Raw genomic sequence first — 144,179 nt, 5'->3', positions numbered from 1 at the left:
CTTTGGGAGCGGGGGTGTTGCATTGCACTACGGACATGTCGCCTTCACCAGCCAACGGCATTAGAGCTGCCTGGAGTCACGACATTGTCCCGATTTTTTCCTGCAGAAATAGAGCAGTAACTGTAGCCTCGCGGGACGAAGAAAACTTCCTTCCCTGAAGAGATGGACACAAATCCCTCCATGGGCGCATCTTTCCCCAAACTCGTTTTCGTGGCTTTGCTGTACCTGCACGTGCACAGAAGGAGCAAACTGGAGAGAGATGTAAATAATTTTCCCTGTAGCGAGGGAGAAGAAGAAACCCATCCTCCCGCTCCGCCACTTGGCCCCTTGGCCCGAACAGCACCCGAGGTGCACGGAGCACAAAAAGTGGGCGCAGGACGAAGGATTTTTATCTCATCTCTTCCACTCCGACCTGAGAGTCTTTATCCAAAGCTCGAATCCCAACAGCATTATTTCCCCCTCTTTTTTGTCTTTTTTTTTTTTTTTCCGTGTTATCTTAAAATGATGCCATAAAGGCATTGCCTCGCTCTCTCCCAGACCCCAAGTCTAGGCTGGCGTTGCTCCCGTTATTTGGGGAGGCCAAGGTGGAGAGAGCCTGGTCCCGCGCAGTCAGCCCTGCGTTGGAGAAGATGCAGATTCCTTTAACACAAGGAAAGAGAAACTCTTTCCTGACGCGCTTTTCCTTTCTCATCTGACAAGAGCCACTCCAAAACGTTCTCCCCTGCGCGGGTTAGTCTTCAGGAAGCAAACTCAAGAGGCAAACAAATTCCTGCGGTTCCGTGAGCCGCACCACGGCGGTTTATCAGAGGAGAAACAGTCGTGTTTCGCTGGGCATCTGTCCCATGGCTTCCCTTGCATTTAGGGGAGTTGCAACATAATGGCAAATCCCGCGCTGATGGGCGCAGCCGCTTTCTGGGGCCGAAAGCGAACTGCGAGGCCCACACCATGCCCCGATTAGCCGTGACACCCCCTCGTTTCCTCCCTGGCAAGGTTTTTAAGGCAGAACATTAATTTACAAAGCCCTTCCAGGTAATTTCTTCCCTCGTTCCACTTCTCTGTCCCAAGAGGGGTCGGTCATGGACGGCGCCCGGGAGCGCTACCCTGCGCGGGCGCCGCGGGCATCCAGGAACGCATTAGGACTTTGTAAGCGCCCCTCTTTGAGATCACCCTGCCTGTGGTGGCTCTGACGGAGCCTCTGCCCTCTCGGTTACACATTTTTTACCAATTCACCCGTCCCTTCTTCGTCCCGCAAGACTTCTCTTGACCTGCTGTATGACCCAACTTCTTCTCCCCAGGGCTTGTGGTAGGGGAATTCTGTGGGTGTTTCTTTCCCTTTCCTCGAGGCTTTGCTCTCGCTAATAAGGATGGTCCCCGAGGAGAGTGTCCTTCCCGGAAAACCCCCCCAGCCCCGAAGGATTTCTCGCCTGAGCCTTCAGAGAAGCAGCGGGCGAAGGCCAGACGTGCACCCGCCTCCACATCGCTGGAGGACACCGGCATTTTCCCAGTTTTTCGCTTTATTCCTCTGTTTCCTCTTTCTTTCTAGCGATGTCCCCGGTTCAGTGCCCATCGGCCAAGCTTGTGGGGCAGAGGGAGAGCGGCTCAGCCTCTCCTGCCCTTCCCCTGCCTCTGTGAGCAGCATCCCAGCCCTCGCGGATTTCTATGCCGAGGCAAAAAACTCTCTTCCCAGAGGGAAGCACGAGGGCTGCTCACCGCCACGGCTTTCGCTCTAATCCATGCTGCTTGGCAAGGGAGGAGGAGGAAGCAGACTGCCTCAGAAGCGACCCCCGTCCTCCCTCGTGGCCCGGGAGGAACGGAGCACGGAGTAGCACGGCGCTTTATATTTTTCCGAGGGCGAAGCTAACCCCGAACCCGAGCAGAGCCGTCGGATCCCGGCCTGGACCCCCGGGGAGTCCCGGTGGAGCCGCCAGGCCGCATGCACTGGGGAGGGCACCCAGCCCCAGCGGCACCCACCGGAATAGGGGGAGAATCCGCCGTGTGTCCCCCGTCCCCCGGTGCTCACCCTACCCCCACGTCACCATCCGCCCCTTCGCCGCGCACAGCGCCTGCATGACGTCACAGCGCGCCCCCCGGAATCGCACAGCCGCGCTGTGACGTCACGGGGGCATGCGGAGAAGCGCGAGGCGAACCGGAGCGACAGCAAAGCACGGCAAAGCGAAGCGAAGCAAAACAAACCAAACACGTCGTGTCCCCCCTGCTCCCTAAAACTGCCCCGCCGGCTTCTGACAGCGGCGCCGGGAGTCGCGGTCGGTCGGACAGCCCAGCCCTGCCTGGAATCCGTAACCAAAAGCCACCTCACACGGCACAGGCACATGCTGGGCTACGAATACCACTGGTGACTTTCTCATCGGGGGCACAACTTTGCGTCATCAAATCCAGTCTTTGTCACTGCACTCATTAGAAAATTTTAAAAAAGAAAAAAAAAAAAGGATGAGAAGCTGCTCCGAGGCGTGGAGAGGCAGCTGCTGCCTTCGAGCGGGGTGAAGGAAGCTGGGGCAGCCGCGCCAGCCCTCTCGCCCCTGGTCAAAAGACAGACGTGGCTACAAACCATAGCAAACATTTTATTTACAGGAGTTATATATATATATATATATATATATATATATATATATATATATATATATATATATATATATTTTGTCAGTGCAGTATTTCTTGGCCGGATTATTCGAAGCAACAAGTTGCAACCAATGAGGACGCTGGCAAAATACTTCACATTGTAAATTGGTTCGGGGGTGGGGCGGGGAATGGTGGGTATTTCTGCGAGCGTTCTCGCAGTCCCTCGCTCGGATTTTCCTCTAAGAGAACGAGGGGCGGGAAACGGAGAAATAAATTTTTTTTAAAAGGGAAAAAAAAAAAAAAAGTGAAAAAAAAAGAAAAATCCCCCGGTCTCCTGCGAGCAGCTCTGAGGGAAAGGCGGATGCCTCACTCTCTGCCGCCCCGGGGCTGGGGCTCCCTGCTCCGCCTGTATCCTCGGCCCCTCGCCCCGGGCCGGGCCAGGCGCTGGCCACAGGCAGGAGCGGACCGGGGCCAGTGCTGGGCCGGCCTTGCCGAGCTCCCGGGGCGAGGGAAGGGAGATAAATTAGCGCACAGTCCGGGCCGCCCGGACTATAGACCGCTCCGCGGCTCGGGGCTGGCGGCGGCTGGCAGCGGGGAAGGCAGGCCGGTGCTGCCGGAGGACTTGCCCAGCCCGGCGGCGGGCAGGCTCCGCTCGGCGCCCTCAGTCCTTTCCGTGTCGCTGGGGACCATGTCGAGGGACTCAGCGTCGCTGCTGTCGCTGTCGCAGTCGGAGCGGCTGGGGCTGCGCTCGGGCTCCCCGGGGGCGGCGGGCGGTGCGCCGGCTCGCTGGGCCTCCGGCTCCGGCTCCGGCGGCGGCTCCTTGTCCTTCTGGGCCTGCGCTTCCTTGGAGTGCCGCCACTTCATCCGCCGGTTCTGGAACCACACCTTCACCTGCGGCCGTGCCGCCCTTAGACGGGGCGGTACGGCCCCGCCGCGCCTCGCACAGCGCCCCGCGCAGCGCCCGGCCCCGACCCCTTCCACCGGGACCGGCAACGCGGGGACATGAGGAGGCACCGTCCTCCCCTCCCGCTGCCCACATTCTTACGCGACTAAAGAGCTATTTTTGGTGTTTTTCTCCTCCTAGTTTGTGTATTTAAATACCTCACGCACCTCCCCTCCCCCCCCCATCTTTCTTTGTTTGTTTGTTTGTATGGGGTTTTTTCCCTCTCTCCTTCTACTTCTTCTTCCAGGAAACCAAATCTTGCTCAAGAAACCACAGTGTTGTACAATTCTGCGCGCTGCGGGCCTCAGTAGTGGAATCATTACAGAGAGGCATTTAATGCTTCCGTTTGAAGAAGTGTTTTCACTTCCTCGGAACGAAGGATTTCACAACGCAAGGAAAGATTTAGAAAAAAAAATATAACAAAATTTTAAAAAAGGATATTAAGAATAGCGTTTTCGCTTCCACTTCCTTTGCCCTAAACTGCCTCCTACAGCAAATTGCACTCCAGTAAAGTGCACACTGATGGCCTGCCCTGGCCCCGTTCATCTCTCCACCCGGTCTGCTCCTCAGTGGCCAAAGCAAAGGCGAAAATTCCACACCAGGCCACGGTACGCCACAGAACCTGGGTGCAAGAGATGCTCGGGGCAAAGAACAGCTCCTCAGACGGGTTCCCCACTCATGATAAAGGAAGGGAAATCACTTTGAAACTTCACTGCCCTCTGGTATTCATCTAAACTGGAAGTAAGGTTTGAAATAAAACTGAAGCTGTTCTTACTTGAGCATCTGTCAGCCCCAGCATCGCCGCCAGTTGCTTCCTGTCCGGTTTGGTGACATACTTCTGGATTTCGAACCGTTTTTCTAAACCTTTCCTCTGCAGGTTGGAAAAAACAGCCCTGGACCAGGAGCGTTTCCTCTTGTATGTCTGGGGCATTGTGTCCTTGGTTAGAACTGCGTATGGACCTGAGGAGGAGAAGAGAAAAGCGGGGGAAGAGAGGGGGAGATGGCGTGGTTAATATCGCAGCCTGAAAGGGAGCCTTAAATCGATCTGAGTAAGAGTTGGAGTGTGGTGCTCAGGGAGGGCCCGGGCCGGCGTGCCTCGATGGGTACGTGTCCGGTCAGCTTGTGCTGCCTCAGGCGCGGGTGGAGCTGTGCAGAACCCGAATTTCTTCCTCTCCCACCTCCCTGCTTCTTCTCTCTCGGCCCAGGTTATTACTCCTCTACTCGATGGGACGGTCGCCTAGATCAGGCCCTAGGCAGCTCTTCCCCCTCCCCCCCCCCCCATCCGCCACGCAGCCCGGCTTTCGCCCAAAATCTGAACCTCACTACACACACCCCGGCCTTGCAAAACTGCCTGGCGAGTCCCTCCGGGAAGGGGGCTGCTCCAGGACGGAGGGCCCTGCACCACGGGAGGGTCGAGGAGGGACAAGATGTACCTGGAAAAGTGTCTTGAAACTGGTGCTGCACTGAGCTCCTTGGGTTTGTGTTTAAGGGACCCAGGATAGCAGAGGCCTCGTTAATGGGGTCTAGAGACGCGAAGAACTGGCCAGCAGAAGGCTGCAAGTTGGGGAGATGAACCCCAGTTTGACGGCTCGTAGTTAATAAGGAGGTCAGATCTGCGAGCACAGGAACAAGGAAAGCTCTGTTATACCGCGGTCGAGACCGACAACCCGGCATGACTCGGAGCGGGTGCCTGGTCGAAGGGGCTCGGGGGGCCACCAAGCAGCCATCTCCCACCCCTAGGGGCTATCCTCGGGAGAGGTGGCCGTGCCTTGGCAGTGAGACATCCTCCGACATATTCACTCCCTTGGTCAGGATGTTTACAGGCCGCGAGGGGAGACGGATTGCAGCGAAAGCCTTTAACACGGGCTGTGTCCTGGAAGGCAGAAATCCCCGGCCGTTCCGGGAAGTGCGGAGGGCTCCGCTCGCTACTTTCACGCTATCGCTATTTTCCCAACGGCGCAAGCCCTGCGCCCCGGCTTTGCCGTGCGGAGGCCGGGACGCGGACGAGGGCGCGGTGGGGAGGCTCAGTGAGAGCTGTTAGAAACTTTGATTTATAACTTTTTTTTTTTTAATAATTCTTTTCTCGCCTAGATCGAAAAGTTTTCAAATCGCGGGTGTAGTCGCTAATCACAGTACAAGTAACAGAGCATCGAGAGCGTTAGCAGGGAAAGCGGATAAGCCAATTTCTCTACCTCTCAGCGTGTTGCCCTCCTTGACTTTGGGGTCAAACTCCGCCGATAAAATGCGGTCGATGCCGAATTTCAGGTCCTTGCTGGCGGGCGCCGGCGCCGAGCCGTGCGTGTGGCCGCCGGGCAGCCGGGCGGGGGCCGGGGCGCCTCCGCCGCCCGCCGCCGCCGCCGCGGGGGACCGGTGCTGCGGGGGGCGGTGGTGGTGGGAGTGGTAGGCGGTGGAGAGCGGCGAGAGGCGCGGCGGGAAGGCGGCAGCGGCGGCGGGGGCGTCGGGGGCCACGACGGGCGTGGGCCGAAGCGGTGAGGCCGTGGCGTGGAAGGGACCACCGTGGTGCACGGCTCCCAGCACGGCCGGCATCCCAGTGCCGGGCCCTCCGGGCAGGCTGTCGGCGGCTCCGGCCGCCGCCTCGCCGCCGGCGTGGAGGATGTCGGCGATGCAGAAGGACGGCTTCTTCGCCGCCGCGGCGTCCAGAGGGAAGCAGCCGCCGGCCGCCGGCCCCGATGCAGAGCAATACGCCGCTGACCACAAGCTGAAGTTGGAGGCATAGAAAGGAGCCAGCCCGGCCGTGTACATCCTGTCTGATGAGGGGACGCGCCGCTCCGCAGCTCAGCTCCCGGGTGCGTGCCGCGGAGCTGCCCGCGGCCCCGGGGGCATGGGGAGGGATGGCGGGGCGAGAGACGGCTGGTGGAGCACTTCTCGGAGGGGCAAGGAGGGAGAGCCAACCACCAAAGAATGACGAAAAGAAAAAGAAAAAATTAACCCCGAAAATTAAAAAGAAGTCCCCAGAACCCACGGCCAGATGAAGAAAGGGAGCGGGCGAGGAGCGGAGCAAACAAAACAAACCCAAACCAAGCCCCCTTTCCTCGCACTGGGGGAAGAAAAAAACATCCACCCCTCCCCAAAACTTTCTCTGGCAGAGAGCAGCCCTCGCTCCCTCCCCACGCCCAATCCGCGATCCGCGGGGCCGGGCAGCACCGCCCGCCGACACGCCCACGCAGGGCCGGGTCTCGGTTCGGCCACCGCGCCCACAGCGTCCGCTGCGCGGCCCCGGACCCGCGATTCGGAGCAGTTTGCCCCACAAAGTATACCTCAACACACACCTAAACCCCCTTAAATTGCCCTCTCGGCTTTGAAAAAACACTTTCCCCCTTCCCCCAAAAAATGCAGCGCAAGGTCGCCGCGCTTGCTGCCACCGCGATTTCCAAACGTTTGCAAGAAACGCCCGGGGAAATTCTTAGCTATGGGAAGCAGGTCTGTTATCTTGGAAACGATTCTCAAGGAAATGTGTTTCCTTCCCGGATAAATGAGCCTGGGACAGTCTGGAAGGGAAGAAGTCCATGCTGATGCATGCAATGTATGTATTTATGAGAGCTCCCAGATATTCTGGGCCCAGGACACGTTGGATCCTGTATTAACAGCGATTAATTACCTAGTATTATTTTGACGAGAGTGTAATTTTAGGATAGATTTTTGTCAGGTTCTCCATCCCGGTGGCTGTATCTGCTTGCACACCAATTATATCCTTAAAATTACTTAATAATTTGTCAAACCTTTGACGACAGAGCTATCCCCATTTTTTCCAGTACACCAGAATCATGTGCTATATTCACTGCAATGATTTAGGGACAAATCTATGAAAGCATCTTTGACACATCTTTTTTCCTCCTCTCTAACATCACGTTTGTTCTGACCTGACTCTGAAAATCAACTATTTATTTATTTTTATTTTTCGTATAAGTAAACAGTCGCTGTTGTTTTGAGCAGCCTGCCGTGTCAGACGATTGTAAGTTTGCTTTGATTTTGTTTCAGAAATATAATATTATTTTTTCCAAAGCGTTTCCCAAATTCTAACGGTTTTGGGGGAACCGCCAGAAAGGCGAACTATTTTTCTTTCGCCAGGTATGAGGATGTAGCTTCTGTGGGAATATTGAAACCACCTGCGAGCGAGAGTGATCATGTTCCTTAGCCATAACCGTGCGCTATAACGGGTGAAGGTGAGGCTGGTTCCCCGGGAAAAGCCAGGCACCTCTTTCTTTGCTTTGGTTTGGTTCTTATTAACGAGACACAACCGAAAAAGGAAGACGGGCTGGCTTGCCAAAATATGTCCGAAACCCGAAGGCGGCGAAAAAAAATGTTGATTATGTCTCAACTTTTCCTGCCTCGACATCGGAAAGCCCCTTTTCCTTACATCTCTCCTCAATTCTCCCTCACGGCAGCTGACCCCAGCACTATCCTCTTGCTCTCAAACCGAATCGAACGACTCCGGTTCCGCTCGTGTTCCCACCGCCGGGCAGACCCAACCCACCAGCCCGCCCGAGGGACAGGCAACGAAGTGTGCCTTGGGTGCTGCATCCCGGCCGCAAACCGCCTCCTTAAATTATTGCTGCAATTACCACTGCTACCTCGGAGCGCTGGACATGCCCGTGGCTGCTCACCAGGCACTCTTTTTTTTTTTTTTTTTTTTTTAGGAGCTGATTTCAAAACTCCTCTCGCCTCGCTGCCGTGCAGGGCCCGTGGATGAACAGCACCAGGGAGAAGGGCCCGTTTGCGGGCACGCCGGGCAGACCAGACCCGGGCACGGCCGCAGCTCCGCTGCCTCGGTGCCGCCGGAGGCCGGGACCCCGCTGTCATCCCGTGAGGACTAAAATTACTCAAAAGGAAATGCTGAACGCCTCGCACTAAAGCCCTTCACTCCCGGCCTGCGCCTCGGGAGGGCGAGGGAACCGGGGAGTCCTGGCCGCGGGGGCAGGTGCTTTCCCGGGGCTCTGCTGGGCTGCGCACCCGCGCATCCTTCGCGGCCGAAACCAGGAGCACCTTCTTCACCCCTCGGCCTCTCCCTCTTCCTTGGGACAAGGGTGTCCTTTCTCCCCAAAGGCCTCCCTGCCTGCCCGGGCACGCACAGGGCTGCGCGGCCGCGCTGCTGGGGGAGGCAGCGGCCCCTCCTCCCCGCGCAAGGAGGGAGAAGGCTGCAGGAAACCCGGGGCTCGCTGCAGTCCAGGTCATCTCCTGTTTTTTGAGAGGTTCCAACTCGGACTAAATGAGCGGATGTGCCTGCGAGATTTGTCCCAAAATAGAAGCGGCTTTAGTATTTTAGGATACAACAGAAATCCTTATTTCTTCCGGAGAAAAACTTCATAATGAGCGCGAGCACTTCCCTTTTCAATATTTGTGCAACTTTATCTCGACCAGCAAGTTGCTTTGATGACGCAAATCCGCCCTTGTGTATTGCAACTACAAAAATAAATGCAAGGAAATTAATTCCCTTCTAGCAATGAAAACATAAATATACATCTGCGACTTTCCCCTTTAATCTTGCTTTCCGAGGGACTCGAGAAGGAGGCGAATGAACTGCTCAGCAGATACGATGTTTTGGTTTTGTTTTTTGTTTTGTTTGTTTGTTTGTTTTGTTTGGTTTTTTGGGTTTTTTTTGTTTTGTTTTGTTTTGGGTTTGTTTTTTTTTTTTTGAATGGAGTCTTGAAGGACTTTTTTCTTCTTCCTCGAGGCCGACCAAGGAGGTGGAAAAAACAATTATTCGAGAATTATTCGAGTTCTTTACAGGGGAAAATAAAAGGACTAAGCCCGAGGCTCTGCTCGAGGGCACGGAACCGGGAGCATCCCAGAAAGGGCCGGGTGCTGCCTGCCAGCGCCCCGCGGGGGAAGGACGGACAGCCCCTTCGGCCAAATGCCTGCCCCGTCCTGCTCCCTGGCGAGCTGCGGGAGGGTCGATCCACGGATCCCGCCGGGATGCTGGCAGCCCGAGTCCCTGGCCGCCTCTCCCGAGCCCCGAACGGTGCCCGAGCCCGACGCAGCCGGTTCACCCCACTGGGGGCTCCTCGTCATCGCAGGCAGCGCTCGGCGGCCCAGTGCGGGGAACGCGGAGCCAGGTTTGCTCCTCCGAGCCGGCCCAGGATGCTGGTAGAGTGGCCTCCAGCCTTCCTTCTCCGTCGCCCGCGGCCTGCGCCTTGCCTGTTGGATTTTAGGCTTCTGTATATGCTCTGATTATTTTTATGTTTGTATCTAGAAACGTATATGTGCGAGATAAACAAACAAAAAAAATTAAAGTTAAAATATCATTATATCTCTCTGGAAGAGTACTTGTAAAAATAAATATTTAATCCTCACGGGAAGCCCTCCAGGAAGAAGGTTCTCTCGGGTGGCGTTAGCGGAACCTCTGCACCCCTGCTCCGGGCGTCCCGCGGAGCCGCCCCCTCCGCCCGCGCTGCGCAGCGCCGGGCACCCCCCAAAGCCCGTGCTCTGTCGCCACCTGCCGAGTCCCTGGGACGCGGCTTCCCCACCCTTCTTAAACCTCCCATTTCCAAATAACCCACTCAGGGGACCGCGCGAGCAGCGGGCGACCACGTTTGGGGAGCCCCTCCCGCAGGAGCCGCCCCGGGCAGGGGCTGCAGGGTGGGCAGGGGCTCAATGCAAGAGCCGGGGGGTTCCGGGGGCTGCCGCCCGTGCTTCTCCCGCACCGCCGAGGGATGCGGAGAGCGCTGCAGCAGGACCGCCCCCCTGACCGCGGGCCGAGATTCCCGGCCGGGATCCGCCGCAGGAAGCGGCGGATGCCGCCGCCGCGAGGCTGGAGGGGCTTCCCCCAGCTGGGCGCAGGTCGTTATCTGAAAGGCTCAACAGCAGCGCAGGCAGGAACTGTCCAGAACCGCAAGAGAACCCAGAGACTGAGATGGTCAAACCCTTCGCGTTTCCTTTCCATTGTTTCACGCTTTATTTAGTTGAATACCTGGGTCAGTAAGTCACGACTAATGTTAGGTCATGCTGAGCAGCCGTGGAAGGCGTCGGTAAGCAGGCGGGATCTGGATTTCCGTGCAGAAGGGCAGGATTTCAAGCCACCTGCAGGTGTGTTTTAATTGCTGTTTGAATTCGAATCAGTGTGCTTTTGGAGGGCAGCGCCTGATCCTTCTCACCTGCAGCTTTGTGACAAGGAGAGGTTGGGATGCACACCCAGGAATCCTAGATGGGAATTGAGTCCACAAGGCATGCTAAAATTGCTCTGAAGCAAGATTCCTCTGAAATGTCTATGTTATAGTTGTCTGAAAACTCCATGGGGTTTTCTGCATGTGAGCAGTCCCAAGAACTGTCCATATGTTCCAGCAGAGTAGGTCCCATTGAACAGGTCCATATGTGAGAGTGGATAAAAGCCTGAAGTTCCCAGCTCCAGGGACAGCACACCAGCCACTGAACTGGAGACTTGTTCTCACACTTGCACGCATGCATGCTGTGGCTTTCAATTGCTGAAGCTGCTGTTTTCTGAGGAAACACATTAGAGCATGGGAAGCTGAGGGGTTTCACGTAGTCCCCCAAATGCTGTGTAATGCCTCCAGTCCCTTCAGAGAGGGGACCCGAAAACACTGATTTATCTCTGCTCTTGAGTGCCTGGCTCAGAGATCTGGGATGTGGGAGGGCACTGTATCTTTCCACTGCCATGCACACAAAAGAAAGGAACAATTTTTCCTTTCTTTTTTTTCTCTTTTTTCCCCCCTCTTTTGTGTGTGTGTGTGTGAAAAGCTGCAGATTCATAAATCTTACAGAAGGGTCAGGGTAGGAAATATCAGCTGGAGAGAAGTGCCTCTTCACAGCCCCCAGGAAATAAGGCAGCATTCTGAGGACTAGCAGGATCAGAATCTCCCTTCCCCAGGTTTCCTATGGGTTAGAGCAGGCAGGTTCTGCTCACTGTGCTGGCTTTTGTGAATCCCATTTTTAGGCACCTGATGCTGTGCTGGGACATAGGCACTGTGATCCTGCCATGCTGTGAGGGTTTAAGCTGCTTGAAGTTACAAGCACCAGTCTGACATTCTCCCTGCATTCCAGCCTGCCTGTTCCTACCCCTGGGGATGTCAAATTAACTATGCCAGTAAGAAAAGTTTTATACTGCCATAGGACCCCAAACTAGCTTCTTTATCATGTGGCCAGCCAAGGTGAGGGTGCTGGGAGAAACACACATTTGAGGGACAGGCTGGCAAGACTGCTGTGACCGTCTTCTAGTCTGCTCTAACCTCTCTCATCAGGTCACCCATTAATTTAAGTGCTGCTTCTTGTATCTGCTTTCTGCAATCTAAAATGGGTCCTTCATGCATGGAGAGCCCCTGAGTTTGTTTTCCTTTCCATCAGCATCATATCATACACACCATCCAATCATCCTGATTTCATAGCTTACTCCACCTTCACACTGCAGTCAGACCATAATGTGCTTGCAGGGGGACTTATCATAGGCTAGTTGCGATTTCCCAGGCCTCACCAACAGAGAGGTTTGCAGAGAGCTGACCCCCTGCTCTCGTGTGCAACCACCCATCAGGGAAGCATTTGCTTGCACATGCTGGATTGAGTTGGCACAGTGCACAGCAACTGGAAACAAGCACCACTGCATAAAATGAAAGTGATTTGACTCTCAGTGAGAAAAGACCATCCACAGGTATTTCCTAAATCTGACAGAAGAGTGTAACTACACCTGTTTTCAACTGAGACCTGAATAGGCAGCTCCTTAACTGAGGCAAACTACTGCTGTTGAGGACAGGCTCAGGGTATCTCAGTTCAAACTGGATATTTAGATGCAAGTATAGATGAAAACTAAATGTTTATTGTTTTTTTTTTTTAATTCCCATATTGGATCATCATCTCTATGATTTTGTCAGAACAATCCCAGTCTATTTCTACAAAATCTGGCTGATGCCTTTGGCCTTTTGCTTCTCCAGCAGCAGTACATTAAAGTTACTGCACAGAAAAGCCATTCAATATTGACAAAGGAAATACTAATAACTGCCTAATAAAAGCCTTAGTAAGAAACAGTTTCCTCCTTCTTGCGAACAGCGGTCAAAAATGTGGGGAAGCTGGAAATAAAGATATCAAAAGGTAGACACATAAAAGGCAAAATCAACCTCATAAGGAAGGCAAGTTTCTAGAAGAAAATTGCTCTGTAAAACTCATCTGGATTTGAGAATAGTTATCGTTTTTCTTTCTTCTGCCCCTCCTTTCATGTTCAAAGTGGATTTAAATGCAGTAGGTACATATCAGCCCAACTTTAAAACCAGGTCTTTCCTTGCTATTAGCATATATAAAACACCAGGAAAATAATGTCATCAAGATCCTTACAAAAAGTCCCATTTTAACCTTTTTTAGCCCAAGGGAGATGCTTCCTGGTGGATGCCAAATGGGAGTGCCAGCCACAGGAGTTTTAAGCGCCCATAAATAAGCGTGCCAGACTATACAGCATGTATATAGCACCCTCCAGAGCTGCTTCCCTCTCTGGAACTGAATCTGCTCTGAATAAAGTCCAGCCATTGCTTGGACAGCACACAGATTCCCTGTGCCAGGCTCCACCAGGTCACCTCCCTGTGAGACACCCAGGAGGGTGGGCAGAGGCTCGGGGAGCTGAGCAGGATGGTGTAAGGTATCCCTTTCCCAGCTGTGGGTCTGGGACGCTGCCTAGAGCAATAGCTGCTCCTCCACGCCTTCAGCGAATGGAAAAAAAAACAGAGGAGGCGCAGTCAACACAGCAATGCAGCACACAGGGGAAGTAATTTCCTACTGATACCTCTAACACATCATTTTATATCTCAGTGCCTGGGATCTGGTTTCCTTTATCTTAGCCAAAAGACTGTAGCGGTCATAAAAGGTATTTTGCTTTTATTTCTTCTAAAAAATTTTATCATGAGATTTTGGTTATCTGTCCTGTAGCAGTGAATTCCAAAGTCTCATTATCTCCCATGTCTGCCTTCACTGTCCTGTCCTTAATTTTTTTCCCTGATTTCTCAGGTCCTTGAGGTATCCATTCATCTTGGAATTGTGAAATGGAGAGAAAAAAAGGCAAGGCTGACCAGTTTTTCATTTCATTTGTCACAGTGTCTAACCCAAATGTTTACTCTTGCCCTCCAGATGTATAAACTCCTTTCTAAGCCAAGACATTCTCATTTTCCCAGCTAAGCAATCCATTTCATTTTGAGGCCACGCTGAATGGTAATATGAACCCCAACACATTTCAGGTCTCAGCCTAACTTTGCAAGGAATAAAGACATCAGAGGTGGTCCCATTAATGCAACCTTTCTCAAAGCCTAATGAAGCAGCATCCTCTAGTGCAAGCTAACAATAAAATCCTTAATCACAACAACACTCCTGGGTCCCATTCGGTCTGGGTGCATGGCCACTGGAACTGCTGAGTGTGAGCTCAGGCACAAGGCTTTACTCTTCTCTTTGAAACTTTCTCAGATTTCTTCCCTAGGACCCCCATGGATGCTTTGGGCACCCGTTGGATGTTGAATGTTCTCCAGGGCTCTGGCATACCCAGGCAGCAACATTGCCTGCAGCCAGGAGGCAGGGATGGCTATTATGTCAAGCTGCTTTAATTTCTGTGGGATCCTGCTACCCACCAAAGGCTGGAAGTAGAGAAATATTCCTTGTGAGGAATCTGTCTCCCATCTTGGGTGTTTTGAGATAGGTAAGAGGTGTCCTATCTGATTTGAAAGGACCAGAGGCCAAATGGAAGGTGAAAAGGTGTCAGCTGATGCAGGGAGGGGGCTGAGCTGAGGGGTGGGCTACAAGAAGCAGGGCTGGGTGCGGAGGGGGGAACTGGGACTTTCACATGGAGACAGGCACTGGTTTCTGGAAGCTCTGGGGACTAACCAGGTGTGAAAGCTGAGGCTGAGGGCAACATGGTGTTGTATTACTTCTGGTGCAATTTGCTTTCATTACTATCAATTTCCATATGTTTCATCAGTTTTATTGTTGTTAGGAGGAAGGAGAACAAGAAAATGACACAATTTTGGCAGACCCTGAGCAGGGGGTGACCTGTGGGGTGAGCGAGGGGGAGTGGGGTCATTCCTGGATGCCATTGGCCCCAACACAGAGACAAGTTAACTGTGTCGTGTCCCGCACAAAATCCCACTGCCCCAATGCGTATCTGGGGGTTTTATGAAAACACAGACCTCCCCTCTCACGCTCTAAAAATAGCACAGAGTAAATGGCTACTTGAGATTTTGTAAAAATTAAAAGAAACCATACCTGCTTCACAAGAGGTGGGAATTTTGTCCAACATTTCAAGGCTACACTTTCCTTTCATTAGGAGCTAGAAGGAAGCTGCAGTGCTTAAGGCAGGGAAGGAGGGTAAATCCCTCAGTGTCAAAGCAAGGTGATGCTGAGATTTGGGAACCACTGTGCGCCTGCACAAACACAGGGGTTGGCATTCACCCCAGGCACATGCAGTCCTTACAGAGCAAATACCAGAGCCAGAGCCCTGGGGAAAGGAGGTGAGACACCAGAGCTAATGACTTGTGTGGTGGTTTCACCCAGTTCTAATGCTTCTGCTTTTCTAATACACCAGAGACACACTGTGAGACCAGCTGTGGCTTCTGTGTTAAACAGAAATGTAGGAACTGCTGCTTTTTCTCAAGACATGAGAAATAATGTCCAGTGAAGAGGGTCCTGATCGGAGAGTCAGCCGAGTGACAACACTCACACCAACGTGGCTATATGTCGTTCTAATTTTATTAGCAACTTTGGTATATTTATCCTTCTCTACACACTGTCTGATACCACTAGCGCTTACAGCTCATTGGTTAAGTAGCTATATTCACACATACATGTTAATTACCGATTGGTTGTCACGCTATAAGCATCTTTAGCTAAGGTGTGCCAAATTAGCAGTTCCCACAATGTGCTTGGCATCTAGTCTCGTCTTGGCACAATGGTCATTCTTCCTTGTAATATCCATTACAGGACGGTACATGATCTATCTTGTTCCGAGGGCAGTACACGGTCTTCAGAGTATCTCTGTAATCTGCAGGCCAGGGTTGTCCAGTTCTCAAAGGAGCATATCATAGCCTTGTTCTGTTAAAAATCCTTCCACAGTCCAGAGTGGTGATTTGGTTTTGGGGAGGGCTATTTTTAGGCTGACAACAAGGAGTTCCACAGGGTGAACCATGTGGGTAAGGGGGTGGAGGTGGCCTGAAGCCATCTCAGCTCTCTTCAAATATGAGGCTGCCCTGGGGTGGAAGCAGGGGTGGAGGGAAGAAGGGAAGCAGGGGTAGAGGGAGGGAGGCTGGACCTCTTCCTTCGCCCAGCCAAGGTGGGGGCCGAAACAGGACAGGTGGGAAACAGGACAGATGGGAAACAGGACAGCAGTGCTTTGACCCTGGGCCATAGCACTGTTCCAGTTTTCTGGAGGAGCTCTTCCCCTTATCACCATTCCCTGCCACCTCTGGGGACTTCTGCACAGAGGATGGATACAGTTCAGCTAGGCTGGGAAGGGGATATCTTACAGGAGACATATAAACCTATCACACTGGAGGGAAAAAATGCTTCTCTACCTTCTCCGTCTCCACACTGTGTTTTACTATTCTCTCCAAATGAAGCAAACAATATTATTTCCCATTAGGTGTTCCTGGTGCAAGAGTATTTCACTGAAAAATGGTTCTTTAATGTTAATGGGAATTATACTCCTAGCGTGATTTATATTAATAAGGCATGTGTAGTTCCTTAGTACATTCAGACCCAGATGGGAAATGGATTTTTTTTTTTTGTCATTCCACACAACATCTGATGAAGTGCTCCATGCATACAATTTAACAAGCTATTCTCCTCTGGCTTTACATATCAAAAATAGTCCGTTGTGTCAACTCCTCAGATGCCTATTTTTACACCTTCTGTTTGTTCTTAGTTTGACGTTGTTAATCATGGTCCCACCAAAGCCCCATTGTTCAGCTCTTCAAGAGGAATGTTGTTATATTGACTGTGCGTCAGCCCAGCTCTCTCTGGAGCCGCACTTGGATGAAATTAGATAATTTCCATTAGGAGAACAGGCATTATTAGTCCCCAATGCCAAATTGAAAAGAGAGCCAAGATTACTATTTCTGGCCGTGTTCACCTCAGGAAGGAACCTTCTCAGCCTTAATGGGATTTTGCTATTGTTGGTTGCCTTCTGTTTGACACTGGGCCAGCAGGGTTGAAAATTGTTTAGAAAGCTGCATGAAATATAATAGAGCCCAAGCCATTTGCTGCAGCACATTCCAGCATGATGTTTATTTTGAAGAAAAAAAAAAAAGGAAAAAAAATATTGTCCTTGGCAGTGAAAAAAAATCCCACTAACTTGACTTGCAGAACATATGCTTCTTGTTGCTGTTGTGCTTTCACAAAGTGCTGCCAGGATTGGCACGTTACACAGAGAAGTGATAAATCTAATATTATTTACAATGATCTCCAGCACTTGTAGAAGAAAATCACAGGCACAGCAACTTTATGACAAGAAAACAAGGTAAGGCATGATACCAGGTCAGGCCCAAAGGAAGAAGTCAAGTCCCCCATTAGGCAAGAAAACGTGAGTCCCCGTGCTCCGCTGCTCAGTTTTCCCATCTGTAAAATGGGGTCAACATCTCTCCCACAGGAAGAAATTAGGAGAACATGTGGTCCCTGAATGTTGCCTTTGTGGGTGTTGGAGGTCATCTGAGCCAGGCTCAGCCTCTCCCCAGCCCCAGGGGCACAGCTCTGCCCATCCCAATGCCTGCCTCTCCTCAGCAATGGCCAGGTTCTGCTGTTGCTGCTGTTGCTTGGAGGGCAGCTCCTTTTTCTCCCCTGTGTCACACCCCTCACCACCACCTCATGTGAACATCTCTCTTGCATCTCAGGATGCTGATCCTTAACATGCAGTATGAGAGTGGGGATGGGGGCTGAGCTGTTGCTCAGCCCCAAATTCCTCAAGGGCTTCTTTCTGCTCCACATAGTACTGTTTTGTTCACTCAGTGATGTCTTAAAATAATTATTAATGAAAGCAGAGTTGACTTTGGAGTGAAGGTTTCTGATTCCTTGGCATTTCCAATGTGTAAGCTATCTAAAGGTACTGAAATGCAAGACATTTTTAGGATGAGATTAGAATCCAAAACCACATTTTCCTGCCAGGCCCCTTCAGAGCCAGACCCACCTTTGCAGCACTTTACCCCTTGTCTATTCAAGCCCTTATGAAGCTGTGTAAATAGAACAAAGTTATCCATCTTTAGAAAAATAAATAGAGCAAGAAATCTTCAAAGCCCTCAGATGAGGATCCATGCAACAACGATGGCGTTATCCCTGGGCAATAAACCAGAGCACTCCTTTGTTTATATAACCTAGTGTTTACTTCTATTTTAACCAACAAACATTAACTGATTGCATAGTCTTGGCTCGAAACCATGTGACAAATAATTAAAAATACAATTAGGCTAAAAAAAAAAAACAAAAACCAAAAAAACTATGGCAGATGCTGGTCGACATATTTCCTCCACACAGAGCTGCCACCCACCTGCATAGAGCTGCTCACAGTCAGCCAGAGCACAGCAGCAATTGTCCCCAGCAGAACTAACTCCCAGGCCCCTGCCTTGACGTGGGGCATTGGCCACCCGCAGGGCCTGCCCCCATGGAGGCTGTTGTGGAGCTGAGCTGGCAGGTAATGTTCAGATTTGGCAGATGCTGGGCTAGGATGATCCATTTCTGTGCCTGTTCATCTCCCACACCAACTGTCCAGTGGCACTGGCATTTTTAGGAGAGGTCTGAAGCTGACCCCAGGTTGTCCCTGCCCAGAGCATCCTTTGGCATTGATCTGACACAGGAGAGGTTGTGGGCAGGCTCTGGGAAATGTTGCCCCTTCCCCATAAGGCTTGGCAGCTGGGCTCCTGCAGGAGGTTTGTCTCCCTACAGCTCCAAGGGCCACCACACAGTTCAGCCACTGGTTTTGCAGCCCAGTAGGGAACAAACTGGTCCCAGTGTGACCTGTTGAGGAAAGCCACCCCTGGTGGCTTGCAGAGACACCTCTCCCTGCCAGATCACTTCATAATTGTCACTCCTGGCAACTACTAGGAGTGAGGTTCTTGGTATTAGGGCAGATGAGTGTGAAGTTCATGAGTTCCAAATGGAAGTGTCCAGACATTGTCCAGGTCCCTATTTTCACCCCTCAATTAACTCTGGAACTGACTCAATGAGTGAAATGTCCGGAAACTGTGGTCAGACAGAAAATAATCTGTGTTTACAAGGCTGGGAGATCTCATCTTCACCTTGGCTATCTCTTCACTTAGTGCATTTGTCGTCTCACCAACCTTTTTATTTTTTTTCTCTTCATGCTGTGAAATGTTCATTGTCTCCCACAACGGAAAGTTTGATAAGGATCTTGCTGAGAGTGGCTTTTAGGAAAAACTATTGCTCCAAAAAGGAACCAACCATTGTAGAAGCCAACACTTCAAAGTTATAGCAGTATCTTGGGTTTTTGTACCAAATAAATAAATAAAATGAAGATGAACAATGTGTTTCCATTTAAGGAGGAGTGTGGGAAAATCCAGGTCTCATCAGACTGGGAAGTGGAGTGGTATATGCTGACTAAGAGACTGGAAATAGCACAGCTGTCAATTGAAGGAATTCAGGCTTGAATAATCACATCAGGCAGGCAACGTCAGATGGGGTCCGTGGCCCCAAACATGTCCATTTGAACTCCTTGGGATTCACATGAGGAATCACACATTGGCTCCACATGTTGCTTGTGCTTCCCAGGGAAGCTCACTAGGCCTTCCCTGCACTGAGCCAGCAGGAGCACGGATCCACGCGGACACCCACCACAAATCTATGGTTCCAGCACAGGAGAGCATGCCAATTATCTGTGCCATGTAATGTTGCAACCAAAGCTGGTGCCAGCTCTTTCCTTGCCTTCAGAGAGCTTTGAGTAGGAGCTCTTAGGACCTAGACCCTGGGTGACAGAGGGACTGCAGGTCATTACCTTTGCCTTCACAAAGAAATTTTCTGCTCTTCACCTGGCGTTGGTTGATTCATGCTCAAGCTCAGCTGGATGCCTCAGGTCTAAGAAAAGTGCCGTTTTTTTGCAGCCTGATCGATTGTCAGGATGTCAGCTGTTTCCCCTTCTCTTGTTTGCACCCAAGGGTGCTGCAACCTGTGCCATGTCTCCATCCTGCACTGCCAGTGTCTCCAGCTCAGTCCAACCATCAAGAATGGTCCAAGCGTCCCTCAGTGTTTTCTTTTATGTCTAATAAACATTTTTTCTTTTTTTTAATTAGCAGTGGAGGAAGGGAGAAAAGAGAAAGAGAGATCCCATCCTTCGGGGCTGTGGAACTTGGTGCTGTTTTAATAACAACAAAATATTGCACAGGAAAAAGAAAAATTGCAGTATATCAGCATGTTTTTAAGGTTGGTGGGAAAAAAAAGACCTCTAGTCCCAGTGGTATCAGTGAAGAAAATGTCCATTGGATTCTAGTTCTTAAAAAAAAATAAAAAATCTGAGTCATGCAGAAGGCGCTGGGCTTGGGTAATGTGTGGTTACTGGAGTGCTCAGTGAGGCGGAAGGGAAACACACAGCCAGCCCAGAGCCTCATCACAGCCTCATGAAAATTAACATATTAACATGTCTGTGCTTTCTAAGGAGGAGGGTGCTGCATACCCAGGGGAAAAGGGAAAAAGAAGGGGAGGAGAAGAACAGATTTTTCGTTTCCATCTCACTCCAAGCTTGCTAAATTCAGCCCTTCATTTGCTGAAAAGAAGAACTGGAAATCCTACTCCACCTGGCAGGACAATTTTCCCCCTAGTCGTCAAAATGTGGAAAATGGGTGTCTGCACTGCAGGAATTTTTATGAATAGTGAATGACAGTAAAACTTTATTCCCTTTCCCACTATTTTATGGACACTTACATGAGTCCTACAATCTGTACCCACAAGGAAACCTGTTTTCCAAAGGTGGGATGAGGCAGAGACCCTCCATAGTTGCAGGGAGAGGGTGCTAAGTATATACACATATTCAAGCATGAGCAAAAGGCAGCACCACAACAGAGAGCTAGAACATCACACAGTCACTTTGCTCAGAGGATGGAGTCAGAACCATGGGAGAGGAGGAATGGATTCACATACTTCATTCTTTTCTGGAAAGAGGCTTCTTTGAAGGTAGTAAAACCACAGAAAAAATCATAGAATCACAGATTCATAACTCACAGCCCCATCCCAGAGAGCCAAGAGAAAGCAGCCCGAGTCAGGGCAGCCTGTTGGTCCTTTCAGACTTTCCAGATGGCATTTGGTTCTTCTTATGGTTTAGGGTCCACCATAGCATAGCTTTTGGTTTGAGGTTTACATGAAAATATGGATTCCCCCAAAGATGTATGATTTAGGAGCTCATTCCTCTAAAACCATTCATTTTTTCAGGTTTTCAGTTAAAAAAAAAAAGCCATTGTTAAATGTTGTCAAAGGAAAACCTTTTATTTTTATCAACAGTTCCCAAGGACATGTATTTTCTCAACAGCTTCATGGACAGGATATACCAGTGGGAAAGATATGGGTTTTCATCACTGTCCCTCACCCATGCCAGGTGGAAGGAAGATGTGTTTTCTGTGGCTTAAACAAAGGTCTTATTTCCAAAAGGAGCTGGTGATAGTGGCTGCTTAGCTAGAGGCAACCCAAAGGGACCCATCATCAAGGGTCCTCCAGCTTTCTGAAACATCAGAGCTTCAGGGCATGACAAAATTAGTGACCCCAAAACGAACCACACAGAATCACAATCCCCTTAAAAAAACCAACCAACCAAAACCAAATAAATGGGTAAGTTTTTGCCTGTCATCCACATGTAGGCTGAGGAAGCCTCTGAGATCCAGATCCAGCTTTACAACTCCCAGAATGAACACAACTACAATATCATGCTGAAAGCATCTCTCTAAACACAAATATCTTCACTAAAAGAAACACTTCATAATCCTCATATTCATGACTGTCCCTCCAAATATAAACATGCTTTAAAAAAATAGGGCAAGGGTGATGTGCAGGAGCAGCTTGCTGCTGCTTTTTTTTTTTTTTTTTTTTTTTTTTAATCAATAAAACAGCCTTAAAGAGGCCCCCTCAAAAGAGTTCAGTTCATTTATTTTTCTTGGAAACTTCCAGTCTCCTTAACTCCTTTTAGACACATAAGAGGTGAATGATTAAGTTGAGACCATTATCTTTGCAAAGAATATCTCTGCTGGCTGCTGGCCAAGAGAAGAGGAAAAGTGAAATGAAATAAACAGGCTGGAGCTATTGTGTCCCTGACTGGTCCCTGTGGCGAGGTTCTGGGAAATTTGGAGAAGTTGAAAGGAGGTCCCTGGGTGGGGACTGCTGATGAGACAGGGCACATTTTGGAAGAGTTTTCTCTGGCCAGAAATATGAGCGTGTGAATAACTTAATGTGAGACAGAGTCAGCCCTTGCATTAACAGGTGCCACTCAGAGCTGCAGCCTGCTGGTGGCCACTCCTGCCAGCTGTGGCTGCCAACTTCCCTTCCACAGCCACCCCAACAGAACATGAAAGCAAAACCTTTGCCAGTGAAGGGTATGGAGCGAATTCAGCTTTACAGTGCCCTACTTCATGAGCAGGCATAATGTCCACCACTACTTGTGCTGTCTCTGCATGGCTGCAGCGCTCAGCGCTGTGGGCAGGGAGAGGGGCCCCTGCAGTGCTGGGCAGCAGCAAAGTGAGAAGCAGACATGTCCTCTGCCCTCAGATGTGTACCCACTGAACAAGATGTGTACCAGATGTGTGCCTGGCTCTGCCACCACTCAGTAACAGCCTGTGTGTCCAGTTTCCAGCCGACACATGAGCTTTGGGCAGACAATGCCAGGTGAGTTTGGGAAGAATTAAGGTCCTGTGCATAAAGAGATGAGCAATCTCAGGGTCTGACTGACGGGGCTCCAGTAGTTACCATTCCCTTTGGGACTTCAAGGCTGGCATGTAGCTCAAGGACAGCACCAAGGCACTGCTGCGCTCACATCAAGGAAGCTCAAGGACACATCCAGCTTTTGGTGCAGGGAGACACAAGCTCCTGGGCCACAGCTGTCTGGGGGGACAATTCACAGCCCTAGGATGATTTGGACACCAGGCTGCTCAGGGAAGGGGCTTGTGCCAAGGGACCAGTGTGCCAATGGCCAGATTGCTGGCTTCACCATAGACCCAGAAGGAGATCAAACTTGATGGCCCACTGGGCTTATCCTCACATAACACCCAGACAAGTGAGCATCTAGAAAGATTACAAACACTCTGTAACAGCTCCATCTGATACAGCAGAAATTATGTGATGTCCTTAAAAATGAGGTGATTTCAAAGACCTAAATAGTTAAAGCCAGCTTTATTTCCAGACTTCAGGCTATGGATTTAACTTGTCTTGAGAAGAAATAAGAGATGGAAAACACAGATTTATTACTACAAAGGGATTACAAGCAACACTTCAATACCTTGCTCGCAACAGAGACATCAGTCAGTGGGCAGAGCAGTGGGATTCATGAAGGCAATTACACAAGATGCACATATTGAAGTCACTCCAAAAATTCCTCTAACTTGCTAATTTCATTTTTAAAAATGTTTGCTAAGGTATTGCAAATTGTCCCTGGATCTGACTGAGCCAAGGGAAAGCTTGAAATTACCACTATAGGCCCATGTGTCTCATGTACCAGCTGACTTGCTTTGGAATTGCCCTATTGGATTAATCAAAAAAAAAAAAAAAAAAAAAGGCACAAAAGGGCCAGAAGTAACATTTACGTCACAAGTCCCATCTGCTCTTGTAATTGCTTTCCTGTCGGTTGTTTTTCAGTGGAGAAGGAAACCCGACTGAACCAGTATCCAACTCCCCTCCTTGAAATCTCCATGTTTTCTTAGGGAAAACCACTGGTGTACAGCTGACCCTCAGCATGCTGCCGTGAGGACAACAGAAAAGTCAAGCGTTTGGCTTTGACAGAGTGTTTACAGATCCATCGGCAGGAAAGGAAAACGTAGAAAATCTCCCCTGTGAACTTCCTATGTGCGTACGTATGTACGTAGCCCCAGACGGCACAACAATGGCAAAGTCACCTGCCAGGCTGAGCTGCTGGAGGAGAGGAAAACCCATGAGAAAGTAATGGGACTCACTGAGGCTTAATCTTCCAGCCACTTGCAATCAAAAGACAAACAGCCCAGCAGCAACAGCGGTGATAGCACATGTGTACAGAACAATAGCACAGCAGCCAGGACAAGCTGTTAAGAGTGTGGGTCACTTAGAAAAGAGCAGAAAACCTGGCAGACTACAGAGAAAGGGAATAAAAGTTTAGCTTAGTGCAAGCCATTTCCAAAGAAAACTTGAAATGTGCACAAATTGTCTCATAGGTGAGAAAGGGTGGGCTCTCTTTTCAAGAACAAAAGGGGGGCATGATGCAAAGACTCTTACTATACAGCTTAGCTTAGATAAGCTAATAGATAACTTCCTTTGCCTCTTCCATACCAGAAGGAACAAGAGGGAGCATCTGTTCAGTGCTTCACCAGAGCCAGGATTTTCTTTGCTTGGATTTCAGAGCTTGATAGATAAATCCTGACTCATTTCAGCACTAAGGCACAGAAAACCATTATTCCACTACTGCTGCTGCATATTCTAGCAGTAGTATAATCTTTCCAGACTGCATGCCCTCCTGCTGCTGAAGCAGCATGTCTGGATACCAGGTGCTCTGCAGAGATGTCCTGAGCAGGACTGAGCTCACCCTGGATTTGCTCAGCCTGTCACTGTCACCTCACTGCCATCACAGCAGTGACGTACCTCCGCACACTGGAAAAAACAGTTTTTTTCCCTTCCCTGCACAGTGAGCACCACACACATCTTCTATTTTTAATTCTTTTTAATAGCAGTTGGTCCTGATGGTGGCGGGCACCCACAGCTCTTGCTGGTTTAGCCTGCCAGCAAGAAGCTTTGGCTGCATCTCCATGTGAGCTGTTGGGAGAGAGCAGCCGTGACTTTCCCAAGCTGATGGAAAAATGATCTACCATGAGCACTGGATTCAGACATTCAGTATGACTGTTAATGCCAGATCTGTGCGGACTGATTTCTGTGCTATGCCTGTCAAGCCTAGAGCATCAGTCCCATTTCATTCATTTTCTTCCTTTCCTTAAAGAAAATCTAAAAATTATTCCCAAACCATTGTTTTAGCAGACATCTGATAAATCCGACATCGTAAGGGGAGATCACCACTGTTCCCTGAGCCAAACACATTCCCATATTTCCTCCCTGAGGATGGTGACCATCAGGACAAGCATTATGTTTCAGCTTTGCATGAGCCTGAAGTCAGTGAACAGCAAGAGAGTCTCCATCTGGAGTCATTTTATATCACTAGAACAGCTTTCCTCCAGCAGCAGCCACTGCCTGATAATATAAAAATACTTGGGAGAAAAAGCAATACATTTTATTAGGTCGGTAGGAGGGGAAAAAAGCTCTATTCAAGACTTCCATTAACTTTTATGAATATCTCTACAGACATTTATTTTTACAGCAGCATTGAAGCAGAGGAATAAAACCCAAGTTTCTTGACACTCACAATTTCTCACTAGAAACAAGTCCAGAGTGTCTATATCCAAGCCCTGCTCACGAGAAGCTCTAAAAGCCTGAGCCTGTGAGAGGAAGTGTCACTATAGGACACAAAATGACGACACGCACACTGCTGCTTTCAAGGTGAAGAAAAAAGGGAAGTTTATTTTTCTGACTCCAACATTTATAGTTTTCCAAAAGTGACAGTGGATTGGAGGGTGACAGTGCCACCTCTCCGATGCCACTGGACAAACCAACAGTCCATCAAATCTCTCCTCCTCCATGAAAGAATGCAAAACAGTAAGATATTTATAGAATTGTGTGAGAAAGTTTGTTACAAGAATGTAAACATCAGAAGGCTTAGCAGAATCTTAAAAAATCAGGGTGACATCTCACCCCTCTCCGTTTAAAAAAGAGAAAAGAAATGAACAATGTGAAAAAGAAACATGAATAATGTTCAGTGTCCATCTGCGGAGGAATCATTGGAGTGATCATTCGTGTTGTCTGCATCCAAGTCATCACTCAATGATTCACCTGCTTGATGACTTTCAGATTGGTCACGGTTTCCGTTTTGCCCGTTGGCCGGATTCTGTCTCTGCGGTCGCAGGTCAGGGCGAATACAGTTAAAAGGTACCCAGCGTACTCCAGTATCTGTGGATACACAAGCATACCCACGCCCTGAAGCTATAAGGTCATAGGGATCTTCCCACTGTTTGGTGACTAAATTTCGCACCCAAACCTTCGCTCAAGGCTGATGTGCCTCATCTGCAGCCTGCAACGAGAGATGATGATTCAAAATGACAGGATTATTTGAGTTCTGCAGCACAGTGAGATGATTGATTGTGCACAAAGCTTTTGCCAGCCGACTGTGCAGGGTTTCACCCTGCATTCCCTGTTTTTGTTTTTGAAGAACCCACTTCAGAGTACCATGAGCGCGTTCTACAATAGTTTGACCAGTTGGAGAATGAGGGATACTGAACTTGTGTGAGACACCCCACAACCGCAGGAACTGCCGCACCTTCTGCGATGCGTAAGCAGGATCATTGTCGGTCTTCACAGCAGAAGGTATGCCCAGAATGGCAAAGGCCTGCCTCCAGTGGGCAAGGACATCACAGGCCTTCTCCCCAGTGTGAGCAGAAGCCCACATCACAGAGGAGAACGTGTCCACCGTGACATGCACATACTTGAGCCGGCCAAACTCGGCAATCGGTCTGCCAAAGCTCCAAGGCCCTAAGGCCTCTGGGGTTTACCCCTGCCAGTAAAGGTGGAGCAAGTGCGTGGTAGTCATCAAACTCGACAATGTCATGAGCCTCAGTTGGCGTCAGCTGAAACTGCTTCTGCAGGGTATGTGTGTTCTGGTGGAAAAACCCATGTGATGCCTTGGCCTGCGCGAGCGTATCAGGCTGAGGTGCTACCCACGCTGGGTTAGCCAGCTTGTCAGCCCTCGCGTTACCTTCCACTATAAAGCCTGGCAAAGAGGTGTGACTCCTCACATGCAGAACATAGAAAGGACGAACCCGAGCCTGAATGGTACACCACAAGGTCTTCAGTAAATAGAACAAGGCAGGATTACTGACCTCCTTCAAAACCGAATGACCCAATCACTGCACGATGTCGGCCACATAGGCGGAATCTGTGACCAAGTTGAAAGGTTCCTGGGAAAATTTCTCAAATGCCATGACAGCAGCCCTCAATTCAAACAGTTGGGCTGACCCATCCTTATGACCTTCCAGAACCTGCCACTCAGATCCATCTGTCCAGGTAACAATGGCCTTTCCAGTCTTCCTGGAACCGTCAGTGAAGACGGTGGGTCCTTGCATGGGTTCCTGAGTGTTTTTATGCCACAAAGAGATTTGTGTGAATTTTGCCATATGCAGTAGCCTATGGCTGGGCAGATGATAAGTGATCTTCCCTGAAAAGTTTTCCAGAGCACTCTGCAGGGACACACTGTTTGCAAAGCTCCAGTCAAAATCCTCCCGGTGTACCGGGAGTATGATCTTTGCGGGATCCGCACCTATCAATTGCAAACACTGTTGCCGGCATTTGATTATCAAGTGAGCGATCAGCTCAGACAATGGGGTTGCCGTCTTCTGCAGCTGATGGGGCAGGAAAACCCACTCCAAGATGTGCAGGGAATCAGACCATTTGTCACTCCATTGGCCAATGATGCCTGTGGGATGCAAATCTGGAGTGGTGATGAACACAGTGACATCAATGGAGGGATCAATGCGATGAGCCTGGCAAGCCGAAACAGCTTGCTGAACCACCTCCAGCGCCTTGTGCGCCTCAGGGGTCAATGTGCGAGGCGACTTTAGATCAGGGTCTCCTTTCAACAAATCTTACAGTGGAGACAGCTGTGCGTCGGTCAGTCCCAAATATGGATGTAACCAAGTGATGACACCTACCAATTTCTGAGCATCATTCAGTGTTCTCACAGAATGCACAAATTACACCTCCTGGTGATCGACTGTCCGTTCCAGAATTTTGACCCCCAAATACTTCCAAGGCGGTTGTTGTTGAACCTTTTCTGGAGCCACCTGCAGTCCATGAGCATGCAAAGCATCGAGCAACCGAGGCTGAATCCTGGGCAGCAGCTCATCCTGGGTGGACGCAGCCACTAAAATGTCGTCCATATAATGATACAGACGCGCATCAGGAAACTGCTTGCGAACTCCAGACAAGGCACAGGCCACATACCACTGGCATATGGCCGGGGAATTGCGCATGCCCTGGGGCAAAGTCCTCCATTGATATCTCTGTGCGGGCTCAGCGTTGTTAATCGCTGGCACCGAGAAGGCAAATTTCGGCCTGTCATCAGGATGCAAAGCAATCGTAAAGAAACAATCATTCAGATCCACAGTGAGGACCGGCCAGTCCGCGGGAAGCATGGTAGGCGATGGCATGCCTGCCTGCAATGATTCCATGCCTTCCATCACGGCACTGACCTTTCAGAGGTCTTGCAACAACCTCCATTTCCCAGATTTCTTTTTGATGCAGAAGACAGGAGTGTTCCAGGGACTGGTAGAAGGCTCCAGATGACCCTGGTCCAACTGCTCCTGCACCAGATTTCGAAGGGCAACCAATTCATCTTGAGGGAGGGGCCACTGGCTCTCCCAGACAGGTTTGTCCACCAGCCACCATATAGGAGGCGTAGGACACTCTGCGCCCTTCATCACAGTGGCCCCCATCAAAAACCCATCCCGATGTGCACCCCCCAGGAGGGCAGAACATCCCTCCCCCAGAGGTTAGCAGAGGTAGAGGTAACATGAGGCCTAAGCCAGGCTGTCTGTCCCTCCGGGTTCGCGACCAGCACGGGTTGCTGGCTCACGCAGCATTGCGCTGTCCCTCCCCGTCCCGCAACAGGCGTCTCCACCGGATCCAGGGGCCATTCCGGGGGCCAGGCAGCAAGGGAGAGAACTGTGACGTCAGCCCCGCTGCCAAGAAGCCCGTGGAGGTGGATTTCAGATGGCGTCGCACCAGGGATAGACAGGGTACACAGCATCTCGGGATGGTCTTTGGTCAAGACGGCGGCCCAGTGAATTTGGGGCAGCCCAGTGGATCCAAAGCCGCCCGCACCGCGCAACCAGTCAGCCGTCCTGCGAACAGAGGACTCAAAAGGCACAAGTTGAGCAATTTGCGTCCCTTTTGGGATTGTGACGGGGGGTGTGGGTGTGGAAACCATGGCACAAATCTGCCCTGTGAAGTCTGCATGAATGAGCCCCAGGTGCACAATGATGCCCTGAAGGGTGGCACTAGACCTCCCCATCAGGAGAGCACTCATGCCCCCACCCGAGGGACCACAGGCATCCAGAGGAACCTTGTGTATTTGACAATATTCTAAAACAACTGTTGCTGCGGTGCAGACATCCACACCTGCTGATCCACAGGTGCTGGCTGCAAGCTAGCAAAGCAGACCTCCATAGGCTCCGAGGTCTGGAGAGAAGCTTGTGTCTGAGCGCATCTCTCCTGTGCGCTCCGCTTCCCGTTTCCTGAACATGGCAAAGCCTGGCCATTAACATGAGCAGTCACCTTGCAGGCACTGGACATACGATTTGGCTGTCCACACCGACCACACAAAAACATGGGAAATTTGACCTTCTGCGCTTTCTTCTCCCGCTTCTTGCCAGCCTGCACATCCCCCTGCTGTGGCCGCTTGCCCTGTGGCACCACCCAGAAAGGCTGCACAGCAGTAGCCACGGCAGCCAACCTCCAACCTGAGAGGTTGATATTCACACAGGCCTCTACCATGTGGGAGACAGTAGGATTTGCAGGCAGAGGCTCTATGACCCTCCTACAGTCATCGCTGAAGTTAATTCTCAACAAGTCTGCAATGACAAGTTTCCTTGTCATAGGATCAAGCACCTGCCTCTCCACAGATGCAGTCAGCCTCGCTGCAAATTTCATGAACGGCTCATCAACCCCCTGGACAGTGGTCAGAAACGGCGGCCTCAGAGCAGCCATTTCCAAGGTCTGAACCATTGCTGCCACGCCCAGCATGTGGCCCTGTTCAAGCACAAAGGGATCGAAGCCAACCTGCCCCTGAACATTGGCATAATGTCCTGTGCCCAACAGCATGTCAGCCACAACCACACGCCTGGGGTCCTGCGGCCCCAGCGCAGCATTCTGCTCCACTGCAGCAGCCACCAAACGAGCCCATTTGGCCTCAAAAACTTCAAGATGCACAGGGTCAAAAAGAGAATGTGCCAGAGTGCGGATGTCGTGAGGCGTCAGCACGTCCATAGTAACCCTCCGGAGCGTCTGCATGACTTCAGGAGACCCCACACCACACTTAGCAACCACATCACAAACTTCCTTCTCCAGCTTAAACAAAATAGGTTGATGGGTGTTATGAGTAACACCCCTGAGCACAGGGAAAGCCTGGAGACCCCCTGGCAAAGCCGCATCACCTGCCGTGTCCCGTCCCGTGGGCCCCACAGGGACAAGAGCAGATGCTTGACTGGGAGCCAGCTCAACACCACTCGCCCCTGCGGCTCCTGCAGCATCAGCAGAGCCAGAGGAGCCCCCTGCGGCATCCTTTTTGCGGATGCCGCAAAAAGGCAGGTTCACACATCTACAGACTTAGCTTTGGCTTCCTGCCAGAAACGTCCGGGTTCCTTCGGACGCACGGTCACCTGACACGCAGGGAGCGTCCACAAAGTCGACAAGGAGCGACCACGGCCCCGAGGAGCCACCGGACTCCCACCCACCGTGTCAGCCGTGGCGCTAAAGGTAAACACCCCAGCGCCCTGTCGCGCCGCAGCCCCGGCAGTGGGCGCCGCGGCAGACGCAGGTTCCGGCACGGCTCGCAAACCCGGTGCGGACCAGAACGAGACCGGCGCGGGGCCCCCCTCCCCGACACGGGGGAGGGGCGGGGCGCCGAGAGAGGCACGGCCCGCGGAGCCGCGTCAATGCGGGGCCGGACAAGAGAGTCCGGCAGAGCCCCGAGCAGCGTCTGACTGGTGACGCGAGACGCGAGAGCGGGCACCACCCCCGCCGAGTGGAGCGGGGCCCGCCGCAGAACCGACGGACGGCCGTCCCCGGCTGCTTCCACCACCTGCGCATGCCCGGCCGGCTGCGCAGGCCCAGAGACGGGCGAAGCCAAACCCCCCCCCCCCCCCCCCCCCCCCCCCCCCCCGAAACGAGCCCCACCCGGAAGCGGGCGAACTTGCCCCCACGGGGCCCGGAGGGAACTTTATGGAAACACCACAGTTCGGACAAAGAGTCGTCACTGAATCAGACTCAGAGGCGGTGGCTGGTCCCGTGACTCCCCGCCGCTCCCAAGCGCCGGGAAGGCACAGAGAGAAGGCAGCGCTCCCCCTGCCCCGCCGCCCGCGCGGTGCGGGGCGGGGCGGGGCAAGGACGGACGGCCGACTCCGCCGAGCCCCCTGATGCCCGTGGGGCTGCACCCTGCAGAGTCGGGACCAGCTGGCCGGGAGCCCAGTCCACCCCGGGAGAACAAACGTCACCCTCCGGGACGGAGCTTTCCCTCAGCTCACCATCTTGGAATGGAGGGGGGGTTCTGCATCGCGCAGAAATTCAAAATCTCCCTCCTCCACGTCCAAGACATAAGGGACCCCCAGAGAACCCCGAGAGCTACAAAGACCAGACCCCTGCCAGACCTCATCTAACTTTTTCCACCGCACCAGCAGCGGTATCACATCCACAGAGCAGTCATCAAACAGGGCGTCCATGAGACAGCCTCCCACGAGAGACCACGCCTCCATAGGGTTCGGAAAAAACCCTTGCTCTCTGGCCCACAGAAATAATCTTTCAAAATCACTCCAGGAAACGGAAACTCCTTTCCGCTCCAGGAGATCCCTCCAGAGGTCCAAAACAAGAGAATCGTCCATGAAACCCACAGAGGTTGCCATCACCACAAGCAGCAGCAGGCGAACGCCAAACAAAAAAAAGGGGGGGGGGGGGGGGGGAAGACACAATCTCACCCAGCAAGGCTGCAAGACACGTCGGCGTCACCAGATGTCACTATAGGACACAAAATGACGACACGCACACTGCTGCTTTCAAGGTGAAGAAAAAAGGGAAGTTTATTTTTCTGACTCCAACATTTATAGTTTTCCAAAAGTGACAGTGGATTGGAGGGTGACAGTGCCACCTCTCCGATGCCACTGGACAAACCAACAGTCCATCAAATCTCTCCTCCTCCATGAAAGAATGCAAAACAGTAAGATATTTATAGAATTGTGTGAGAAAGTTTGTTACAAGAATACAAACATCAGAAGGCTTAGCAGAATCTTAAAAAATCAGCGCGACAAGGAAGGATGGCCCTGTGGCATATTCTGAGGTCATATTCTGGTGCTGCTGCAGGCTCCCCAAATGAGCTTCTCTGCATCACTGTTTTGTGCTGGGGATGTTAAGGTCTGCTTCTGGAGTCCCACCAAGCACTGAAATAACCTATCCCACTGCAGATCCTAGCCTGTGATAAACAGAGGTCATCTTTTGCCTGAAAGTTTAGTATTTCTACCCAATTAACACCATGCACCCTCTCTTGACTTCGGTAACTCTCAGCATTCCTGCTACCCATCCAAATTTCAGCCCTATCAAAACCCACCACACTGTCGGCCTTTGCTGTCTCCAGAGGCAATGAGATCCTTAGCCTGGAACCGCCTCATACAAAAAAAAAACTTCCTCTGATCTGAATTTACCACCTTCTAATTTCATTGAATGCCCCTTTGTTCCAGTAATCTGCCCCACTAATCTATTTTCTCTAGACTATTTATTGTTTTCCTTCCCCTCTTAAAACCTAAAGTTATGTTATGGAAGGAGAAAAACATAAAGAACAGAAAAGAACGAAAAAAGCTTCCCAGGAAATTGTTCTGATAAAAATTGGTCATATTTTATGGAGTGGCCTTGCTGCTCTCCACAGCTGTTGCAAACAAACCTAGTATGATGTTGGGCTGCTGGGACAGAGGCACAGGTGTGGTGCACTGGCATGGGAAGGGCAGAAGCCAGGAAGCAGAGAAATGGAGGCACTGTGCTCATGGGCACCAGCACCAGCAACATCCCCAACACTGCCAGCTTCACAGCTGGGAATTTGTTTAGATTTAAGGCCAAGATATGCAAACCCTGAGGCATTTCACCATTGCAGCTCCCACCCAGACACAGCTCCCAGAGAGGGGAAGGTCCCTCACTGTCCAAGCATGCTCTGATTCTCACTGTGCTCTATCTGTGCTTTCATCAACTCAATGGAAAACGACAATAATATCCCTTGGATGAGTAAAAGCCCCTCACCAGGGAGCACTTTCCTAAAGAGAATTCCAACACCAGCTGGGAAGCAGCCAGCTGCTCGAGGTGTCTGCAAGGCTGCTGTGGCTCCTGCCCTGTGCAGCTCTGGGGATGTGCTTTACAGTGCAGCCACTGCAAAATGTGAAGCAGAAGACCCTGAGCCCTCTCTGCAGACACAGTTCCATCCTGCATCCTTTATGCTTTCAGCTGCATTCTTAAAGCAGGTTCTGATTTGTCTCCGATGCACTGCCCAGCGGCTGTGCAGGTTCTGCTGGGAAGGTTTGAGAAGCCCACAGAAGCTGAGTGACATGGGACCAGATTTAATATTGGTGTAAGCTAAGTGGTCCCGCTGGTCCCCTGCTGGGCATTTACAGTCCAGGAGGATGAATGAACACTAGGTGCTCAGCCTTGGCAGCAGACATTTGCTCCTGGGTTGCCTTTTGTCTTCTGCCTTCCTTTTAACCAGTTGAACAACAAAGACTCCAGTTCTGCCGTGCAGCTTCTAGAGTCATTTCCCAAGAGACCCTTTCGAGCAACTCAAGCAGCTGCATCCTTCCATCACCCAGAGGCTCTCAAATGCCTGAGTAAGAAGAAGACCTGATACCATAGGGGCTTATTATTCCCTTTGGAACAACCCAGCTCTTGTGCCCAGTCTAGGGCCACAAAGTACTGGGATGACGCAGTAATCATAGCCTCTCCGACTGCTTCACCCAGCAAACCACCAAGCAGCTCTTGCAGAGGAAGACTGGTGCACAAGAGGCAGAAGCAGCAGCTTATCACCCATCCCTGGCTAAAACAAAGAGCAGGGCTGGCTCTTCTTCAGGGCTCAAACACAGAAACTTCAGCTCACCCTTCACTCCCTGGCACAAGTGGAGACCAGCTTTGGCTCCTTATCCAGGCTGACACCATTTAGTCCTTCCAAAGGTTCTAAGCAGGTCTGAAGGGTTCAGAGCAAAGCATTCAGTGAACAAGCATGGTACAACGACCCTGTTCAGGTACTTGTAATTTAGATGGAAAAAACCTCACAAATGCCTCAGGACATCATCCCCTAACATGAGACAAAGCTTCTTTTGCTGAAATGACAAGCACTTTTCCAGGGAAAGAGGCTCTGCCTCCTTACTTTGCTTCCAGTGATCAATGTCCCATGGGCAGGACATGCTGTGCATGAGAACAGCACACTCTGCTCAGTGCATTGGGACTGTCCCCCACTGCAGGGAGGAAAACAGCTCAAGGCAGCTCCATTTTAAACTTAAGAAGATTCCTTTTTCAGCCAGGATAGCTGCATGTCTCTGCAGCTCCTGCTCCCAGTGTAGAGAAGCTCCATGTTCTGTCAGCAAATTGTCCTGCTCCAGAGCAATATCAGAGTCTGGGTACATGAATCCATCTCTCTTTTTCTCCACCTCAGGAAAGTTTATCTGGGTATGGGGGATGCTCTCCATGGCCAGGCCGGGGCAGCAGGCTCAGCCTGGAGCTGGGCTTCCAGCTCCGTATGTGGTACCCGACTGCCCTCTACCTGAAAGCATGGGATGCACAGCGTGCAGCTCCTCAGCAGCCGGCCCCTTCCCATCCCGTGCAAAGCAACACTGTCAGCTATAAAAAATTAGAATAAATGCATCCAGTACTCAGGTCATACCCTCTTTAGTTTCTCAAGACTCATGCCACAATGCCCCGAAGTAAGGAAAATGTGCCATTGCAAATGTTTATAACATCTGATTTAATGTTACACAGTTTCTCCCAGCCATAAACCAGAACAAATATTCCCAAGATTTATTACATCCTTCCCTCCAGGGCCTTAAGCAATTGTACTTGATTAATTCAGCAGTTAAACAGCACTGAGCAGAAGCATGATAATTTTGCATCCAGGATTCCTAAGACACATACCGTTTTCCATAAGGATTTAGGTCTAAAACCAGAGAGCTGAATCTTTAAATATGTACTTATCCATATGCATGGGATAATATGCAATGGATGTTTCCATCTTGCAGAGAGATGCTATGCTAAGTCTCTTCTTCCTCCCTGACGTCAAAAATTCTTCATCACTTTTTGTAGCAGTAAATACCTGTTCCTCAGCTTACAATGTAAAGAGGACAGATATTTGCAAACTTGCCTTAGTGCAGTGTCATTTTGAGTGAAAGAAACAGTTCTCCAGTAGCACTGTTAACAGGAGTTAACAAGGGGGGAGACCTTCTGGTGCATTTCTCCGATAAACTCAAGCACTGTGGAGAAACTTCCCTTTATCTGAACCCACACATACCCAAATTTGACTCAATTCTGCTTCCTTGCAAATCTATGGAAGAATTTTGAAAGTTAACTATTTCCTTTGTCTGCATGAAAGCCTGACAGCAAAGTCTCCATGAGGGAAGATTCCATGATGTTGGTAGCACACTGGTGTCAGAATACAGTGACAGGTGGTTCTCCTCCACAAAGGCATTAGAAAAACAAAGGCCAAACGTTTCTTATACATTTCCTTGGGACCTCTCAGGGCAGGTCTATGTAGCTATTCAAACACCAGCTACGAAATATGAAAGGGAGCTGGAAGAAAATGAGAAGCCTTTCTGCTTTGCAGCTGCTTCTGGAGTTCCATTCTGCCCTGAGAGACCCATGAGTCCAAGAAAGGGTGTAAGCCAAGGAACAAATTCAACCTTTTTACATATAGTGATTTAATTTATGGAAGCAAAACCAGAACAGAGCACTTGTGGTCACTGTATTAGCCTCAAAGTTCTAGAGTAACAGCCAACCTATCACTGCAGTAGGTACTGGATAGGGTGTACTTCAGTTAACTATAATGTACAGAATTTATTATAAATTAAATTCTTTACTGTACAAGGCAATTTGCAAGTACTATCAGATCACAAGGTTTTTTTTACAGTTGATTTTTCAAGTATTGAAAAAAAATCAAAACAGTATTAATACAATGCTCCCTATGACCTTCCATATCCTCAAAGACATTTACACATCTTCAAGTAATCAAGAAAAAACAACCTAGATTGTTTGCATCTGATGGGCCATTACTGCTCTACAATACCCCCTGGAAAACCATGTTAACAGTGCTTTGACAATAATGTATTTGAAGCAACACAAAAAAAATCGTGGAGCACATAGACTAGAGCTTCAAATTCATTTGAAATACGGCCTAGCATTTGTCTTGGCTGCATTAACAAGGTCTGTTTTACCAATACATTTGTATTTATGATGACTAAAGGCAGATTATCGTTGTTAAAATTTGTCCTCCTGACATGAAAACACTACTTTGTCATTAATACATTTTGTAGCATAAACTATGATGTCAGGTCAATGTAAAGGGTAAAAACTTTCCTAAAGTATGCACACATCATTTTTTAAAGCTATTGAGCCTAATGGAATAACAAAGGTCATAATAACAAACCATTACAGCTTTGGTCTTGGCAACTATGTCTACAGAAGAATCCTCCAAGAAACAATCATCATTTCTCCAATGTTATGGCATTAGGATGACAGGAATAGTTCACAAATGAGTCATGTGAGCCCAGAAACGCAGTAGCTATGTGAAAGCTGAGCAATCAATTATTCATTTGTTTACTGAGAGCTTTCTCAGCTGACATTAACCAGAACTTCTTAAAAAAGAAGAACTTCACAGCTGTCCTTGCCTGTCCCACGAGGCTGCGCTCAGAGGTTGAAAATTGCTTAATTTCTTTGTAAGTAATTTGGTATTTTTATTTAAATAAACAACATATGGGTTAATTAACTGGGTTCAACCTGAGACCCAGCAGGTGCCAAATTATCAGAGACCCAAGGCTGTGTGGATGATAAGATGGAAGACCAGGGCAGGGAAAAAGACCTTAAAGGAATCAAAACTGAGCTCTTGCTCCAAATGCAGTACATGAAATCCCAAGTAAGCTTTCTTGTGCATGGCATATTGAGGATACATATACACATCTTTGTGCTAATAATGCATGCAATTATTCTGCTCTGATTGAATTATATTTTTCTCATTTCTTAGTGATTGTTTACCCTAGACCCTAACAAAGCTGTTAGACTGAAAAATTTTCAACAACAAATGATTATGATTTAAAGAGGTTTAAATAGCACACCTTCAATTCTCTTTAATCTATGTTCTTTTTGCCTTTTTTGGTACGAAAGACCCATCCAAACCAGGAAAAACTGCCACACAAAAGGAACTGAGAAAATTTGGACATAAACACAGCACAATGAAATTCAAAGCAAGCTCATAAAAAGAGCTAATTTGAGGGCAACTAAAAAGTTGCTTGGGTTTGTTAATTTGTTTTTGTGGGTTTTTTTTTTTTACAGTCTCCCCTACATGCTAAAACTGATGAGGAACACTAAACCTTAGGACAAATGCAGACTGCATTTCTGCAGACAGCAGAAAAATGTTTATACATGGGACTTCACCATATTACATCTTAATTCTGTGAATATTTTAGATTAAGCCAAACTGATAAAGATCTGAAATAGTAATATCCTTCATGCTGACATTCCCGTTGTGTTCAGGCTGAATTCTCAAGATGTTTGCTATCTGTGATACCAAAAAAAAAGCAACAATGGAATTGGAGATTTTGGGTTTTTTTTCTAAATTGCCAGTCAAAAAAAAAATTCCTCCTTTGACCTTTTGGTATTTACCTTGATCAGTCAGCCTCAGTTTAATGCAGCGTTCTTTTCCAGAGTAAATGCAAAACATGTGTGCATATTTTAGGAGACATATCACCCTTTATATTGGCCTGCTTCTACTTCTAGAATCAAGGGCAGTTAAAAATGACCGTTTTAACAGTGTAACTTATGGCTGGACTTGATGATCTTAAATACCTTTTACAAGTTAAATGATCCTATGATTCTTTAAAAAGCCTATAATATTTCTGGGGTTTGTAGAAATGATTCAGATTTTGGCAAGGAGAGAGTCCATCAGGATTTAAGAGGTGGTGGGGCACTGCTGTGAGATCCACTTGCAGAAAAAAGAAGGGTCTCAGTTTTCGTATGTTTTTTTTAGCATTTCTAGAGATTTTACCTACCCACCCCATGCCTTTTTCTTGAACCCACTCTCCCTCCTCCATTGTTTATAAAAACTGAGTAGAACTGGCGCTTACAGGAAGAACAGCTGGGATTGCTGGAGTGCCTCGCCAACCAGAGAAAGCTTGGAGGAGACCCTGGAGTCGTGTTTTTGCTTCTTCCCCTGATCATGCCTAATGATGCTGACACTTCAGACAGATAATTACCAAGCACAGTTCCATCTTCCTACTTTATGAGGAAAGCAAGTATCAGTCCACCCATGTCAGAGATAAAATACAGGAAGCTCAGAAAAGTTGAGCAAGGTCATGTTAGGCAGAGCTAGGAACAGAATCCCTGTCTAAACAAAAGTCTCATCCATTTCACCCCACCACTCTCTTCTAAATGACTATGCCAGTCCTGTGAGCTATAGGTGCCTGCACATAAAATTCTCTCTACTTTCGCTAAGGTAAGATAAATGAAGAGATAACCATTACCAAAACAAAGAGCAAATGAGAGAATTGGCTTTTCTGCATTAGACACTGCAAAGAGGAAATTCAGGAGAATTTAGGGAAACCTAATTCCCATTCTTGCTACATTCCCTAATTCTTGCTACAGCAAGAAAAGAGATAGATAAAATGGGCACTACCACCCTTCCAATACAATTATCTCTATTATCACAGACTTTTCAAGGTACTTAACCATCTAATACAAAAGCCTGCATAGAAGGAATCTGGTAATTGTTGCCTTTGATAGATATACCTTTAATAATCTTTTCATTTAAGTGTGTTACTCTTGTCTCAGAATTGTTTTGCTTTGTCTAGGGTTTTTTTGTGGCTGCACCCATGAATTGGAGGATGGAGTTCTACAGGACACATACAACATAAAGACCAGGAGCTGACAGAAATCAAACTTGACTGAATTGAGGAGTACCATTCCTAAACCACAATACCACCTCAAAAGCTTCCCAGAGATTTCTTTTCCAGGTGATTGTTTTTCAACTTGTTTGGACGCCATTGCAGAATTTGCCAGAGCATCTTAAAGCAGAGAAGAACAGCTTGAAACGTTTTGTTTAGCACAGTTATTCCTTCTCAGTGACTGACAGCATATACAGCATTTTCAAGAAGCTGATCTATGTCAAACCTTCATGTCACCCTTGTGTCCCAGTCTGGCATGAGCTTATTCCGTGCAATTTGTGTAAGGCTCCCTGCTATTCAGCCATACCACTAGCAGGGACTGGTTCCAGTCCCATATGCAAATGAAACAAACAAAAAAAAATTACGCACAAAATTTCACTTGGGACAGGTCTGAAGAGAGAATCTTGGTCAGGTATTTATTTCTTGGCACTGATAAGTGCCAAGGCTTTTAATTTCCTTATGGGGTGAAGACTGAAAGCAGAACTTCCGACACCAATGGGATTAGACATAAATAAATTCACTCTAACAAAATCAGCCTGGGACGTCCTATATCCCAAACTGATTTTTCATCTTTCTTTCTCAGTTTATCATCTTCAAGAGGTAGATATTCAGCATGCAGGTGATGCACTAATCAAAAGCTTCTGTGACAGTACAGGCACAACCAACTGGAAAACCCCACATGTCCCAGCACAGTGCAAAAGACAGCAACAGATTTACTGGAGTTTCAAAACCAAAATAAGTAATATTATTTTCCAGAGAAGGCCAGCAGCCAGCCCTCAACAGAAGGGTCACAGCAAAAGCTAAAGCAGGCTGCAGCTGGTCACTGGCACACACAAGGCTGCTCTCTCCAGTTCCACTGGATACGCCACCTGGCACCATCCAACATGTGGAGGCCTCTCTTACCAGGCTGTAGAGATGTGTACACATTGGAGCAGTGGGAGGCTGCTGGGTCAGCTTGTCACCTCTGTGCACAGTATCCCCCCAGGTGCCACTGGGACACCTCAAAGGTACATAGCCCTTTGATACAGTATAGCCCATCAGGCACCAGGGGCTGGCATTTTCAAGAGCGGACCCCATTTATGACCGGACACTCTCCAGAAATCTGCCTGACATACTGGGGTAAAACAGAGCCCTAGGAGGAACAGTGAGGTTTCTATGCTCCCAGCAGAACTTGACCTTATCCAGTAGAAACCCATTTTTCACTGGGCTTTGGCAAACAAAAAACCCAAACTATTTTCCATTTAAATTAATTATGATAGTTGTTTTTCTCCCTTTCGTTTCTTTGGCCTCACCACACATTAAGGTGAGCAGAGAGTCCCAATGCAACCCCAACACCCCCTTCCCATCTGGCTGCACTATACCCTGAATGGCTACATGGGCAAATGGACTAAGAGCCACTGTAGCTCTAGGAAAGATGTTCAACTTCCAGAAATGGAGACTGGGCACTCTAAGGCACTAAGAGATGCACAATGAGATGCACAGAGACACTAAGAGATGTACAACAATGAGGGACTTAAAGTGCAGCAGGAAGCACTGAGGCTGGACATTTAGAAGAAACTTCCTTTAAGGTACCTTACACCAGGTCATTTACCAGTCATTAAATTCAATGAGGAAAGGAGAAAGAAAACTAAGCCAAGAAAAATAATGGAAAGAAAAAAGACAAAAAAAAACCCCAAAATCCCAACAACAAATCAATCAGCTTTTAAAGCTTCAAATGCTAAGTATCACAACTTCATATAGGGCTGGGACACTGTGTACCTTCCTGCTTTATTTCACTGATGCCAGGAGACTTTTAGTCCAGAGGATGTACCAGAAGTAATGCCTCAATTTTTTTAGTGGAAACTTGCCAGGAAAGAAAACAGAAAAATCCATGCATGCATCTATAATAGGTTGTGGTGAGTATGAAACAAGAATAGCAAGTCAGGGAACCTTCATATTTTGCAGGAATGGAACTTCCATTCCCTTCCACAAGTTAAACATGCTATCCCAAAAAGATTTTCTCATGGGAAAAAGTAAGCAATCAGGAATGGAAACAAACTGGTTAGAACTGATTATGTTGCTAACTCTGAGAAGACTTCAGACATTTGTTTGGGGCAACCTTGGGGAATGTGACAAAACAAAGTATTTGAGTATAAATGCAAAGCACACCATTATGAAACCAAGGTTGATTTCTTAGACATTCAACAGTAAACATATATGCATGCAAATATACACATAGACACATACACCACAAACACCTGACTACATTATGGGTTTAAGATGGATAGAAAAACATCCATATTAAATTACCCAATTTAAAAAGTAAAAGAGGATAGAAGGAATTGGATTACTTTTCAAAACCACATTTATGTTGTATGATTTTTTTTGTGGTAAATTTCAAGATTTTGCAATTTTTGGGAGAACATGCAGAGTGAACATTGATTCTCTACAAATAAACATAAACCCTAAATAAAACCAAAAGCATTATATGAAGTCTATTTTAAATAATGGACAATCAAATTTTATTTTTTAAAAAGGATAAATGAAGTTGGTGTAAGCGTGGTTGCTTTTAGACTCACCTGCAGGCATGCATCCACCAAATTTACAAGTTTTAAATGGCTTTTAAATCCAGCTCCAAATCCACTTCAATAGCTCCACCCAGATGAACAGATAAAATACACTGACCTCTCCTTTAATTATCAGGGGAGCTATTAAATAGCATCTGTGGGAGGCCCCTTCAGAACAGGCATGCAAGACACATGTACTCTATCCAAACATACTCCATTTAAAAAGGGCAAACAATCCCAGGGGGATGGGGGAGGGCAGGAACTATCTAATAGTTATTAGTTATAGTTTATTTTCTTCAAATGGAGCTGGTATCAAATGTCTTTCTGGACATAGAAAGTTCAGTGGGGTAGGAACAGCTATTCTAGCATTGAAGGAAGGTCGGCAGAGCACAAGACAAGCATTGGTGTTCCAAGGCTCTTGTAAGGATGCTAAACTTGACAGGGTTTATTAGGAAAATGCATTTTTACTATAGAGATGCTAGCAGAGGTCTTAATAATGATTAAACACATTAAATGAAGGACTCCCTTTTTGATCAGCAAGGTGACTTCTCTACTGCTTGGAGCTGTGTTATCAGGAATCTTTTTTATAATAAACAGCAGAAAAAGACAGAATTTTTACTTTTAGGGTTTAGAGGTTCTTTATGGGGGGAGGGAGGACAAGAGGCAATAGGCAGCAACTGATGCACAGAAGTTCTCCCTGAATATGAAGAACTTTAGTGTGCAGGTGACCATGCACTGGAACAGACTGCCCAGAGAGGCTGTGGAGTCTCCTTCACTGAGGATATTCATGAACCATCTGGACACAATCCTGTGCCCTGTGCTGACCCTGCTTGAGCAGGGAGGTTGGACCAGATGATCCACTGTGGCCCCTTCCAGCCTGACCCACTCTGTGATTTCCAGAAGTCGATGTGATGAGCTGTGGCCCATGGGGGAGAGCGGCATTCCTCAGGCCAGGTTATTGTTGAATACTGGGAATTGATGCTATTCCACAACCAGGGCTCATTCTCAGTCCATGTGCACAGAAACACCTGGAGAACATGGAAGCACCCAGCACCTTGCCTTCATTGACAGTCCCATCCCATGCAGCTCCAGCCTTAACACACACCCTCTACACACCTAAGCCTTGGTCATTTCCTTTCCCCGTCCAACCATTCCTGTTCTCTGGTCATGATGAGTAAGCAGATTTGTTACAGAAAAGGCCCAGTGTGTGAAACCCTTATTGAGTTTACCAATTTCTTCAGATAAAATGCAAAGAATTACTAGTAGCAGTGACATTCTAAGTTGAGATTATTAACATTAACACAATGAAGATTATGTAAAATATAGTATTTTACATAATAAAATACATTCTCTTCCAGCTGAAGGCTGATACACATGTAGGCTTTATGCCTGCATCACGTTTTTGAATCTCCTGCCCCAAAAAAAACCAGACTTTGCATGTGTAGTCCTCAGCCCTGCAGCTACCTAGCACAGGTAATTTCTTATGGATCTTAAAAGACAAACAGGCAATTTAAGGTGCTAGGATAGACCAGAAATGAACACCCTGTGGGAGCCCTTTTTGAAACTTTTGCCATTTGTAGAGGAAAGATTTGTAAATCTCTTGTCTTCTCACAGAGCAGAAGAGTGATGCGTTTGGAAGGCTGTTTTTTCCCCTCAGGATGCAGAAGCAGATCTTTCTCAGGTTTTCTTGGATGAAAATGTACCCATCACAGACCTTAAGCAACCCAGAAATTTCTGCTTTTAACAACTGTCATTCTCGTACATAGTCCTCTGCAAGAACTACTGGAACAAAAAATGCTGTAAAAAAAAGTTTTTGGTATTATACTCTGAGATATGACATGGATTGACTTGAGTAAACTCTCATACTTTTAAACATTTTCCCCTATTTCCATACATCCCTTGGAAAAAAAAAAAGTTAAGCCTGTAAATGTCTTCTTTTTTTCTTCCCTTCTTACCAAATATCAATTAATGCAAAACCAGCACATTTATCTAGATCATAAGGGTTGCAAAGCTGAGTCTGATATCTGATGGTTCTGCTCTCTCACACATATCCTCTAGTTAACTGCATATATTTCAGAATTCAGAGGTAGGATTAAAAAAGACAGTCATGAATATTAACTATGAGATCCTGCTAACAATAGTCAAAATTAAATGCTGAAACAGAAAACAAAAAAAAATCACAAACAAATGTTACACCTTAAGAAAGTTGGATTAATTAGAAGTTTATACTTTTGTTTTCTTCTACTAGAGTTAAAAAATTAACAATTGTTCAAGTACACAATTTAAAAAACAGTGGCTTATGATTGACACATTTTCAGTCAATTTTCTAAATATCTTAACAAAATTAAACACAATTCCTTCAGTTACAGCAAATCATACGAAGTCAACAGTCATCCGAAGACATTTACAGTGCAATATTTCTAAGTCATGCTCTCAGCTTCACAAAATGGCCACACAATTGATTTAAGTGTCATCTGTGAAGCATGTTGCACCCCCACGCAGACCAGTTTTAGGATTCCAGCCATATTCTGCTAAGAGGCTTAACAGGAGTAAATCAGGAGTTTAGATCTATGGCCTCTCACAAACAGGGATGCAGATGGCAGTTTCTTCTTGCAAAGACAGCCCCATTTCCAAATCAGCCCAATCAACAGCAGCCTAATGAGGGGCAATGGAATCTATACCACATCGTCTGTGTTATGTAAATGATGATGGGCTGCTAGAACAACAGTGGAAAAAATACGTTTGGCCTGAAGCAAAAAAATCAGCCCTTTTTCCTTCCGTTTCTGTGACTTAATGAAGAGATACACTCTTAACTAATTGCTTTGGCAGGCCAGCAGGCTGCCTGTGCTTAATGATACCATCAGGAATCCCAGAAGTTTTCAGCTTCTAACACTAAGAACTTCCAACATGTGCTTTTTAAGAGTGAACCTCGGAATTCTTTTTCTTTTTAAAAGATGCTTTTTCTCTTACTTCTTCCCACTAGCTGCTGCATCAGGTATAACAATACAAAAATATGCAACATGCACTTTAAACTGGGCACTTGTCTGTCCCAGGAAAACTTAATACTTACAGAGCACTCCTGCTGACAAAATGGCATTCAGAGCAACTCTGAGTTCACAAATAATAAAAAACTACCTCCCCGACATGACAGCTTCAGGCTTGCCACATACATCCACCTGAACTTTCTTAAAGCTCAAAGGCTCTTCATTTTACAGGTCTGAGTTGTGAACATGCACCAAAATTCCCTTTTCATACTTACAACAGAAAATGAAGAATCTAAACATCAGATAGGATCATATTTGTCCTTCTTCACACTTAATTTGATTCCTCTTTTAGGCTAGGGCAACACTCTTTTCAAATTTAGTAATCCAGAAAAAAGAAACAAGCAGACAAGCATTTGAAAGATTGCTGGTTTTTGTCCTGGGAGGCAACTTTAAAAAAAAAAAAATCACGTAACATTTAAAGAAAAGATAACATTGCCATAATTCAACTAGTTTTCTCCCTTATTCGTTTTATGCAGTAGAAAATACAATGATCAGCTTCTTACAAATAGGTGACATTTTGGTTAGATTGGAGCTAGACTGGGGGACAACCAGAGATTTAAATGCAGAACCAGTAAGGATGTTAACATGCTCAAACTGCAGCTTCCCCAACATCTGCTTAGCAGCCTAACTGTCTACATAAAGAGATTCACTGAGACAGAGAGGAGCTGTGCATGAGCCCTACAATATTGGCCTGGACAGCAGCTTGAACAGGACAGGCTCAACATCAGATCACTCCCTATGGCGTTTTTTCCCCACCAATGTCCATGAAGTCTCTGACACAGCAAACATCCAGTTCTTCTAGTCAAATTGGAAATTCTACTGTTATGTTAGCAAATGCATCACCACTCCACAGCCTCAGTGTTATGGTATTGTCCACAGGATAAAAAAATTGACAGTTCAAACTGTCAAGCTGTTCACAAACTAAACAAGCCCACAGCCTGACACCCCCACCTCTAGACCTGACTATTTAGTCAGGTCCCAATCCTCCTTCTGATACTGCTCCAATCTCAAGAGACAGGAGCAATCTTCAGGAAACAACTGCAAGGAAAGAAACACTGCTAAAACCTACCTCTGGACACAGACATGGCAAGATGATTAGGGCAAAAGGAGGGAAGCAGAGCCCTGCCATCTGCACTCCATGATCACTTGTAAAGGCAGCTCTGTGACAAATACACTTTGTGCTTTGCATGACTGTTTTTGTGGTTCTTTATAGGCACTAAATGTATCTAACATGTGATGCAAACTCTCGCACACAAATTTGGATTCCAATATTGTGATTGACACAAAATTTTAGGAGGTGTGATGTTCACAGTAGTGCTGTGAAGTCTGTTATGGATCAGTTTCTTCTACCACAGCCTCCAGGAAAACTAAAGATGTGGTTACTACAGGTATGCCAGAAGATTACATGATCTGAAATGACTGGCACTTCACAGCATCAAAGAACCTCCTGCACCTTAAAAAGCACAACAAAATATTGCAAGGAAGAAGAAAAAGTTATGCTGATGACTGTGTACATGGGAAAAAAATTTGCATATCAAAGTGAAAAAGCATCTTCTGATCAGTCTCCTTCATTCCCAGACCATCTTGTATACAGGGTCTCCAACTTGAATCGTTCCAGTTTTGTCAACAGCAAAGTATTTCCCAAAGAGAGGGCTGGTTTTGTAAATGTGTTTCTCAGATGGGTCACATAAGCGGTAACTGCAAAGAGAAAGCCCTTCTTTAGAATAAGTGGTAGCAAAAACTACACATCAAAATATCAGTGATGAAAGAAAGGACATGCAAATAATGATGCCTTGCCTTGGTCATCATACTAGGCTAAAAACGAAATAAATATTTTAGTTATGAGACCCAAGCAGTTCGAATGGAGGGAAAAAAGCCTGACTGTATTCACATTCATGGTTAATATATAAAAAAATCTTTATAAAGAAAAGTCAAAGAAGCAAAGTTAGACCTTTAGATACCCTAAATACCTGCTACCCCAAGCTTTCACTGTAGCAGATATGACAGAGACAGGGAATGTGGAGTTTGCAAGAAAGAAGAGAACGTCCTGAATTTTCTTACCACACAGAATTGCAAGAAGTAGACTGGAAGGCAATATACAGAGACCTTCACACTGCATTATTATGTCCTACACACACTTCAAACCACTTTTAAAACACTAGTCTAACATCTGTCAGGGTCTAGCCTAAATCCTCTCCCACAGCCTAAGAAACACTGTTATTTTTATAACCTTTTCAATGTTTCCAAGGGCTCCTTCCTGTCGATGACTCCAGTGTCAGGATTAACAGTTGTTAAAATGCACCTGCAATGACAGACAGTGCCAAACCAGTCAGGGCTTCATATAATAAACCTCTTTGTTCCTATCTAAAATAAACGTCTCCAGTGTTTACCTGCCACAACACACGGTCCCTTTCATCTCCACGTCACCAATAAGAATATCCTCCCAGGTGTCCTGAGGGAAGTAAACATTAGGCACATATTAGACACAAGCACATGCAATTACTTTTCCAGAAGTGGCACAGTCATTCACAAAAAGGTGCACCATTCCAGATGATCACCTTTACTAGTACCTTCAAAATATGCATAGTTACACTACAGTACAATAAAGAAAACTCTACTGTCACTGCATTTATCCAATTCAGGACACACTAATAATTCAGTCTGAAAAGAGAGACACTCAAGTAATGAATCCTGTTCTGCAACATACACTTGTCTGAAGCACTGAAGCGAAAGCAATTTGTTCTTGCTGTATGGGTGATAATCTGATCTGTGGCCACTGATAAATCTACAGTTTTGCAGAAAGGAAATTTTTAGGGGAAGTAAGTTTTTGCTTCTCATCTACACAAGCTTTCTATTGCAAATCCTCCTGGGAGATAAAAATCTATTCTGGCTTTAGGAGCTTTTTCAGTTTGAGAAATTATCATTCATAGACCTGTGCCCTCCATCAATGTTTCCCATGCACTGATGTGAGCTGAAGCTTTATCTTTCTGGAATTCGGTTGTAAAAATCACAGAATAGCAGCTTTCCTCACCCTTGTTGGCACCATCACACAAAGCAACTGAGTTACAAAGAAACAAAAGGAAGCCTTCAAAAAGATACTTAAGACAGTTATTTTACCTCCTCAAAAGCACTGCAGTCTGTTACAAAAATATTTGGCCTGAAGTTCTGTATCTTAGCTTTCTTTTCTAGCCTGGTATTTAGATCGTCCATTGAAGCTTCGGAGATGATCAAGACGGGGCTGCAGTCAGGATAGGCAACCTACAGAAACAAACACCACCAAATCCTAAGGTTGCTGTAAGAGCATGGGAGGAAAGTTACTGCATGGCAAAAGACAGATGTTGGAACCAGTGGCCTTTTAGGCTGCTCTATTCAAGTTTTGATTTTCATGAAAGTAGGTTAACAAGGAAAAAAACATGCTCTTCCTTATTTCAGTCACCATGGCAATTTTTGTGTGCTCAAATTGCCTTATCACAACACCAGATGGAGTTCTACATCCAAAATAGCCCATACTCAATTACAGCTGTCCATTCATCAGTCTGGGATGCCTGGGCAGTGGGAGGGCCATATTAGCAAATAAGGCAAATGAACAGTATTTAAAAACCTCCAAACTCCAAGAGATGGACTTCCACAAAGGTGGGGGCAGAAAAAAAAAAGAGAAAAAAAAAGAGACATTTCGTTAAGAATTTTAGTATACAACCCTCCTGCCTTTCTCTTACATAATTCTTACTCCATTCTTGCACGTGCCTTTCGACCAGAAGATGATGAGCATTGAAATAGCTATCAAAAAATTTTGCCTTTTCTTTCTTACTATGATTCCAGAACATCACCTCTCTTAATCTGAGGTCCCTTTTGCTGAAACATTGCGTCTGCATTGGTCTCAGTGCCTTTACATAACAAATGCATATCTATAGAAGTCTATAATTGAATATACCTTCTTCTCTTTGTGCAACAACAAGCAAAACACTGATTGCCTACAAATAATAACATCACTAAAGTAAGGTAGTCACAATTTTAATTTGTTTAAAAACCTTTAATTTGATACAATTCAAAGTATCTTCATCTGAGAGAATTTTTCAGAAAAAAAAAGGGCAGCAGTGGCTAAAATGATATAAGGATATCTGAGCACAGCATCTCCTTTCCATACCTTTCCATGACATTTCTCTAATATCATACCTTCAAGCCTCTGCCACAGAAAGAGATAAAACCTCTGAAACTTCCTTTGAAGTTTAATTCCTAGGCCTACAACTGTAACCAGCCTGTTTAAACTTCATTCCTTTGAACCAAATACAAAGTAACACAACTTGTATCAGTGTACTCCTAGACCTAACAAGGGATAGGGGGTAGAATCTTTCTATGCAATACAGATAACACAATCAAAACATCATTAAAGATGTAACTTTTTTCTATTCAGTGAGAGACAAAAGGGTATTGTATTCTGCAATGTAATACTTCCTCTTCAAGTATCAGTTTCAGACTCTTTAGCTGTGAATAGTCAACAGTTTAAAACCAATTTGAAGCAAAAATTAAGCAAGTCACCTCTTTACAAAAAAGAATACTCACATGGTTTTAGTACACAACTACACACCTTGCTAAACTGGGCTCAATCACCAAAGATGGAAGGGGCAGTTTCTGGTGGGTGGGTGGAAATGGTTAAAAGGACATAGTTCTGATAAAAAGTGTTCATTTACCTCATCTGTGTTTCGGAAAAGGGCTATTGTGTCCTTTGACTTTCTTGGCACCATGGAAGGCTCAAAGTGCACCAGTCGACAGGGCTCTGAGTTCAGGAAGGTGGTGATCCACTGAGCCACTTCATCACCACAGTCTCTGCCTTGGATATCCTGTCCAAACACCCTGGAGAGTCACAACACATCAGCAAGTTAGCTGGAAATATGAAGGCTCAATGAAGCTTCTTATTTGAAGGTAAAAAGCATGTTTAATTGTGGTAGCAATATACAGAAAAATAATCATTCCCAAAGGGCAACCTCCTCGTGGCCACTGTGTTTTGAAAGCTAAGGAACACAGACATGACCAGACAATACCAGATGGTGAAAGAATGAGCTCTGAAATAGCGTTATTGTGCCCAGAGCTGACTGCCCCATCAATGACAGTAACAAACCTACCTGCTTGCCCTACTTTGAGGGAAAAGCGGCCTGCTTTTGCATTTGCACATGACTGCTGCACCAAATGATTTCTGAGAAATCAACTGACAGTAACTAATTTCAGAAAATGAAAGATAGTTTGAAATTATGGGATTAGTTACCACAATTGATATGTACGAATGCTATTAATTAAAAGTGCCCCTAACTGTTAAGGAAACTTTCCTTCAGATTTGAGTGCTGTCAAACTTTTGCCAGAGATGAGTGAGACTCTTCTGCTCAGACTTCACATACAAAATAGTTCAGTATTTTAAAGGAGGTTAAAGATTTGTACTGGAAACAAAGTCCATGGGGCACAAAAAGCCACTGCCTGTAGAATACAAACAAGTTTATGCAAGGAACACTTTCCTGGCAAGAACAGCTAAACCTTGACTCAACCTTTCAATAAACTTTAACACCAGTCATTAGTAGTTTTGTTCACACTTTTCAAAGTAGCCATTTTGACCCAAATGCACTGCAGTTTCCTATCTGCAACCAAATCCTGGGCAGCTTGAAGCATCGAGATGCCCATGCAGTTCATCTAGCCCAGCTCCTAGGAGCCCTTCTTTACTCATATGGGAGAGTGATCATTAGGGTGCTGGCAGAAATATCCTTGCTCCATTTGCTGGGATTCCTGTGCCTACCCTGTGACACAGGCTGGAATTAAAGGTCATTGCTCCAAACAGCATTCAACTGCCTTTCTCCTCCCTCCATCCCACAGTTCCTGCATGCTTTCTGACTGGCAGGACAACAGCGGCAAGGCTCTTACAGCTTCCAACACTACTGCTTTCCACTCAGAAAGTGGATCTATCCTAAGCACTAAGTGCTGTAGGGATCCATGGGAATAGATCACACAATTTGTTACAACACACACTGACAAAGGGCACAGATGAAGAGCATGAGGTTTCTTAGCCACAGGGAAGCACACTAGCATTTGCACAAGCAGAAAACACACCTATACAATGGCTTTGGTTCTATATTTGACTCTCCCAAGCACAGGATTTCAAAATACCTATATAAAATTTGCAAGTAGACTTAGCAGTTTTCAAGATCAGCACATGCACAGCTGCGTGCAGCCAGAGGCTCTAAGGCACTGCTTTAGCTCCAACTTATGGGGCATGAGCTCCCATGAGCATCCATCTGAAGGCAAAGAAAGAAAAAAACAAACAAGAAGAACATATCACTGAGCTCTAAAACTGGAATATCCAAGAAAACCAAGTTAACTTTTCATTACTGCAATGTATTAGGCTATTTAAATATTCTTCTTGTGACACAACAAATTTTAGAAAGATGACATCTTGCAAACTGCATGGCTTTGCAGTGCATGTGCCATTCACTAACACACATGCATTATGCACAGGTTTGTAAAAGCCTGATCCATTTCTCCAGGAGAAATACTACCATTTGGAACTTGCCCCTGCCTTGTATAAATAGAGACCCTGAGCTATGCTGATCAAGGCTTTCCACAGCAACGGACTTACACTAAAAGCAAGCAAATGCAGCTCCTCACCAGAACTCTTTTAATTACTATTACAGCAGCTGGTACATTAACCATCTCTGATATCCAAAGAACAAACACTCACAGTACCTTCATAGAGGCCTTACACCACTTAGAGTTTCTAAACACTTATATATTAATTGACATTTTAGGAGAGAAAAGGTTTTCCAGCATGAATTTCTATACATAGATAAAATAACTAGGCCTGCAGCCACACAACAAAACTCTAAACACAAAGCTAAATCACCATAACCCATCCACCTGAAACTCCTTTGGGGTAGCACCTAACAAGTCCCTGGGATGCTGGTCTTTCCCTTGTGACTTCGGGGTGAGCCTTGCACTACCAAGTTTTTAACTGAGGCACCTCAGTTAAATGCTGAAAGACAGGGATCAAGGAGTCTAAACCCCATCATCCCACCAGCTCTGAATGGCCAGCGTGCATGCAAAAATGCTGATGCACATGGTAGTTGTGATCAAGAAATACCAAAGTGCATGACTGAGGCTCTGAGATGCAGCTGCTCACCCAAGCAAGAGCAAAAACACTACAAGTAAAAACAAATAAGAAAACACAAAGTTCTATGAAGACAGAAGATCACAGTTCATTTGGCAGATGTGTAACCCATGGTCTTTGATACCATGTTATCTTTTCCTGAGATTCGTTTTCACCAGTGTTTAGCAGATTAAAAGAAGACCTTTTGTTATGACAACCACTCCTAGCCTCCTGTGTAACACATGGCAGAGAATTTCACAGAATTACAAGAACAGTCTGGATTAGAAACAATAAGGACCACTTAGGACAACTCCCCTAGCATAAGCTGAGCCATCTTCCACTAGACCAAGGTGTTCAGAGCCCCATGCAAACTGACCTTGAACACTTCTAGGGATGGGGCATCCATATCTCCTCTGGGCAACCTGTGCCCGTGCCTCACCACCCACACAGTGAAGAATTTCTTCCTAATAGCTAATCTAAACCTACTAACACCACTGTGCCTTGTCTTGCCAGTAGAGGTTCTTGTTTGAAGTCTATCTCTCTTAAGCAGACAGTGAGAAATACCCACACAGAAAAGACACAGAGGTACTGAACTTTTACACTCCAACTTCTGCATAAGAAAATACGAAGCATTTCATATTACATATACAATCCTGAAAAGAAAAGCACATGAGAAAGACAGCATTGAGAGAGGGAAGAGGGAAAGAAAAATCCTTCCTCAGTACCTGCAGTTGCGGACGGGATTTTTCTTGGAGAGCTTTACAGGCACACTTATTTTCTCCATGTCCCCGGCCTCCAAGATCAAGTGCCCATTTTCACAGATGGCAGAAATAAGGACGAGACGCGGCTCTTGGCGAGCTGTCACCATGTGCCCGTCCTCCCTGATCACAAGCCAGAACCTGCAGCGGGACGGGGCACAAAGACGCTCAACAGCGTTAATGCAGGGCTCAGCAGCAGCCGCACGGCAGGCGTTCCTATCCCAGGCCCTCAGGAAAACAAACACCCGACAGCCGCGGAGCCACGCGGAGGCCCCAGGGCCCAGCCGGCCTACCTGTCCCGCAGCTCCCCGCTGCGGAGCCCCATTGGCGTCACCTGTGCCCGCCGCACGGACACCCCCCGGCACGACTTCACCGGGTACACGAAGAGCCTGAGCACCGTCCCGACCCGCTGCAGGCGGCGGCGGCGGCGGCGCGGGCCGGCCCAGCGCCAGGCCCCGAGCAGGGCGCCCATTGCCAGCAGCGCCACCGCCCCCCAGAGCCAGCCAGGCCGCGCCGGGCCTGCGCCGCCCCACAGGCCGCTCATGGCGACTGGGCCCAACTGCGCGCCCGCAGCGACCGTGGGCGGGGGGGGCACAGCCCGGCCCCCTCACACCGCCCCTCACACGGCCCCGCCCTGGCTCCGCCCGGCTCTCGGGGCCGGCCGCCTGCCCCGGTGCTGCTGCGGGCCGGGCGCAGCGCGGGGCCGCGACTTTCGGTGCGAGAGAGGGAGGAGTGCAGCGGGGAGAATACGCGGCTGAGCGCCCGACTTGGCAAAGTACCGGTTAATGATGTGTTCCGTCTGATACCCGGGCTTTTAGTGAAAGCAGCGCTACAGGAAGTGTGCTCTGTGTGGGAATACACAAGTGCGTCAAATTCATGCTTTGGGTTTGTCTCGGGGAAGAGGGGAACAGGTGGATGGAGGCGTGGAGGGCAGCAAATGGGGTGTCCAGTGCTGTTCGGCCGCCTTGGGACATCTGCACACCCCAGCTGCCTGGTACCAAACTCCTGAGACCCCTTCCGAGAGCTTCCTATTTGTTGGCAGGGTCTCAGGGAAGTTGCTTTGTGGGATGCCCAGCTGCAAAGCAAATATGACATCAAATACAGGCTGGAGTGGCAAATGTCACTGTTGCCACAGGTCTGTTCTCACAGGCAAAGCAAGAGCTTTGGGATCTGATGGGCAAACTCACAAACTGAAATTTTTATGATAAGTGTGCTGAGAGCAAAGTCCCAGAATACAGAAGATGAGGAGGCTCAGTGTTGGGCATTTCTGGGGAGATTCAGACAGCCCAGCCACAATGGAAGTACTCCATCAGCAGCATCCTGGTGGAGAGGGACATTGAAGGTGAGGCTATTGTGAACCTTTTTGATAATGGCTATGTTTGAGCAATTAGGCCAGGAGAGTTCCTCACATTGACCTCAATAATCACTTGATCACAGACCAGGATCAGAAAATGTTCCTGTGAGTGGTAATCACCACAGATTGTAAAAAGTGTGTTGGGATTTGTGAAAACCTGCTGGTGGATGAAGACAATGTGATGGATGTCAGAAGCAAAGGCAGTGACAGCAGATCTCTCCCTATTGGCATGACCCCAAAACCGGATCTTCCTCATGGGCAAGAAGGGAGTCCACAGAATAGTCCTTAATTAAAAGGACCGGGATATGACCGTGAGCAGGAAATCATGACACAAATAGTACCAAAGAGACAGACAGCTGCCTGAGCACAGAGAAGGGAATTAAACCTGGGTTTGTTGCATATGTCTCTGCCTGCTTCTTGCAGATTAGGTGTGCTGGGCAGGCAACAGTGCTGGGACATCAACAGTCCACCTGAATAGGTGTGGTACAGAAGGGAGTAATGTGTACATTCCTCATCAGGATACTCTGAATTACTTTTGTGGTCTCCCAGCCATTTTGGGTAGTTGCTCCTTGTTATTCACATTTTAATAATTGCTGTTGGGGTAAAGGTCCCTGGTAACATTAGCTTTGTGAAAAGATAAGAAGGAGGGACAAAGACAAAAAGACAAGAGAGCCTTTGCCCTCTTGTTCACCAGTTTGCTGTTCAAACCATGCCCTGATTCCAGTCACAGGTTTTGGGACCTTTCTCCTTCTACAAGTACACCACAACATGAAAGATAAACAGAACTTGTGTTTATTTTAAATTTGCCCCCTGAACAAGCTCAGTTCTGGAGATTAAGTATTGATCAGCAGAGCCTTGTGCTGCTGTTGGATTGTGTGGGGGATGTGCAGAGACAGCCTACTGCCTGCTCACCCTCCATGTTACTTGAAACCCCTTCTTATGCTACTTTACTGGGGCACCCTGTCCTCCATATCCCTGGGATCCCCACATTGCTCCAGGTAAATCATAGGTGTTAAACTGCTTTGTCTGGTAAAACCAGACCTGCCCCACCACCTTCAAATTATTGACCTACTGAGTCAAAAATAATTACTTGTGATTGCCTGTATGACTCCTCCACAGACACAAGAGGGGAGCCAACCCCACTGAGTGGACTGAGAGCCCTTGCACTCTTTGGTAACCATTAATCTTCTGATTTAACATGGAGTCTGTATTTTGTTGAATTTAATTGAATTTACACAGAGGTCTTTAATCTGCACCTGCACCCTCATGAGCAGAAAAATGCTATAAGGGGAACCAGGCATCTTATGTGTTAACAAATGTTCAACAAAACTGCAGCAACTGTCTAATGTCTGATAAGCAGTGCTTGAAAGCAGGGACCAAAACATACTAAGAAAAGTACTAAAGAGAGAAAAACAAAAAACTGGTTTTAGAGTTTAACTAGGAAAGCAATGCATCACATGAAATAAATGAAAAAAAACAAACAAACTACTATTTATGCTGGCCACTCCTGACAGACATTAATGCTTAGTTTCACGAGCTTAAGGCAAAAATTAATAACTAACTCCTGTGTTTTCTTGAGCACAGTATTCTCCACTGTGCAAACTGCAAAGTGCAGAACGATTTTGCTCTCCAAACTTCTGCCTACGAGGCATCAAAATAACAGAATTTAACAGAATTTTGAGAGATTTTTTTCTGAAAAAAATTGGGTGATTTACTGCTTGCTTGCTTCTTCTGGGTGCCAGAGAAAATGGGTCTGGAGCATGTATAAACTCTACCAGCATGAGAATTTGGAGAAGTAGAGACCTTGATGGTTGTGAGAAGCTACAGCTCCTTCCTAGCTGCACATTATGGGCAGCACAGCAATGTAAAGAAGCAGATTCTTTTAGTTCAAAGGACTTGTTAACTGAATTCAGAAATAACTCACATTGGCTAACATTTGGGTGTTAATTTAGAGAAAAAATATTTCAAAATCCAAGGAAGACCTTAAGCTTTCATTCCCTAGATCTATTGACCTAAGGAGCCTAAGGAGATTTTATTTAGACCAGCCCTTCTGTTACATTCAGCCCTAACTCTTCTTGAAGGGTATGGTGAGAAGGAGCTTAAGGAAATAACAGAAGGCAGCAGCATCTGTATAATCTCTCTTCTCCTGCTTTGAAGCACGGAACATAAAATCAGAAATAGCTGCAGACAGCACAATTGTAGCTAAATGTTTCAGGTCTGAGTCTGCAGGCTTTGAGGAAAGCCCTTTTCACCCATGGACCGGGTATCTCCCAAAGAGCCTCTGGTAAACAGTCTGACTAGCAGGTTTATTTCATCCTCCATCTCAGGCACACTGGTGCTTACCTAGGAGCCGTCAACTCCTTGTACTGTTATGCAATGTGAATAGAGCCACTCAGACAAAATAGGTACTGGTTTTGTTGCAGTCCAAACACAGCCTCTTGCATGACAGAGCTGTGTTTGTTGTAGCCAGAGCAGGCACAGTATTCCTGCCCTTAAAAGCAAATGACCATGTTTTCAATTGCTGGTAACATCATCAAAGTTCAGGACAGTTGTGTTGAAATTCTCTGCACCAGGATCTTGTTTCAGGTTTCCTTAAAATATGTCTGATCATATGAAAAATTCACAGTGTCAATCTTGTAGCAAACTGGGGCTGGGCTCCCTCAGTCATGAAAGTGGATGATGCTGACATATCTTTAAAAAACATGGTGTTAACTCAGTAGCACAGGACAAATTTTCAGGTAGAAAAAAATTTTATGGAGAATGTAAAAGGTGTATCTTCAGATGTAGTGGGCGATTCGAGAGAATTCTAGAGACGAACCTAGACACTCTTGTAGCAGCAGCTCAATCAGAGGCGTAAGATAAATTATGAGAAAAGAGTTGAACAATTTTACTTGTTTCCACTAAAAAAAGACCAGCAGCTGTGGATCTTCTAGGTCTTCAATATGTATGCAGTGCCATACTTTGGGAAGGTATATATTACCACATTGAGGGGAGAGGTTTGAATGGACATTATGGAAAAAAACAGTGACAAAGATGTGGGGTTTCACCCCCGGATTGGGATGACTCCGAAAGATGGAAAAGTCCCTCCTCCAACCCGTGCCTTCGAAGAAAGACTCAGTAGTCTTCTGTTGTCTGTTCTCAAGGTTGTTTATTGTTGGTTATCTACAAGATTCTTCTCCCTGAACTGCTGTGGCCCGTTCAGCAGCTCAGACAAAGGCACACTGCCCTCCCAGGAGGCTGGTGCTATCTTTTATATCATATATTACGTACTACATGTTTATGCTTTTTCTCCAATACCTACTATCTATATTGAATAGTGACTTTCTACTCTAAACCAATCTGTCAGTGCCAACATCACCAAAGACATGGAGGCTAGGAAGGAGAAAGAAAGAGGACAAGGGCACACCCAAGTCTCTCCATCTTAGATCTCTTGACCCCCATGTACAAAACTTGGACCCCTGCGTACAAGGCTTAAAAACCCCCTGTACAGCACTCAGAAATCCTTCCTTTCACTTCGTGACTACTTTTACTACAATACCTAAACTTTTGTGACTTCTTGTTCTTCCTGCAAAGTTGGTAAACTGTTCCATGGGTCAGATTCAAAGCCACAGGGGTCTCTGGCTGCATGCCAGGGTCTCAGATGCTTTTGACCTGGGTCTGGAACGTCCGAGAATGTCTGTGGGACATTCTGAGTTCTGACACAAAGAGAGCAAAATGCTGGCCTCAAGTAGGTGTCATTGTGTTCAGATGGAGCTAAATGTAGCCTGGGCTTGTCTCAGTAAAGGAATTAAACGCACACATCAGGGATATGGCAATTATTTTTTCAGTGACTCTCTGATAATTCTGCAAAAGGCAGGGATGAGGGGATAACGTGGCAAAATGTGGTGATTTCAACACGACATGATAAAAATCACATTATACTCACACACACACAAATTATATCCTTTTTCCAAAGTTAGAACAGACAATAATTTCAAAAAATACCCTCTCAGAGAGGAGGGGAGAATAAAAGCATTGCTGTTTCCTCTTAAAATCTTGAAGGGTATCAGAGTTCAGTGAGTCATGCACTAGAAATGAGCTCATTGAAATTCATGTGTGAAAAAAATCTCAGGCGAGTAATTGGCGATGATAGAGTCATAAGTAGAGTCATTAATGATAGATGCCTTTTAATGGAGCCAGAGCAAAGAAATAAAAGGATCTCTCATTTTGATGAGGTTTTTCCTCTACAGAGAATTATTTATACCCAAAACCCAGGTGGGCTGATCGGCTACTTTGGTAGTTATCAGCTGTCATTCCAGACATATAGGAAGATGAACTGAAAATTCTCTTTTTCTCCTAGTCAAAAGCTAAACTTCAGTCTCTCTAAATGCACCAGCACAGCTCAGAAATTGTTTTTCCTGGCAAAGTTTTGGCCCAGTATTAACTAACAGCAGCTGTTGACATTATGAGTTCTCCCAGTGTTCTGTAGATGCTATTTTCCATCTAAATAAAACATCCGTCAGCAGCTACAGGTGTCTGAAGAGTCAGGATAGAGTTGTGTGTCACCTGGGAAAGCAGGTAAGGACCAAAGGAGAGGCTTTGAGTGGAGCAGGGCATTTGTTCCGCAGCACAAATATTAACATTCTGCAGCTCTGGTTTATCAGCCATCACAGGGCAGGATGGGATTCACCAAGGACAGGAAAGTCCCCACCCTAATTCAGGCACAGCTGAAAAAACAATCTGATGCTAGTTCAGTGTCCCAGGAAAGGAAAGATCAAGGAGTCCTTTATGGGAAGCAGAAACAGGGGAATACAGAAAGCATAAGGAGGCAACTACGTTTGGTTTGCTGGAGCAGGGGTCCAAGGCATTCCTGGGGGAGTTTCATTCCAGTCTGCCAACCTCCAGTTCAAAATTACACATCCTCTCGTAGGCAGCTGTCATCTCTCCAGAAAAAGAGATTTAGAAACAAGAAGTGGCTGTGGCTCATTCCCACACCTTCAGTAAATCTTCCTTAAGGAATGTTTTCGAGAAGCAGCAAGAACTTTGGGGCAAAGTACAATGCATTTTTAAGTGCTGAAGGAAAAAACCCGACACAAGAACAATGTTCCTATGGCTTTACATTTGAAACACTTGGATAGAGGAGGCTCAGGATTCCACTGGGCAGGAAACACTGGTGTACAGAGATGCACATTACACTGCTGAGACCCCACATCCCGAGGATGGCTCTGGACAAACAGGGAGGCCAGCCTAGGGAAAGGCAGGAAATCCCTGAGGCAGAACAACAGGGCAGGCTGACAAGGCTGGAAATCTGTGGGTTTTCTCCCAAGAGATGGCAGTAAAGGACAACAGGCTTTCAGCCAGTGGAACAGAGGGAAGTAGAAACAGTGGCGGAAGCTGAGCTGCTCCTCAAGCAGCACTGCTACCCTCTCCAGTCGCTCCTTGTTACCAGCAGCAAAGCCTTATTCTTCACGTCAGTGCTTCTAGCAAGGGTGAGGAGCTCAGTCTTCTACATTTCCATACAGTAGGTAAATGAAAAGCTTTCTGCTTACTATGGCAGGATCCCACTCACAACCTCATCCAGACTGAAAGAAGGCCAGGAGGTCTCTCCTCCAGCATCCCACTTACAGCAGGGTGAATGCTGCATTCGCACTGGGTTGCTTCCCACTTTGTACAGTCATGCCTTGAGACACTACACAGATAGACTTCAGCCTCCTGAAGTAACCTCTTCTCATGCCTAATGATCATATTACTGCTTTCCCTGACTTGTTTCTGGCTGAAAACTCTGCAGTTTGGATTTATGACCATGACCTCTTGCTGCCTTCCTGCAGACTTCAGCAAGGAGCCCGGTTCCATCTTGTTGGAAACCCTTTCTTATGTATTGAAAAGCTGTTGTCAATTTTCTCCTAAGTCTTCCCTCCTGCAGCTGAACAACTCCAGAGCCCTGCATCTCTCCTCATGCACATTGCAGGATTCAGAAAAGTGCACCGCCCTCTCTGAGCCCCGTCTAGACTTCACCCCAAAACAGGCCTGGCAGCCTAATACTACTTCCTAAAAGGAGAAGAAAGGGAAGGATTTTATTCCTTTACATTCTCTTTATTTAATTATCTCCATTAATCTACGAGTTCTTCAGGCTCTCTACTCTTCCTTGATGAAAAAAGGATTTCCAAAGCACATTTTGTACAGGTACTGCAGCAACTTTGTGCATATTTTAGGATCAGTTTTGTCTCAGAAGAGGCCAGTGTTCAGCTAACAAGGGACTCAGGATAGAGAAAAAGAGACAACTGGTTTTACTGCACCCCAAAACAAAACCTTCTCCTTTCCCAATCTTACAGACAGGCAGAGATCAGAAAGGACATTAATCACTGGAGTGATCCATGACCTGGGAGGGGCAAAGATCTGGAAGGGCTGAAGTGCTGTGGTGTGGTACAGCTCTCCTCAGTCACTGCACTTCCAAAGCAAGCGGTGCAAGAGTGCTTCCTTGCTGCTAATGTTACAGGACAAAAGACAATAGCTCTGAGTCCTCTGTCATTTCCTCAGAGGCTACAGTAAGCCAGAGGAGTAATCAAATACTCTGGCAAAACCAGCAGAAATATGCTTTATTCTGCTCTGTAACTCATTGGGCAGTCACCAGGAATAAGCAGGAATTTAAAGTAAAAGTAACTTGCCCGGCTGTCTGGGTAGTGGAGTTTGTTGCTGAGAAAAGCATGGACAAGTTCACTGCGTATTTCTTGATACTCTTGCATGTATTCACCTTCCTGAACCTATTTATCCTGCCATTTTTCATAAGGCACAGTGAAAGGTGTATGGGAATCTGAAGGGAACCAGATAGGACAGCAGCACACCACTGAAGACAAACCTGGCAAATGAAGCCATAGGTAGAGGTTTCATGCAGGGGGCTGAAGGGAGGAACATATTTTGTCCGGCTCAAACATCGAATCAAATCTTCCCCATGTACTCACCATGATATCCACCACATCCCACATTGTTTATGAGCAAGTCAAACATCTATTTTGTTCCTCAGAGGCACCAGCAGTTCAGCTGCAGAATTTTTAAATTATTATTATTATATATTATTATTAATTATTATATTATATATTATTTAAATAAACATATTTTTATTATTTATTATTATTTATTATTTTTATTTATTATTATATTATATTAAATAAAATATATATTAAAATATATATATTATTATTAAAAAATCCTATTTTAATAAGAGAGCCTGTGTGCACCTGTGGTTGAAAGCTGTCCCTGCTGGGGTTGCTCCTCGAAGGACCACCTTGCCAAGAACACGTAACACCTGTGCTGAAGCCAAGATTCAGTGCCAGACTGCCCTCATGGCTTGGCACCTGCCAGGGCTGGGAACCCAGGTTCCTCACCAATCCCAGCCTCCTCCCCATCATCAATATCTTGCTCTCCTTCATCTCACATGCAGACTTCCAGTGTGGCAGTTCTGCTTCAGATGGAGGCTGCCCAGTTTGCTGGCAGAACAGATGACCTGCCAGCTGATGCTGAGGGGGCCAGGGAACCTTTCCTCATCTCTCATGTCACCGGGACAACATTCAGCAACAGAGCTGCAGGACCTGCCCTGTTCCACCTGTTTGCACCATAGCCAAGCCACACCTGGCCCAACAGAAATGCTGCCATGACTGACAGAAAGTACAGCCCTCTTCCATCCACCCAGGTGAAAAATGAACCTCACCTTTTGGATTCAGATTTTCTAGACACTGCTTTGTGAGCTGGGCTAATGAAGAGAGTAGCAAACCCTGCGGCCAAGGCTTGGCCTTACAAATTCCCTTCAGGAGCTGAGGAGTGAATTACTGCTCAAGGTGAACTGATAAACAGCACTAATTGGTAAAGCTTAATGAGAACCATCAGTTCATTTTGAGGGGGGAAAGTTAATAATTAGCTGGTTTATTGCAGCAGCACAGGTTAGTCACTTACTTTTTCTTTCTTTTTCCTCTTTCTTTGTTTTTGGTCTATTTTAGAAACATTAGCCAGCCAAAGCTGACTCACCAGTATGCCTGAGGCTTTTCTTTTCTCAGGCTCACACAGAGGCACCATGGACATGTCATTCAGGTTCTGTTTGGATAGCAACCAGGTTATTCCCTTAAAGTTGCACCAGGTGAGCAGAGGCTGGATGTCAGCAGGCAAAAGTCTACTGTGCTGAGCAGTTCAGGAGCTAAGGTTCATGTTTACCTTTGTGTAAAGTCTGAATGGGCTGGACTCTCTGTGTTGCAATGAGGGAGCAGCCTTACTAGTCAGGGGACATAGAGACAAATAGATGGGACACTTGCTCAACATAGAAAAACGGAGACACAAATCTCTTACTGCATGGCTTAAGTAATTTGAAAAAAAAGGTCTACTGATTTATGCTGTAAGAGCACTGTAAAACATGGAGTGGTGTAACAAAATCTGAAGTCAATCCCAAACTCCGCAGGCTGGTGTGGCATGTGGGTGTTAGGACAGCCCTGTTCTTACTGCATTATCAACAGCCCTATGGCATGCTGGTGGGGCAGATAAGAGGGACAGGTCTGTCTAACGCTGTTGAGTCAGGGACGGAATGAAAGACTCCATTCTTCAGAAGGTGAATCAGAAGGCCGAAGGCCAGTTTAATACGAGTAGCAGGTCCTTTTATAATGTGACTTGCTAAGGTGAGACTTGATTAGTCTCAAAGTAAAAACCTCTCACACTATTGGTGACCTATGAACAATGGTTACAGAAAGAGAGATAATAATTGTTTTAATTCTTTTCTCTAAGTTTCCCACAGCTTCTCACAGCTTCCCAGGAAAATCCTGGGACAGCTATGTCTCTCTCTGTTCAGAGGATATGTGATTACTACAGTCTGTCCCCACAAAAAAGCTCAAGAGAAACAACTGAAGATATGAAATCCATGAGCAAAATCCCTTTGTGGATATTCCTACCCCAGCTTCTGCAGCCTTAGATCCTCTGCAGGCTCATCTCCACACCTTGCTGTTCCTGAGCATTTCCACAAGGTCTGGGCTATAATCATGTCCTACCAGGGCCCTGAGGCCAAAGGCAAAACAACGTGGGGAAGTTTACACTGCAGCTTCCCCTCGCTGGCTGAGTTGCTGCTGAGAAAATCCTCCTTTGTGCACTTACTTATGTGTGTAGGTAAAAACAGACATGGATCTCATGGCTTTTATTTACAGTCCAGTTAGAAAACAGCATGACACCCCACCCCACCCCCCATCTGATTCATTTACTACATTTAAAAGAAATACAGTGTGGTTTGCCAAGACATACAAACTCCTTTGTTCTGAAAAGGCAAAGAAAGCAAGTGAACAGCATTTTTTTCCAGTTAAGTCAACTCCTTGATTACAAAAACACCATCAAAACTAGAAAGATATATAATACAGAGAAAGTGCTAGCAGGGAAGTAATTTACAACTACCACAAAATACTGACAGAAACAAACAAACAAAAAAAAACCCACAAAATTTTTAAGGCCCAAAAACCACCTTGTTCCTGTGTCATCAATATGCGATTTATGTCCCTAGAGGTGTGACACGGAAGCTGCTGCATCTGCAGCACTGAGCTGAGCCATCTGATATTGACATCCTCTGCTTACATCTTCCACGTGCAGAAATGATGACGGAGCCGGCAGGTTATTTGGCTCCATTCTCATACATCACACCTGTACATTCTTATACCAAATGCTGTATGTATATTTTTTTTCCTTAGATGCAGCTGGCAATCATTTGTTTTTCCCCTGGTGAACACCAAAGAATTAGGTGTAAAATGCCCCAGCTTCTAGAATGAAGTATATCACATATAAACTCCATTCCCAGTAAAAAAATATATGCAGATTTCATAGTAGCAGACAAAAAGTTTAAAATGTTAATCACAGTGAGCCTTTAATGCCCCAAAATAACAAATACACACCTCATTTTCTTTCTGTATTTTTACATCTTTCTCATGATTATTTAAAGGCTCGTTATGTCCACAGTTTGAAATTAACAACCACGCTGCAGCAAAGCTCTCCGTGTCTCAGGCCACATTCCATTTATATCCAAGAATATTTTTAAGTACACTCATAATCTTAACCCTCTCAGGTAAAAAAACACAACAAACTCAGAATCTCAGACTATCTTTTCCTAATCCTTTGTTATCTGTTTCCTCCACTGCTTTGACAATTCCTCTCACTACCCAAACTTGTCTCCACCTCTCCAGCTGCTCTGCCTTCCTCTGTTTTCCTTCATTTCTGTCTCCCTCATCTACTTGCTTTTCCATCCATCCTTGGCTCCCTTCCACACAGCAGGAAGCTCTGGAAAACCAACTCAAGCCTGAAAACAAACTTCAGTTCAATTATTTAAAGATTATTTTCTCATCTTTACACTTCTTTGACCCGATCTGATTTTACAAAGCACTGGAATTTTTTTCAGAGAAGAGCATTCGGTCTTGGAAAGGGCCTGGTGCAGGAGCTCAGGGCTGTTGGTCCAAGAGGTTTTTCAGACCCAGGTCTCAATTTTAATCCTGAGAAAGCAGCAATGGCCTCGTGTCCTCTCCCGTGGGGCACAGGGAGCTGCGCTAGCGGACGAAGGATGCCACATGTGCTGACACTCCAAAGGGAGCAGAATAGGCTGCTGCTAATCCTTGCAGGCCGACTACCAAGTAGTGACAACCCTTCTGCAGAACCTTCCCGACATTCTGGGGAGAGAGATGAGAAAAAGGGATAAAAAAAAAGACAAGGTGAAAGAAAATACTTTCACATAAAATCATTCTGACAGCCAATGTCACAGCCCCAGAAAATTAAATTCTCCCACAGATAACAAGGGCTGGAGAGTGGAAAAACATTTTACCATCTATTTTTATATAGGCATACACACCCACAGGGTATAGTTAAACTGAACGGATGCAGCCTCCACAGGAAGCCAGGCTTTTACATGTGATTCTATTCAAGAATAAAATTAGTTTAAATTCACCCTAGTTTGTAGAAGTAGATAATTCCCACATTACATGTTCTATGTTAGCAATTCCTAGAAGTTCGTAACATGCTAAAACTGGAACTGAACAAGAAGGCAGTAATCACTGAGAATACTTTTATGGACATGTCATTGCTTTTTGTCAGAATATGATTATTTTTGTCAAAATAAGAAAGTTTTGGTCCACATCAGTACACATTCAGGAACTCATTTATGTAATGCACTAGAGATAAACTTGCCATGGATTATTTAACTGAAAATCTTAATCTAATTTTAATTTCATTTTTGATAGTTTTTGCTCATGTGGCTGCTCTCAACTGGGGCATTAATACAATGTAGTCAGATTTGGAGGAATATCAGAATTCATTGTTAGTAACTCCTTATGGTTATGTAGGCCTAGATTAAATGACCTCTTATAACATGGGAAAAACTAAATCTGAATAACCATTTTTAAATCAGAGAAATCCAGTCAATATGTATTATATTCTTATGGTTTCTTAAAGCTGGATTGCAGAGGTTCTGGCACATAAAAACCTTCAGCTGTCATGATGCTACTACACAGTTGAACTTTGATGGTTTTACTTCCATGGAAACCTACTCAAAAGGAGTTAAGATGCCAAAATAAAAAGGTGGCTCCAGCCTGGGGGCAGATTCTGAGGCTGGAGGAGGAGATGCAGGGCCTTCCCTTCCCACATCTGCCCCTGCCTCACTATGTCACGCTGTAGTCTTCTTTCCCGCTTCCTGCCCTTCACTTACCCAGACCTCACCTGTTCTTTGATGACTTGTTCTTTATGTCAGAGCCAAACTGGCAACCCTTCCCTGTGGGAATGTCATCTAACCAACACAAAAGGGAATACACAGTGCCCAAGAACTGATCTGTGCTCTAAACACCATTAAAAGCCAACAGCAACAACACCACCAGCAAAGTGATGACCTGCTGTAACCATTGTCACAAAACTGCACCATACAGATCAGGCCTACAGGCTTGAGACAGCTTCCTACAGCATGGGACCTGGAAAACACACTGCTGGAAACTCAAAGAATCAAATTCATCACGAAAGAATGAAATATTCTTTTCATCTCTTTATGAAACAGTAGGATTTGAGAGGCAATTCCTAACAATGTTGACATCTGTAAACTGAATTTCAAAAGTAACTTTGGCAGGCTAATGGCATTTTCTGCATGTCAGACACAGCAAGCATATCTTTACTAAAATCATGGTTTTTTTAATAGAATGCAGTAGGAAGTCATACCTCATGCTGACATCTGTAATCTCAACAGCAGGAAAAGAATCCTGACAACAGACAGGTTTCTCCTGCTAACACATAAACTATTTTTTGCTGCATGCATCCAAGACATACCTGAGATATACTTTAGTGACACGAACAAGAGAAAAACAATAGAATTCTTCCACATGGCAGTTTTGTAACCAAAGGCACCCATCTTCCGGTGGGAGGAAAACCAAACCACCAGACTGCAGGACTTGTGACTTCCCACACAGGAAAGCAAAAGAACAATTTTGATCCAGAATTGTTGTTACAGATGAAGAACAAGCTGCTTTTTTTTTTTTTTTTTGCCTTTTTTTTTCCCCTGTAAATCACAGCAGTGATTTCTAAGGGTCACCTTGGCCAAGGAATGTCCTGCAGGGCTGTTTACCGTTTCTTTCGGGCACTTCAGTGGAAGAGAAAAAATGCAGGCCAATTAACTGGAAGTTTTAAGGAATAGTTTTAAAATTATGACGCCGAGGAACGCAGAACAAGCGAGGCAAAGCACCCGTCACATGGATCAGCTTAATGTCATTTTCACTTCGAATAGACAGATTTTGTGCTCTCTGATCCAGGCGACGGTCGGTGTTCGGCCCCCCCAGCAGCACCGGCTCCTTCCCGGGCAGGTCCAGAGCAAGCCCTGACCCCACCTCGGAGCCGGGCGCTGGCTCTGAAATGCCTGCGGGGTAAGGGGCATTCCGAGAGCCCCGCGGAACTGTCGGAGCCGAGGCCCAGCTGCCCTCTCGGCACCGCAGACCCCATGCCGGGGGTCCCCATACCGAGGGTCCCCGTGTCAAGGGTCCCCGCTTGGTAAGGTATGGCCGTCCAGGGCGCGCTGTGTCCTCACCTTTCCGTACTTCTTCAGGCGCTTCCCGTAGGGCCGCTTGCCGGAAGCCCGCGGCGGGCGCAGCGGCTCGTAGGAGCCGGGCAGGACGGCGAAACGCACCTTCCTGCACCCGGCGCCCTCCTCCTCCTCCTCCTGCAGCGCCGCCGGCCGCGGGGACCCCGCGCTGCCCCCGGCCCCCGCCGCCGCCTCCTCCTCCTCGCCGGGCAGGATGGAGACCTGGTCGTCGCCGGTCCCGCGGCGGGAGAACCTGCCCCTCACCTTGGCGCCCAGCCGCGCACCCACCGTCATAGTGCCTTCGGGCGCCCACCCGTCTGCGCCGACCTCGAGCGTTTCCTCCGCTGCTGCGCCACAGGTGTGGCCGGAGGCGGCCGCTACCCCCTCCCCGGGGCGGGACGGCCGCGGGAAGAGGCGCCCCGGCCCGGGGCAGGCGGGTAAGGGCTGGCGGTGCCCTGGGCTGCGGAGCCTGGCCCTGCCGCCGCTCTGGTGCGGGAAGCCGGGAGCTGCTGCGGGAGCCTGGGATTGGAGCCCGTCAGCTCAGCCGGGGACAGGTGAGCGCTGACGGGGCGGCACAGCCCCGTACCACGCCCGGGCTGCTTCGGCCTCGGCGCCGCGAGAGCCGGCGAGACCCTTGGATGATCCTTCCGTAGCACCGCACGCACTGCCCCGGCCCACGGCAGCACCGCTCCAGGAGGTAACGGTCTTTCCCCGTCAGAGAAAAAGGCCAAGCTCCTTGGACATCCCTCAGTTACAGGTGTTCGTACTACAGCTACGGATGAACAGCCTCTTCTGCGTCCTGGACTGCGTTCAAATACCCCTGGCCAAGGGGAAAGTGGCGAAGTTTCTCAGCGGCTTTGCCCAGATGCTGGAGGTGGCTGTGACGGCCCCACCTCCGCGGCTGGGGTGCGCTGCAGCGTAACAGCTGCCTCTCCTAAGCGGTGTTCCTCAGCTAGGGCACATCAAGAAACACAAAACTGTACAGGCAGGATAGATACAATTCATTAAACCAGTTGGCGTATTTATCAACATTTGATATGCATATGAAGGCTTTGGACAAGTAGATGCAACACGGGGACAGACTAAACCTTTCCCCTGGATTTTTCTTACTAAGGAAGAAAGCCTTGAACCTGCATCTCCCCAGGATGTGTGTGTAACATTCAGAGAGTAAATCCTGCACTTCACAGTCTTATTTGCCCTAAGGATGGTGATTCACCACCTTCACAGCTCCAAAAAGCTGTGTAAAGAACAGCGGGGCCATGTCCCTGAAGGGTGGAAGGTGTGAGCTAAGTCTCAGAACTGTCACTACAGGAGAAGTGCTCTATTCCAATAAATGAGAAGCTCTGAGGTACATCATTTTCCCCTATCTTCCCAAGAGAGGCAGGCCTTTCCCCACAGACTTGGTTTGTACCTTGCAAGTTTGCTTCCCTTTTCAGAACTCAACTATCAAAAACCTCACAGAATACATCTCTCAGCTGAGATTCAGTGTCACATTTACATGGTGGCAGGAGAATCATAACATGTTCTGAGATTAATAGGTCCAAGGTACCCTCAGGTGTATGACACCAGATACCAAAACCTCATATCTAAAAAGTTCATGGAATTTTAGCATCATCCTGACCCCACTTGGTTCCCCAGCAGTGTCATTCATTCAGGGGACCAGGAATGACTGTTTATTGTATTTTCACTGATTTACATACATTTTAATGTTTTTAAACTGGACTGTGTGAAAAGGGATGCACTAATTTTGGAAATCTTGATATGCATCAAAGCAAGACATGCAAAAAAACCCCCAACCCTGACTAGCTGAACCATGCAGTAACCCTACTGCTCACCCTCCACCCATCCCAAACAGCCCCCAGAGATGCTGCCAATAAATTACAGTTGAATTCATGAGGTCTCTGAAGATTTGAGGCATCCCTATCCTTGCCTCAAGCTGGGAAGTTTGATGTGGCATTTAAACAGTCCTTCATATTTCTAAAGTTAAAGCTGTGCTGATAAAATGCCACACCAGTCCCCTCCCATATGGAAGTTGGGAACATTTGGATCTGAAATGCAGCTTATCCCACTCTTAGGTAAGGAGTAACTGATACAGAACAAGTCCAGCACAAGGCAGAGGTCCCGCACAACTGTTGAGGGAGCCCAGAACCAGGCAGTGAGGTTGGGTAGGCACAGTATCACTGATACCAGACTAAGATGACTCTGCTTGCCAATAAACCAGAGACCTTTTTCAGAACTGCTTTCTTTGATCTTCCTGTCTTACTCCTGCTGGGGCAGCAGATTTGGAAAGCCAAATGCTGCACTTGTGTGCACCTACACCTTTTACACTCAGACTGCGTCCTTGAGGAAGCTCCAGGTGTATTTCCTATGGAGAGCATGAGGTGGGTCACAGCTCATCTTCCAGCAAGGCAAAAAGAGGGCACAGAGTTTAGGAATCAGGGCAATTTCACACTACTGGCAGCCACTGGACAGAACACCATTTGCAACCTGCCCTGATATATAAACATTAAATTGGCAGTGCCATGTTTCATGGGAAAACTGAACTAAAATTTGTCAGCTCTGTCGTCTGGAACAGCCATGTGTGTTTTATGGAACATTGTTACATCTCTGTTACACGAAGCGGTGAAAACCAGTGGCAATCTAGGGCAAAGTTAGCCATGGAAAAACAGCGCTCATAAAGCGGGAACCTCTCCTAAGTACTTAATCTACTGTCTCACAGCATGACCTATATTTTTTCCACTGAACCTTCTGAAAAGGCAAAGGGTTTTGTTTCATGACCAAGTTCACACATGACTTCAGATTAGCATCACAGCTACATTCCAGTTGTGTATTTTTAAGAATAATCAAGCATTTCTAGACATTTATGGGTAAATTGAGCAGACACACAACCCCATCCTCCCCAGATCGGTTTTTAGTGAATTCCTGTAAAAGCTCCTGGACATCCATTTCTCAGCAATGCTAAAGCACCAATAGTTTCTGAATAGTGCAGGACCACTGAATCCATGCAATGCTAATTCTGAATTCACATCATGCTGAAGATGAAGCCTGTGCACCTTTAAACTGTTTCGCTACCTGCAGTAATGACTCTGCTTTTATAAAGGGCAAACAACAAGTATTTTAGTATGAGAACTGTTCAAGTAAGTTTTAATAGAGTGCACCAGTGAATCAAGATGACTTGCATCAGATTTGGTTCAATGAACATCAGATAAAAAAAAAAAAGAAAAGGGGCTACAGTTCTTTCTTTCCAAACACCACCCTTTTTCTAAGGCAAGAATACACGTCCATTTCCGAACATAACTGTTACATAGGAAAGCTACATCACAGTACAGTATGTAAAGTCCATCTTGGTCAAGAAGCCATTAGAGAATGGCACATTTACTACACTTACAGCTTTCTAACTTAGGGTTACAGAGTTTACCACAGCTTTTTTTAAAATTTTTATTTTTTAAAGTGACGATTTCTTAATGAACTTTCTATTCTTCACAAGAGTGTGCAGATGGGGCCCATATGTTGATATTACAGTAATTACGACATTAAATAACATTGCACAACCAACCTCTATGGTTAATTCAGTACAAAAGAACAAGTATTAAAATGTACCAGTACTAGTGGTTTTACATAGTTTATAATCACTAATTATGAAGGAAAAAAAAAGTGGGGCTGTTTTTTTCTTTTCTGTAGGCAAGTGCCTAATTACAAAGCTGCACATTACAGGCATAATGATGTGGAATAAATACAAGAAATCTGGTAAAATATTAAACACAAACAGGTTACATGGGAACAAACTGTACAACCACAAAAGCATAAATCAACAATTTATCATTATAAACAATGTATGTTTAGCTGTAAAATATTATGTGGAATTGCATGTACTCTTGGGGGCACATGTTCCAAAAGCCAAGCTAATTCCTGAGGTGGTATTATTAACTTACACAATTGGTCAACACTTCAGATTATCTTGTGCTATTAAACAGTCCCAATGTTAACAGATTTCCATAAAATGGAATTTGTAATATTCTGAAGGCAGCAAATAAGTGATATTTTACATCAAGATATTAAAATTAAATTATTCCAGTTCTCCATTTTGGTGCTACATTTGTTAATGGGTCATGGGAATAAGCACTGGAATTTGCAGACAGAAATCACTTATGCCTGGTTTCTGTTCCTCCACAGCTCTGAGCTGGCCAAAGGCAGAACAAAGTTTCTAAACTGTAAGTGCCAACGCTGTAAACATATTTGTCTCTTTTTTTCAACTAAACACTATCCAATAACAAAGATAAGAGCCCAAGATAAGCAGGAGCAGTCTCATGTAGAACAAAAGCCAATTACTCATCGACTTTTGGTTCAACTCATGAACAATTTTTAAATAATTAAAAATGGTCATGCTACAGTTATGTAAACTAGTTTGTGCATTTGACTCAGGACACAAGTTTTTTAAAAAACGCATGGTAGAGGTAAGACTTATAAAACCCACCAAAAATGTAAATGATAGGGAAGAACTTTTCCAACTCAAAGCATCAAACATACATTTCTGTGCAGAAATCTAGACAACTATACAAGATCTGAATTTAAGCAGTCATCTTTTTATTATACAACTCTATGAACATAAAATGAACAGAATGCTCTATATACTTACCTGTACATGTGAACATCTTTAGCTACAGTTATTTAATATAGGTCATACTGGATTTAACTTTACAATTTTGAATAACTATGTATAACCTTATTGCAATAAGGGCAATTTCTACATGGGGAGTTTCACAGGCCAATGACATTAGGCAAAACCAGTACATTCAAAGTTTAGATCATGTATGAATCTTCCCTGATCCCAAAGAATTTAGGTTCTCTTTACAGCTTAAGCTCGTTTGCTATCTTGGATGCAATGTTCTTAAATGCGATAGAAGTGCCAGATATTCTCTTGAAGCGAACTCCATTGAGTGACAATCGTGGCAGTTTGCAGACTTCCATCTCCCACTGAACAAGGCTGTCTTGTCGTGCATCACCATGGACACAGAAGAGCAAAAACCTCTCTTTTTGTTCGTAATCACAGTTATTGGCATCTAACACTTTCCGAATCTCTCTCATCATATCGTTTGGGTCCATAGAACTTGTGGTCTTCATACTCCACGTGAAGCGCAAGGAGCGTGGTTTCGAATCTTTGCTATCCTCCTTCTCTCTGTCTTTAGGCTCCCCAGAAACACTCCTGGAACAAGTGACACACAGCAAAGTCAAAACCAGAGCTGAGAGAGAGAAGAGAAATACAGTTCTTGAACAGGGGTTTCTAAACTGACATTGAGATGCCACGAGTCACGGGCAAGCTAATTCAAGGAGTGGGATGGACACTGCTGGAACAGCCCTGCTCCACTTGCTGCACGCATGTGCTCAGCACAGCACCATGCCACTGTAGTGGCACGCAGCAAAGCAAGTTTGGAAACCCCTGCTCCACAATGTTCTGATGACAACATATGCAATGGGAACTGCAGCAGACACATGTTACTCCATACTGCTCCAAAGAAAGTGGAATCTATGTAAAAGCATGACTGAAGTTCTGCTGATTTCGTGATCTGGAGCATGCCATACACCAACAAAACTGAAGTTGAGGGACACAATCCTGAAGCAGAAATCATACAGTAAAAGCAGCAGAGGAAGAAATCCCACCCTGCAATTCACAAGTCTTTAGTTAATTCCCTCCCTTCTCTTCTGCCTTTCCCCCCACCCCCCTTTTGTATTTGTTTAGATTTTTGACCTCTCTCTGTATCAAAAGACCTTATAATATGTTTTATTTTAACTGATGAGGCAGATTTTGGACTGTAATTTGGTTGTGAACAGCCTGTTGGTCACCATTTGAGTACATGGCCAGCAGCTTTTACAAGTAAGAATCAGCAATGTGTATTTTACAAATACAGACAAACTATTTTATTTGATAAAGGACAAAATTGCAAGGGAGCAATTTCCAATTATCGCTCTTAGTCTGATGCTTCCTTATCAAATAGATTACTTGTTCCACTGCAGAAAACATTTTGAGAACCAGCACTAATTATTTTAAAGTAATTCCACAGTCAACTGTTATCTGCTTTTGCCCCAGGTACTCCTGATGCTGAGGCCTCCCCATCCATCACTAGGGAAAGGTGCTGTTCTTATTTCAAGTCTATAAACTGTCATCATTGTTCAGAGAGGAGTCAAAATGAGCACTTTTAATTCAACTTTGTGTAACCCCCAGAGAACCACATTGATATTAAGGGATGGAGCAGGGATAAGATCTCAAATGACTTTTTTAGCCCAAAACAGACACTGTAGAATGACAAAAAGCAGAGAAAGCTAGAGAATGAAAGCAAGAGCTGAAAGCAACTTTACACTTATTTTGAACACTCAGTCTCTTTTTCCTTTCCATAACCAAGAATTTGACAGCTAAGAGACTCTGAATTGAAAAGGGCTAACTTACATTATATATAATACACAATGCATTTATCTATCTGGGTAAGAAGGTGCTGGGTTTTTTTGGTTTTTTTCTTTTTTAATAGAGGTTTTCTGTTTTGAAAACTAAATCAATATTTTCTGTAAGTGACCAGTTTAGAATGAATGCAAACTACAATGCCTGTTCATTAGAAAGCAGAAAATTAAAGAGATATGCACTGTGCTTAAGCACACCAAAAGCTGAAATATGGCAAAAGAGCAGATATACTGGAAAATGAGCATATGAAGAATGTTTTATTGCTAACAAAGCATCTATACATTTGTGTACAGTGGTTGCCACAGAAATTCAATATTTGGCAGTCACCAACCCTTCTGTCTGAATGTCACTTGCTTTATTTCTCAGAGCAAGTGACATTCATTTCTCAGGGACTATAAGGTGTTTACTTATGGCAAGCAGCAGCTTCAGTAATGAGAACAGTATGTAACTATAATAAAAATTTAATAGATACATATATACACACACAGACACACAAAGTATTTACACTGCCCACTGAAACCAAAAGTAAACACCATCAAATATTTGTAAGTCAAATCATGATTTTAAGTGCCTAAAGGACTGGTTAACTCCTACAGGGGGTTTTATTATTCAAAGGAATATGCTTACATAAAGTTTTGTATTAAATACTTTGCAAGAAAGCAGAAATGAGGGATAAAAACGACCTTAACAAGACCCCCTCCCCCAAAATAGAAAACATTTTTGAAATACAGAGTACTTAAGCACTATTCTCTTTTACATCCTAATTTAAAAGGCTTTAAGAAATCACTTGATTTGAAAGACCTAGGAGCGAAGTATTAATAGTGACTCCTCACCTTGAGGTGTCAGTTCTGCCACTGGCTTCGCCTTCACTTGGATCCCTCAAAACAAAGTTAAGGTTGAGATTCAATGATAAAGGTGAAAAATAAAAGTTAAGAAAACCTACACCTAGAACAACGTTAAATAGCTACTGATGAAAAAAAGAATGCGTATAATAATGTTAAGCCTAATACTATTTAAAAATATTTTTTCACAGCTGTAATTTTAGTTTCCCTTTATGACATCTTAGTTTTTTTCTGGCTCTGACACATAATTCTTTACATTTTTCCCCCAATTGATGGCAAAATTAACATGTTGTTCTGAACCTACTGCAGACAGAGCAATGGCCACATGTAACTCCAGCAAGCACAGAGGAGCAGTTAGTCAAGATGGTCCAGGGGAGCTCCACTCTGCACCCTTGTGGGTCAGGTCTTTTGTATCCCTGAAAGCACTTTGAGACAAGCCCATGCTTAAGCACACTCAAGCAATTAACAATAAGATGTGCCTAAGAGTTTGTGAGACCAAAGGTTTGAAGCCCAGTTCAGGAAGGTTACTTCAACATCTGCTTAACTTTAAGCAAATCAGCTGTTACACTGACTTCAATGAGATTACCAGAGAAGTAGAGATTAAATGTATCTTTAACTTGTTGCATTAGAGCTGTGCTTTGCAAGGAACTGTTTTATATTATGTCTTTTTAGTATGAAGCAACTTGAAATAAATTTCCAGATTGTGTAAGCCACGTAGGTATGTTCTTAGTGCTGCTGGACCAATATTTAGCACCCAATTTCAATTACCTGATTAATGTAATACCTTCAAAACACTAATACTTCAGTAACTAACACCAGGGAAGTATTATTTGACATAAACCATTGATTCGAAATACTTCAATACCCCATTCACTAAGCATTCTCATTGGGCATTTATTTTACATACTTACCGGAAAAGGCATTTACCCTTGTCAAAAACTAGTAAAAAAAGTCTTTTGTGACACCTTCTAGTAAAAGTATGTTTTAAACCATTATTTCCTGAACAGTGCAGAAGTTAAAAGTAATGTGATCCAGCTCAAAGAACAGCAAAAAAATAACCCCCTGGACCTCCACCCAGCTAATCCCAGCCACTAAATCTTAAACAACCCAAATTAAAAACAAAACAAAACAAAAAAAACAACAACAAAACATCCCACCATCACCAGTAACAAAAGAAACAGACACCCTGCAAGGCTGTGACAAAATATATTTTTAACATTATAAAACATACTAGGAAGTTGTATAAAATTTTTCTATAATAAAGATAAATTTGAAAGACATAAATTTAGGATATCTTACTTCTAAACATATAGTTTAAAATATTATTTTAATACTTTAAAATAATGAAAACATTATTTCTTTGATCCAACTCTTAAAAACAAAGTCAAGATACCATTCCTTGCCAAAAACAAGGAGCTATAAGACAAAAAAGCACCTGTACTCTTGAAGTTGATTAGTTACTCAACAGAAAATACCCTTCTTCCTATTTAGAAACCTTCACTGACAACAGTTGACTAGCTTTGCTGTAATACTTTTTTGCTCTTTAAAATCAGAGAACAATTATCTCCTTACAACTACATAGGTGCTGGAGATACCAATAATGGAAGATCACAGTCCTGTATGTTCAGGTTTCTGGAAAAAGAAAAATTCATACAATTTTTTTCTTTTGAGGTCTTTATAGGAGGTATTACTGAGACACACACTGATGCACTATCAGCTCACCAGGTGAAATTAATTGATAAATCACTGGTAGAGAGAGGCAAAATGAAAATTAAGTCCCCTTTTGGGAAAGCTCTTGTGACTGCTAAGTCAACAATCACTTGATCTTGAACAATGTATTTGAAAACCTTTCTCAGCATCTCTCCTCACAGGATTATTACTGATAGCATCATCACAGGAATGAATGCAGATCCAGGATGTGTGTGTTTTCTTCTTTCAGAAACCTGAACTTACGTTTGAAGAAGCTGCTGACATAATAAAACAGGCTGTATGATACTGAAATCCTATTATTTCTGCACTTCCAGATTTCTGCCTGCTTCAAACTTCTCATTTATTCACAGATTTTAAAATTACCTGAAATAACTTGTGAACACCTACTCCTTTCAAGCACAGCAATAAAATGATTGTGAGTATCATCCTTGCAACAAACTGCATGCAATGAAAAAAGTAAAATATTGTTAACATGAAATAATGACTTATTTTGAAGTCACTCTTTTCAGAATTTTAAATTAATTGAATTTTACTTTAATTGTATCACAGCTGTGAAACAGGGGTAAAAGACCCTTTTGACCAGCATTCTCTTGTTACTTTAAGATAAAGAAGAAGGATAGCTGGTCAAACAATGGTTACAATATATACACAGAAGTGAAACAAGGCAGATTCTGGAAGGAACACACAAACCAAGCAGCATTCTAACTAAATTTATATTTACTTCAGAGTTAAACTGGAAATTGTCAAAGACTTTGCAATTAAAGTCCTGCTTACAGGCTGGGCTTTTGTAATTCTTTTTTCTCTTAAAACTTGAGGTACCAACCTGCGAACGAACTTGGAGGTGATCTTGCTGATGATGCCTGTGGATGTCCCTCTCCTGGTATGCGCAAACGCCCCAGTCTCGTGGGAGGGCGAGGCAGGCGGGCCGTTGTAGGTGGCATTGCGCCGCTCCCGCAGCTGCTCCCCGTGGAAAGTGCTGCGGCTGGAGCTGCCCCGGGGAAAGCGGGTCCGGTCTGGAGTGGTGGTGCTAATGCTATGAGCAGATGGGGAGGCAGCAGGCACTCTTTGAGTTGCACTGCTGGGAAAACAGAAGCATAAATAACGAGAAAGACCAAGCTAAAAGCCCTCCTACATGACAACTGTTTCTCAAAGACAGGAAAGAAACGTCGCTCTTGATTCTTTTAAACAACTGAATGTGCTACTGCTTTGCTTTTAGGATTCATACTTGGTGTGATTTTACAGTGAAAATATCTCTTGATTATTTCTAGCTCAAGTATTAGAGCTGTTAAAAAAAGTATAAGACAAAAGGAAAAAAGTTTAAAAAGTCTGTAGCAAGATCTAAAAGTGTCCCCAGCTCTCTTCTGGAAAAATATGTTCATTAATACCCTTAATGCACTCCCAAAAAACTTAACGGATATTTCTTAAGTCATAACCTGATAGAAATAAGTGTATAAAGCTACTCAGGCAGTTAACAGAAAGAACAACTATACCATGGTGCTTTTAGACAACAACGAGCTTAGCAACCTACAAATCAGAGAGGTTTACATTCCAGTATTTCATTTCAATTTATGGTGGCCTCTGTTGTACAGTCCCATCCTAAGGTAGTCAAATTTTTAACTACTTAAGTTTTCGAGAAGTCTCCAGAGGGAGGCAGTCAAGGAATTTCTTTAACTGTATGCAAACATGTGCCATGAACAAAATCGGGTTTAAATCATCATTTAATACCCACAATACTTGAGCAAGCTCCTGTTTAAAACCAGAACACAACACAGCAGTTTGGACTGGATTACAAGCACTTTAATGTCTGTGACAAACTGAACAATAGCACTTCTGAAGTGCACAGCAAAAAAGAAACGCCCACCAATCTGTTACCTTGGTCGGTAAGCTTCAGTACCATCTTTGATGGTTGGCAGTGTGACTTTGATAGGGTGACCAGAGGCAGACATAGACTTTTGATGTCGAGGGCGTGTGGAGACAGAGGTCACTGCAGAGCCTGCAGAGGATGTGCTGCTTGCAGACATTTCTGTCAGGCTTTTCCATGGTAGCAAGGCAACAGGGATAGACAAATGGGAAAAGAAAAGTTAGTGTAAAACCCCTTACAAAAAAGAGAGAAGAACTAATTTATTCTTTTACAACTCAGCAGTACTGCTTTATTAAATAGACTGGGTGACCAGGCTGCCTTAGTCAGCTAAAGTAAAGAATACAAAATTTTAAGAAAATTATGTTAATCCATACATGAATTCTCCATATACATTAAGTTAGGCCTTTTCTTTCCTCCCACAATTAAAGCCTACACATACATTATTCAAAGTAATGAAGAAAGACTACAATGAATACCAGGACATAATAAAAAAATACCAAAAAAGAAATTCACAAAGACTTTAAGAGATTGATTAAACAGACTCTCCTTTTGTGAATACCCTTATTTGCAGTTAAAACAAACATCTAAAACATGAAACAATTGGAACTGCTGTCACATTATCACTTGGAAGTGACTGGTTTTTAAAGGACTAATTTGTCATCCTCTGGACAGCATCCTCCAGACACTGCTGGGCTGAGTCAACCCTTTCAAAGTATAGTTCCTTCTATCAGTACTTTTATTTCTCCTTCCTTAAGTGGCAAGAAAGATGAAAGTAGTGGCAAAACTATTGTGCCATTATATTAAAACAAAAGTTAAATGAATTAAAGCAAAATACAGCTTTGCCTCTACAACCATAAGTGAAATTACATTAATAATGTATTAGCAACTGGAGTCCCACAGCTAAATATCTGTAGCAGAGAGGTAAAGACTTCAGATGAATAATTTGATGACACAAGACATTCAGCTGCACCAAATCCAAATCCAACTGCAACATAACATCTTGTAGGAAGGGCAAATAATATAACTCAAAAGAAAATTCTTCCTAATTTTTCAGTATACGCTCAAAGAACTGAGCACAATATTCACCGCACTCATGAATGGAACAAGGACTAAGAATATTTCAATACTATAGAAAAAAATCAACTAAAATGAAAAAGTTTGGGAAAAAGTCCCTTTTTTAACAGTATTTTATGTATTAAATCTCTTGAAATAAAAATATCTTTATCAGATCAGAAAAAGTATTGTAATACATATTATAATGGTCTATCTAAGAAACATCTGTTATATGTTTTTTTTTTTCAGAAAAGGATTTTTACTACCTTTATTTAAATACTTGAAACTATACACAAAAAACCAAAAGTGTTTGGGAAAACAGTTTTGAAAGCCCCCATCCAATAATTTGAAATTAAAATGCTTGAAGAAGTACATTAAAAAGCAGAAAACTAGTTTTAAGTATTTAATTAAACAGTTGTCTTTCATGTGTTCCACAGCTCATAATTTTTTGTAAATGAACAACCCTGTACTACTTATTTCCAAAATTTTATGCATCATTAAAAAATTCAAACATTATGACAGAAAACAAAAGGAAACTAGTTTATTAGATTACACTATTTTGTGCTTGGAGTTTTTTATTCATTTCACAGTAACTGTTGTATTTGAATAGCTTGAAAAGCATCAGAGTAAGAGCCGTTATTTCAATTTAAATTTTAAAAATCTAGATTTTATTACTCTCCATTAAAGCCTATATTTTATTTTTCAGTCAAATACAGAGGTTAAATAACACCAAGGATGAACAAAAGCTTTTTAAAAAGACTAACTAGCAGTGTTAAACACAATACTCATACTAAACTGAGCTTCATTGACATCCCACAAATAGACACAAACTGGTTACCATCACTATGAAAATACTATTTAGGCCAAATCTTATATTGAAAGCAATCGACAAATTTTAACCATTTCAGCTTTTTGAGTGGTTAGGGGGGAAATGAAAAAGGATCAGGCTACACTGTCAGAGTAATCCATCTGAAGCTCTCAACAGCACAACTGCCCACCTAGCACAGTTACTTCTTCCTGTGTTGGAAGACAACCCTCAGTAATCAACTTGTCCATAAATAGAAGCAAAGGCTGACTGAGACATTTAGCTTAAAAATTCATCGCAAACAAAAAGCAGCAGTGGAAGATAAACACATACACTTGGACTTTATGTATTTCACACTGTGGTTCATATTGGCATTTTGCATAACCTGCTTCTTCTGTGCCTCATTTCTTGTACCCAAACTAATAAACAAGGAAAGCTGAACAATACCTGTTGTCCTTCCCATTCTGTATTGCAGAATAGCGATCTGAAGAACGTTCACAAACATAAGTGTTCCTCCTTGTCATTCCACTACCAGAAAACACATTATTCTAGAAGAGAATTAAGATCAAAGTAAAGTTAAATACTTTCTACTGTATATATGTGGGACAAAAATTTAAGCATTGGAAGAAGCAAATCAAAACAGTGTTTCAGCCACTTATATATATTGTTAATGCATTCAAATGTACTAAGTCTGTCAACACAAATCACTTATATCATCAGCTGTTTTTTTTCAAATAGCTCATTTACCATCTCATTACTGCACCACTGAGAATACACAGAGAACACACAGAAGTTTAATTTTGCTGACACACACTTTACTAAGTATTATTATGCAATTCCCACATACTGTGTTCCTGTATTATTTGTCCCTGGTACCAAACAAATCGAGATCCCAGAGAACACACCTATGGCTGGCTGAAAGGTTTACCTGCACAGCATAATTTTCCAACAAGGGCTCCAGTTTGTTGCCTCTGTCAAAAGAGCTTTCAAGAGGAAAATGGAAATACTATCAATCTATGTCAGTCAACCCAGAAATTATGATGCAGATAACATGGCAAACACTTCTTCTTGCAAAAACACTGATAGTACTTCTTTCTGTTACTAATTTCAATTTGGACAGACTTCCTAAAATAAGCACAAACATACTCTCCATCCTTACCAAGCACAGGTTAGCTACTGAAGGCTTGGCTTTAGTACATGACATACAATTCTCACTTTTCAATACACTACATACTGAATTTGGGGTGGGACAGGTTGCACTGTGCTAACATTACATTCTGATGCCTGTTGGCAAAAGATTTCAGTTACCCTACAGGTACTGTAGGACATCATGAACTCTGCAAGATTTACTATGTTTAGGTCTCTCACCTACAGTTTTTCAGCATTAATATGACCCCACAGAGACCACTTAATAAACTGTTTTAAGGCCAAATTGTAAGGAAGATAACAACTGCAATAACTGTTTCTGAAATTAAACTCTCCTGAGTTACACAAATATGACTGAAGGTCGTAAATATGTTTTCAAGAAATTCTGCCTTTCTGAAGGTAACATCATATTACCTCCAAAGTTACACAAAAATATTTTTAAATTATCCACATTAAACTAGCTTTTTCACTTAAAATGTTTGAGTTTTAAACAAAAATATTCACTGTCTGTGTAAGGTGCCCAACCTTGAACTACTGTTGCAATATCAGACACCAATATTCCCTAATCACGCCCATCACAAAGCCTTTCAAAGTCCCCAATATAGTAACAGAGCTAAAAATGCAAAAATATTGAAATTGCCACTAGCAAGTAAATAAATTTCTCATTCTTCACAGCAAAGATACTCCATTTAATTAGTTCTCACAAAGCAGAGAAATGTTTGTGACATATCAGCTTTTACCACACGACTCTAATCAGCTTTGGGGCAAGACATTTTGGAAAAGCTCAGATATGAAATCTAATCTTAGAAGACTCAAAGTTCCTGCATGCAATCCACACAACCATAATTTCAAAGACTTTTGCAGCAGGGGTAGGGAGACAACAACCTTATTGAAAATTTAAAAAAAATTAAAGCATGTGCAGATGTATTGCAGATACAGCCTGCAGAACATTAAGAGTTAAATGAACTTCAGCATTTATTTTGCTTTCAGAAAATCCTAATAGAAATGCACATCATCTTTCCAGAATATCCAAGATGTGAGCACACAGAATCCCAAAGGACAATGAGAATTCCAGCTGCCAGTCTAGTGCACTAAAAGATGGCAACAGTTTTTGTATTTAATAGACCATGTCTCCTAAATAGCACAAAGTATACTTGACTCTTAAATCATGATTCATGCATATTTTTTTCTCCTCATATGAACTCCTGCTCCTAAGAAGCTGTTTAAACACCATGCAGTGTTTAAATTTTTTCACTGTGAATGCTAAACATCAAACCTACTGCACATGAATTACCAAAAGGCAAAGCAGGGGCTTTCACAGTAGAAGAGACAGACTGTCCAATTTGGAATAAAGGTGTTTGAGGCAGTAATATCATAGCAGTTTACAGAACTGTGAATATTGTAACAGAAGCATTAAGAAATTATTTATTTGCTAGTTCAGTTCCTTAATACAACAGCTAGGTTGTAAATCATATTAGCAGGCACATGCACCAGGGAACAAGTCAGTTGTTCCCCCTCATCTCACTCCATTTCTGAAGTCCAAAATTAAGTGCTTTCAGAGTCCCAAACAGCCAAATTTACAGAGAAAGTTCAAGTGAGATATTATGTAGGATTAATCAGATGAAATCTCTGAATCAGAAGTCCCTTGACTTCCTTGTAGATAGACACAATAGAAACCAGAAAAAGAGCACTCCATATTGGCTCCATTCTTATGTTCTTTCCTTAAATATCCAGTATTTTTCTTGACCAAAACTGAAGTTTGCCCAAGCACAGACATTCTCATGTTTACTGTTATGTTAGTGTTAGAAAAAGTAAAGTTGGGAGAGGGAGGGAAAAGGTTTATTTTAAAAAGCATCTACTGTAGCCTACTTCTGTCTGCCAGTAAAAGTTACCAGAAATAGACTTAGTTGGCCTTATTCAGTACCCATTATGTCTATAATAATCTTGTGCTGAAAATTTTGCTTAAAAATATAACAAGCCAAAAGCACAACCAACTCACACTGGTAACTGCACTTGACTTCTTTCTTTCTGGACCTACAAGTGGACTTGCAGCCATCTCTCCTTTGGATCCCACTGTGGTGCTGCCGAGTTTGCGTGAGACATCCTTGTCCCAGTCCTCTTTCTGCTCACTTTCCACACTGTTTGCCTGAGACCTTTTTGTGTATGACACTGCAGGAGGAATTGAGGGGCCAACTGCCAAATAAAAATAGAATGAATAAATACCTAAACATAATAACAGCATTTTTCTTGGCCAAAGTAGTCTAAATATAATTCCCCAAGTCCAAAAAAAGCATTTGAACAACTCTGACAGCAAACTCAGCACACAGACCAACCTACTAACTCGAGCTGTGACAGCCTGTGTTCTTTTTACCCATTCTCTCTTCACTTCCAATTTGCAGTTCAGAATTACTTCCCATTTCACACCAATATGTAAAACCTAGAAAAGCATTTTAATTCTTATTTTAAATCCATGCAATTTGTACAGTATTATGAAAAAAGGAATTAAATTATATTTTTCAATTTTTTTAGTACTTTTTGCTGTATACCTTTTTCTCTAAATACTATGAAATATTATTTCCCTCTGAAAACTCTAGGCATCCTTTGTTTACAAGCATGTTAATACTTGGAAAAATATCACAATTCTTTTCCCCTCATCATTCTTTAAAATGCTTTGGGAAAACTCCTCCATCAGCAGACTTTTACATTCCTTTGAAACAAAATCATATCAGCTAACAAAATACAGAACACAGTAATGTAAATTAGGCAGAGAAAAGGGCAAAACATTTTAGAAATATTTATAGCAATTTGACAGCTGAGGATTAAAAAAAAAAATCACAAAACACCCTCAAGTGTCTCATTTAGTGACTCTACCAAGTAACAAAAAGTCCAAAGAATTAAATCTGTGAGGTGCACAGATCCAGATTTACCACAGAAACCTTCATACAGACAAACATCACAATGAGCTACACAACAAACGCACAGAGTGGGGGCCCTGCCAGGCTCACAAAACTCTGCCCTTTCCCACTAAGCTGTGTCTCTAACTTCACTTGTTGGAATGTCATCCCTACCATGGTCGCTGAACCGCCGCTGTTTCTGGTTGGTGGAGATGCTCCGCTGGACCTTTAGATGAGCAGGGGACTGCACCGAGCTGTTGTTGAGGTCGCTGCTGGGGCGAGACCTTTGACCCAAGTTGCTGCTGGACAAGGAATCACCTGCTTCAAACTACAAGGAAAACAGGTTTTCAAAGCATAAATGAAATTCAACACTACTGGTACTTCTATAGCATTATAAAGCAAAAAGTTCCAATCAAAGGTGCTTTTTTAAAATTTAACATTGTATCAGAGTTGAATATTCGTCAATATTAATTTTATCACTTCATCTGTGTTCAATGTGCTTTAAAAACACATAGCTAAAGCTACATAGTTAATGAATGCTCAAAACAAAATTAGAAGAATCTTGACAGAAGCAAAAACAGTGCTATTTTAAAACCAAAGCCATAGAGTTGGCTTTCCCTGCCTTTTTAAATTTTATTTTGAATCCTAAGAGCATCCATAGCTCCAGAACAATTTTAAAATGCCCTGGACTGAGTCAGAAGGACTAAAAAAGCAAGTACTGACTAAAGGATCCTTTATGGCTTTCAAAACATCTTTATAAGGTCTGTATCTCAGCCACTGATTTGCTCGTCTTTAAGAAGCCTAAATTCTATGTAAATGCAGAGGAAAAGACAAATATCCTCTTCCAAGCAATTTGAGCCAAAATAATTTTAGACAGATTCCCTCCATGCTCTGCCATCAGAAGAGAATTCTGGCTCAGAAATGTGAGAAAATGCACTCAAGGATGCACATATCAGATCTACACTTTCTTGGAACTGAAGGAAGGCCAACAAAGCAGCAGGGAAAAAAAAATCCTTCAAAAAGAAAGCCTTGGTCTCTGATTTCTTAAAAAATCCATGTGGTCCAAAAGATGTACTGATGTGTCTAGTTCCAAAACAATCACAAGATTTACTGACACAAATTTATTAATTACTACAATGCAATAACTTACTGAATAATTCAATATACTATGAAACAGTATATGAGTGAGAAAGGATGAGCATATTTCTGAGAAACAAAGGATGTCACATCTGAGTAGCCAGAAAAATAATTGCTATTAACTATTTCAGATTTTAACTGAAAACACAAATGACAAGAAGAAAACTCAGCACTTAGAAGTCATGACACTTCAGATTAACAGCCAGCTTTTTAAAAAAGCAATTCAACATATTTACAAGCAAACATGAACATACTGGAGGATTTAATTTATTTCTTCATATGGGAACTAGCAAGATATCCAAGAGGATATGAAAAGGGAAAGACATTCATAAGTTATCATACACAATTTTTAAAAAAAAGTTACAAAATAATTAATAAAAACAGCATTGAACCCAGCAACATAAAAAGAAAGGCCAAACCAGATGATGTAAACAGCACTTACTTCAGGTGGTTTTCTACCTAGAAGCAGGTAAGTGGCCATGACTTCATCGTACTTTTGATTTACTAAAGATTCATTAATTTCTTCTCTTGAAAAGCCCATTGTGACCATAATGTCTAAAAGCAAAAAGAGCCAGATATTTCAGCAGAATGTGTTTGGATTTACTGACAACTTAAGAACAGTGAAAACAGAAAAACAGCCTTATAATTTACAAGTAACTAAGATTCAAATCAACCCACTGAGGTTTTTTTGCTGTGCAAAAATAGAAAATGCTGCTAACTCCTCTCTATCTTGCTATTTTCATCTTGAAAACTCCCAACTATACTATACAACTCTTAAGTAATTTATACAACATTCAATGTTATTCAACAACAAATAAAGCACTGGCAAATAGAAACTATGAATAGCTACTGGGCCAAAACAGTAACTTTCTCTAACCACAGCGGGCAAGAAGTGTTGCCCTCATAAGAAAATCGGCCTCCTCCAGTCTGTTAAATTCTGTAGTCTTATTTGTCTTTTGCTGCACTTTTTTCTTCAAACTAAATTTCAAGATTGATGTCAGCTCAGTGTCACAAGAGTAGCTATAAGAAGGCCATTGTAGTGGAGTTTCTTATTTAAATAAAAAGAATGCATTTTACTTGTATGATGAGATTGTAGGTCAAATTCCTAAGAGTTTAGTTTGCCTTCCAAGATAAAACTACCTGTGTGCACCAGATACAACATCCTTCTGAAAGCCTTACCTATTCTTTTGATGTCATTGAAATCTGGTTCAGGCTCAGTATATGGCTTTAGTTCTTCTTCTTCATGGCCAACATTCATCCACCGATCCTTCATGATTTGCTAAGAGAATAAAAGAGCTTTAGGCCAACATGCCCTTTACTATACCCCATTACACTTGTGCTAGCTTGTCTGATGAAAAGCAGTTTAAAGTTCATAATAATCTGAATTCTGCTCTTTTCCTCATACCTTTTCTCCTCATGTCTTATTTTTCTTTTATCTTTCACTTCCTTATGCTCCCCTAAGTTCATTCCTCCTACTTACCATTCCCTATACAATCACCCTGCCTAAAATACAAAAAAAACCACTGAAAAACAAAATCTTTCATTTTGTTCCTTAACTTCCGTGTGCTCCTATTAGTTAACATCCTAAGATGCTAATGCAATACCAGCTCTATCATGATAAAGAGCTCCTTTGAACAATAGCAAAGGAAGTGTTTAGAAACTAAGGTATAATTCAGGAAAGTGCTGATGCTTCTACAGTCATTAGTTTCAAGATCATTATGACAACTGGTCATTTTTTCCTATGGCTCTTCTCACTGCACTTGACCTAAATATGTTTCCAAGTTTGGCTGGAGGGACAAATGGCTCTTACCTCTCTTTATAATATGCAGTTATTTACTTCAAAAATTTCTCCTGCCTTCTTTGGAAAATTTCCTTCTGTTGCGGCCTGGATCTTTCTGTAGGCCTTCAAGATTGATTGTCCAGAATTCCTAACCATCGCAATTTTTCCTTAAGAGCTAAAATCATTTTCCCTCCTACAGCAACAGGCTCACATGTCTCTTCAGGGACAGATGCTAATACTGCTCACTACATGGACACAAGAACAAACCAAGTGCCAGCAAATCAAGTTTCCCACAGGCTCCTAATCTGCCTTGCAAACACTGAATTAAGTTATTTCTCACAAAGAGCCAAAGACTCAATTTTCCATTGATATAACCAAATTCTTTGTATATAGTGCTGCTGCCAAATTACAGACCCCAATAGCTGTACCCTTACAAGAACAATACAGAACTTTGTGCCAATTAACATTTTGCTGACAATAACACTTAAAGATTTGTTCTATCATGGAACTGATTTTTTTTTATTTTGAGGGGATAAAGAGGGAGGGATGGTGAACACATACTGCTGTACCGTGTTCCTGACATACAGAGCATGAGTCTACTTGACAACAGACTTGGGTTATGCATTTGTAGCCTTGCAGGAACAGGAGAGACTCCCCAAAGCGTACTACGCACTCTCTGCAATCACATTTTTGTAAAGATACTGTTAAATAAATCTGAAGTTTAAGCACAATGAAGTGGATGACAAATCATTGCTCAAATTCTACCCCCCTTTCTTTATCCTTTTTGAATTAACCAGCAAGCCTGAAAATTCCCACTAACAGTTTTTCATGTCTCTTCAGCAGGCGGAACTAGAGTTCAACGTAATCTGCTCTCTGTTTCAATCTACATTTCTGCTGGCTTCTGTCTTTTAAATACATGATCTCAGAGGCACACTGAGTTATTGTACAACTCTTAAACAGCCTCTTACAATTAAGCATTTTGAAGCGAGACAAACAATCCAATTCCAGGATCAATACTACATTTGTGTAAGTTCTGCTGGGCTTTCAGTCAGCTGATTAAAGATCAGCAGCCTTGATGAGAATATTGAGAAGTCTGACTCAAACTGTACTTCTTAAACATCAATCCAAACTAAATTTCAACCAACTAGATATTATGGATGAGTTTTCCCTCTATTTTCAGGAAAACTACCTAATAAAAATCTGGTCTGGCTCAAGTCCTGTCTGTGTCAAAATTATTTTGCTTTATTACCCTCTGTAAGTATAAATCTACTCTGGAGAAATTTCAGAGCAACATTATGCAAAAGAATTAAAGACTGGGGCAGAGGGAAAGAGGAATTTGTTAAAAACCTGACAGTCATGAAATATTTTCTGACAGTACATTTTTCCCATCTCTTCCTGGGAAGATTTACTGGTTTATAATAACATTCCCTTGTTTCAAAAATGTTTCTTCTCGGCTGCAACCATGAAAAAGTCTACAGGAAGCATTTTAATAAAGATTTGCCCAGTCCTTACCAGAGGACAAGTGCTAAACCTAACCCATATGGTGCTGGTCCTCTGTGGATCTCAGCTTTGATGCTGATGCCACTGACAAACATCCTTTTGGACAGTCTGCCAAAAACATTCATGGGAATTGAGAAGCTGTACAGCTGGGACTGAGCAAATAATCAGAAGGCAAAGCACCCACCCCCCCCCCCCCGGATGACATTGTTTTTCCACTTTTAGAAGCTTCCAACTAATTTATACTTTCATTATAAACATATATTTTTTAGAAATGTTCAGACAGGAATTTCTTTCCAAACCACATACCACACTTTTTAATTCAGCAAATGTGATTTCAGGAATATTCCTTTGAAAAAAAAAAAGGTTATGATGCCTCTCTCCCCTTCAGGTTAGCAAACTGATCAATGTCTGATGTCAGTATTTTGGAACTGGCTCAAGACCCTTGGTCACACATAACATTTACTTTCTCTATTCCACACAATCTGACTGCCTTGTCCTTTCAGCAAGGCTGCTATCCAATACCTCTCCCCAGGGCCAGGAAGGAATTTTACAAAAACTTGGTAACAACACTACAATACCTAGAATGAAAGTGAAATTAGATTTGAAGAGGAACTGCTGAAAATACAGAAGAAAATCCAATAAAAGAAAAAAACTATTTCCCTAAAACCTAAACATGATACAGGTAAACTGTGATCTTTGAAGTGACTACACCCTTACCATTATGTCCTTTAGACACTAATCACAAGACATAATGAGCAGTTATCAGTAAAGCAGAAGCCATCATTCACTATTCTCTTCAGCACAGATTTTATTCAACTTAAAACTATTTATAAAAAGCCATAAACTAGCAGCAGCTCAGAATGAGTTGCATGCAGACAGAGCTCAGCGAGTGCATGCTTCCTTGCACAGGTAGCCTCCATGCCAAGAAGCAGAAGTCAAGCCACTACAAACAAAAAGCTGCTTAAATGGGATTTATTTTCTGGAACACATACACTGCTGCACAAGTGTAGAAAGATGAAACAAAAGTCACTAGGAATTAACTCATGCCAATACTATTTTAAAAGTATTCTATTTATCTTCTGCTCTTTTATCTCTGTGGTAAGTAGATGTTATTTTAAAAAATCCATCCCTGATAAAGAATTCATACTATAGAACCAGGCAGCTTTTAGAGTGAACTCTACACCAATTATTTGTTAAATATCAGCTATGCATCAAGTATTATCCAGGACATCAAGCTTGAACAAAACAGCCCCTTAAAAAATACTGAAACTTTTAGACATCTTACAAGTTGTGCACAGATATTTTCCACATCACATGAAAAGAAAACCTAATTTACTAACAACAACAACCATAACTCATTAGAAATCCCCAAACCAGATTTTACCCGAGGGACACAGCAGGAATTATTATACATATAAATTTTCCAGCTACTCAGAAACAAAACTACCAGAAGAGGGAGAAGAAAGGCTCAAACAGAAATAACTAGCCATCATTAGCTTACCATTCACAGAGTTTTTAGCGTTTACATGTATTACAGCACTAAAACAAACTCCACACTCTTTTCCATCAGCTAGTTATTCTTCTTCCACCTATCCTTTTTAAGAAGTCATGAAAAAGCTTATGGTATTGCCTGCTGCTGGTCCTGGTTTTTATTTATATTTATATACATATATATTATATTTATGAAAGATATTTACAATCTTGTCCTGCTTTCCACAGATTTTGAACTAGCTCCATTATCTGACTGAAACAAGTGGGAACAGTTTGCACTTTGAAATGCTCTTATTTTGGTTGTTAATCAGCTGCAATTAAAGTTAGATTTTCATTGATTAACAGTTTCTATTTTCAAGATGCACTGTTTCTGGGACATTTCCTCTTTTTTTTTTTTTAACAAGACTTTTGGGCCCTTAAAACAAGAACAAAGTATCTATCCTGAAAAATTTAGAATTCTCAAGCAACTGTTTTATGTTTTTTCTTCTTTCTTAATTTGAGCCCCCTTTTTTCCAAGACAAAATTACTTACTTCCAAGCTGCCTCGTTTTATTGGATTCAGTACCAGCAGCTTTTTCAGTAGATTTTCACAGTCTGTGGACATATAGAATGGAATGCGGTACTTCCCCCTCAGTACTCGCTCCCTCAGTTCCTGTAAAATCAGAGTTTTAAAAGATGAGCTCCTGATGACACAGAAAATTTAAAGCCAGCAGAAGTCAAGCTTTCATACTGTAACTGTACCTTTAGATTCTGACCATCAAATGGCAGTGATCCGCTCACTAGTGTGTACAAAATCACCCCAAGGCTCCACACATCCACTTCAGGGCCATCGTATTTCTTTCCTTGGAAAAGTTCAGGAGCGGCGTAAGGTGGGCTGCCACAAAACGTGTCCAGTTTATTACCAACTGTGAACTCATTACTAAACCCAAAGTCTGCAATTTTAATGTTCATATCTGAATCAAGTAGAAGGTTTTCTGCCTAAGAGAAAAATAAAAGAGGAAGAGGACAATTTTTATATCAGATTAAGTATAAATATATACATAGTGCAATATATAATTTATCAATAAATACAAAAATGTTTTTTTCTAAAACGGTTCACCATCTGCCTCTTTCTTGCAGAATAAAAAAAACCTAATCCCCCATACATGTTACAAGGACTGAAAATCAGGAATGCTTACTCAAGAAAATGTAACTACTAAAAGCATCTAAACAAACTTAAAAGTCAGCTAGTGAATCAACTATGAACATTTTATATTCTGGAAAAAATAACTTCGTTAAGCTTCAGAGTGAAGTATCTAAACATCTCACAATAGCAGTTGAAGCTTTTGACAGGTTTGTGCCAATTTCTGATGCCAAGGAGAGTAAATCTAATCCTAGACATCATCTACCATTATGGCAGAGTAAATGTTAGAAGGAATTTAAGACTTGAGAAGAAGATACCTTCTGCTTGTAAGATGAAATACTTCAAGCTACATGCTGTACTTTAGCATTCTGTACCAAAAAATCCTCTCCCTTTCATTATTAGTGTTTGCTTCAGCAACAGCAACACCAAGATGTCAGCACTCAAGTATTTCATTCTTTTCACACAGAATATATTCTATCCATCTAAGATTAATGCCTGTGCAGCAATCATGTGAATGCAATGCATCACATATACATAGATGCCAGTGTACAAGTACCTGGAAAGTCAGTAAACAGTATCTTGTATTTAGCACCACAGGTAGGTAAGAAGATTAAAAGGGTGAAGTTATAGAAATACTAATATATTATTGGGGGAATAAATTCATTTCTCAAAATGCAAGGATGCTGTGCAAGGAGTGCAGCAGAACTGGGCAATGTTTATTTATCTAACAGGGTCTCAGTTCCTGATCTGCATGCCAGCAACACAAGACAGCACCAAGCAGAGCACAAATCATACTTTTTCAACAGGAGGCCAGATGTCAACCAGACTAGAGGGTTCACCTTATTGCCAAACAATAGCTTTACAGCAAAGAGACATCTCTTATCAGATGCTGTGCTCAGAATTGAGTCCAGAAAATATAAAAATGTTTCAGCTCACAATCAGAGAAGCAGCAATCTAATTGTCAGCAGATTTGATTAAAAGGGTAAACATGATTTTGTCTGGGTTTGTTTGAGCTTATTTTTAATAATTTCGCTTACACTCTGTGAACAGAACAGCAGACAATTAACTACCAGTATATCAAGCCAATAGCTACACAACAGAATTTAGCCTTTATCATGAGTAAAATACAGCCCATTTTTACAAACTCTATCCTGGAAAATATTTTATTTTTCCAATTCATGACATGTAATCCCAGCTGGCTCCAGCTGATGTGCCTGTAGACAGACTCACAGAGCTGTTTTCCAGATCTGACAGCCTTCTACACTACTTCACAAAGACTTCATTTTCCTTGTGGTGAAAACAGTACTGTCAGTGCAGCTGCTCTGTGATTACAATAGTCCTCCTAGTTCAACAGTACTCTGCAACCCAAGTGCCCCATGCTTACAGGTTTCTTACTTCAAACAAAAACACCAAAAGGCCTTTTTAATATGCCAAATAGAAAGACAATGCTCTTGTTGATTACATGTTAAGAGCAAAAACTATGACCTGAAAAGGTAAGTTCTGTGCATCACAGGATGAGCGAAACTGGAATTGGTTAGGGCACTTTCTAAACAAGCTGTTTATAATTACAAAGTTTTTGTAAAAAACGAGAGGCAAAACAAAAAAGGAGACAATTTTTCAACCAGAATAGCCTGGACAAAGTTGCATATTTTCTTACACACCTTTCCAGTTTAGTCTGAAAAAACTTGTATATAATAGAGTTTACCCTGTTATTAAAACCAAAAAGTCTTAACAAAAATATCCAAAGTGGTGCTAGATCTCTGTCTTGTGCTGCAATATAAATTGTTCAATGTGCAACAGAAGCAGATGAGAAGGCAGATACCACTTTAAAGCTACTTTTCCTTCTCTGCAGCTCCATGAGAGGAGTTTTAAATGAGACAAAGATGTCATATCACTTGGAAAGAAGAGATGAAGCAAGAACATCTCCTCAAAGACACACATTTAGCCTTTTTTTCCTTTGGAAACTGTATTTTTCATCGGCTAGGCTGACTATCACACTAGGCTGACTATCACACTGGCTCTCAATCACACTTTACTCTGAACTTTTCAAATGAGTCTAGCATAACTCCAGCCAAGAGAAGACACAGAAAAAAATAAAAGAAAAGTTATTTTGGAGCCTGCCTGGCTGCGTTGCAAATAGGAAGGAGATCAGCAGCAGACTCCTCATTGCAGGTAGTTCCTGTGTGAATACTGCAAATCTGTTTTGCCTAGGCTTGCGAGCACAGCCTGTGAACTGTGTGTGCTATGGAACTAAGAAATGGAAGAGAGGTGGAAGCTCTAAGGGGCTCTGGGAGAAAGAGCAAGATGCAGGATGGTGAGTAACTGCAGGGGTTAATGAGGCAAGATTCAGTCACATAGCTGGGCTGAAGGAGCCAGAGCTAGATAAGCACAAGGAGATGGCTGGCTCCCTACTCCCAGCCAACCCAGAGAACTAGTGAAGGCCTTGTCCCGGCTGGCCAAGAGGTCCCTGGGTGCAGCCTTCAGGAAAGCTCAACGGAAATGGCTGCAGTAATCTCCAGGGAGAGCTTGACAAAACACTCACAGGCTCCAAACCATCAAGCAAGAGATAGAGGATTTTTTAAAATCAAGATTTCTATGAGATCCAACCCTTTTTGCCTTCCCTGCATTTTGACTTCAGAGTGCTGGGCAGGCACCTCCAACATCAGATGACAACACTACTGGGGCAGGGACAACTCAGCAGAAAAGGTTGTATTTATTTGTTATCCATCCTCATGTGCACATGCAGGAACTGGGAGATTTGCAGGTATCAGGGAACAGATTTGTAAGAATGAGGCTGAAAGAGTGCTGCAGTGCATTATAAGACAAGACAAAAGATACTGGTGAAGAACAACCCTTAGGAATTATTCAACCACAGCTTTTCACAAGTATCCAGACAAAGTAGTAAGAAAGAACTGACACCAGTGTCTTCTTTGTAAACGTTCAAAGACATCAAAGCAACAGCACAAGACAGCTTTTAAGTGGGGGAGGATGATTTCCCAGACCCATGATACCTAAACCTGGCATGAAGACAACTTCAGGCAAGGCTTAGGTTGTACCTTCATTTGCTGAACTCTTAATATGGTCTGGTGGTTTTACTAAAACTACATTACTAAAAATGATTAAAAAAAACCCCAACTAATTTCTGTTTACCTTTAATTGATTTTCCTGCCCAAATTAAACACTAGAATATACACCAGAAGCTCAAAGAGCTTAACTTAATGTATTTCTTATAAATCACTAAGGAAAGACTGTTTTATATATCCTTGCAATATACCTTAACTGGAAATATTTTAAATAAGTAGTGATGGCTGGTCTCATTTGATCTTCTGCAGCTTCACTGTGTAGATACCAGCATGACAGCAGGTACAATTCTCTGGAGAACATGTCTTTTTCTTAAAGCCAAAACCGGAAAGTAACACATGTTCTACTCTTGTCTCTTCCCTGTTCCAAGAGGCAAGCTACATTATTTTTGCTCTTCAGGAAATTGAGAATGAAATACAAGTGATAGTTCCTTCATTCACATGTTTGAGGTATCCACAGGCAGTGGCAAGGACTAATATATAGCATGAAATTAAGTCTGTATGATAGTCAGCAAAAAGAAAAGAAGTAACAACCTACCTTAAGATCACGATGAACTATGCATTTTTGATGACAATACTGTACAGCAGATACAATCTGAAACACCAAGATGATCAGTTTTTCAATATTTATTTAATTTCAACTTCACTGTAAGTTTTTGCATATAATTTATTAATTTTGTTTCTTGATATGATTCACTAGAATGTAAGAAATTAATAAACTGTTTATCTTAAAAAATATTCATCTAAGTTTCTTTCATTAAAGTTTAAATAGTAAAACTAGAAAGTCCCTATAAGCAGTCCATTTTCCTACTAAAAATTTTTATACATACCACTCAAGATAACTGGAGAACCATATTTTTAAAATGCAAATCACCCAATAGCAATAACTATTGAAAGGAAATTAATCCACCCTTCAAGACAGTAGCCAGATACATCAGCTCAGATTTTATATTCTAAAATATCAACTGCATGTCTTTGCAATTCATCCCTAGCAGAACAATTCATTCAACATTTCCACATATACAACACAAAACACGTCTGAAACAGCGAGTTAAGAGCAGTTTCTTTAAATGTTAGTTATATAACTTAACGCTGAAAAACACCAAACTTGATATATGTATCTGATTAAAGCTTTTCCAAAATAATCACTAAAGCCAGAGTAAGAAAAAGATTAATATGAGAAAGTCAGTAACAAGAATATAAAAGCCTATAACAAAATAGTCTTCATACAAAACAGTGACATGACACAGCAGTACCTGTCATCATATCAACATCTCTAGATTGAACAGCTTTAAATTCTGAAATATTCAGAAAAGGATTTAAACCTTAAGTGAGTCACAATAAAAAAAAGTGACTGTTAGGAACACTGACTAAAAGAAAATGTAAAACAATTTTACTATTTTTAGACAGTATATAGTAAGCAGATATTTTTCTCTTCTGGGATTTTTTTCCACTGCAGCTTTAATAAACATTATCAAAACAATTTTTTGTTAAGTAAAATAAGTTTGCTCACACTCATGTCTATCTGAAAGCAACATAAATAGAAACAAAAAAAAAAAGAATGGACACACTAATTTCATACCTGCCTGAATTTCGAACGAGCCTCTTTCTCTTTCATTCTTCCATGTGCAACTAGGTAGTCAAACACTTCTCCTGAGCATGACAAGGACAAAACATCAGTATTAATTTTTTTTACTATCACACAAAATCAAACATGCTTGAAAATAACACACACCCCATGATGCTCCCATTCTTGAAGGGAAAGGAAATAGAAGCAACCAAGAAAAATTCCTCTTGACTTTTCACACTGGATTTCATTCAGACAAATAATAACTAAGAAGTAAAAGTTAAACCCTTCATACTAAGACTTCTTAAATTTTTAAAATAAATTTACTTAACCACTGTGAAACTAACAGAATCAATCATGAAAAATAGTCCTATCGTGTGTAAGACACATTGGGAATCAGGCAACTTATGCACCAGATTTGTTTTGCACATCTCTAGTGGCTTCACGTAACGCTATTTATATGATTTCTGTTTAGTCCCTCTTATTCTTTTCCTAATAAGGCTGCTTAAATGCCTTTCAGATCCTCATCTTTGCACTGTCTCAGTGACCAGCAGCCTTTCCTATCTAGTCACTGGCTGTGCTGGATTCTCTTCCCACATTCAAACATTTCCCATTCAGATGCTAAGCAGCTTCTCAAGCAGGCACTCACTATCCCTCTCACTATGAGCCTGCTGGTTCCCCTTCCTGTGTTACTGATTCCCATCCCCTGATCTGCCTCTTCAAGTGCTTTGGCACACATGTGCAAGATAAAACGAGGCACCAGTGCTTGCCTAAATATAGAAGAGTGGAGAGTTTTTGCCAGAATCTGTGGCAGATTATCTCCTGATACTGCAGCAGGAACCTCAGAATGGGAACTACCCTTAAGCACAAACCTAAGCGGTTGCTTAACAGAATCAAGAAATCCTGCCCTGAAGGGTCTGCTGGGACTGCTCTGAAGGCCAGACTGAAATAAACCATTAAACCTTAAAGCGTTTCTAGGCATGTAACTGGCATTTCAGTTTATCCTTAATGCACATTTCAGAATCCACTTACCCCCACTGGCATATTCCATTACCAAATACAACGTCTTTTCAGTCTCAATAACTTCAAATAACTTTACTGCAAGAAATGAATGAGAGAGATTGCAGCCAGGAGTAAAAGCACAGCACAAGCAAACAATTATACTCATGGAATGAGTAGAACTTATGGCCAGTGATAACACTAAATTATACAGAAACTTTATATCCTTTAGGTTAGCATTCTTAATTTCTAAATCCCAGTTGATAATAAAGCATATTAATTCACAATTTTCTCAGAAGTTCATGCACATTGTACAAACGAGTTCATGTTGAAATTAGTGTTTAATTTGACACAGACTTAAATTGAGAACATACAAACCTCCCCTGTTTTGCTAGCAAACTGCTCACAGTCAGAAATCCAAAATTCTGACCAACTAAAAACCAAGTGGATACCAGAAATGTTAAGTCTGACTTTCCTTAGTTTGCAATATAACCACTCATTTAAAACAAACACACCCCCACAAAACCAAAAAAACGGCAGAAGCTATGAATGCTGAAATAGCAACAAACAACTTAAGGGATGAGAAGGGAGTGCCTAGCATGTAATAACTTGTACACCTCGTCCATACCTTGTATGCAACAAGCCCTCTGGCCAATTCAGGACCATTAACTGTCTCTGGAACAAGACTGTCCAGCCCTCCTCAGCCAGAAGAATTGTCGTCACAAAGTAGGGCCCTGAAGCTGTGGGGTAGGTGAAAGAACTAAAGCAGAAAGGGAAAATTACATACTTGGTAATTCTAATTTTCTGGAAATATCAGTCAGCAGGAGTCTTTCCTAGACTGAACTAATGGAGTTCTGCTACTCTCACCTAGAGAAACTCACGCTTTTGGGTCTCAAGAATAATTTCAACAGAAGAGGGGAATTGGGGTACTTGACAGACTGGAGAGCTCACATCTACTCTGTGTAAGGCTTTCCTGGACTGAGCAGTTTACCTCCTCTGAGCAAAATTCTTGATGCAAGCAGAGTCGATAGAAGAGGGGAGACAATGAAGCATTTACTGGATGCCTACTGTCCCTACTAGCTCCAAAAAAAGTTTAACAGCAGTACATTAAAATATAGCCAAATAGAGTAAAATGTAAACAGTATAATGGAAAAAAAGTCATCAGAAATGCAGGGCTCCTACCAATATTGGGATGATTCAGAATCTTCATTATTCGTACTTCTCGAAACAACTGTCAAGGAAGCAGGACAATTTCCTTAGAATGTGTTTATTAGGGAAGAATTACACAAGATATGCAATTTTAAATAGCAAGAAGACAGAAAAGGCCATAAAAAGTAGCATTAACATAAAATACAGACAAATATAGTGCAGTGAACTCCAGAAAATATAATCTACATCTTATGCATTAAAATAAATATAATGACTACAAATAACTACATACCAAAACCAGACTAATTTTTAAGCATTATGCAAACAGACACACTAAGTTGCACAGCCCTTTCTGGAGTTCCACATTGACCAAACCCCACAGATTATTCACAGAAGTATTCACTCTCTCTCCGATTTCTTTGGTGACTGGCAAGCTCAGCCGAGCACATCAAAACTGTAGGTGCAAGTACACAGTGCAGCTCTAGATAGAAGTCACACACAGATGTTCAGATGGAATAAGCTACCAGGAATTCTGACATCCTCCAAGTCCTGCTGCTCCACAGAAGTGAAGCAAGCAAGTTTGCTTTCCCCACATGTACCATAATTATAAACAAATGGACAAATTTAAAGCCCTTAGTATATACATTTCACACAGATTTTTTTTTTTTTTTTAGAACAGAAACAAGAGGTTATTTGTCTTAAATTTCTACCATTCATGGCTTTATTAATTAGAGGTGCATCAAGATTAATCTAGGTACTCAAAGAAAAGAATGCAAATGAAAGAAACAAAAAAAGCTTATGTAGTTTGTGCTGGGTACTTGAGGTTGGCAATACTGATAGGCTTGCACTGTTTAATTGAACAGCATAGCCCCTATTTAATGTGCTGCACACTCTTTGGTCCCTTATTGGGCTAACGCAGGATGCTGAAATAAATGAAGAAACAGTCACTCTTCAGTGTAATGCTTAGACATTTTGGAAACATCTTCAGAAACATCTTACACTTCTCCTTAGAGAGAAACCGGGCTCAACACATTAAGTGTGTTGTTGCTGTTTTGTTTCTCTCATGTTGCAGAGACATCTCACCCTCCATTTTCAAAATTAGTCCCATTTGATCGGATGCAACCATTGCAAAAAGGTACAGTGATGCAAGGGAGAGACTGAACAGCTCCCCAAAGAGTAGCACTTCAGGGTATTTTATGTTTCTAAAATTCTGCATTTATTCTACAAGTTAAGACTACAGAGCAATATCTAATTGACACTCAGCTTTTGATAAAGTACGATTGCTACAGCTCCAGTAATAATATTACCAATGTTTACTTGCATTATTTAAGTATTTCACACTAGTTATTATGCATTTGCCTTATAACTGCCAAACAATTTCAGAGGGAAGCAAAGACTACAAAAGCATTTCTCTGAGCAAATATGAACAGACGCAGCTTCCTTATATTCAAAACACAAAACAAGTGTATGTAATATTATGCACCAGAATTTACTTCACCAAATTTCTTTTCCTCATAAAATCCACCATTGTTAAGGAAAAACACAACACCAGGATGTTCATTGTGAATTTGTTGTTTCTCTAAGTACTGGGATTTGTTGCACAAGAATAAATTTCTCAGCTGAATCAATATAAACGAATCAGAAGCTAACAAATCTAATCCAATGGATGGTACAGCATCAGAAGAGCTTCTAAGCAGATATGTGGAAAATCAGTCCTCCTCTAAAGATTAGAAAGATATTTCATAACTTAAGACTGGTCTATGAGGTATATATCATAATTTACAGCTGGTATAAGAAGTACAGCAGTGAGCCTTCATACCTTCATAAACTGGATTAAAATGAGACTTCTACAGAAAATAATTTCAACCCTCACATTTTTATACTGAATGTAAAGTACATGGGAATTGGAAAAAAAAAAAGATGTGCATTATTCTATTCAATATTCTCACAAGATTTAGAAGTTTACTAATTGGTTCAAGATTCAAATTGATTTTACAGTGAAAAGAAATTTTGTTCCACAAGTATTTCTGAATAAAAGCCTTAACAGTATTTAAGGACATGATTTTATATTGCAATTCTGCATGCCATGAAGTACTACTTTGACATAAATCTCCTCCACCACGCTTTCCCCATGCAGAAGCATGCTGGTCATTAACACCTGCAATGCCAATAACATTGTATTTACAAATATAAACACCTTTAAACAATAGCCACTACACCCCTCAAGAACACTCAGGATACACCTCTTTGCATATAGAGATATTTAAGAAAAAAGACCACAGTTATTTCCTACAAAGCCAAGTTTGTTAAACTTACAAAAATCTGGACAGAACAGCGATGTTTGTTCTCTGAGGACAAGGCAACCTGCTGCAGGATTATAATCTATTTTACTGAAAAAATAGCATTTTCAGAATTCAGACACACCTGTATTTTCCTGAGCAGCAGCGTCCTTCTCTCTCAGAAGGCATAAGTGAGTTATCTCCCTGACTTATCTCTCATAACTTCACCATATTTACAGGACCACTCTTCATTCTTAAAAAAGGCTACCATTCAAAAGGTCCAGCAGCCTCAAAAGCTTTACTTATAGAAAGAGACACCCAGCACTGTACTGAGTTTCTAAAATTTGTAGTTAGGAAAAAGTGACAAGACTTGAAAAATTGTTTCCTGTGCTTCCAGCTTGATTTTTCAAGACATGAACTGCAGAAAGCAAAGATCTGCCACACCATTAATAATATTTCTACTTGCTGCCAGATTGATACTATGTTTAAGATTTACTTTTTATAGTTACTACAAACTGAAAATATTCAGTTAACCAAGGCTTTGTGCTCTCTGAAAAATGTGCTTGAAAGCTGCTCTACTTTCTCAGCTGTTACTGAGAAAGGATGTGGCAAAAGCAGCACAGCTCTCAATATGTAACACATTGAAATTGTTCCAAATCTTCCACACTACTTTACTTCTGTTCTGCTTTTCTCAACAACAGAATGAACTTAATTTAGAGGCTCCAAACATGTTTAAAGCTTGCTGACCCCTAGAAGGGGCATATCTGAAATAACCATTTCCTAATTAAACCTATTAATGAAAAAATAAAAAGCACCTTCTGCTCCACTAGCAGTTTGCAGAAGAGCAACAGAATGCTATTTCAGAAACATCCCTGGTGAAGCCAGTAGAAGACAAAATTTTCAATATAGCAGACACGAAAAATAGACCAGCTATTTTGATACAAATTTGTGTTATGACAAAACCCAAATACTTACATTTGGAAACAAATTACAATAGTGACAGTGGAAAAAGCTAAGTCAAAACAGTAAGTTACTATCAAGATTGCAAGTCAACAATAAAGCCAGCTCTGCTCTAAGGAGATGCTCACTGAGTACAGTGGTAACCATACACTGAATAAACTGAAAACAAAGTAGAAAGGCAGGACCTTTAATTCAACACAGGTTTTCTATTTAAAGAGGTAGAGGTCCTGGAGAAATACAATGTAAGTTAAGACATTAACATAAGCTATCACATTGCATGGACAAGAAAGCAAAATTAAAAATTCACAAGGTCAGCTAACTTAAGCCATCAAATGTTAGGCCATGACACAAACTAAAATAACTCTGTCTGAAGTACCCTGTGCATACAACAGGGCACGAAAATCACTGGTGAGCAGCTAGGAAAAAACAAAACACTCTGCTTTTATACCTGTGACTAACTACAGACCCAGCTTGTATAACACTTTCAGCAAGTGAAATATGTGCTCAAATATTTCTGTTTACAAAACAGAATGGTGCATGTAAAGACATGATGACTCATTTCACTTAATTAGGTCAGTAGCAAGTATTGTAGCAAAACTGACTTGCAGTCAGTATCCTTCATACTTTGGTGAATGGAAAGGGGATGGTTTTGTAAATGACCCCACACCCAAGATTACCCAGCAATTTGTCTTGTTTGATTAATAATAATCAGTAATGACTGACGATCTGAAATTTTGCTGAACTGCAAAACTTATCAGCTTTGAAGTTCTAGAGACCATCCTCTCAACCAGGAGAATTTAGATGGGTTCAAACTCAGGAGTGGTATTTTTGTGCCAGTAACATACTCCAGGGTCCTCTATAAACCTTCATTAGACAAGTGTCTGTTCCTATCAACACAATACTACCATCACTGCTTCCCATTCCCAACACTGCCTCTTGAAGAAAAAACCCAACCACTTAACAGCCCTTTATACAGTATAAGCCTGATGACAAAATCATAAAACTTCACATTGCAGTGATACTAAATAGTACAAAGAGAATCACAAAGAAAATGTAATAGCTCAGTGCTGAAAGAAAAAAGAGTGACTGATTTCACAGAACAGAACAAGAATTTTTATTATTTGACTAACAATCCACAAATGACCCACTAAAACACTAACAGAAATTATCTTAAGCATGCTAATGAACCACTCTCTCGCCCTTATTTGCCTTGTATTTACAATTGCTTCAGTGACTGTGAAAAATTGTGTTTAAGTTTACCTTTTTGGGCAACCAATATTCATTCACTCAGTCCCAGCTAAAGACATATAAAGCTTCAAAACAAAGATTATTTTTTCTGAAAACCATAATCAGTATTTTACAAATGAAAACATGATACCAACAAATTACCCAATTTTTCAGTGTGAGCAGAAGATGCATGGGATCAATATATTTAGAAGTTAATGAAGAATGAAATTCCAGTTAGATCGCTAAATTTTAATGTCTATCCTTAGTTCTACTACAAGCAGCTTCGAAGAGTACCTAACACTGTTTGTCTTGCTGCCAGCTTCCCCCTCAAAAAAACCAAATAACAGCACCAATGTCCTATTGCATGAGTATTTTATGTACTATTTGTGCAGTGTGACAGCATCTTTTGTATGCTACGGAAGTGTTATTTATACTTGGAATGGTTTATTGAATTATTATCGAGTATTTTGTATGAAATAAAACGTAACATTAAAACTATTGTCCCAAAGCTGAGTTTTTCTCACTTAGTTTTCTGGAAAGTTTTAACATATTTTAGCTTCTCATTGCTGAACAATGAGACAAACCCAGCCCTTCAAGGGTGAACATCAAGCTAGCTAGGAAATAAGCTACATGAGCAGCACAGGATTTCCACAATATGCTCTGTCACACACTGCCCCAGCAGGTCTCTCTTCTCTAGCTCAAATATTAGCAAAGAGATTTGCTTAATACAGGATATAGGACTTAACAGCAAAGCTTCTGCATGGACTGCACAGCAGGTTGAATTAAAAAAAAAAATCCAGAAGAACTCACACTCCAGTACTACAAAGGAGACATCAAAGCAAATAAAGTATAAAAGAGATAAAAGGAAAAAAAAAAAAAAGAAATTAAAGCAAAGCTGTTTATAACTGCCCATTAACAAAGTTACACAATAAAATAAATTGTAGCAGCAGCCAGAGATAAAAAAACAGCAATAAGCCCTGGCCTCTCTCATTTCTACAGCTACAGACAACAGCAGTGTAGTATTTGTAAACAAAAAGTACCCCAAATTTTTATAATGGGCATCCTCCAGTAGGACAATACAACATTTCTGTGCTTTAGCCACAACAAAACATACAGAGTTAAACAGCAAAAATCCAAACCAAACAAAAATCTCCTGGGTTTTGATAAAACCTTGATCAATGACTATGAAAGACTTCTGAATTTCTATCTACAGGCATAAACAACAGTGTTTTGATTATATTCACTCAATATATTTTGTCAATTCTGTGCACAAAAAGTAATTGCCACAGGTCCCCTGAGTTCAGTAAATATTTTATTAAAGTTCAGAGACTATGAAGACAAATGTAGAAAAGCCCATTAAAGCAACAGAAGTTGGTACTCTAAGTTCACAAAAAAGACCAATTAGTACATTAAAGAAAAAATCCAAGAATACCATCCTTAACAGCATTAAATCTTGGTTTAGCATGTAGACAAACTGTTTGTATACCTAATTGGAAAGAAATGTTACTGTTGGCAAAGAGGAAAGCTAGAGGAGGAAGGAAGAGCAAAACAACAAAGCTCAGATAGGAACCACATGGAGCCACTGCCCTCAGACAAATGAATGCGCGCATTACAGCAGGGAGACTATGCTTTCCCAAGGTCACACACAAAAATGTTGTTTAGCAAGATAAGGGGGATCAAATATTTCTGTCAAGTAAATAATGGATCATGGTTCAACTGTTTACAGAATTTCAGATGTTATGGTCTATTCTTACCTTTTGCAGGCTAGTAGGATTTAGCTGGGTTTTATCTATTATTTTCACAGCAACCTTGGGAATAAAACAAACAGCTATGAATTACTAAACTCAGAAGAAGTTTTGAACAAAAACATACTGCACCTCTGTGAGCAAGAGCATAGATGCACCTCTAAAACTTGCATGTGTGTCCACTTCTACACATTTCACCAAGCAAAATTCTCAAACCTATCAAGATTTACCAGCAGGAGCTTGGAACTTTGCCACCAAGGAATCAGTTTTATACATCTGTTTGCGTTTGGACTGAACAACGTTATCTTGTTCAGGTCCTCTAAACATTAGATTTATCCATTAACAGATCACCAATACAAATGAAATCTACCCATCAATATGTTTCTCTTCAGTTTTAGAAATGCTTGGGGATGACCAGACACCTTCCCAGCCCCAAAATACCGTTTTGATGCAGAACAAACATTTTGACCCTTTCACCAAGAAGCTACATTTTAAAAAGGGGGTGGGTTGGTAGGTGTTTAGGTGGAAACTGAGGCATGCCAGGTAACTTCTTCTATATGCTGTACATCCTCTAGAAGAAAAACTTATTATAAAGATAGCCAAAGAAAACAAGTCAGACTGTCAGTCTTTTTTTTTCAAGGCTTACCTCTCTCCCCGTAAGCACATGCCTTGCCAGCTTCACTTTGGCAAAATTTCCTTTTCCTATTGTTTTCAGTAAGCGATAATTTCCAATGTGAGGATGCTCTTCATTTGTGGATGTTATGGAGTTCCTACATCGGGGGATGTTTTGTCTGCTACTTGACTTGATAGGCTGAATGTGTGGTTCAGTGTACCCATCCACAGAGGTGTGCTGCAAGGCAGACAAAATAGTTGGGAATTTAGCTACTTGGATTTTAGACAATTGAAACAGAATAGATCACAAGTATAAAAAGATGTAAAGGGGACAAATTTATTTAATTTTTACAATATAACTGATAACTCTGATAGCAGCATAAGGAGAAAATGCTGCCTTTGGACAGAGTACGATACATGTCTCATGAAAAAGTCTGCAGAAAGATTCTACCAGCTCCAAAAGCAAAACTAGATACCTAGGCAGTAATCTACAATCCATTACAGACTCTCTTAAACATGCCAAACCACACAGTATAGCTCCATGTTGCATATAAATTTGTCTAATTATAATAAAATTTAGTCTTTTAAAAACACACTGTGCAAAATACATTCATACCTTGGCATATTTGGAAACAAGGTTTCACTCTTTTTTTGTTAACTTTCTTCAGTCAAATGAAATTACTACTTTTTTTTTCAAGTGAACTTTGCTCTCCAAACACGTTTGCATCTTTTTAAGTTCTTGATCAAGTAGCAAACTATCTACATCTTTATTTAAAAATAACTATTTTTTAAAACTCCATGAGATTGCATAAAATAGTTTAAATCTCAAAAGTCTGAAGAACTCAAAGGAAGTTATTTTTAATGCATGCCAACACATCATCCCACATTAAATGTTAGTCACTGAAATCTGCTTCTGTACTCCAACTTCCAAGTATATAAGGGGCAGGTTACAGATGGGGCTTGGAATTGTTTCAAGGAGAAACCTAAGTAATGAAAAACGTCAAAGGAGTGCTAAGTGTTTCAGTATTTCAAATACTTTCTAAGACTGGCAGATGGGTAAAAATGTTTAACAGGTAAAATTTAGCTTCTAATCTTTTAAGTTACAAACTTTGATACCTGGCAAATACTGGAGGTAGAAAGAATGTCTTCCCAGAGTCATTTTTAGATTTGTAGCAGAAAGGCATGCTTACTCCCAGCTAAACATAAGGCAACAACAGACACCTGAGTATTACCTGAATATTTTCCCATTACTGATTGCCTCAATTAAAAAGTGGGTATCTTTGTACAGAGCACTAACAAGCCTGTTCCAAGATCCTTGACCTTAAGCTGAAAGCAGGCTGAGGGTAACTAGAGTTTTACCGCTTCTCCCAATACCCAACCTAATGCTGGGCTGTGCTGGTCTCATCCATCATTCCTTATGCAATTATTTTCATATACAACCAGAATTTAAAGCAGTACTTCCAGCTTCAGTCTGCATTTGTTGGAGACTGAAGTCAATCCCCTCCTGTAAACACTCAAGCTTACAGGCAGTCCCACTGAACCAGGCAAGATTATTTCAGGACATAAGCAGTAGTGGAATTGGGAAAAGTAGCAAACAGCTGCAACACAACCGGAAAAAACAAGGAGTATACCACAACCAGAATCTTCTTCCCAAATGTAGCACAACCCTGCTTACATCACCTCCAGCATTATTAATTATTCACTATAGCCAAGAGAACAGCCCTAAATATAATTTTGTTTGCCTTTTCTTTGCATGAGTCCTTCTGCAAAATACTACTGTACTCCCACTGCTAAACTGGAGAACTGGAGGAAAAATTACTGGAGAACCAAGCAAGCCCGGCATGTTTAGATTCTGTATATCAGACAAATTTATTCAGCTGTGAAATAACATGTCAGTAATAGTATTTATTCTTTAAAAGCACACAAGGGCAGCTCCAGACAAAAAAGACTTTGAAAAATTCCTTCAGCACTGGATACCAGCCCCACATGAGATAAACCACAGCTCAAGAAAAGTCTCCCCTAAAAATATACCCTGCAAAATCAGTATCTGTGGGGTGCTAACAGTGAATACTTCAGCTGTACTTAGAACCCCATCCAGGGCTACAGCACTGTGCTACACAAACAAGTTTTAGAAGTCTTTGAGCCTCTTTACTCACTGAATTAGATCTTCACTACAGGAAATACAATGCCTACCAGAAGCATTAGCAACCCGAATATCAATTGCCATTCATATGCTTCACAGGATTAGACTACTCCCACCAGATACCTGAAGGGATCTCTGAGAAACAGTTGGATAGACTTAACCAATGCCACGGACAAAGAGCAAGATACCTTCACAGAATAGATCACTTCAATGCAGACTGAACAGGGAAAGCATTATTTATCAAAATAACAGTATAATAGTACCAAACCTGAAGAGGAAAAAGAGTAAAAAGGTTCATGGTCATGATGATTCTGGATTTTGGTCTTTTTGTGACAGAAAAACTAAGCCACTCTGGATGGTTCCTAATTATTCCTTCTCAAACAGATTCTCTTCAGAGTCAACCAACCATTCTCTCCAGCTATGCCCAACGATGACAGAAATCATGCATAAAGAAGGTCAAATTTCCTGGTTTGTTAGACACACATAAATAAATATATACAATTTTTGAATTTGAACAGCACTGAATGAAATTCAAATTATTCTTGTAACAGGCCTCTTTTCTGCACATAAACAGCTTGCTATTGTTGGAAGGTAAAGAGGAATTTAAAGTAGAAACTTACCAACTTCTAGAAATCAACATTCAGGAAAATTGAAACAAAAGATTAATAAGTTGGAAAAAAATTAAAATCAAGGCCAAATAACAGTATCTCAGAGATTATTTCCAAAGAATACTAAAGCTGAATTTCACAGAAGTATGCAACATCCACACTGTCTAGAAGGCCAGGCTACATAGTTTTCAGATCCTTCTGGTCCGTTACAATACATTCATTCATTATGCATCAGCTACTATGTGGCTATTTAAAATGCCACTTCAGTAGAACAATCTCTAAATTCTGAGAAATTTTTCAGGGTGCTGGAAACAAAGGGGCTGTAAAAACCAACACTCTCCTTGAAGTTCACTGTCATCCAAAAACAATTCCAGTCAACAAGCTGCATTTCCCACACAGGATTTTAATTAGAGATTCTGTTATTTCACTAGATACCCTGATTATACATATATACATACATACATATATAAAAAATGTAGCGGGAAACACTACCTTTCTAGTACACCATAAACATGACTCAATATATTCAATTTATGTCCGTGTAAAATCAAGTCTCTAGAAATAAACACAAAATTAGATGTTTCTTAAAATAAAATGCAATTTTAAACAGAAATAGGGTGAAGCAGTAACAAGCTTAGAGCTGAAACAGTTTATTAGAATATTTAGGTATTTTGCACATTAGTCAGGTACTTTAAAAGAAGAAAACTCGTGTAAAACAAAATCCACCTTTTCAGCAATCTCAAAAAAGTATTTCTAACATTCAATTTTAAATTGCAACAGAAGAGAGCTCAATTAACATTTATTGCTCCATACTAGGTCTGCTTCTGACATATTCCACCAGGGTTGTTACAGAAAGCCAAGGGCAGTAAGACCACAAGAGAGTTAATCTGACCCATTGCTTCTCAAAGCTATAGTTTTCTTTGTTTACCCACGGTAACTTGGCCACATCATCTTTAAGAAAGTGCAGAAGAACCAACCCCACCAAGTTGTACCAAGAACCAACCCCACCAAGTTGTACCATTGTACCAAGTAGGTACAATGTGTGGGTTTCATTACTTTACATATTCAGCATCCTTTAGCCACTTACTAGCCACTGGATTAGTACTCTCAGGGATTATACACTGTAATCAAATTTACAACATCACCTATATTAAGTGCTGCTACAGCTTGGTCTTAAAAATTCCCCCAAACCATTCCAGTCACCAATCCACAGTCTTTCTCAATCAAACAACACCGAAGGCCTCTATAGTCCTTCATAGTAAGAGGGTAATTTCCACACATCAATCTTCCTACAAACACACCTCACTTAAATAAACAAGCCTCTTAGTCCTGAATTTTCCCCATCTTGATTTATCACAAGGCAAATTCCTTGATAGAGTCAGCCCATGCAAGCAAAGTCTGCACAAGCAGTTCTACAAAAGGCAAATTATCACAATTTTCTCACTCAGTTTTTTCTATCCTGTCCTGGACACGAGTATCTTGCAGCCAATTTTTATATTCATAACTCCCACCATTTCCAAGCATGTGCCATACACACAAGCATTTGTAACAGCTATCATATTTTTCAAATATGCAAATATTTTTCAAAATAGCTAGCCCAGACAGAGGGTATCTGAAAGGTTGAGAAGACAGTCTTTTAAATAGCTCTGATCTGAAACAGTTTTGCACTTAATATATGTATATTGTAGGGGGAAACATTCCTTTACTAGTACAACATAAACATGACTCCTAATATATTCAGTTTATGTCAGTATAAAATAAAGTCTCCAGAAATATACACATTAAAATTAAATGTTTCTTAGAACACAATGCCAGGAAAGGAAAGGGGATAGAGGTGTGAAATACTGTCCTGGCAGTCCAGCTGCTGTCATGTTGCTCTCTGTCACCAGTCCTTATGACCTAGGAGCTTATAGCAAGCCACCTCAAGAAAGATTTTTGCTAAAGCATCAAACTGAACTGAAAGGGCCCAAGTTTTTGAAAGCTCTTGGTGAACTTAAAAGTAGAAACCATCAGAGATGTTCAGATGAGCTTTTTCTGCAACACATGTCAAAAGCATGCAGGTGGTACAGGTATGATGCAAACTGCACACGATTATAGTATTCAATCCCCCTGTTAGGGGCAGAAGAAGGAGATTCCCTCCTCTTCCAGGTAAGCCTCATATCTGCACAAAACCACACCTTACTCCTGCCAGACGTATCTATCGCATCATACTAAAATTCCTAAAGCACCTCTGCTCTAATAGAGCACATGTTCTTCTCAGACATGTGAAGAAGTGCTTTGGAAGGGCCAATTTAAGAGATTGAATGTATGTACACATGATTTTTTAAATTTCTTAACAGCAATTAAATGCATACTAGATTGTGAATACATGATAAAAACTTTCCTATTAAAAAATCCACCAAAATGCAAAGCAACTAACCTTCCCCACTGAAAGAGGGGATAATATGCAGGACTAAGCTCAGAAAAACCAAAGCAGCAATGGCAGAGTGAGGAAAGTAGTTACAGCTTTTATATCAGATACCAAGATCAGTGCACGGCAGACAAAGAAGAGAAGGAGACAAAACTGTGACAAAATGTAGAATGTACCCATCTCCTGGGCCTGCTCATGCACACTTTCCAAAAGTGCAAGAAGAACAAATCAAACATGTGCATGTGCATCCTTCTCTTTAGATCAGTTACATAATATGTAAAAATGCCAGACGTGATCTTCTAGAATAGCTCAAGTCTATCAGCTATAAAATAAAAAAATTTGAAGAAAGCTGCCCTGAGTCAAGCATACAAAAACATTTCATTAATTGATGCTGCAACTCTGAAAAGCATTTTATAGAACTTTAATAACTCCAAACTATACAGCACCAAGAGACAAAATAAACAAAATAGCTTCCTCACTTTATTTTCGCATCTCTTCCTTTTTCTATCCAGTTGTAGTGTTGTGTATCTCACAAAAACAACTTCAAAGGTAAAAGGAAAACATTTCTACTACAAGGTGAAATAAAATCCCCCAATGCCAATAGACAAATAGTGTTCCCATCCCGAAAGCAGACATGTATGCGGGTGACAGGTAAATTTATGCTGAGCATTGAGTAAATCTTAATCTGTGTTTGTTATTATGGTATCTAAGCCCCATGGAAGTTTTGTTGGTTTTTTTTTGTTTTGGGTTTTGTTGTTTGTCTTTTAAATGCTCAACATATGCGAATCTATGTGAGACATACAGGAATAAGTTTGCCAACTTTGAAACAGAATTGTTTTTCTCATCTCAATCTGCACAGGATGCAATGTTTACAGCTCTGTACTTGAAGCAATCTAGGAAAGAAAACATCCCATGATCTACCAATGAAGAACTAGATACAGCTAAACTCCCAACTAGGAGTTTCAGAAGTTCATACTAGAGGATCTGTAGAATAATTTTCATTTTCATGTGGTTACACAAACCTGTATTAATCCTGCGCATGTATGCTCATTCCCTTTTTTTTTTTAAACACTGCAGTAACATCATATGGAAGGGTGGAGTTCATTATCACATGGATTTACAGATCTTTTTTATTTGATAGATAAAAAAACCCAGAAATGTGCTGGTCCATCCCCAAGATGACAGCCAAAGCATTTCAGAAAAAGAAATACCTCCACAGCATGAAATCAGGTCTTGTAACCTGAACTCAGCTAACATGCTTCCTCCTCTCTCTGGGCCTAAAGCCCTCAGCCTGGCCAGGCGTGCAGGTGCAGCAGAACAGGACCTTCCTGCCTTTGTTCCATTTCAGTCAGAACTGGCACAGTTATTTCAACCTGGCACTTCCCTTCCTGACTCAGCCCAAACACACAAACAAGATTTTCCAGGGCTAATTCAGGACAGCCAGCCCATATCATCTCCATTAATTGCTAGGACAAAACAAAACCCTCCCTGTAGCCCCATGAAAACTGAGACAAGCCAGCTAAAAGCTGCTGCAGTAAACCACAGATGGAACCAACATGAGGGGGCAAAAAAAGGATTAAGTTTTTGTAAAATCCTCTTGTTTACTCATTTTTGTTATTTGGTACAGTACTAAAAACTATCATCTGCCCTATCAAGCAAAAGAGTAAAACATTTCCTTCCTTTTCAAAATGAAATGTCAAATGTCCCTCACCCATGAAACCTAACACAAAGCTGGTTTTTTGAAGGAAAGCAATGACGGGAAGGAAGGAACAAAACTATTCCTGCAGCCTCCTAGACACATCTAAACACAGCCCTTCACAGACAAGAGTTCTTTCAACATTTCTTGCCAGCCACCGCTCTTTTCTCAGGAGGTGTAACAGTTTAAGCACGCCAGTCTTCTTTGACTTATTTCATGAGATCTTCAAACCTGCCAGCACAGAGCTCCCAGTGAGCATTCCCATCTCTCCCAGGACATCCTGCCAGCACTCGGAGGCACAGGCAGCTGCAGGGCACTACTCATCCTGAATGCCACAGCACCCACAGTTTGCTCAAAAATCCCCTGTGAAACAAAAAGAAAACTAAATGCAAATGTTGGTTGTTAAGTGAACCAACCAAACAAGAACAGGAACACACCCAAAAAGCAAAACTTCCAGCAAAGGAAACTGGCAGGAGTTTTTATTGCACTTATAAATGATGCAGCCAGGTCATTTTTCAATCGGCCTGATGAAAGGGAAAAGAAGGAAGACATGAAACAACCTACAGCTCAGGATCATGTCGAGCACATAATGCTCCTCAAGCACTCGCAGGGCTCAAGAAGTAGAAAATGCTTTAATATCCAACTTCAAAACTGAGAGGAAAGGCTGTTTCTGCAGTCTAGAGACTGCAATCCTGAAACCTGAGGCTTGCCTCCAGACGAGGAAAACACCAGCAGGAGGCAAGGTTTACTCAACAAAAGAGTGACCAGATTAGAGTGTGAAGCATGTCTGACACTCAGGATCAAACAAGCGCTCTTCTGGGTCAGCTGAGGTTTTCCTACAGAAGGAAAGGATACAGCAAGTAATTGGGACCAGGCTCTGAACTGCAACTCATTCTTTCTCTCAAAGTTTATGAAATGGGCATTTTTTTCCTTATCCACTGTATACCTACAACAATCTGGATGAGTCCCACGTGGCACGATGGCTACTGAAGCTGATCCAACACTGCTCCCATGCCCACACACACACCTACAACCTCACTACTGCTGGGGTAGCAGGACAGCACAGGCAGCTGAGCCAGAGAAACCCTTGCAACTCTGCTGCCAGGGTCTCCTCCAGCTCCCTGAGCACAGGCACCCCCTGACACCTCCCCAGCAGCAGCACAGGCACAAGGACAAAAGGCAGCATCCAGCACTGGGAAGACAGGATCACATCAGCTCTATGTTAAACTCTTGTGGAACTGCACTATCAGGACAGGAACATGGAAAAGAAAATTGATCACACTACTTTTCTTGATAATCCAAAGGCAAACTGACACCAGTAGTGAAACTTTAGCTAGGAGATACTTATTCCAATTCCACAATAAGGTAAAAACACACAAGGACTTGGAAAAGAACCAAAACCAACAACAAAAATCCCCCAAAACACAAAAAGCCCCAAACAAGGCTTGCTTACTCATGTTGTTTACCCTCAGTAGAGCACACAACGAGAACTCAAGAAGCTCCCTTTAGGAATGACATGAGTAGCAAAGCAGCACCCCAACATTTTGCTACACAAAAGGGAAAGTTCCTCCTCCAGCAAGCTGGACAGTATTTCTAAAGTCTTCATATACCCATTACTGGATTCATCCAGTAGATCAAATGACGAATTCATCAAGACAGATCATCATCTCATTTTGAAGACTATCTTACCTCAAGGTCTTATTAACTTTATGAAGTAAAGCCAGCTTCTCAAAAGTGAAGAGATGACCAGTTAAAATATCTAACCTAATAGCAGTACATACTAATTGATGCACCCATGTCCTAGAAAAGAAACTGTCTCAGGTAATGCAGGACTCTGGAATGTTTGAGGATCACATCAAGCTCTGTTTCAAATGCTGTGACTCAATGTTCAGCATGATTTTCCCATTTTCTCTTGATGTTGTCCTTTTAGGGATCTTGGAAGTCTAATCTAAATAGTACAGAGACTCATCTTAATAATTCCCTTCATACAATACAGTACATACAAAATAAATGTAACTAGAAGTAATTCTCAAAATTAACTTGCCTAGACAGAAGAGGGGAATAGAAAGCATAGATCTACAGCAAGTTAACAAGACCTATCTCAAGCCCTTCCACAGAGCCTTAAAGGGAGGGGCAGGGAATCCTTCCTGACCTGAACAGCACTCTCATGGCCTCTTGCACTAGAGCATACCAGTTTAGTTTCTCCAAGGCTTGATCCTATGTGCTGGTCCACCACCCTGCAGCCAAAGACTTCCGGTGTCAGTTATAAGTCTCACCTCAGAAGACTGAGCTGCAGAGGGTCTAATGGACCTCATCTGTCAAGGACATAGTTTTCATGTTTAAGCCAGAATCTCATCAGACCCAGCATTCTGTAGACATTTTTTTTTTTTCATAAACACAAGGTTGACTCAGAGGAGTAACACATACTTTCACACTGGAAAGCCAGAACACCTTCCTAAGAGGAGGAAGCACCTTAGCTGGCATGGACAGCAAGTCTGCACTCAAGCAGCATTCAGCTACAAGAGTTTTGCCTCCTGAGAATTATAAGGACACCACTAATCTCACTTTATGCTTTCAGAATTATGCTTTCAGAAGGCCAACTATGTTTTACAGCAGAGCAAAATTATGGCAATGTACCCAAGTCAACTGGCTGGGACATGGTGAACTCAAAACAAACAGCAAAATGAAGAGTGTCTTCTGCTGAGTGCTCTCTACCTTGTTTTTCACTTAAGTGTTAATTAACACATCAAATAAAATGTCCTCAGTTGAGTGGTAGTAATTATTTACCTTTATCTGGATAATGCTATACCACATTTCAACTTAGCAAATATATTTCCAACCTTCCACAGATTTATGCCTAACTTTAAGCTGTCCAAACAGCATCTGGCCCTTGGACCTATCTTATGATCGAAGAGTGTGTTTCTCACAGAGCTCAGACTACAATATCCACAGAGCCCCTTGTTCCTAAACTCATGCAACCACTCTGTTTTAACCTTTGGGCTTCAATTATTCATGATCACAAACTACTGCAATGTAGCATTCCAAAAATACATGTAACTAGGAAGCTAAATTGATATACGGAAAAAAGCAAACAGCAGCATATTCCTCAAAGATTTTGCAAAGTATGTAATAGAGCTAGAAAAAAACCCACATTTCTTTAGCTGTTTTACACTGAAATCAGACACAGTGATACAGTAGATAATGAGTACTGATAACCACATACATACAGCACATAGATGTCAATGGGCTGAATTCAAACCATGGACAGAAATCACATGTGAGTACAACTGAGATGTAAAAATCAAGCACAAGGAAAAGAATGAACAAAACAAATTTAATAGACCATGTAACATAATTTGGCTAAGGAAGTAAAAAAAAAAATAAATCACAGGATGCAAAGGAAATATTAAAACCAGCAGGTACTGCATTTACCTAGACCATTAAAATAACAAGTTAGGAAAATGTGGAAGAAATAATGTACACACATATATAGGTAAATCTTAATAAAATAAGCCAGATAATCTGCAATTAGAGGTTTGAACAAATCTAGTATGTACACAAAATGAATACAGTCATTAAAATAAGCAGCCAATCCAACAGTAAGAAGAAAGATGTATGACCTTCTCTGGAGTCCTTGACAATCTGTGGGTAAAGAACACCAGATCCCCAGCTATGGGCTTTACACAGGAGCCCAGCTGCAGGCTGTAAAAACTGGGCCTTTCAGACTCCTCCATCTAGATGGTGAGACATCAAATTACCAGTAGCAGCAACAGTGGCCTCCAAGCCCACCATTAGCAGGGGCAGCTCTCAATTCTGTCCCAAGCTGGACATCAAAACTAATAATACTAGACCAGCATGCCTAGAAATCCCTAGCTGAAGTGTCTTACCGAATCAGATGCTGTCTCATATTAAAACAGGAACTGACTTGATTCAATCCCAAGGAAGGGAAAGTCATAAGAGCAGAGGAAGTCATGGGGACCTGAGGGCAATGTCACAGGTGACAGGGATTATGCCAATCTCCCTACTGGAAACTGGGAATTTGTCCCCAAACCTTAAAGGAAAATCATCTCTAAGGAGATTTCAAATTAACACAACCGAATTTTTTCAGGTCTTAAGATGAGCCGCCAGCAATGTTTTGTTCTCTCTTCCACTACGAATGTGGCAAAGGTCCTTTTCCCACCCACAGTGCTAGAATGCTCCTTGCCTCTTAAAAGATGAGGAAAGCCACAGCATGGTAGAAGAGATGATCACATATCCCTTATATCCACATATTGCAGCATTGCAATCCCTGAATTATCACAGGCTCATTGGGAACTCTATTTTTTTCTTTAAATTTACCAAACTAACTAGAATGCTCCCAACTTCTGGGGATGATAACTACTGTGGTAAATATTTTTCTCTTTTCAACAAACAGTTAAAGAATCTACTCATTTTCTATTGCCATCCTATGACATGACCCAACAGGTGACCGGAAATCAGGCATAGTTTTGGAGAAAGAGTAGGAAGACATCTGGAGGTATACTTAACTATATATATATATATACATATACACATATACACACATATATATATATATATATATATATATATATAAATGTGTGTGTGGGGTGTGTGTGTGTATAACCACAGGCAATAAACTCGACAGTCCTCAGTCTGCTTTCTTCTTTACCTCTGTCCATCACTTGCTGAGTTTAATCTTCAATTAAATCAAGACAATATTAGGAAAATGGCTGATGCACCATTAACACTTCATTTGATCATAACTCCAATCTAATACTCAAGTGCTGTATTTAATTCAGCTTCTTCAGGTTAGAAATGATTTCCTGAATGTAAAGAAAACAAACATATGGATAGAGGAGTCCACTTTGTCTGTTCTACACCACTCCAGAAGGCTTGACGACTCTCACTTAAAAATAACTCTATTGAAACGTAATGTTACACACCACTAGGAAATTAATGAGTAACAGAGAAAAGGCTTGTACACAATACCAAAATACAAAATTTTACAAAAGGTCACACAAAAAAACTAGTAATAACAATAGTAATAATAGCAGCAGCAATAATAATGTTATCTTGTAGTATTTAGGAAACATCAAACTTGACTTTTATATGAGCGCTATACTTCAATCACTGGATGAGCAAGAATATCTTTCCTAAAAAGGACCTTTAAATGCAATTTTATCTGTCTACTTTGCACAGGCTGTGGGATTAGATTTCCCTAAGCCTGACTACAAACACTGCTGGAGGCCTACATTCTCTGATAATAATAATAATGTGTTCCACTGACTAATTCCAGCATCTATATTAGCTCAACCCTCATTGCTCAAACCAGGTTTGAGGATAAGAGTTCACTGGACTCTGCAGTAGACAGAGCAAGAGTTACACTGTGAAAGGCTTTAATAAATTTTCTTTGTTCATGTGCATCTTATGACTATCACCGGAAGAAAGAAATGTAAAAAGCAGCCAGTATTTTTCATTTATTATCAAATCAAGAAAAACAAGTTTGAAAAAGCTATTACACATAGGTATGTCTGCTAAAGACTACTCAGAACAGTACTATTAATATTTTCTGTGTCCATTTCATTGCATTGAATATTAAAAATGCTATTCCTTTGGGTGTCTGATCTTGAGGAAAAATTACTATTTTAGTCCTCCAACAAGTAAAGACATTCTTGGATTTGTTTTTAAACCACCAGTAGACTGTCCCTACTATAAAGGCAGGGGAAGAAAATCAGATTACTGTTGGAAAAAAATTACTAAATAAAACCCCAAAATGCTTTAAAGAATTATATTACCTCGAATCAATAATGTTATCTGGAAAGAGATATGAGTAAATACATTACACATGTAATCCATTTGTGGAAAACAACCATATCCTCTCTAAGAGCTCAGTGCAGCATTTCACAGACTAAGGTTATTTCCATGGCAAAAACAAGACTCCTCTTAATACATAAGATTCTCTGAATTTCTGAGCTATGCTCTACTTATTTTAAGTGAAGACAAACATCTAAGAAGTAGAAAGGTACTTACATATGACTGAAGCCAAGCATGCACTCTCAAAAGGAATTTCAGATATTTACTGTTAAAGCACAAGTAATTTACACTGCTGCTACACAGCCTGCAGTACACCCTACTCTCCCCTTCTCCAGCTCTGCAACTCTCACCCATTAAAAATTCCATATGTATCTGAGCGTAGGGAGAGAATCTCTAGGAGAACATGATAAAATTGTATGTCCTGTCTAAGTAATCACTACGAAGCATTGGTCACTCTCTGCTCTTATCTGAGAGAAGAAAGCCCAGCCCAGTAACTTTACCAGGGTGGAGGGAAGGAGAGGTGGAATGAGGAAAATATGGTCTAACTGATGAATATTTCAAGTTGTAATAATAATTTTTTGCTAATATTTGAAAGAGCCCCCAACACAGAAACAGGTCTTCCCAGTCCACCAACAGCAAAGAATTTTCTCACTCCTTTCAGCTTTACAATTCAGATTATTCCTACATTAAAATGCTCCTTGGGATTCCTACAGAAGGGTATTACTTGAAGGATAAACAGGCGCTACAACTACATGGCTTTTACAAAGCTTTGTATTGGGTTTGCTTATGTCATTTAATGAGCAAAACTGGAAAAGGTCCCAGAAAGAGTGAGAAGCATAAGGAAGCTGGCAATGAGTATGCCAAGCTCCAGCACAAAAGCATGTTAGTAAGCACAACGGGGGAGAAAACAAGGGGGGCAGGGGGAGCCAGAATGTGAGATTATAGCAAATTGCAGGGGTTTAATGGCCAGCAAATTAATCAACAGAGTCAATCAGAATCTTGGAAAGATAGATTTTGGATATGTAAGGATAAAGGTGATGTGGTGGCAAGTTATAGACTAGCATCAGGTTTAAAAATAAATTGGTCACATTTTTGAGGGACTAAATAAGAGAAATTATCTATGAGGCAACCTTAGGATTAAAAATAATTGGCCTTTTCACTTCTAAAAAAAAAAGGGCTGCTTGAAGACAAGTAAAAGATGTTTTACTTTATTTTTCTATTACTTTCTTCTTGAGCATTGAGTTAAGATGAAAAAGATAAGAACCAACAGTGGGGAAGGGAGGATTCCAGGAGGAAACCTTCCAGGAGAGCTTAAAATAGTACTCTACCCCAGTGACTAAGGCTGAGCCTCTGCTTACAAGGAGGTGTGTGTTTTACTGCACTATGAATGAGGTGTGGACCTCCTACAGAAGCACAGCAGAGACACTACAGGTTTTTCCACAAGTCTCAACTTCAGCAAGAGCCTTTCCAGCAAGCTCTGCTACTACCCAAATCTTATCTATTTTTTTCAACCACATCTGTCTAATGAAAGATATCACTTCTCTCTAACAACCTTGCCTAGTTCTATGTCTGCTTAAGATTTTAAAAGTTATCATGCACTACTTTACTTTATAATACAAAAGCAATTAGACTTTGTCACCAGTAATATTATCATTATCTGCTTTTACAAAAGACTGCCGTGGGCTATCCCGTAACTGTATGTTCAGCTACATAAACACTATGTAAGTGCTTTCATCAGAGGTGAAGTAAAGTTCTGTCTTATTATTCAACATATCACAACCGTATATGTTCAAAATACCATTCTGCAACTCAGCTGGACAAAACTCCTTATGTTTGATCACTTGAAATACATTCCAAACAAAGTTTCGACATCATTCTCTGCTTTGATTAAAATTCTGCTACTTTTGTGAATTCTAGAGGTATTTAAATAAAAAGCAGGATAATTATTCTGCCTCTTCCCAGCACATCAGCAGAGTCACAGTGAACAAGGCAGAGGCTGCTCCAAAGTCACAAACCTGATTCATTCTGACCTCAGTAAAATGTGCAACAACCCTTACCTCAGAAATCATTACAGCTGTGATACACATATCAGTGTGTGGCCATTCGATGCTCTTTTAGATTGGGTATACATCGTGGACATATAAACAATTACTGTGGCTAAAGCTTACTGTAAGAGTCCTCTTTCTGAAGGGGGGAAAAGTGAAGAAAAAGAACCCTTATCTTCACGACACAATGTGTTGTTGTATTTTATATTTAGGTCTCTGTAACAATCATACACTTTTATAAAACATTGCTAATGAAATAGTTTACACACAAATGGACAGAAGGCATTGGTACTGAGCACTTAAATCTTGAACACCCATGAAGGGTTCTCTACAAAAGTCATCTTAATTGTAAGGTACATTCATGCCAACCAAACAAGTGGAGGGCAGACCACTTCTCATTTTGACATCACAGCCTATACCTAAGGTGTCCCACAAGCATAGGAACAGCAAGATAAAAAAAGGAAAATTACTTTTTCCTGAAACCATATGCAACAGCAAAACAGGAGAGCTTGAAAACCCACAAACACATTCACTCCACCAAGACAGCCTGGACTGTTCATCAGTGACTGATGAACAGTCACTTCACATTGCTTAAATCCACAAGGATTTAAGCAATGTGAAGTGACTGTTCATCAGCTGTCCTGATGCGATGGAGAATTGTAGAATAACATAATGATCTTTCACTTTACAGAGATGCCAAATAATCCCGTGCTTTTGGGTTGCACATAAATACAACTGTTGATCAATCATTAGACACTAAGTTGTGGAAATGTTCCATGAGCATGTCTGGTTCATTGCTTTTAAGGTTAACTGCAGTCCAGCTGAATTGAACTGTGCAAGCACCCTCGTACAGCTGTGAATATACATCTCTCAGCAGAAGTTGCTGTTTTCTTCGAAAGCATACAAAAAGAAATCCCTGAAAAAAATGCTTATGTTAAAAAAAAACAAAACAAAAACCCCCCAACAAACCAAACCCCACAAACAAAACCAACCAACCAAACTTTTTTTCAACTGCCATCTCAGATCAAAAAGCAGGATTATGACAAGCACAGTGTGGTTTCAAATGCTCTTGCCTTTTCTATTTTCCTACAATATCTACAGCATGATTGGTCACTACTTAGGAAATAAAAGTTGAAACAGTCACAGGGAAATGTACTTTAAAAACAAGGGCCATCTTATCATCTTGGAACTTTTAACCTTAGATTCAACTAGGATGCTCACCAAAACAACCAGAAGCTGAATCATCACATGAAGTCTCAAACTGACCTTGAGACCTTAACAAGCCTTTGATTTTGCTATTTTACTAAGTTATTCACAGAAAAACAAAGATGATTCATTTTTACGTGAAATACAACTGGCCCAGTTTAAAGCTCGGTTTAGCACTGAGCATGGAGAAGACACCAAAGAAAAGCTAATTGACAATGCGAAAGAAGTAGAGAAAAGCTAACAATTAACCAGGCTTGGTCGTTGATATAGAGAAAGAGCTTCTTATTTAAACCCACATTGAGTTGTATTATATTCATTACACTGAACAATGTGAATGTTTTGATGAAACTTTCCTGTTTTCATGGCTGTTTTCACAAACAGTCAACTGTGGAAAACATTTCTTCCTAATTTACCATTGTCTAGAGCAGAGTAAACATTCAAGAACCAAGACACAGAAAAAAATTGTGAAATCCTAACAAAAATTTTTTGCCTATGCTGAAATTCCAGAATGATTAAAAAAACACAACAACAAACTCAAACACAAAAAGCAAGCATTGTGTTTCCAACAACAACAAAAAAATAGATGGTGTCATGACCACAACATAAATAAGCTGAATTTGAAACTTGTCACTGCAACAGCCTATAAGTAGTATGTTTAACCTGGAGGGCAGCACAGACTGTAAACATGTATTTTAAAACAAAGGACAAGCTGACAATTTTTACTAACGTAAAATATAAAATCTGAAAACAAGTGATAAAATGCTTTCTCTCCAATATTGCAACATATGAAAAGTTTGCTCATACTCTCAAGTTTTGAGTAGGTCAATCTGTAAGAAACCTGTCTTAGAGCTTCAGTGGCACTATAGTTTTCTATCTCCACATTAATTGTAAAATCATCTCCTTACAGGATAGTTTCTTAATGAATCCGCTCTACTGGAACACTGCTTAAAGTTCTCTCAAGCATCAGTAAGATAGTACAGTCAGGTCTATCTAAATTCTGAGAACAAGAAGAAAAACTCCACAAGTACAACTACAAATCACTGATTGAGAATATAATTTTAAAGAAATGACAGTATCTGCACTTAAAAATTTAGTGACTATTTTTTCTGTGTTAAAACTACTGATAACAATTGAAAGCTGGCAGGAGATTCCTCTGCTGAGCAACAGCAATTGTGATAGTAGAAACTTAACACATTTATAGTAGAAATATTAGTTTGCAAATGTAATCAGGTATCATAGGAGAAAAAATCCTGCCTTTATTGATGATTGAAACATTTAAAATGCAGAGATAAAAAACATTTAAATCTCTCTTAATATAAACAGTAAGTCCATAGGATTAGAAATATACAATGGAAAAGACCCCACTGGTCAGTTTTCCTAGAACATATTCTCCTTGTTCTAGTTCAGTGTTAAAGTCCACTGACCATGTAAGTACAGTTTTCAGAACATCAACCACAAACAATCCAACTTATGTTTACCTATGAACCTCAAAATTCCATGAAGTATGAAATGAAGCAAGTACTACAAGCAAACTGCATTAACTCTTTCTGAACCTTAACACTGTACACTCATTTGTGATGCCTAGAAAGAACACTGAATTACGAACATTTTCAGTGCTTTGTACCAAAATATTCCTCTTTACATAAAGAAAATGAAAGTAACCATGTGTATCGCCTGTCCCATTATTCTCTCTGATCCACACAGAAGGTTAACTTCAAAATGAACCTTGCTCTCTCCATGCACAGTGCTCTAGCTCAGCACATGTTTTCCCCCCACAACACAGCAGCTCAGTCCATATGTGAAGCAAAATAACAAGAGAAAATCTGCATAGAGAAAACACGAACCTTGAAAACAAGATTAGGAGCACATACCCTCTTTTTACTGTTTCAACAAACATAGAACCTAATGGTGTATTTATGATCAAGGAAAATAAACTTGCAGGGAAAAAACTCAGGCGTTCTTCACTTTGCTCAAATCTCCTGTGGATAAGAAAGATACAGCTGTACTCTTGAACCCATAAGGCTTGGAAATTAGGCCATTCTTCTGCTTAAGGCACTGAAGGAAAGAATTCTTGTCAGATACTTTCTCCCACGCCCCCTCTGTCCAAATCAAAACCATGTGTTCTTATTGTGCAAAAGCAAATCCAGAAAGGGGAAAAAAAAACCAAACAGAAAGAAATTAAACATGGTATAATCATTACCATCCCAACTTGACCATTTCATTCTATCCTCTTATCTCTTGCCCTGTTCAATTTCTTTCCTCTTTAAAATGCAGCTGTCTCCTATGCTCCCCTGTCAGAAGGGCATCCTTAACCACACCCACTTGAGCTGGCATCTGAGATGTCACCATCCCGTAGCTAATCCACAAACGGGTGTGAATTTGTCAAAGTTATAATTATTTTTATGATAATGAAGCAAATCACATGGTCATATGTCACTGGTTTATGCTTCTTAAAACTTTCCCTGCCATGACATCTCAATCATTCTCACACTAGGTAAGGTAAGACAGGCTAGGTAAGACAAACCACAATTCCCACATTCCTCCCCAACTCTGGCCAGAGTTATCATCCAGCACTCCTGCCTTGTTCATTTCTTCTTCCACTGTAAACATGCCAGATTGCTCCAGCAGAACTAAACAACTTTGAGGTATTTGAAAAGTACAAAACAAAACAATACCTTAAAACTTAGCTAGATAGGTGAAATCACAGCACAAGTAAACAGCAACACCTTCACACATAATAGTAATACCTTCAAAAGATTAAATTACACTTACTATAGAAAAAAATGTATTCTCATGCCAGACTAAGAGGTCCTTATTCAGAAAAAGCAAACTACTTTCAGCATTCTCATTCTTATTAACTTAAAGTACTATACATCAAGTAGTATAGAGCCAGCTGTTGAATCTCTGAGTCTTTTCTAACACAGAGCTCCCCAAAAACATCTAAGAGAATATATTACCTATGTATTTTTTCTCTTTTGCCTTGATTAAGGAAAACTGTTCCTCAATTAAATGACACAATACAAGGCAACATGTTATGAAGGGAAAAATATAAAAGCTCCTCTTTCATCAATTAATACCAACTCAACAAAAACAGAAGAGATACTCTAGCTCAAAATTTGATTCCTGTCCTTCTCTTTTTCCATCAACAGCAGAGATGGGAATCTCAGTTCACCCAAACTAACTCCAAGAGCAATCCTTTGCAGTGATACACTACCTGTCACAGTCTACAAAAAAAATGTATCAAGAGAAGGCTGTAAATAGTTACATGTACAAAATCAAAACATAGGGAAAATTATTATTTTGAATATTGCTCTTACCTCTCACTTGAAAAAATAAATCCAGTAATACACATGAAAATACAGTACTGCCTCCACCCATTAAGTTCCCCAAGATTCCAAATAAACTGTTAGTAAGAATAAGTGTTTGATAATCATAATCTACTTTGCTTCCTTAAACACAGCTTTCCTCAATGAGAAATAACATTTCCAGTGAAAAGTATTTACGGACATATGCTAGGGAAACTAAGCATAGCACTGGGAGATATCAGGAATAGCAAAAAAAGGCAAAGAAAAGGAGTGTAAACTCCACAGGGCAGACCTATCAGTTACATACACACTGATGCTTCCCAGGCCCTGGCTCCCTCCACCTGTTGTCTGTCCCTTACTGCCAGTTCCTGTTCTTTTCACTCCAGCTTTCTGATAAGACTTGATTATCAAGTAATGTGCTGCCTGATATTATCCCTTCTAAAGTATTTTCAAAGGGCAGTGTGGGACAAAAGGCAAAAGGCATTATGGAAACAAGCAAGTTTTTCACCCATCCCATCAGGACTCGTGTAATTCCTCAAGGAATTCATATTCTTATGATAGGTCCTATACCCAATATTACAATTTCTTTTTTCAAATGATAACACAAATGCTTGCATCCTCACTGAGAAAAGCACACATTAAAATTTTATTTGTTTTCTCTTTCAAAATACTGAAAGCAGCTGCCAAGAGACAGGGGGTGGTGGTGGCAGGGTAGCTCCCCGTGATTTCATGCAGCAACCTCACCCCATGTACAGAGCACAGCTGGACACACACATATGGTTGTACTCAGAAGCATCAATCTGCTCTCTCTGGACACAGAGCTCCAGTCTGCCCCTTGGGAGTCACACAATGGAGCAACACTGTGAGATGGCTACGAGCACCAGGCGGAAGAAAAGAGCCTCTCCTGAAGATCACCATGAGCTGCTCGGGAGAGCTTTGCTAATACACATACCGGAGAACTGGAAATATGCACAAGAAAGATGTACTTTTTTACCAGCTTCTTAATTCCTCACTTTTCCCAATTACTTATCCTTTTAGTTACAACTTCTCACCACCTTGGTTACCCAGAGCTGACTAGCTCAACTTTGTCCATCACGAGACACCAGCATAAACAGTTCCCCCGTCCATTAGAGTTTATTAGCAGAAGGAAATTACATTAAAAGTAATTTAAGAGTCTCATCTCACCCTCACAGAATCCATTTTAAATCAAGGAATACTACTGATCAGGAAGTCAGCAATGGACCACCTACCCCTCCTCCATCCTACATTTGCCACTTTAGCCAAAGGTCTGATGTAAGAGACACCATGGGTGGACAGGACAGCTCCCAAGGCTGCCCAACAGGCAGAGCTCAAGGTCTCTGTTCCAAAATCCTGTGGATGCCCACTAATGGCAGCACTGGAGTAACTCTGTGCAGACTGGGGAACTTACAACTGCACAGATCTTTGGTAGTTATCTGGCTAGATTATACTTGCTAGTATAAGGTTTCAGACTTACACCAAGGTTTTCAGAAGTAAATGTGCAATTCTAAGTATTCTGATACCCTGTACAAACCTAGGCATTTCAGATGCCCAATGCACTCTCTGAAATTACAATAATAAAAACCTAACACTTAGTATTCCTAAGGTGTCAAAAGTGAGCACCCATGATTAGCATAATATTTTTTAAATTAACGACCAACACTTTGAAGTTTTCATTCAATAAAAGATGATATTTGAAAATATTTCCATTTGCCTCGTGTAAATCTTGCAAGTCTTATGGACTGTATTACCAGATATATACATAAATACTTCTTATCCTTTCCTATCATCTATCTCTCATCTACATTCCTACATACATTTGAAATAGAAACTCATGAGTAACATGTATCACGCCAACCTGGACTTCATCATTTAATTAAATCGAAATTTTCATCCCAAGAACTTGCTTTTATTCTCACAGTAACACAGAACTCATCAGTCCATGAAGAGTAAGGACAGACCAAACACATCTATTTGCTTTAGCTAGTAATAAGTCTAATATTGCTGTATCAATTAAACTTCCACTGAGTGACTGATACTAAAAGCTCATAATAATAATTCACCACACTGGGGTTTCACTTCTCTAGCTATATTATCTCTGTTATCTTTGTCTTCCAAATCATCATCTTACATTCACTTTTCATTTCATAATAGTCAGTAACCTATTCAGGAGGCACTACTGATTAGGCTTGTACAGTAAAAAAACCTTTGGAGCTCCTGCTACTAGCCAGAATATCTGTAGCATAGATTGATGCACTACAAACAAACATCTTCTTCAACCCATTTCAGCACACTAGACCATCTTCCTTCATTTCTTACCAATCACTTTCCACACAAATAGAAGGTGGGTATAACTGCATGTGTTACATTTCCTATGACTCCTTTTCCCCTTCCTTTCTGCCACTCCCCCAAAGGTAATTAAGCATACATATTGCAAACAATACTGCTTTTAACACTGGTCCCCTCACCCAAGAGGAAAATTTCACAACTCCCACACTACCACCCATGTAAATAATCACCACTGATGGACAGGACCAGACATGGTCCAGCATTCCTCAGGTACACCGTCCATCATAGCCAAGACTGATTGTTTTCTATGAAAGACCACTACAGCAGAGAACACCATTCCATCGAGTCTGGGCGGAGCAGAGAGGACCGCAAAAATTATTTAAACTGAGCACAAAGGAAGATACAATAAACTCGGGAAGAACCAAAGACACGATCACAGCTTCCCTCAGAGGCAACACAAAGCAAAGCAGAGGAAAGGGATAAAACACCAGGGACTTGAGGGTGCAAATCGAACAAAGAGCAAGTACCGATGAAACCCAAAAGGTAAGGCAAGACCAAGTGCCAGGCTGTCAGACAGCCCACAAGTGGACAGCCCAAGGAAGACGCGGAGGTGCCGTGCGTGGGGACCGCCCTAAGGCGAGGCACCCCGGCTGCTGCCCGCAGGGGCTACAGGCCTCTCGCCGGCAGGGGCCCGCAGCCAGCAGCCCGTGTGCGCCGACAGCCGAGGACATATAAGGGCAGCCCAACCCGGCCCGGCCCAACAGCGCTGGAAGGGGCTACTGGAGGGCTCCCCGCGGCAGGCCTGGCGCCGCGGGCGGGCTGGAGCGACTTGGAGCGCGGCGGGCCGGACCCGCCCCGGCAGCGCCGCATGGAGGAACCTGGGGCGCGAGCAGGCGGCGGTGCCGGCCCGACGCCCGGCACGGCCGGCCCGCCCGCCCCTGGGGCACTCGGCCTGGGCGGTACGAAAGGCCGGGCCACCACCGGGTACCGGGAAGAGGCGGAGGGAGGCAGAGAGGGAGGGGGGTCCCGGCGCGACACTTACGTTCTCCGTGTCCCGCTCATTGACGGTGGGCAGCGGCGTGCGGGTGGACATCGTGCGGGCCGCGGCGGAGCCGCGCCCGGCGCTCCGAGGGGAGCGGCCGCTCCTAGGCCTCAGCGGAGCCCGCCGGCCAACCCCGCCGGCAGCCAGGCGCACACGGCGGGACGCGGGGCCTCCTGCCCGCTACGCACCCGGCGCCATCGCCTCGCCCGACCGCCTGGCTGCCCCTTCGCCCGCCTCGCCGCCGCCGGGCTCCGCGCAGCTCGGCCGCCGACTCCTCCTCCTCCTCCCCCGCCCTACTACCCGCTCAGGTGAGCGACCAGCAGCGCAGGGGGGCCGCGGCGCCTCCTCGCAGCATCCGGCGGCGGTACCACCTCCGCTTCGCCCCTCCTCCTCCTCCGCCTCTTCCCCCTGCCCGTCCACGCCCCGCTGGCTCCGCCGCAGGAAGGGCCGGGCGGTACGGGCGGGTGCTGCTGTGGCGCCAGCGCCGCGGTGACCGCGGCTCCGTCACGGGCCCAGCCTGGGTGGGGCCCGGGCGGGAGCGCGCCCTGGGCCGAGGGCTGAAGTGAAGTGGGATCTCATAGTCGACAAGAGGCAGGACTGATTTCTGTGGTGACCAGTGACAGGACCCGAGAGAATGGCCTGGAGATTAGTCGGGAAGGTTTATGTTGGATATCAGGAAACGGTTCATCGCCCAGAGGTGGCTGGGCACTGGAACGGGCTCCCCAGGGAAGTGGTCACAGCACCAGCCTGAGAGAGTTAAAAAGCTTTAGGACAGCGCTTTCAGGCACATGGTGTGCTTCTTAGGATTGTCGTTTGCAGAGCCAGGAGTGGGACTCGATGGTCCTTGTGGGTCCCTTCCAACTCGGTAAGGCCTGTGCTTCTGTGGGACAGGTGTGATCCTCCGCCGAGGGGAGGGCGTGTCGCCCGTGCTCCGGAGCCAGGGTCCGTCGGGGGACCGGCGTGTCCCTCAGCCTGGCAGAATGGAGAGGCCTCCGAGAGAGCCAGCGCGGCTCGGCGAGTCGGTGGCCTGGGGAGCCCCAAACACCCTGCGTGTGGACTGTGGGACAGAGAGCTTGGGGTGCTGGGGCCGATGGTGTTGGCTAGTGGGTTGCCAGCAGCTGTCCCTCCTTTGTTTCTGGTAACCGGGAGTGTGAGGAAGGGCAGTGGGGCAGCCCTTCTGCCTTTTGCACAACTTCAAGTCTGCAATTCATGTGTTCTCTGGAGGTTTGTAAAACCCTGTGTCAGCGTCAGAGCATCTCTGTAAATCAAACCGTTTATTTGTGCACCTCAGCCAGCCCGCCAGCCTCCTTTACCCACTTGAAACTGAAATGGGATCAACAAGACTGTCCATGTCCAACCAGCTCACAGTCCTTGAACACTTAACCAAAAATGACCTCATGTGCTTCAAACTAGAACCATACATGCATTTTTGTATTTGAGAAGTTACTAATGTTTATGCAACAGCAGCTTTTGCTGAAAAACCAGCCAAACCCTTCACCAAATTCTGCAAAAAACCTGAAAAAAATTGCAAGAACCCCGCCAACTTCCCCTGCCCCAGAAGCAAAATAGTGGGTCTGAAGTTCCATTGTAATATTTTGGCAAATTTGTGTAGCTGAGGCTGTAAACATCTTCATAAATTCTGTAAACACAATCCTTGTTCTGGAAAACCTCCCTTAGGAAAACACTTGGGAAGGCACTTCATGAGTTGTGTATCTATCTTCAGGAAGCTCTTATGTGCTCATGAAAGAGCACTGACTGTTATATATTACTTATAAATAACACATATATATGCATCTGTATGTATAGGTCAACACGATTGTAGTGTATGTTTAATTCTGGCTATATTAATTATGGCGTCATTCAAGAGGTACCCTCAGCTCCTCAGCACTGGTCAGCCCACAGTGGAATTTTCCACGTATTTGGGAAAACAGCTGATGCAGGCACAGGCAGAGAACATCCCCATGTTGTAGGAGCAGTGTAACTAGACTCGCTCTTTGCACATTCAGCATCTTGTTGCTGTGAGCATGCATGATTTGCCAGTCTGGAAACTGTAGAGGTTCCTAGCTCATCCTCGGACCAAAGCCTCCCAAACCCTGGCAAGGGCTTCTGTGAATTCCTTGCTGTCTCCTCACATAGCTGGAGCTACCAACTGCAAAGGAAATTTTAGTGTCCTTCATTTTACTGGGAACGAAATTATCCAAGATTGGGTTTATTTGAGGTAAGCAGCCATTGTCTAGCCAGCATGCCAAAACAAGTTTGTTGACAAACTGGATATTAACCCAGTTTAGTTGCTTAGCTCATCAAAATGCACTCACTTTTATCCCAAGTAAGAACAAGACTATGTCTAGGGCTCTGTGTGGGGCCTGACTCTGCAATCCTTACTTGGTCAAAACTCCCACTGATGCAAACCCATCCTGGTATGGATTTGTGTATGCACCTGTGGTCAGGGAAGAAAGAAGTGTAAGCTCCAATGTCTTCTAAATGTGTTTAATGGCACCACTAACTAAGGCAAAGCTTAGAGAGACTTCCTGCCTTACAATTTGAATAAGCTTTGGTCAGTATTTCATAGGAAAATTTAATCAGAAATTAAAAGTGTAGCAATGTAGTAATTCTTGTTATCTGAAGATCTGCTTTGCAGTTGTTTTGGCCATGGTTGTTACTGTTGTCATCTTCTTTCATGTTACCAAGATCAGTCATTCATTTAATAGCGCTGTTTAATTTTGTTGTGTTATTACTGCAGGCTTCATGTTTCCCCCAGATGGGAAAATGCAGGGACAATGACTGAAGAGCTGCATGGAAGAGAAGGTGACCACAGAGATGGTCCTGTCATAACTCAGTCACTCTCTAAAGAGTCAAAGCAGAAGAAAGACACTGAGCTGAGCACAAAAATAGTCTGGATGGAGAAAGCTTCAAACTGTCTGAGACCTGCAACTAAAATATGCCAAAAGTTACTGCTGCTTCAAGTAGCATTAATTCCTGCTTAGTGCCCAGCAGGAATGATGTATATTTAGTGAGTGACTTCAACTTTGGCACTGAAAATGTGGATATTCCACCACCTTACCAGGACCCAAATCTCATCCACTACTGTAGTATTGATTTCAGACACTGGCTTGAATGAAACCTTTTCCCACAATTTTCAAATTCAGTTCTCAACAGCAAAATGGTGAGAGGATCAGAAATAACACAGGAACAGGTGACCACTGAGATGTGAATAAAACAGAGCAAAATAATGTTCTTTATTGCCTTTCATTACACCAGGACATCTACTGTAGTGTGGAAAACTAAATGAAAGACCTGGCAAATATGAAAGAGTAAAGTACCTCCAGCTGCGTGCAGTAAGGATTCAATAGCATTAAGGAATCCTGAGGTCATTACAAACTACAGGTACAGGGCTCCATGGATTGTTTACTTTCATGAGGGACACTGGAAAAAAATGACATGTACTCTGAATGTAAGTAGACTTGGTAAATAGTTAGATTCAAGATTCTGATTTTGCTGTAGGAATCATTAGGAAGTACAATCTTAGTTGAAAGTTAAGTAACTTATAATTTGTCCTAATACTTTAAACCTGCAAACAAATGAGAGGTTTTTTTGTTAATAGCAAGCCATACCTTTTGGGAATACTCTTATCATGTATGTGCAAAAAACCTCCCTAAAATGTTTAAATACATTTAACGGGCCAGAATTTATCTCAAGGTCAGTTGTACTGCAATTTAGTAGTTAGGTTTGTGTTTTCACTTTTTCTGGGCAACTGAATTTTTTTATTGTTTCAATGCCATTACAAAGAACTGCCCTAAGAATATCCATGTTAGAACTTTATATGAAAGCAGTAAATAAAAGCAACATTTGTCACTGTTTAGCCTGGACGTCTGGGAGAAGTATAATAAAATCACAGTACAGCTTTGTTGTTGCAGAAATTTCTTGCATATCCACAAGGCCTCTAAAATGGTATCAGAAAATCTATTCCAGAGAAGAGAGAATTACCTCTTAAACATGTGGGTTGCTGGTGGTCTGAAGAAGCTTATAAGGGCAGTTGCTCTGTCCCTGAGTATGTCTCTGATGGCCTAAAAAAACCAGGAGGGGTGTAAACTGGTCCCACTACATTAAAGATCTCTCTACTGTCTCTTAATAACCATAGCTAAAAATAGCTAGTTCTGGTTGTTTCCTACAGCTTTGATATCTCATCTTTCTTTTGATGCCCCCAGTCTCTTCAGCCATACAGTCAACCTCTTCCCACATCTGAAGAGTTTCAAAAGGAAACTAGCAAGCCACCATAGCACTGAGATAGAACCACAATGAAACCTGGGGCAATGGCAACTCTGTGAATTTCACCCCTTGTTTTCTTTTGCTGCAGCATTTTTTGACTGTTGTGGCTTTTAGTAGTGGTTTCAAACTTACTTTTAAAAAAAAAGTTTCATTTTTTTTTTCTTCCTTTTTTTTTGTAGCTTGAATTTCAATTAGTATCTTGGCAGAGGAGGTAAGGCTTGAATAATTTTCATGCATCAGCTCTGACAACATCTTTTTTGCTATTCATTTTTTGGGAAACATTAACATTCTTAGAAAAGACTATCAGAGAGTAATAATGAAAACCATGTAGTATGTTGGAAGTATCTGTAATGAATATGCAATATCTTGGTATTCCTTTTATCTGAAAATATTTATTTGTTATGAAAGCATGCTAAAGAGTAAAATAACCATTTAAATCTTCATTATTCCTATCATAGTTGTATCTGAGCTATGAAATAAAACATAAAATTATGTTTTATGCACCTCTACATTTGAGCTGGGAAGCTTCCTGAGCTGTTGGTAAGCTGTAGATCTGAGGAGCAGAGGGTCTAAATGGTTTGTCCAGGAGCAAAGAGAAAGCCAGGGACAAAGGCTTCTTCTACTCACTAGAAGTAGTCTTCGGGGACTCTCTGGATACAGTTTTATACCCAGCTTTAGATAACCCCTGGAGATGGGGCAGGATGGCAGAAAGCCTGCAACAAGACACCTGGTGATCTGCCATTGATCTTCAGAGGGCCACCAGAGACCAGAAGTGGGGGTAGAGTTGGGAAAGGCAATTAACCTAAGTGGTCACAGATGTTCTCACTCCACATCTGCCCTCTGCAGACTTCAGTGGTGTGGTTTCTGTGGAAACAAACTCTGTGCTAAATGGAGCTGCTATCCCTGTCAGGATGTAATTTTTCCAAAGATGTATTCTGCAGTAGCACAGCAAGAACTCATTGATGCAGAATGGTGCAGAGCTATCCTGCAGCAGTATTGCATATTCTGATCCAAGGAAGAACAGCTTTTGATCCAGGGACAAATGCAGGATTTGTTATGAGTTGATCCAATGATTCTGTAAAAGGAAGGTCTTTAACTGTGGCAAAGACTCTATGTAATCCTCAGGGAGCATGGGGTCAGTCTGAAGTCTTTCCTTTGCCCATTTTAAGGTGACCAAGAAGAGAAATATTTGAGCTAAACCCCTGACTGCAGCATTTAGCATGTCTGTGTATGCATCTCTGTGTGAGTATTTTTTTACTTATTTCTGTAATACCTTATTTGGTAAAAATACCTTGTTGAGTGTACTAGATTTCATTTATTATTGAGTCACTCTACCACTTTAGAGGCTTAAAATGACTTGGGTTGTGTGGTACTTTTTTCCCCTAGCCCCTCCTCCACCCCCCCCCCCCAAAAAAGCAGTCGCCTTATTTTGTTTTCTGCTGACTGCACTGAACTGGCAGAATAGCCTTAATTGACAAAATGACAGGATAGAATAAAATGTTGGAAGGGAAGAACTGACACAGACATTCCTGAACTTTTTAACAGTTCAACCACAATGGCCTGTTCAAATGAATTCATTACTTCCACAAGAGAAAGTAAATTTTATCCTTCCCAGAATTTGCATATGGAACAAAATGGCCAACAGCTGCTGACTGCCATGAGTCGTCCTGACCACGTCTTACAGTGGATTGAAGGCTAAGCTGAGATCCATCCCACCTTCTCCAAGGTTATCAAGAGCAAAGGAAGGCCATCTGGGCCTCCTGTAACAGCTCTTGAGACAGAGCTGGCAGTAACCTTGACTGCAATAGCTTCAGCCATGGATTTAAAAGAGAACAGATTCTAGAAGTCTTCTTTAAAGATCCCAAGAGGGTGTAAAACAACCAGATGAGAATGATAGGCAGCAGGGTTCACTTTGAATTGACTCAATCTCTGCACAAAAGCAGCACCCCTAAGTCAAGTGCAGGGAGAGGGAAGAGAACCTTACTCTGAATTACCTGGCCACTCCTGAGGTGGGATGACGGGCTATACAGGGCCTTAGTCTGCCACCAGAACCATCCCCTTGCAAAACCACATCATCCTGCTTTCCCAGCTTTGAAAGGAAGGTGTCTGGAAACGGATAGGAGAACACAGCAAACAAGAAAATAAGCACATTGTCAGATTCTACTTTTTAGGTTAGCCAGAGAAGTAAGAAACAATGTGAACCTGATTTCCAAAATGAGATAAAAATAAACCGAAGGGGTTATTTTTAGATGTACCAAGCTAGCCAATAACAATTCAGCTTTATGGCATGTACAAATAGGATCCAGATTCTGATTTTGGTTTTGTTGCTGGAAGTTTTCCATTGGCTTCAAAGATAATTAGTAGTTTCATCAAAGTAATTTGATCAGAATTTAGCCATAGATATCATGTTCCTTAACATGATGCGCTTACTCAATAAGTTTTAGGGGAAAAATAATGATTAAAAAAGTAAAAAGAAGCAACACACTGCTCTACCTCACAGTTTTATTAAGGTTTAAATGATTGTGTTTTGAGAATGAATAGCGCTCTATGTCTGCTAAGCATTATTATGCATTATATAAATGCATAGTATCAGGCGTGCTATTTTCATCTTTGCCGACAGCATGATAATGACGTCTCTGCAGTGGGATGAAATGCAACACTATATTTAATAAAGGTTATGGATTTTGTTTCTATTTCATGTTGTTAGGTGCTGGGCTGCTTCTGGTATCTAGGTCACTGTTCAAATCTGTCGGGGTGAACTGTGGCCAGTCATTCCTATCTGGCCCTCTGCTGCGGCAGGGAAAGTTGTTCCTCTCTGTAACTCATCAGCTTAGTTTAAAGTTAGCAAAAATGCTCTGTGATGGTGCCAGTGCTTACATGGATGGAATAAAATGCCAGACATTATTCTGGGATATTCAGAACTTGGTGTTGTTCATAGTGATGTAAAATGAATTAAGGATATTTAGCTGAAACACTGAAGTATAGCATCTTTTAGGAGTACTAAAAATCTAAGTAAAATATCTGGCAACAAGTTTAGTAAGCTATTGGTTTTCTTAGAACAGTTTCATTTTTTACGTGGGTCTGAAAACCATATATATATATATGTCTATATGTCTATATCTATCTATTTATATATATATATTGCATATAAATTCTTTAGTTTAGATTTGTCTTTCAAGCCTTCCTTTTGTCACTGCTCCTGTATTCCCACTATTTACTCTGAAGAAGTGTATAAAAATCCACTGGAACAAATCTTAAGGTCTTCTGGTCAGCTTTTTATTGAGCTTTTACTAGAAAAGAACTTGCGGTAGTTCAAATCCTGATGGATAAAAAACAGCTGGGCCCACACCTTTCCCTCTGATTTCCATAGCAGTTGTTGCTGAGTAAGAACTGGATGCATCTCCTGCTCCTGTGTCATGACTGCTGACATGAACAAGTGGGAGGAAGATCAAGCTCTGGCAAGGACAGACTTCAGGAGCTGCTTCATTCTTCTTTCACACGCATGGGAGTGTTGCCGTGTGCTTTCCTGTCTAATCAGTCTCAACACAGCCTTGCACAACTCAGCCTGCTTTAAGCTTTTAACCAGGGTGTAGGAGTTCAGGAAAAAAAACCCACCTCCCTTCTCCCAAGAAAAATGTAATTGCAAAGATTTGTTTCGATGTAGCATGTGCAATAAACTTGAATCACTGAAAGAGAACCACATGTTTGAGTGAGTATTTTTTCTTTCCCTCATTTTCATTCCTAGTTAGTTATTAATTTTACTTACCTCCTAGAGAAAATGCGCTAGAGACTGGATCTGACTCCCAGTGAGGCTCGTGGTGGAGCTGCCAGGGCCATAATCCCCGGGGCTGTAAGACAGCTCCTCTCTGGTGACCCTGCTGGGGCTGTCCCAGTATATACCAGCAGACAAGCTGGTCCCCATCATCATTCATGCAGACAGTGACTCATCCTGTGGGCCAAAGCAAATGCTAATGCCTAGTAATTATATTAAAATAGTGCATGGTGATAGATTCCGCTCTTGTTGTAATTGTGTTACTAATTACAAGTGCTACTCACTCTTTGTAAGACTCATTTGTTTAGTACTCTCAGAGAAATCATGAGGTTAATGAATTTAAGGCTTCATACAAAAGCCTTGATGTTACAACATGATCTGCACCAAAACCAATGCATATATGTGCAATTTCAGTGTAAAGATCTTGGTGCTTGTAAGCTCTCTAGACTTCTGGTGAAGCTACACAGAAGTTCAAAATTTATTCTTCCCTTAATAAGCTCAGAATATGGATCTTGGTTATTATTATTACCAGTACGTAGCATGCTGAGATGTGAAGGACAAATGACAGAGCAGACTAAAATTCAAATTAAGCAATAAATGAGCATAGTAAATAGCAGGGTGAGAACAGAATATCAAGGGACAGAGCCAATAAAATATTGTTCCATTTAGGGAAGATGATCCAACAAAATTAACTAATATTTAACAATCACATACTCACTGTAGAGTAACTCATTGTGACAGCAATAAAAAAACCACTAATGAATGGCTACAGAAATGTACAGATTGGTACACTTAAGACAGATCTAAATCAATGCCACCAATGGAAATGGGAATTCCTTGACAAGATAAAAAGACAGGTTGGGAATTGAGGCTGTTCAGCCTGGAGAAGAGAAGGACACTTTAGAGCACCTTCTAGTACCTAAAGGGGGCCTGCAAGAAAATTGAAGAGGGACTTTTTGTAAAGGGTAGTAGTGATAGGACTAGGGGGAATGGCTTAAACTGACAGAGAGTAGGTTTAAATGAGAGATTAGGAAGAAATTCTTGACTGTGAGGGTCATGGGGTACTGACAAGGTCAGGTTGAATAGGGCTCTGGGCAACCTGGTCTAGTGGAAAGTGTCCCTGCCCACCATAGAGGGCTTGGAATGACATGATCTTTGAGGTCCCTTGCAACCCAAACCATTCTATGATTCTGTGATATTTCTATCTCTGTTACTTATAAAACTTGTTTTATAATGGCACCTGATCATCTTTCTCATTACAGTCCTCATATCCCCTGCAACTGGGAAGCTTTGGAACAGGCGCTCAGCAGCTGGCATCCCTGGGACATTGGCAGTCTTCGGGGATGGCACAGGCAGCACAGGCCGCCCTAGCCTGAGTACCTGAGCCCTACCCCCTGATAGCACAGCTGCTGGCACCACCACCTAGCAGTAGATCTCCACGCCTTCCCCATCCCATCCCATCCCATCCCATCCCATCCCATCCCATCCCATCCCATCCCATCCCATCCCATCCCATCCCATCCTTCTGTTCATCCTTGCTCTTGGTTTTCCTGCAGCATGACTGTACTACCATGTCAATCTTCTTCACCTCTATTCCCAGCAGCCTGTGAGACACAGGAGAGAAGGCTGGGACTGCTGCTTCTCGGAGGAAAGGAGAAAGCTGTTGCTTTTGGGAGAAGGGAAAAAAGTAAATTATTACTCTCCCTATCTTCATTTGTATTTCACGGATCTTACCAGTCTTCCTCCCTTCAGTCTTGTTCAGTGTAACTGCAAAATTCACTTTTACCCATCTGTCTTGGAATTCTTGGGTAATCTTATGCCCTTCATACTAACGACAACAGAAGCATGGAAAGAATAAATTAGTCTATCCAGAAAGTCTGCAGTAGGGAGAGATCCTCAAAAATTAATCTCACATGTAGTCTGTTACCCTGGCTAATTTCTTTATGTGGAGGCATATTTTTTATGAGTTAACTCATGCTTCTCTCCTTTTTCTCACATTTTTGGGTCCCCCAAATTAAATAAAAATGCAGTTTTACTTCTTTTGACAATGCTGATTTCCCTTGCAATCATATCTAGGTAGCAAGAAAGTTTTGCAAATATTTGTGGAAGTGTTCACCTAGTTCATAAACTGCATGAATTAATCATGCTGGAATCCTCCTATGGGTTGGAGAGCTGCACAGACAGGGGTCAGAAACGGTGCCATCTAGCAAAGCAGGCCAAGCTTTAGGCAGCTGGTCTAAGCAGTTGTCCTAATGCATAGTTCATGAACAAGCCATTGGCTGCAATATGTTGGTGTTGGTCATGTATCAAATAATAATGAGCACTGAACAGTAGATTCTGCAAATGAATGAATGGGGCTGACTCCCTCACCTTGGTATGAGGAATGTGTCTTGAGGCCTGTGTTTATGGAGCTACAAATTTTGTTCTTTGATCTCTTCCCTATAATAAGGCTAAAGGAATGCAATTTTTGTTGTTAACATTTTGCATAACATTAGTCTAGGGAAAGGTCGCTAATATTCCGTAGCTATCTCATCAGTCTCAAGGGACATGTCATATACATTAAAGGAGACATATCAATAATTAACATAAATTCCTTCTAATCCTAAAGTCAAATATTAACATCCTCCCTTACCTTTTTTTTTTTTTTTTTTTTTTTTTTTTTTTTTTTTTTTTACTTCTGGCAAATTCCTGAAGAACCCAAGGCTGAGAGTGGTAGAATTTTGCCCAGAGATGATGAAAATAAAGAAACAGCCATGTGCCTGCCTGTCTGAGGCAGATTTCAGGCATGTAAGTCTGCAGTAATCTCAACAGTTAAGTATGCAGAGAAGTGCTTTATAATGTGTCATAATCTTGCAGTTAACTCTAATTAGGTGAAGCTTCAATACCTATAAAACAATAAATTTTGGGGACAAAAGGTATTCTTCTCTCGATTGCAGCTGCTTCTTTCTAAAAGTCTATTGAAAACTAATTTCTATAAAATAATACTTTTAGATATGCACACTTACTTATTTTCAAAATTGAATGTAGTTAGATGTTTCTAAAACTGACTTATGAACCTGTACATAAATCCTTGTATTAAAAGCTCCATTTTCATCCTGTAGCATTAGCATTTAGAGCATTCAAAAAGGTGTAATAGTGCCACATGTTCAAAGCAAGTCCAAATTCCAATTAAAGAGCATCATCATGTTAAACAGGTATAAAGGTAAACATATGTGCACAATTTATTAAGTATAGGCATAAAGGTAATTTTCAAATGTCTATGTACATCTGAAAATGGTGTCTATCCCTACATATATTATACCTGTATGCATAATAAACTGCAGACCCATAGATTTGTTAGGTAGAGGCATATAGATAATTCAGATACATTCCCAAGGCATCATCAATCACTAACTTTTTTGTCAGTGGGAAGGAACATGATCTTTCATGACAATTAAGTAATTGTTTGTTTTCTCCTTGCCATTTTCTTGCAAGAATTAGACATTTTGGGTTACCTATTACCATGAGATAATTCCTGCCGTTCTGCTGAAGGCTCAAGCAAGGCGAAATATTTCCTAATTCCCAGAAGGCAAGTGTTATCTCATGGTAACACACACACACACACTGCAGTGTGACATTTCTCCTTATGGAGGAGGTAAATGGACCATGCTGTATCCAGGATACAGCTTTTTGCTTCCATTAAAATCTGACTTGTATTTTCCTGCTTGCAAAATACTTTGCCAAGCTGTATAGTACAGAATATAAATTTCACTGAGCTCTTTTACCACTGTAATTTTAATAAAATACAGAGAAAGGCTAAACAGAAACATCCAGCTGCTAAAAACCTACAGGACTGGCATTTAGGTGGAAGTTCCTGTCTCTGATCTTGTGCATGTAGGAAAGGATATTCATAATCTCATGGTTCTAATGGCCAACAGTGTGTGGATAGCTGTCTTAGAATATATTGTGAATATAATGGAGATGGTATTGTTCAGTGTTTTCAGGATGTTGCTGTTGAGGCCTGACTATAACAAGGTTTCCTAACTTCAGTCAGCAAACCAGGTGAGGAGCCTTCTGCAAGTCTTCTCTTCCCTGGCTGCCTGCATTTATCAACATTCTCAGTCAGGAAATGCATCCAGGATGCATCCCCAATTTCAGTGCTGTTAGTTCTGCAGTTAGTCACTTAGAAAGATGGACAAGTCTGTGCAGTGGGCAGCCGCCTCACGTCACCTCAACCACCCTCAGAGCTAGCTCTGGCTTATTTTTCCACACATTGGATGCTCTGAGGCAGATATTCTCCATACTGCTAATGTCTGCTCAGGGGAGACATAAAAATTCCCTTGCACAGGAGGCAGGGGGAGGAAATAGAGCAAGGCAAGCTCCCAAATCCAATATTAGTTTCTGATTGCAGCATATTTTTCTCCTTTCCCCATGACAGAGTGTCACCGTGCCACTCTCAGCTCTTTGAGTTCTAAGTCCACTGAGATCAATATCTAACAAATGTGGCCGTGAGAGGACACATTCATGATAGGATAGGGAGAGGACAGTGAAAACAGCCTATTCACTATTGCACTTGGGGATTTGCCTCCAGAGGGTAGGTCCTACCAGGTTCTCTCTAGAAAGGAATTTGCAGCCACTGGGCACACACTCTTTCTGTCAATAATTTATTGTATATTGCCAATGAGTCAATGCAGCCTTTTCTTCCTGTACAATGAGCTACTACCCTGACAGATAAAGCCACACATAGCATATTATAAATGTGATCTTTAAACCTCAGGTTCTGTGTTACGGAATCACCAACAGAGGAATCTGTCTTCTCTTGAACAGGGACTTGGATATGGGAATATTTTCTATGGGGAATTCCCATATGCCATAAATAACTACCATATGCCATAAAGTGATAATGAACCTGGTTATCTTCTAAAGAGAGTCATAAATAATGTTTTCCATTTTGTTAGTAATAATCCAACTTTTTAGTTTGGGACATTACCAGGCAAAATTTTAGCAATAGCTTTTCATGCACCAAATGCTTTCCTTCAAGAGAAAGGGGGAAAAATCCTGGACTGGAGAGGCACACTGACTGAAACACAGCTACAGTAGCTAGACCAACAGGAAAAACAGATTTTTGGAGGGTTTGGTTTTCTTTTTTTACAAAATTGTCTGTGGGACTAGCTTCACTGCAGGTGTATTTCTGAAGATGACAGCCTCTGTTTTGCATCTCTTACATACAGAGCTGAACATGGGCTATAAAGTTTGAAACTGGATTTCCAGTTAATCAGAGTTCAAGGAACACTTGGGATTCTTTTGGCTTGGTTTCCATAGCTCATGAAATGGGGTAAAATCCTAGCTGTCTTGGAGTCAATGGCACAAATCCCACTGGTTTCAGTGGGGCAAGATTGTCATGCCTTGTATTTTAGAGGTCAACTACAAAAAAAACATCCCACAACAACTCTGATTCTGACCATACAGTAATTTTATCATCTTTATTCATGTGCATGCTTGTCATGCTTTTAGTTTACTGGATCTATTGATTTCCCTCACTACATATTTATAAATGTTTCCCTGCCTGCCTTTCTGGAGTTCTGTGATCCAGCCAAGGGGTGTGATCTTCAAATCTAAGAGATAGAAAGACCCCTATGAAGTGCATAAGTGCATAAAATACTGATAGCATTCTGGCACTTAAATTCCAGTTCCCAATGGGGTCATAAAACAGATTCCATCTACTTTAATTGTCTCTACATCAGTTCTTTTTAGTGCCTGAGAAGCACTGGACACCATCAGACAAGACATGCCAAAAGTGTTTGTCAGAACAAATTGGCAATAATCTTCTGTTTAGCTATAATATTATATATATATATTTTTATTATTATCAGGACATCTTCCTCAAATATTCCTAGCCATATATGGTATGAATTTCTTGCCTTTATTCCTTTTCAATTTCTCTCTCTCTCTTTTTTTCTTTTTTCTTTTTCTTTTTTTTTTTTTTTTTTTTTAAGGCAGCCTATACTGGGAAAACATGAAAAATTTCCTGAGTGTGATCTGGTCTCTTGCATTCATATCTGATAAGCTGATGGCTCTGTGAGCCTCAGGCACTGGGAGAACATCATCACATTTATAGGGTTTTAATGACAGCTCTTATAGTTACACCAAAGATACCATGTTACACCAATATTTTGCACGGGGTGGAGGGTTCTGCCAAGGCTTCTCAGTGTGCTTTCTCACAGCTGTGCTGCTGTGAGCCCAGAGACAGTGCTTGCAGTGAGGAGCCTAGCATCCCTGCAGATGCTCAGCTGACTTGAGGCTGGACCTCAGCCAAATGGCTTCTGAGCTGTTTCCATGGGCTGTGTTTTAATGCATGTTGCCTGTGCATTCACACAGCTCTTTCTTATGGGAGGAGGATTTGCAGGAGAGCTGCTGGGCTGGCTCAGAATACCCTCTGGAAGCAAATAAAGCAGAGAGATCCCCTCTGCAGATCTAATGTATTATTTTCTAGACAGCTGTGAGCTCACACATAGATATTGTCCTTTGTTACTTTGTTTGCCAAAACATCATCAAACTGTGTGGCATTTAAATACACCAAGCCACGCTGGTTTGTGGTACCCTCCTTGTTGACCACTGTATTAATGTAGCTATGACCTTGTCTGATGGGATTGTGTGGTATTTTGGGAAGGCAGCCCCTCTTGTCATGCTCTGCCCTTACTGTGCCCCTTCATTCTGCACCTGGTGGTTTCTCTGGCAGTACAACTTGAGATGGCCACCACAAAGTAGAGGGCACTTGGAAATCAACATCCCTGCTTCTTCTTGGGTATTGATGATGATGAGGAAACTGAAGTGAGTACTTCAGCAGAACATTAATCTGTCACAGCTCTGATCAGTGCAGCAGCACTTTGGGTGCAGTGGTAAGTGCAGCAGGGAGCAGATGCCATCCTGGGGCCACCAACTTCTATTGCCAGAGATTCCACTCCTGTCTGCATCAACATCAGGTTCACACACAGAGCTTCTCTCCAGATCCAGTTTTGCAATAACTGTTCAGGTGTGGAGGTTGCTGTGCCACAGACATTTGTGATTTTTGTCATGCTGCTGTATCACTTAATAGGACACAGCAATGCAAAGTTGTTTATGTGTTGCACTCTTGTGTGCCCTGCGGTCAGAATGACCCCGAGAGTCCTTTTTCCCAGTCCAGTGGTCGAAGAAAGAGTCAGAGTTCTTCGGCTCTGGTTCACAAGGTTGTTTATTGTCTCTTATCTAAAACATTCTTTTTCTGACCCGCAGAGCTCTGTCTAGCAGGTCTGTCTGAGGCACACTGCCAGCCTCCCAGGCTGGTGTTGTTTTTTATACCAAAAACTACGTGTACTATATGTTCCAAAACTACGTGTACTTATGTTCCAATAGCTATCACCTATGTTACACAGTCAGCTTCTATTCTGAACCAACCTAAAAGTGCCAACATCACCCAAATCATGGAGGTTAGAAAGAAGAAAGAAGAAGGACAGGGCATGCCCAATTCCCTCCATCTTGGGACCTCAAACCTCCATTCTAAAAATCCCCAAAATCCTATTTTTCACCCTGTGACAACTACTATTATGCTACTTAAACTTTTGTGACTTGTAATTTTTCATACAAGGTTGGTAGTTTGCTCCATGGGCTGAGATCGAAATCCTAGGTGTCTTTGGCTTTCTGCCATGGTCTCAGAGCCCCCTGCCAGGTGCTTGGGCTATCCAGGGCACCCAGAGGGGTGTCCTGAGTTCCAACATTGCACTGCATGCCAAACAGTTTAGAAAAGGTCCCTTCTGACAAATGGGCTTTCTCAGGTATCTGCACCAGCTGACACATTAATGCTTTGATTATTTATAATAGCATACAAAATAAGATGACCACACAAAATTAAATCACATGTCCTGAGTCACAGGTTCCTGCTTTGGTGCAGAGGTAATTTATGCAAACTGAAATTCCTTTCATGCCCTTCATGCAAGGACATCACCTGTGAGAATGGTTACTCTGAGTGGATTTTGACATATGTCAGTTCAGAGCTTCATACCATAATAGGAAAGAACACCTTGCCTGATGCTTCTCTGCTTTCCAAAACCTTTCATCATGTTAATTGTACAGAAGAAAACAGTGGTCTAACTCTGAACTACGGGTATACAGAGTCCTGTGAATATTCTCCAGAATAGTTGAACTCAGTAGCAATGCCTGTGTAAAAGCTGATGGTTCTTAGCATTGTCAGTTTTTCATGCTAAGTGTCTGATGGCTTTTGCACATTTATGAGTGTATGAGGAAGATGCTGAAGGACTGTGGGGATCAGGAGGTCAAAATATCCTCTGGACATGTGTAAGCCAGAGAGGATACACTGACAGGCTGCCTCGTGTGGTCAGGGACACAGGATCAGGGAGGCATTATACTCCCATTTGGAGACCAGAAAATAGTTGGGGGGAAGGAATGTCATGTTACCAAGAATACATGTTTGCATTTACTCACACTTGGAATTAACAGCATGGAAAGATATTATGCTTTCAATAGGTGATACTCCAATGAAATTGTCAGCTGGGTGGCATCAGAATAAGTTTATTTTGTGATAAGCAATAACAGAAAATAAATGCAAAACCAGAGGTATCACATTGTTTCCTGAATAGCAAGCCCCTTGTGAACTGACCTTTCGGTAATGAGGCAGGTAAGCAACAAAACAAGGAGACTGGATGGTCATTGGATAAATCAGGACCTCCACTGGAAAAGTGCTAGGGATCTGCAAAGCGCACACCACAGCTTAAGAATGACCAGTGTAAGTAATGCCTTTGTTCTCATCCATCTTCTGGGTGGTGGGATTGCACACTGTGTGCTGTGGGGTGGCCCTCCAATCACCCCTGAATGTGTATCTTCTCCAGAGTGCAGTGCTCTGGGGTGTAGTCATTAGAGCCAATCACAAAGGAAGTTAATCCATGACATTCCTCTCTGCAATGCCTGTGTCAGGGCTCTTTCCAGGGCAATGAGCTCCATTTCAGTCCTCTGAGGATTCTCTGGGAAATGCTTTAGGGCCTTCTCTTGGATTAGGTCCAGTAGTTGCTGGAACAAATCCCTCTGTTGCTCCTTTTTCTTTTTGAAGTACATGTTGGTCATTCTGTCTTTGTGCACTACTTACTGTTTCAAAGTCTGAAACAGATTTTAGAAAAGAGGAAAGGGTTTCAAGTTATACTTTCTTAAAATCAGTCCTCATGCTAAATTAAACGAAACTGCTCCCTCAAGACTGCCCCATTTCAGTTCATTCTCTGGAGGCGAGGCAGCAGAGTGTAATCCAAATTGCTTTTGCTTGCTGTCAGTCTTCATGTAGCAATCATGAGATGCTCTGGAGCATGGCAAGACAGGGGGAAATTAGTGTGTGTGGGGGGGTGCTGTTTGCACAGGAGGGCATTACAGCCTCGGGGATCAGAAAGAGCTTTGTAAGAGTCCTGTGCAAGAGAAAGGACTTTGTCACAACAGTGGCCCAGTGGGTTCTTCAGTATTCCTCTCTCTCTGCTGGGTTCTTGTGCAATTTTCAGCCCTGCTGGTTTGTGCAGCATTGGCTTCTCTCATAAATTTCCTGACTGAATCCTAATTCACACACAAGATCAAAGGAGCTTACAGAGGGGTTTATGCTGTTTGTTTGGTTGTCTTCAGTGCCTGTGCTGCAGC

The 144,179-nt window shown here is 42.7% G+C and overlaps 4 protein-coding genes and 2 long non-coding RNA genes across 13 annotated transcripts; 2 read left to right on the top strand and 4 right to left on the bottom strand.

Annotated features, from left to right (window-relative positions):
* Nucleotides 1-2,643: 2,643 nt before the first annotated feature.
* Nucleotides 2,644-6,728, bottom strand: HLX (H2.0 like homeobox). 2 transcript variants are annotated; one of them, XM_038133437.1, is made up of 4 exons: nucleotides 5,713-6,724; nucleotides 4,954-5,133; nucleotides 4,296-4,480; nucleotides 2,644-3,468 (listed from the first exon to the last, which is right to left on the bottom strand). In XM_038133437.1, the coding sequence occupies exons 1-4, from the start codon at nucleotides 6,281-6,283 to the stop codon at nucleotides 3,127-3,129; spliced, it is 1,278 nt and encodes a 425-aa protein (XP_037989365.1). In that variant the 5' UTR covers nucleotides 6,284-6,724; the 3' UTR covers nucleotides 2,644-3,126. The 2 variants fall into 2 exon arrangements, with proteins under 2 accessions (XP_037989365.1, XP_037989366.1); XM_038133438.1 differs by lacking the exon at nucleotides 4,954-5,133 and having other exon boundaries at nucleotides 5,713-6,728.
* Nucleotides 6,729-31,657: 24,929 nt separating this feature from the next.
* Nucleotides 31,658-44,632, top strand: LOC119699065. The gene is made up of 2 exons (XR_005256349.1): nucleotides 31,658-33,753; nucleotides 38,560-44,632. It is a non-coding gene; the product is annotated as an uncharacterized LOC119699065 (long non-coding RNA).
* On the bottom strand, nucleotides 43,389-52,726 carry MTARC2 (mitochondrial amidoxime reducing component 2). The gene is made up of 7 exons (XM_038132065.1): nucleotides 52,417-52,726; nucleotides 52,091-52,264; nucleotides 48,931-49,093; nucleotides 47,360-47,500; nucleotides 46,633-46,694; nucleotides 46,473-46,544; nucleotides 43,389-45,940 (listed from the first exon to the last, which is right to left on the bottom strand). The coding sequence occupies exons 1-7, from the start codon at nucleotides 52,665-52,667 to the stop codon at nucleotides 45,811-45,813; spliced, it is 993 nt and encodes a 330-aa protein (XP_037987993.1). The 5' UTR covers nucleotides 52,668-52,726; the 3' UTR covers nucleotides 43,389-45,810.
* Nucleotides 52,727-62,590: 9,864 nt separating this feature from the next.
* On the bottom strand, nucleotides 62,591-68,071 carry C3H1orf115 (chromosome 3 C1orf115 homolog). Its single transcript, XM_038130857.1, has 2 exons — nucleotides 66,517-68,071; nucleotides 62,591-64,129 (listed from the first exon to the last, which is right to left on the bottom strand). The coding sequence occupies exons 1-2, from the start codon at nucleotides 66,802-66,804 to the stop codon at nucleotides 64,010-64,012; spliced, it is 408 nt and encodes a 135-aa protein (XP_037986785.1). The 5' UTR covers nucleotides 66,805-68,071; the 3' UTR covers nucleotides 62,591-64,009.
* Nucleotides 68,072-69,625: 1,554 nt separating this feature from the next.
* On the bottom strand, nucleotides 69,626-126,868 carry MARK1 (microtubule affinity regulating kinase 1). 6 transcript variants are annotated; one of them, XM_038130852.1, is made up of 18 exons: nucleotides 126,497-126,856; nucleotides 103,955-104,158; nucleotides 103,318-103,371; nucleotides 97,131-97,179; nucleotides 95,982-96,047; nucleotides 94,965-95,035; nucleotides 93,921-93,977; nucleotides 89,921-90,157; nucleotides 89,712-89,831; nucleotides 85,589-85,688; nucleotides 84,852-84,964; nucleotides 83,447-83,600; nucleotides 82,378-82,571; nucleotides 79,680-79,780; nucleotides 77,386-77,544; nucleotides 76,337-76,591; nucleotides 73,795-73,839; nucleotides 69,626-71,713 (listed from the first exon to the last, which is right to left on the bottom strand). In XM_038130852.1, exons 1-18 carry the CDS (start codon nucleotides 126,545-126,547, stop codon nucleotides 71,359-71,361), a joined length of 2,385 nt encoding a protein of 794 aa, XP_037986780.1. In that variant the 5' UTR covers nucleotides 126,548-126,856; the 3' UTR covers nucleotides 69,626-71,358. The 6 variants fall into 6 exon arrangements, 5 of the variants coding, with proteins under 5 accessions (XP_037986780.1, XP_037986781.1, XP_037986782.1 ...); XM_038130853.1 differs by having other exon boundaries at nucleotides 76,337-76,588; nucleotides 126,497-126,855; XM_038130854.1 differs by lacking the exon at nucleotides 73,795-73,839 and having other exon boundaries at nucleotides 126,497-126,857.
* Nucleotides 126,869-127,053: 185 nt separating this feature from the next.
* On the top strand, nucleotides 127,054-134,453 carry LOC119698655. Of its 2 annotated transcripts, XR_005256201.1 has the most exons (3): nucleotides 127,054-127,361; nucleotides 129,237-132,004; nucleotides 134,133-134,453. It is a non-coding gene; the product is annotated as an uncharacterized LOC119698655 (long non-coding RNA). The 2 variants fall into 2 exon arrangements; XR_005256200.1 differs by lacking the exon at nucleotides 134,133-134,453 and having other exon boundaries at nucleotides 129,237-132,166.
* Nucleotides 134,454-144,179: the final 9,726 nt, after the last annotated feature.

Source organism: Motacilla alba, chromosome 3 (genome assembly GCF_015832195.1).
Source record: "Motacilla alba alba isolate MOTALB_02 chromosome 3, Motacilla_alba_V1.0_pri, whole genome shotgun sequence".
NCBI classification, from domain to species: Eukaryota; Metazoa; Chordata; class Aves; order Passeriformes; family Motacillidae; genus Motacilla; species Motacilla alba.
Note: the sequence above shows the minus strand (reverse complement) of the source record. Positions and strands in the feature narration are given on the sequence as shown.

Coding starts and splice junctions, on each gene's coding strand:
- HLX (XM_038133437.1), bottom strand. CDS start 6,283: ATGTACACGGCCGGGCTGGCTCCTTTCTATGCCTCCAACTTCAGCTTG. Junction 5,134..5,712: donor GGAGGGCAACACGCTGAGAG/GTAGAGAAATTG, acceptor CTGTGCTCGCAG/ATCTGACCTCCTTATTAACT. Junction 4,481..4,953: donor GTTTCAAGACACTTTTCCAG/GTACATCTTGTC, acceptor TCTCCTCCTCAG/GTCCATACGCAGTTCTAACC.
- MTARC2 (XM_038132065.1), bottom strand. CDS start 52,667: ATGAGCGGCCTGTGGGGCGGCGCAGGCCCGGCGCGGCCTGGCTGGCTC. Junction 46,545..46,632: donor GGGACCGTGTGTTGTGGCAG/GTAAACACTGGA, acceptor CTGTCATTGCAG/GTGCATTTTAACAACTGTTA. Junction 45,941..46,472: donor CCCTTGGAAACATTGAAAAG/GTTATAAAAATA, acceptor TTCTCTTTGCAG/TTACCGCTTATGTGACCCAT.
- MARK1 (XM_038130852.1), bottom strand. CDS start 126,547: ATGTCCACCCGCACGCCGCTGCCCACCGTCAATGAGCGGGACACGGAG. Junction 95,036..95,981: donor AATGGAATATGCCAGTGGGG/GTAAGTGGATTC, acceptor TGTCATGCTCAG/GAGAAGTGTTTGACTACCTA. Junction 73,840..76,336: donor ACCTCCAAGTTCGTTCGCAG/GTTGGTACCTCA, acceptor CTTTGTTTTGAG/GGATCCAAGTGAAGGCGAAG.
- C3H1orf115 (XM_038130857.1), bottom strand. CDS start 66,804: ATGACGGTGGGTGCGCGGCTGGGCGCCAAGGTGAGGGGCAGGTTCTCC. Junction 64,130..66,516: donor GCCTGAAGAAGTACGGAAAG/GTGAGGACACAG, acceptor CTCTCTCCCCAG/AATGTCGGGAAGGTTCTGCA.